The sequence below is a fragment of the Hylaeus anthracinus genome, unplaced genomic scaffold, assembly GCF_026225885.1.
Source record: "Hylaeus anthracinus isolate JK02 unplaced genomic scaffold, UHH_iyHylAnth1.0_haploid 11994, whole genome shotgun sequence".
Classification (NCBI taxonomy): Eukaryota; Metazoa; Arthropoda; class Insecta; order Hymenoptera; family Colletidae; genus Hylaeus; species Hylaeus anthracinus.
Window position 1 is genome coordinate 3907346 of NW_026534341.1, and position 122740 is coordinate 4030085.

Here is a 122740-nt window from a genome sequence, read left to right on the forward strand (position 1 = left end):
TTATAAAACAACTCGAAATAATTTTCATTTCCCTACGGGTTCGACTTACCTAATCTTCGATTTTCCTCTGACTGTATCTTTCCACGTTTTTCTCGATTCACATATTGCTAGGAATAGAGCTTGCCGATCATCGTGAATCACGGGTGATCAGTCAACGTGGCGCAAATCACTCTCTCTCTCTTTCTCTCTCTGAATGCTTAATGTCAAATGAAATAATACCTTCCGCGTGAATCCTCTTGATAACGCTCGAAGACGTAATTCACACAACCTATGCAACTGGTTTGTCGCGGTCGGTGGTGCAACTTTCGCGGTCGGAATAGAGGAAAGAACCAGTCGTATAGCGATCGTGACTCGCTTGTTGTGCACGTTCTGCTTCCTCGACGTCTGCTGACACTGTTGTCGTGATATAATCGTCTCGTGAATGCGTTCATTGACTAGTGAAGAGAAATTGAAAGAAGTAATAAGGAAATTCTTCAAAATTATTTTATTTGATTTTCTCTTGCGCAACTGTAGGAAGCGTATCGATATAAATAATCGAATTGAAGTCTGATCGAACTTATACACACAGTATATGGATACGCATCATGTATACGAACTCATGTATACGAACTCATGTATACGAACTCATGTATACGAACTCATGTATACGAACTCGACACTATGCATTTTCATTATTTTATTGTTTTTTTTTATCAGGAATTTCTGTTTAATTCGCTTGTCATGATATCTTAAATGTAAATCGATTGATCCCATACTTGACCCACGGATACAGCAAATATTTGACTATTGCCCGTACCTGCTAGCTATCGATAGCAGATATTTGTAATAAGACGTGCAGTCAGTGTAAGAAGTATTCGTACAGCAACCCATTTGAAATAAATGATTCCTGTACAAATACTTATTACACTGATTATGCGTACTTCAGAAGTAAACATACTATTTGTAAAGAATCCCTCAAAAGTAACTGAGGCATCGGATGATCTTCAAACCGCGTAAAAGTAGAACTGACACGGTGAAGTAGAGAGTCGGGAATTCCCTGGTCAAAGAGATACGCCGAGCATGCACTCGAGCCGCGAAGTCAACGAGCAATTATGCACACATGACCAAAATGAGAAAAGCCATGCCACGTGGACGCACGCGGAAACCCTCGACCGTAGAATCGCGTCTTTTCCATGCATTATTGTCCATCTGACCGAGATGAAATTCCGACTTTACGATTTCCCCTGTGACCGGTGCACGCGGATGGTTTTCTGACAATTTCTGTCCATGCGGAATTCGCAGATGCGACGTCAAAGATTATTTCGGGGAATGCGTTGGCGTACCGCGAAGACTTATCACCGAGCCTAAATCATTGTCCCTTCGGGGGAAGTTAAATCCCGTCGGCGGATCCAGATGGGCGAACCGGTTCGGTGAAGGACCTTCCGTCGAACCGATACGAGCCGCGAAACTCCCGAATATTTTAAACAATTTGTTCCTGGATCGACAATCGACGGTTAGAGTGGTTGGCGAATATTTAAACGCGCCTCGGCGATAAGCGTTGCGCGAACGAGCTTTAAACAATGTTTCGAGCTTCCCTGGATTGGCCATGTTTACGACTGTAGACAAGGGAACGGTTTTTAATAGTAAAGCGTAATGGCGGTTATTTGGTCACACGTTTTCTTTTGAAACGGATCGCGGCATAGTCGCAAAGTTGACTATGCAGACTAACGATGTAGAAGTTATATAAAACGAAGAAATGTTAAGAAGAATAGAGATAGTTGTATGTAAAGACTGACGTACAGATCCAGTGTAAAGACTCAAGTTTAAATCGGTTAAAGTTGCGTGTAATTTCGTAATATTTGCAACAAAACAAAGTAATCACTGCATTCAGATGCGAGCACGAAGGGATTGATATTATTATAAATTAGCAGGTTGCATTTGATCATGTTCATAAGCTGTACTGACTATTTTAATATAATGATATACATATTATTAGAATAGAAGAGGAATCGAAAATTACTCACATATTAATTATACTTGAACAAACTTCTGAAATTTGCTAAATTATAAATATAATATTTGTATGCAAAGTTTGAAATCGATATGCATACCACTTTTGTAACAAGGAATCAAAATGTTGACTAATTTTATGGACTCCAAACTGAGCGGGCCCCGTAAGGATATCGATGGCGGTGTTACATAAGGTTCGACGTCATGGAATTCCGTGAGTGGTCTGGAGCACAGGTTTTTATGAAATAGAGAATTTCGAACGTGTTATCTCCAAGCGTCAAGTGCCTGTAGCCATAACGAGCTGTACCATCACAGCTCAGTCTGAAAGAAACATTCGCGTAATTGCGTGCATGGGAAGGGTATGTGAAGGTATACATTTATAGGAAGATAGGGCCCAACTTTAAGGGAATTCGAGGAATCAATTTGCGTGGTATCGTACAGTTAAATTTTGTTCGTTACTCGCGCGAATACATTTGCATTCATTAGCATGTTTAAACGTCTGGTAATAGTTCACTGCTCTTTTGTATTTCCTGTAGGTTGCGTTTTCATTGATGTAGGAATAAATATATTTCTTCAACTAGGCTGTTGAAAATCAACAATTGCAATTTCTGCTTCCTTGGTGTACAGTGTAATTAAGTAAATAATGTAAAACATCTAAAAATAAAATTCAATGGTATAATGACGAAATTTTACACACGAACCAATACTGCTGTAGAACTGGAAAGTAGTATTAAAAAACTCGACGTCTTCGTTCAAATTCACATATTTTTAGTGAATCATCAAATTAATGTGATCTCTGGTTTAAAATAGATGTCTATCTTTTTGACAGCTAACAAGCAAGTATTTCCACCGTAAGTCACCGATGGAATTATTTCTAGATGAACAAGATTGAAAAAACATTGACCATCGTATTAAAAAAAAATCCTCGTTGTGCTCACAAATTCGTGCTCCCATCATAAATTTATTAACGTGACATTACGGTGTAAAATTTCTAATTTTGTCGTTGAATCATTCTTGAGAAAACTCCGAAATACGAAAAATATTAAGTTACTTTACGTTATATGATCATTTTGCAAAAATGTCGACTGGGTTTGTTAGAAAATGAAGACGAGTGCTTCAAGGAAAATCCACAAATTAAGTTATGGTATATATTGACAAATTTTCAATAATTTTATTATGAACACACGTAGAAGTTAATACGATACATGTCTACATGCAAATTCTTTAACCGGTATACCTGTTTATCAAGAAAAGATATTTTTGTTCGTAATTCCCCTTGGATCCCTTGGATGGTCTTGGATGACTTGAAATGATGGTCCAGTGTATTCGTATTAAATTAAACAAAATATCTTTGAAATGTCCTTTTGTCCATTTGAAATCAAAGAAATATCACCACAGTATATCCCCAGAGTATAAAAACTTCTGCCTTAACTCTTCGCAGTTGGATGAGTTAAAAATTATCCCACTTTTTGCTTAGCTTTACTATTTTATTCGAAGTTTTTCATTCATGTGGCAATACTATGAACTAACGCTGAAAGTACAATAAGTGAAATCAGAAATGTATACCGTTAGCAAATTGTTAACACTGTTCTTCTGTGCGGCTTAAATTTTATTTTTCCGTTATAACCGTGGGCCTCAAAGAGTTAAATAATATCTTCTGTCTTTGTTCTTTCAACCTTTACATGAAAAAAGATAATACTAGCTCCTCGTACAGAAGAAGTCCCTGAAATATCCTTGGCGTTCCACTAGAAGATGCAAACGCCTCGCTACGCTATGCCCACCATTAAATCAAGCAACTTTCGATTCTGTGCATTCTTTTCTATCCTTAAAAGCAAACATGTTATCCAGGTGACCCCTCTCAAATGCACCGCTCTACTCAGCGAAGAAGGTACTAAGTACTTCCACCCAAGGCCATATTGTCACCCTTTCTTAGCGATCACTATCTTCTCATGGAAAAGCAACCGACACTTACGGAAAGCAGTTAAGAATTATCATAAAGCATGCAGATCGCCGCCGTTTAAGGTCGCAGCAGCCACGTCTGCGCGAAATAGTATTCTCGGCATGCAAGATGAAGTCGTAGAAGATGACCATCAAAGCGAATTCTCAGATGAGATGCGTCGCAACTGGTTAAGGCCGCTTACATGTAAGGACGGATGTGCCAGCGGTTGATCAATCTATTTCACCGATCGAGCGCAATCGTTCCTCTTTCGACCTGGCTTGGAATGGATTTAGGTTCCATGCGACTCTCGCGCAGAGAGCCGTTGGTGCGCGTTCCTTGACCAGATCATCTGCCCTGGAAATTGTTTTCAAATCGGATGTTTCCAGGATAACACCTTATTAGAGTAAATACTTTATTCGGAATTCGCTTGACAAACGTCCGTTTACACGTCCAACGTGTTGTAACGCGACCAACCTTCAACGCTGGACGCTGTACATACGTCCGAGCAATTAGGGAGAAATGTCACTCCGTTTGCAATTACGCAAGTACATGACGAACACGGGACAGAGGATTTCACAGTTAAACTGATTTTGGTGAAACTGTAGGACCCACTTGCGTCTCAACGCTGGAAAGAAACGAGATATTAGCTGCAACGGTGAGGGTGCCTTGATTTCCTATCGTCGCTCTATTTTGGTAACAGAAAATGTTGCGAATACTGGGTGTTAGTGCATGTCTTCTTAAACATTCTTTCTCGATTCATATTTTTAATTGCAATCCCAAAGAAGTTTACTCCTTGAGGGTTCCTACAGTTCAAGTTCTGTGTTAGTATACATGGACTTTGTACAACACATTCCGCGAATTGACTCTTTTAACCCGTTGGCTGCGAGACTAAAACTCGTGAAAATTAGATAACTTGACACTTGTCTTAGTATTTAATTATTTAACCTTGGCGAATGCACGAATTCGCTCCAGATTTATTTTCACGACCACCTCACATCCGATATTAATTTAATTAATTTTTTTACCGAAAAATCCTGTCATTCATTTCTGGGCGACGTTGGCGTCCAACGTGTTAAAATCCGATACGCTCTTCTAAAATGACGAGGCTTTTAAACAAATAAACAGAAAGAATAACTGTACTGTAGTATACATAATTGGAAACGTTGGTGTTAATCGTTGTTTATTAGGCAAACGTCTGAAGAACGATCCTCTTTAAATTAACAAGTAGATCAATTTTTATACGATTGTCGAGCAAGAGCTGTGCTATTATTCGCACTCTTTGCTCCGAACTTGAGAAGCAAGAACGGACTTCGCCAAGCAGAAATGACCAAGATAGCACCTTGTTAGTAGGAGGTCTTCGGTCGCATTTCGCGAGACAAATGATCGTTTGCACGTCGAGGATGTCGTAACGTGGTGATCCTTTAACGATGGATGCCGCTTGACCAAACAATTAGGGAGAAATGTCACTCCTAGTTGCAATTACACAACGGCGTCGAGATAGAGACTGTACAGACGATTTCACACTTAAATTAATTTTCGTAGCCCCGTGGGGATCCCTTTGCATTCCAATGACGGAATAGGATAGTCTAACGCTAAGCACAAAGACGAAGACGATAATCAATATCAAGACGAAGTCTTTCTCGTTATTATGTCGCCGTTACATTTTGACACTGGCAAATATGGCGAATGGATCGAAGAATATAGTACGCGATAGACATGCGTGAAACATTGTTAACACTGCTATCTATTCACATAAAATTGAAGTGTCTGTCTGTGATTTCGAAATAACGCTTTTTTTTTTTAAGCTCTTTTACGGCTTTTCGCACGTTGTTAAAACCCAAAAACCCGCTTTTGCAAAATTTTTTTTTTAAATTCAAAATACTTTCCAGCAGACATTCTGCTTCCGTAAAAATTGATTCTGTATGAGGATTTTGTTAACGCTTCACAGATTTAAGGAACATTTGAACACATGCGCTAACATTTCATCTCCAATTAGTCGGGTTAAAATAGATGTTACTAGAGTACCCGAGAAACATACATTACTGACAACACGATTACATATGCTAATTGCGGAGTACATATTGGCTACTCGTGGCGTTACAGAATAAAATTAAACTTCGACAACGGGTTGAAAAGCACGAGTTTTAGATATGTAAACATTATTGGATACGTTAATAATGTGGTAAAAACTTGATATCAGGGCTCGAAATTTCATTTGTTCCATGTAAATAAACAAGTACCCGTAGCGAAACACGATGGAGATTAGGTTTCTGATAAAAGATGTTTTTCTTAGAACACTAGGATTACTATTGTAAAAAAGTGAAGAAACACTAAACAAGGAAAGATGTGGAAAAATACTCGAGACGAATATGATGCCGTCAGGCCTAATTGGCCAGAGGTCTTGTTTACAACAAGATAATGATCTGAAACATTCGTCGAAACCAGAGGAAGGAGTATTAAAGCTTCGTACCTATTAAGCATTCATTATGGTTTTGCCATACCACTCACTTGATCTTAATCCCGTAGTTCTGCTACGAAATAAAGTAGGCAGAGATGTAATATGGATAAAAAAAATATGCTGAACAGAACTTAGAAAGAAGGAAATTTATTTCAACGCGAAGAGTATAATCTAGCTTATTGCATAATATGTATAAGGATTTGAGGAAATTCAAAAATATATACAATACATATTACACTGTTCCGAAGATAAGAGACACTTTCATTTAAATTTCATTTCTTTATCTATAGTTGGAGAAATATGAATTTTCATAAACGTCCACAATCTATTTATTAGTCTCTTAGCAATGGATTTGCCCTTTCCAGAAGATACCCCCAACGTATGAGGTTGTTTCAACGATAAACGTTTACAAAGATTTGCATAACCTGGCAAGTAAATCTCGGATCTTCTATCTTGTTGTTGAAATCAGGAGAAAAATGGTTGGCGACTGCGTGACGATCGATAAGATACTCGTACCGTTATATTCGTGTCTTTCCGGTATCGAACATCGCTTCGAATAGTTTGCTAGCAGTTTTTCAGAAGAATCGTTATCCCAGTTTTGAATGGTACATGTTACGTACCACGCTAACTCTTGTAACTGTAGGTCGTTACGTTTTATTTGGGAGCGAAACCGTTACTACGATTAGATCGCAATCCGCGACTTAATGAACAACAACGATGCTAGTGGTCCTGTATTTGTGTCGTAATGACGAGTCGAGGTGATTTTTCTACGCATTAATACTAAAATGAGACTCGTTCTGAAAATAGAAAAACAAATAAATAACCGTCAGTCGTACATACATAATTTAACTTCTTCGTTCGTCAAATGTTTGTATTCGTTGAACTCGAACCATTTCGATAACAATTTGTTGGCTTTTAATATACGTATTTATAGCAAAGGAATATTATTTTTCTATCTACGTGAAATATGCACAAAAAAAAAGAATTCTGTTCAATGGCGTTATTAGTAATATATGTAGTCATAGTCGGTGTGCTTCACTCGTTATTCAACTTGCTCGAAACAGGAACACGAATTGATTGGGCTTAAACAAATAAATTATTTTGTTTAATCTGTCAGAGTTACGAATCAATTTATTTAATTGAGCGAATTTATTTATTTAATGTAGACAAGTTACGCTTCTAACGCGCGGCATTCCACGCACCCACTTTTTTTTTTAGTAAAATCCACAAAGAGAAATCATAATATCGTACACGTAACGCTACAACGAGCACGTTGAAATAAGATTGTATAGGCTACGTACGTGAGGTATCGTTTACAAATTGAATTTCGAGAACTATCTGATACACGTGTCACGCGATCGTGCAAATATTGAGATGGTCGCCGTGAAAAATTCCATCGCTACTACAAATTAAATGGCAACACTAAAATATTGTGCGATGCGCGTGAATCGTTCGACTCCCAAGTGGGTGGAATTTCGTCGAATGAATTTTCGTTGAATTAGTTATAATTGAGCAGTCGGTATAATAAATATGAAGTATTTTAAAGCAGAATATACGTGTATCGGAGACTCGAAGAAAAGTGAAATCTGGGGTACGAAAACCAAATCATTTATCTTCCATCGAGGCAACCCCAAACGGACAGCGAAGAAAGTTGTAAAACGGTGGTTGTATAACGAGTCCGAGAATTCCCATTAGTCAACCAATCGTCTGATACGAATTTCATATTCAACAGTATCAATGAGACGAAGCAAGAAATCATCCGGCACAACGTGACGCCACAAATAAAAAAAAGTCACAATGTACGAGCTGCCGCAAGATATACATACATCATCATGGTTAAGAATGTTTTATAAGTCGTGGACTAATTAACAGTTATAAAAACAGATTTTTTTTTTATCAGATTGCTTTAAATATTCAGATTAATTCTTATTTCCTATCGTGTTTCCGAATGATCACAATTTCTAAAACGTTAGAATTCTTAAATCTGAAATCTTAAAACTTCAAATTTTTCTAGAAACGAGTGAAATATTTCAGAATGATGTTACTTACTCGTCGTACATTTTAAATCACGTATAATTCAAACAATTATAAATAATGGATGTATGATTTTCTCATTACTCTCCGAAAAGTTCGCTGCCATTAATTAAAAAATTCACGTTCGTTTCAAAGAACGAGAGCACGTTCCCCTGAAACTGAATGTTACTAATTTTAAAGATAAATCACTCGTAAACATTTCTTAATTTATAAATATTTATTAATGTAATAATTGGGTAATAAACAATGCATAATCAAGTGAAATGTAGAATAATTATAAATTTTTCAAATGAAAACTCTAGTATGTTTGAACGACCTACATTTTCATGATGCTGCGTATATTGGATGGATAATTATATTCCTGGAATTTGTACGTGTATTTTCAACATGTAAAGTCGGATAAATCAACGAAAAGAACTATTTACTCAATAATTGAAGCGTAATCTATTCCGAGTCAATATTAATTTATGCTACAAAATTCATATTTTCTCGTCCAGGTGGAGCTTTTACCACATAGGCAAACATAACGCATGACGATTACATATTCGTTCTCTATTGGAATTGATGGAATTATGCACTTGGCCTAAAAACTGTTAGGAACTCTCAATTCTATACATGTTTCATTGAACTTTAAACGAATGTGTATTTTTTACTACAACGAAAGAAAGAAAGAAAGAGAAATGTGAAAGAAATTACTATTTAATGTTTTATATAGCTTCGTTTAGTTTGCTTCCAAAAATATCTTGTAGAATATCCATATTTTAAATAGTTTATCCTCGCACGGGAGACAATGTCACCAGGTCATCCCTCAAATCTTTGTAAGACTATATGATTAACTTCATGGAAATAATTTATTATTATTTTAATTATAATATCACCAAAGACTTATTTTGCATTTCTTGACGTTTCGTTATTGATGAATAGTTACATGTGTTCCAGTATTATTTACAACATTCGTTATAACAAGGAAATTAATTTCTACTGGAACACTGACACCGTGAAGTTATATAAACGACAAGTAACAAAAAATAAAGATAAATTATCCAAGAATAAACGAAGTTTATAAACTTCATTTACGATGTGACGCACAGATCGCTGCTATTGTGGAATTTATTTTATTTGAAAAGCACGCGAAGAAGGTATTACGTAATACGTAATCTCAATTGTGAATATCCGCGCATTTCAAAACTTTTCCATTATTACAAATGATGTGCTTTTACCGATGAATATAATACGACGGGACTTTGCTCGACAACGATAATAATATATGTCGATTAAAAAGTATTTGAATGATACGAAAGAGGAACGGCGCTTCCAATTTTATTCTAATTTAAAACTCAATATAATAAGATGTATAATGATAAAAATAGTTAACTACCTTCCTTCATTCTTTTCTTTATATAAATTTTATAGAAATCATGTTTCTAAATTTAAAGCTATTCTTTTATTTTCTCATATTCGTATATACTCGTGTTACCCGCGTTTTTTTTTATATTTTATTTTCGATATTTTGTAAAAGTTCTTTAAAGCAACTAGTTATTAATAATTTGTTCATCCTTTAGCAATCTTCTTAACGTCCCACTTTACTCTCAGTTATAAACCGTGTGTCTGAATTTCATTTACGTCCTTCATCTTCAACGTTGAAATTTCAAAGAACGTCGCTCTTAAGAAAATTTTCAAGTCAAACCCTGACTGACGGAGAATAGAAAGTTTTGTAACTATGTGCCATGAAATACAAACAAATTTACATCTCATCTGCAATTCTTTCTATGGATATTTCAAAGCAAGTCAATGTTTCCGCCATACTACCATCAGCGAGGACAAATAGTATTGCAGTACTCTTTAGAATATAATCGAACAAGCATACAACCGATTTCAACGGAATTTACGGCAATAGATTCGTCACTTCTCTAGGAAGTTTTCGAACTGTAGATCCTCACGCTATGTCCCCGAAGGACTGAGAAATAATAAAAAATGTATATAACGCGCAACGTCGTCTGTTCGTTTGAACGATAAACATCTCGAAAATTAATGAACCGATTTGGATGCGATTATCACCAGAGAGTTTAGACAGTTGACGAGGCAGGTATGAAGATTTCGATCTCCGCGTACCATCTTCACAGAATTTGACAATAATGAAAAATTTGCATGAAGCGCAACAACGCCAGTTAGACGTCTCAAAATTCAAGGATCTCGAATTAAGAAACCAATGTCGATGCTATTTTCATTAATTGGGGATTTTTTAGGAAGACTTCGAGGTAGAAAATGTACACGTTACCGAGGAAAATTTAGGGACAGGTATATCGCGCTGAACTCGTGTTATAAAGTAGACAAATTAGGCATCGTTCGAAAGGTTTGTGCTTGGAGTTGCGTCTTCGGGGTTCTAAGTCCTTTCACTTTCGGTTCCACTTGCTTTTCATAAAGTAAACTAACAATGTAACTGAAATTACCGCGTTTTTTTTTAAATTTTATTTTGAGATAATCATAAATGTTTTGAGATAATCATAATCTCCTATGTTTTTGTTTACCCGTATCACCCGCGTTTTTTTTATATTTTATATATTCGACATTTCATTCGAAATTTTATTTATCATAACTCTAGAAGTATTTCCTTAGTTTCTCGTATATTTCTATACTTCTACCAACCGCGTTTTTCTAATACTTTTTTTTAGACATTTGAAAAAAAAAAAATTCTTTCACACTATACTTTGTACTATTCAATTACCGTTCCGAAGAAAATTTCGGTGCAGGTAAAAAATGTTGAATATACTCGATGTTCGATAATAAATATTTAAATGTAAAAGGTTCGTACCTAAATGTTTTTCTGAAAGGAACTTTAAACATTTGTCGTACAATGAAACACAAATGCTGTATATTCGTTAGAATCTTTCGTCGATACGTTTTGAGCGTCGAAATTTTCTCTTTACTTTAGGCGAGACGTAAATTCAGAAAGTTCGTAAACGACGCCGACGGCCATAAATGACCAGGCGCTGTTTGGATCGCACGAGATAGCTGGATTTCGTTAGCGGAAAACATACTCTTACTAACCGTGGCGATATGCCGTACACGTTTGACCCCCGTGCGTGAATTTTTAACAAACTTAAACAGATTCCCCGATTCGCCGCGTGCGTGTCCGCGAAGGTACGCGGTTTGTTGACCCCGCCAGTCGCAGACCACTGAACCTGATGGCCGTGCTGTCGTACCTGGCCTACGTGGTCAACCCAAATTCGACGATCGAAATGTCAATGTCGAGGCAAACCGTCGCCTGTCGAAACATCGATGCGCGTTTATCGTAAATCGTCGCCGTAGCTGTCACTACCGCGCGAAATTTCATAGTCTCGGCTAAACCTAAACGGCGGATTCAAGTGTCTCGAATACTCGTCCGGTTGAGTAATAAGTTCGTTCGAATTTTTATGAGACACGCGGTTCTGGGTGTATTTATCTTTAAACGGAACACGGGAGAGTTGATTTACACGAACAGATGGAATCGCGGACGCTTAAGAGACACCTTGCAGACGGTATCGCCGATTTTCGAGGAAACCACTTAAATTCTAATGGAGCCAAAGATACGTGAGCGTTTAAGGCCATTTCTCGAGAAAACGAATGGTCCCTTGTCGAGGATACTCTGCGATTTGTTCATTCTCGCGTTGGTCTTGTCGTGGGCTCTTTGCGGTTGCTATTTTAGAGACGGCCATACAAATGTGAGTTGGAATAGAAATATTCATCGAGGGTTAATTATTCGCAGGTTCCACTTGCTTTGTATAAAGTAAACTAACATTCCAACTGATATTGACGCAGTACTTGAAAAATGATGTTTCTTATTTCTCGTAACTTTGAAGGTACTTCCTTATTTTCTTAGATTTTTATACGTCTCCATCGCTCGCGTTGTTTTATATTTTATTTTCGATATTTAAAAAAAAAAGTATTCTTTCACACCGTACTTTGTACGACCCTTATTATTATTCATGTCCTGACCATGTCGTTCGTATCCTTTTTTTAGCTCATGTCGCAGTTTATAATAGCTATGCATTATTTTACATTTTTTACATATAATGCAATTTTACTGGCAGGTCGGAAATGTTATACCGAATTTTTATTCCATAAATCTTTGTCTTCCTTTGTTTTAACTCAACACTTTTGATATTAAAATGTAATACAAGCACAGACATTAAATATTAATTATTACTTTTTTTTTTTTTTAAGATAAATCTTGTAAATAATGTTTGAATAGTAAATCGTTCGAACAGTCGCCTGGCCCAGTTTCGAAGCATTAATACAAATATTTTCGAGATAACGGCTTGCGGTGTCTGTATGTACGTAAATCGATCAAGTAATCAACATGATAATTATCGCAGATTATGCAGCAAGACACCGATTATGTGGACAAATAGGGGGACAACTGAATCCATTATCCGGGCGAAACTTTGATGCAGGAGGTATCGCACGAACGACAAAATACACCAGACTTATTTGAATAGAAATTGAATTGCAAAGAAGCAATAATGGCACTGTATTTTATTTGCAAACATTTGAACAAAAATAGCACCGACCATTCCACGAAATTCGGTTCATAAGAGTTACTTTTAACGAATAATTTGCGTGTTACATTCATCGCGTGTTTGGTGAGTTAATTTTTGACATTAGATGTGAATGAGTAAGCTTTGTGTAGTTTTCTTTGTTTTTCGTGAAACAATTCAGAAAAAGAAGTAAACGCTAAACGAAGAATTTCTCTATGGTTATTCTTTATTAAGGAACGTCTCAGATTCATTCTCTGTTAACTTCTTCTTAACCTAAGAAGACTAAGAACCTTCTTACGAATCCTCTAAAATTAAGGAAAATCAGGTTTCTATATCAACCGCTGTTCGGAAATGTTCTTATGAGTAATAATTATTCGTACTATTACTTTCTGTCGCTCGTTTTCTGCAAAAAGCCAAATGACTGATTTCAGTTGATATTCGGTTGAATGTTAAAAGTCGTTACTTATAAATCCGGACGAACTTTTGGGTCAAGGGTGCAGGTTTAACAACCAGCCAGAAAACAATCGACGAAACGTCGGCGCGGAAAAAAAAAGGTGGGGGAAAGTAGAGGCGGGTGAGATAGGCGTTAGACGAGTCCGCCGTAGAAGGCGGAAGCTGTCGTAACACGGTCATTACCGACAATTAACTCGTATACGCTTAACGCGAGTATTATTCAATATCACGCCGAAAGGCCGCGGCTAGAAGCATCGAACAGTTGTTTGCGACCTGACCAGTAACCCCGATTCCAACAGGCCAATGGGAGTAAGACTTTCGCTTCCACGAGCAGGCACAGTTGCCAAACATCTTCCGGAATTCTTCGCGGTGACTCGGGATAATTAACCTTTTCCCCTAGAACCTTTAACGACCTCGATACGTGCCTCGAAGAATCGTTCGTTTCTTCGTTTCGTGAACCGAATCGAGCACTCCTCTTCTTACTTTTCTGATTCTTATTGAATACGCCAGTGGTCGAAATTTCTTTCCATGGTTTCGTCGACACACCCTTTGCGGTCTTAATTTGACTTCTTTGGAAACTGGCAAAGGAATTATCCGAACGGGCTACAAATTATGTAATGAGTATTTATATTATAACTCTTATCGGTCCAAGTTTTTTTTTTTTTTTTTTAATTATAACAATGAATATAGCACATATTTAGTTAATATGTTTATCTTCCGGGGTCAAACCATCTGAGACGAGTACTTGGACTAGAACGTCAAACTTTGTCTATGTGAGTGTATACTTGGACCAGTAACGCTCGAGTAACAATTTCTGCGAAGCAGTAAGAAGAAATTGTTTATTATACTAAAGTTATTGGAAGCTGTCATAGCATTGCGATGATTTCCACGAAGCAAATTTCCGCGAAGATACTTTCGAATGAGTCAGGTGCAACATTTCTTTGATATGATCTCAGAATATGATCTCACGATCGACCGTTTCGTTCGCTCGGCTCGATCACTCGTTACTGGTTAACAGGTCCCATGATGATGTAATCGTTATACAATTCTTATTACTACCCAAGGGAACCTTCAACTATCGAAATTTATTTTAGCATGTATATGTATGTATGTATATCTTAGGGATGGTTCATCGAGAGATCACGAAACTTAATTATGGTGTCTTCTGTACATAGGACATCTTAAACTCTATGCTTTATATTTTATCTTATATTGTACGAGTATATACAATACATGTATGATATCTTCTGTCGTACTATGTTCAGGTGTGTTGCATCAGGAAATAATGAAATTTAATGACTTCCGTACACATGGCTAGACCATCAAATTAAAATAAAATAAGTTAAATTCTTTTCATCTCCAAAATTGATCAAAATCGAGAAAACTCCATTCTTCAACTTGTTTGCAACCTATGGCAGTCACTTTTTCTCGTCACCAGCGACGAAGCCGATCTCCATTAAGTGATCGAGACGTCTGCCGGACAGGATGATCATTTCCTTTATTTCCTGGCATGTTCTCTTTCATTGGTCGTGCCATTTCACGGCTTTCGCAACCGGTCGAATCGGAATGCCCGGAACGTTGGGAATGCGTCGGTGTCAGAACACGAAGTTGACAAACGCAACGCGTTGGACGATTACGGCACGAACGAGTTATGGATATCGTGGACCAGCAGACGTTACAAGTTGCCTCGAAAGTATAATTAATTCCAGAACATGATACCTGTAACGAGGACTTAAGGGAGATAACGAGGGTGACGAAGTCAAAACGCGACGAGGTCTTTGCAATTCATCGTCAAGTTCGTCAATTATTTTGTAATTCTGATGTACCGTCATATTAAAACGTACTGGGAGTACAGTAAACGTGACATGCTGGTAATTAAATTGTTTTGTGATAATTAAAAAGGGACAGGTTACATTGTATTCGCATAGTAGAGGAAGAAGAATATTTTTGCAGCGTTTGTTTAATAGTATAGTAACGTATCTATTTGTATACTGTAAAATATTTCATTCCACGATTCAAATTTGTATTTATACTCAATATACCCGAAATATCTGTTTATGTTTCGATTACCAAATCAAAAGTACTCTCTTTCTGGAATATTTATTATAATTTTTAATCAAATGTACCAATTCAAAACGAAAGTATTGTAATTGATCCTGCTTGTTTTGCAACGTTATATGACCCATAACTTTATTCCGGTTTAAATTATATAAAAGAGATTAGAATTTTTACATGGATTTAAAACGAGATGAAATAATCTGTTTTCCTCTTCACTGAACACATACGGTACATTGGTTATCTACGACGATATGTTTTCATTAGTGGAGTATGTGAATTACTTAATTACTTTGTTCGAACACGAGTTAATACTTATGTTTGTGATTAGGCTTCATCAATCGTACAGTTTTGAATCTGGATCTTTCGTTTGCCTATGGTTGCTCTATTGATTAGCTTATCAAAACGATTAGCAAGTTATGTTCTTCCAATCTACTCAAACAAACGGAACAGATGATTAGATTTATTGGAAGGTTTTGAATAAATTAAACTTTCTACTTTTTCGGTGAAGCTAAGATAATTTATTCTTAAATATAACAGATAATATCTTTGGTAATTAATAATACACAATGTAATGTGTAATGTAATGTAATGTATTTTTGTGATATTACATTTTTTTTTAAAGAAATAATAATTCAAACTTTGAAATTGATTAAAAACAAGACCTACGTTATTATGTTCAGAGTGACTGTATTTTCTTGCATATTGTTCGTTTCATAGATGGAATTATCGTAATACCGTGATAGTGTTCGTCATCAGTTAAGCACTATATTAACCCTTTGCACTACGCTGAAACTCGGAAAAAGCCGTGGCAAACTCGTGCGCCAGAGTGGTTGGATTAAATTTAATAACGAGCTTGACTAGTGAACATAGTGCAAGGGGTTGAGGGACTAAGTTAGGTCTGGGTTATTAAACAGATGCGAGCATCACAAACGTTACGGAAGCTTTACGTAAAGTCTTTTGAATTCTTGTTTGAACGTATTCCATAACATTTGTTTCTCATACAATGTTTATTATGAGGCTCACGAGTTACCTGAGATTAAACTACATCCGGATGAGGTCAGTCCGCAATGCAAAGCCTCTTTCCACTGCACTACAGGGTGACGCGTGCGTGGCATAACAAAGGGACAGATATAACGACGATCCTGAGATTCTATTCCGAAATGATACCGCATTTTTCCGTCGCGTTCACGATAATAATAAACTCACCTGATTATGGGAACGACAAATCACGATCGTGACGTGCCTTCAACGCTTGGTCGTACCTAAGGCCGTTCTTGAACAATTCTTTTTCCGTCCTTCCTTTCAAGAACATCTCCATATAGGGTGAAAGTCAGTGAACTGCTAGCTTGCTCGCTCGCAGGACGATACCGTAAAATTGTTAGACCTGGCCTTGCTGTCTCTGTGCTTCTGCGAAATCTTAATTAGCTCGGACTCCTTATCTTGATCGGTCGCCTCTTAATCACCTGCGAAGTAACAAACTTGGACATTTTGAATCCTTAAGTTACATTGCCCGTTTACGATGAACCACGGGTCGCGTTGCGTTACACTGGCCAAGGGATACCGGGTGCGTTGAGCTTGAAAAGTGAAAAAATCTATTTTTTAACATGGGAAAAGAGTAGAAGCTACCGTATGCACTTCGTAAAGCGATCTATTTTTCGGTATTAAAATATATCGAGGAAAAATATAATATTCAGAATTTTCCACTGTCATTCGAAGTAACGATTATCAAAATACGCATCAGCAGTTTTCAATGAATTGAATGATTACATAATCTGAGGTTATCGGGAATAAAGAAATAAATGGCGAACGTAACAGTACGTGTTAACAACATGTATGAAACACATTTTTTCTGTGTGTAACTATAGGAACTGATTGGCATCGGAACAAGTAATCGACTAATTAAATAGTACGGTCTGACATTGTACTGTGCATCGTCAATTTATGGTAATTGGCGCGGTAAACGGTGCGAGGCACCAGACAAATAGAAATCGAAAGGTATTAGCTGAAACGATTACCGTATGGCAGCATCAATGAGTAGTTACTTTCTAATGCTCCACTCGTTGCGGGAACACCTGTTAGTATTAGCACTACCGACGCAAAGCATTGAACTTCACTGCCGCCAAGTCATTGGTACATGTGTCGAAGAGCGGTGTGCAGCATTTTAATTCGACGATTTGTCGATGGGGCACGCGTGTATCTCGATTCAGTGTTTCTCAAACTTTATTTTACCCTCGACATAAATAAATCTTCGACGGTCTTTCAGACGACGTATTCGTTATTTGCAAAATTCTAATTTTATTTATGGAGCAGTTAAAGCGATACAAAAACTGAAAAATGAAATGGAATTATTTCCTGAACATTTATTGTATATTGCTGTTGTTTCCTAACGTTCGATTTCTTTTATCGCGTAGTATGGCAGGATTATGTAACTGCTGCAACGATCCTCCGTAATTATTTCTTCTTTACGTAGCTTGTAATAAAGCACACCTTTCGTGCTCCACCTGATGCGCAACAAAAAATTTATCTCGTGTAGATACTTGGTTTTTCGATCGACGTAGATTTAGATTCGTCAAAATCTATTTATACTTTTATGCATATTTTTATGCAAATCTTTTCCTTCTTATGCAGAAAATTATTCCTCCGTTATCTTGTCATGGAAGATGAAAAAAAAATGGTTATTACCTGTTCACTGGGACAATAACACTGTAAGCAACAGCTTGTAACGATAAACGTGAATAAATAGCAACCGTTGATTTCTGTTATCTACAATGAAACAATGAAAAATATATTTTCCTTGCGAATGCTTTCCTTGCTGTCATTTGGTCGTCGTAAAGTATTTCATCCTGTAATTAAAATTCTAATTTTTTTCAATCAGTAACGAACGAAAGGTTGTCTACCTTTTATTCGTTATTCGAACGGTTTATCTAGATAAGAATTTTGCCCATCTATGTCGCGTACGCGTCATTAAAGTGAAGATTTACGGGTAAAGATCAGAGAGCGCCCGGGGGGAATCGCGATGTCAACAACCTTTTATAATCGACCGTGTTAACTATCGAATCCTCTGATACGTTTCGTCGATGGGTCGAACGATAAAGCCACCCGGATCTTCTTCATCTTCGTCGTCGCCTCGTGACATTCGTACCGCAAAGGGTTTCACGAGGGGAGCAAACAATGGCGGATTCAATCTCGCCAGAACCTGAAATTAATTAATCCACGAAGATCTTTTTGATTTTTCTCAAATATTTTATAAAAAGCATATATTATTTAAACAAAAGAAACGGGATTTTCCTAGAGGGGCTTTAGAATTTGTTTCGCTTTTTTATAAAAAGAGTCGAATTTTTTGTTAGAAACTAAGATCATCAAAGTTCCTCTTGGAATATTCTTTACATTTATCCTCTCTTTTTTAATATCTTTAAGTTTCGAAATGTTTCAAGCAAATTTACTTTCTTAAATGGAACCTTATATATTTTTATCCATAATAGGATAGCGTTTGTTAAAACAAATTGGTCAACCTACGTACGAGGTTATTAATTATAATACGAAGCCTTAAATAGGAATTTGTACTCAGTACGCGTAACGTTCCCATTTGTATCAAATAACTTTTGTAAAAATATTGTTTCGATAAGTTACTTAACTGTCTCGTTTTAAACGAAGTACCCTGTATATACCAAAAGTCTTGTCCGTCTCCTCAAACATTGCAAATAGACTACTAACAATAAAGTTAATAGGTTCCGGTAGGTAGACACTGAATTATAAAGCTTATAAATAGACTTCCAACTGGATAAAGTGTTAATAAATGAATAAATAACGTGGAGGTTCGAAGTAGCGTTGGTTTAATGGCCGATTCGCCCCTGAGAGCGAAGACACCGAGCTACGAATAATTACGAGACGAGATCGAAGAGGTAGCAGGTTCACGGCGGGAAGGCTTGGGATTCGCTCATGATCCACCGAGGACATTAATTATCCATTGTTTGATTGCTCGGATGCGCGAAACCGATTTCCACGTAGCGCGGCTCGAATATCTGCGAAGAGGTCGACTAGCACGAATCGTCAGGTACGATTATAATTGGGGCCTTCGGATCATCGAAGAGGATCGCAAAAGGTGTCGCTATCGGCGATTAAACGCGACTGACTTTCAATTATCGCGTTGTCATAAATATATGGGATTGTCAGGGGCTCGAAGATGAACGAAATTCCTAACTGAATGAATATTTCGAATAACCGATAAAATTAATGGAAATGGAAATTTCAAGTCCGGAATGAAATATTTCACGTGTGTTTTACGACTCGAATATTTATCTTTTATGACTCGCAGAACGGTTACAGTAATTTGATGAAACAGAAACACTTACCAGTTTAACCTTTTATTGCGTAAATATCATTACGTCTGCCATAACGAAAACTTCTGGTTATTTACACATCCATGGAGCAAAATTGCCTCGGTTAACTTCACTATGACTATGTGAGGGGTCCTCGGTTGGGTAAATTTATTTATAAATATGCGTAGAACGTATCGATTTTGAACGATTCGGACTCATCTCAGTGAAACACAGTGAAGAACAAACATCACTCTTTGGAGTATTCACAGTAGCAAGCAAAGCTTTTTGAACATTTTTACTCCGTTTCCATTGCAAAAATAAGATAATGGAAGTCCGTACGATTATTAGTTGTAAATAAAGATTCTTCTGTGCCGTCTTCGGAAATCTATATTTTTCACACAATTTCTAAAGCAACAAAATCACGCACAATCCTCCCCTATTTTCACACGAACACCAACTTATGTATCATTTAAACGAAATTATTTCCACGCTTTTTCTGCAGATCGCAAATGAAAAAAGTAAGCGAAGTACCTAATATTCGCAAACAAACTAATTCTATGGCTCGAAGATCGTATTCGTTGGTAAACAACGGCAACGGCCGATACGCGGCTTCGACAAAAGCGATATCAGAGGATCATTCAAATGGCAAGAATGTTTCAACGATTAACATATTGCAGATACATCTTCCAACGCTATTGTACTGTAGCTTCGTTATGCATCCGAATTGCCTTAATTATCATTATTATCACGTATCTCCGTCGATGGCATTCAGGGGTGGAAAATTTACGATCCTGTTCTTCTTTGTTTACAGACACGTTACGTCATATTTTATCCAAAGATCAAGAGCATAAGCCAACCTTGACATTCATGCTCGCGGACCGTTTCCTGGGTTCGGAGAAAGCTACTATTTTCATTCGAAGCGTTATCGTTTATCGTTTCCTTCGAACTTTTGCTTAAACGTGTAAACGGGGCGGATACACTATCGCTTTAGTTAATATAAAGTAATGATTATCAAGCGAATGAGCAGGAGGGCAAAAATTCGAAATAAATAGAGTAAATAGGAGTATATTATACGGATTTAATAATAAGGTGCAAGGAAACGTGACATTTTTAAGTAGAATATTTTGAAACATTAATTTCTATTCGCTGGATGCAATTCGTTAAAAATTCAGAATCGTTTGGAAAATATAGGACGAAATGGATATATCGGAGGAGCAGAAATGACTTGTGCACTGCATTTTCTACAACTTTTCTATCGTGAATAGGAAATTCGCAATATCCTCTGGCGTTTCTAACTCGCTGTAGAGTTAAGAGAAAAAGTTGTCGATCGCAAAGGGTTGAAAGAACAAAATCTTAAAGCCCCCTTTGGGGAACTCTTTGTGCATAGATATCGAAGAGTTATTAACTGTAAAGTACCTTGTGGGTGCGCGTACGATAACGTCGGATCCGAAAGGATGAATGGATCGCGATTCACTGGTTCCTGAAAAAGGTTGAGCGGACGTGAAATAGTTCTCGCGAACCCCTGAATAATGTTACCTCTGGGAAAAAAAGAAGAACTTCGTTGCCCTCGTTTCGTGTTTGCCGATAATCCCCTCGCTGGTGGTTCCGAGTCACGGCAGAGGTAAAAAGGATCTCACAACCAAAACCAGTTTGGTCCAGGAAAATCCGCGAGTTAAGTGTTCCTCGCCGTTGCTTTCGGTCGGTGCAGAATAAAAATAAGAATAACGCGTAACCCAACGGGCCGGTGACCCACGAATTCGAATGGAATCTTATGATTCGTACCACGGAACCGGTTAAAGCTCGCCCCGTTCGCTTCACACCGCATTCAAATTTTTGCGAGCCCCTCCGAACCGCAAAATGCATATCTTTGTATGGGTCTCGATCGTTTCTCAGTATTTCGAGGAATTCTTACAGATTTACTGCGTTTTCCTGCCTTTTGAAGTTTATATTTATCCTGGCGGACGGCAGAAGTTCTGTTACGTTCAATCGATACCGGTTTCTTACACGATCGTTCGAACCTGTGAATCGCTTTATCGTCTTCCAAAGTTAGTTTTTATTTCCCAGTTCATTCTATCATCCCTTTTGTGCTTTTGCAGTTTGCATATTTTTCAAGATTTTGGTAGAACTTAGAATTTAAGGAAAATGTTTATTTTTTTTTTTTTTTATACTATCTCACACTTACACCTTCGCTCAGAAGTATATTTATGAAGAGGGATGTACCTGGTAGACAATAGAACCAATAATTCAAATCTGTGAGTTGCTTTATCCTCTTCCAAGGTTTCACTTTTTATTCCTCAATTTATTCCATCATCCATTTGATGATTTCGATAAAACTTTGAATTTAGTAGAACTCTGTGACATCTGATTGTTCGATCAGAACACTGTGTCTAATTAACGCAGAACGTAATTTATTAACGAACAACATCCAAATATAATTTGATAAAAGTAATTAATTAATATTTCAGTCACAAAGTTACGTGACGCATTTTAGACTATCCGTACATAGGATACAAATAATTTGCCTCGAGCATCATTCTTGTTAACGTTGATTAAATGACTGTATCTTATCATCCTAGCATCGCAATTATGTCTAAATAGGTATAAATGATAAGACGAAACTTACCATTATTGTTACATTCGCACTTGTAAGTTTAATTACTTCCGCTGTATTTTTCGTCCACTTGTTGCCACTATACGGAACCCTTGAAATTACAATACAAATCGTTTGATAGAGAAACGTTCGCGGTTTATAAATGCCAAACATTCATCGTGCAGAGGTTTGAAGCACATCGACCTTGACTTTTTACAATCTGACAATTACATTGCAATCCGAAAGACACGAATTACTAGCCGTACAGACACTTGCGAAGATAAGGTCAAACGGGAAAGTCGTAAACCAATCAAGCCCGTCGTGATCAACGTTAGCCATCGATCGACATTGCACGCTGGCTTCGTTTAATTGACAATTAAATCTGCGGGCGATTGAAACAGCGTGTATTTTTTAACTAATTGCGCGTTTAATTCCCTTCACTCGACAGCAAAGTGCATTTTTACGCAACAGTATGTACTTCTCAGGGTTTTATAAAATAATACTTATGTACTTATGTACTTCCAATTTTATATCTAGAATTTTATTTGAATATTTGGTTGCACTGAAAACTTCAAAAGACAATTGTATGAAATGTTCTCCAAGTTACGATCTTTTCACTGTATCGTTAAAAGATTGATACGTCTTTCGTAATTTGCTTAAAATTTAAACGACATTGTTATATTATATATTTTATTTTACTATTCAAAGAAATTGTTATTAACATAAATTTTATGGAATCATGGCAAAGTGATATAAACTGTGTTTTGGCAAATATCGAAGCAGGTTCTGCAGTTTACTTTAAGTGAATTCAAGACCAACGGCTGTCAATTTTTATTAAACACTTGTTTCGAAAAGAAAGCCCTGTACAAAACTATTCCTGTATATTTTCAATTTATTTTTCAAAAAGAAATCATCCATAGTCCAGAATTTAACGAAAACTTATAATCTACAAATGCTTTTCGAATAGTGCATTTAAATACGGGCTTCAATTGTATGGAGGAAAAGATTCAGTCTCTGGAATTGCTGTACCAGAATTCCAAACCGGATCTTTCGTTTATCAGACAATGATCCCGCCAAATAAATTATTCAGGTCATCGACGAATCCTTTCATGTTCAAGACCCGCATACAACGTGGCTGCCGCCCACAGTTGTATTAATCTGGCTAATGCGACACGTATAAAACTAAAAATTAGAAATACTTAACACGAAAACGAATCGTGAAATGAATCCCTCTTCTAAAAATATTATAAAAAAAAAAAAAAAAAGAATTGACGATTCAAAACCCGGATCTCGTGCTTGTCGAACGGTTTATTCTCGAATCGCCATTTTTTCGTTGCCAAAGACATTGCGTGGCAGGATACACACTAAGACGACACAAATTATCATTCTTAATGTGACAAAATAAATTATTGACCAACCAGGAAAGTTCTGTCGTTTTTGTGCGACAGGAAAGAAATGCGCAAAACATATAAGAAATTAATGTATTCATTAAAATAGTTACCCTCGCATGCAAAAACCTTCTCTAAAAGAAAAACAAGTTTATAAATTCTGTTTTTATAAAAACTATTATTTCTGATTGAAAAAAGTGCTCCGAGGCCTTTTCTGCTGGCTCTTGGATCTGTAAGTGTTGATATTAAGGTGATATTTTCGGTTTTAGTAATTGTAAAATGTAACAATTCCAACTCGGGTGTGTTCGCTTCCGCGTCGACTGTTTCAACTACGTAGTAACGCAATCGTCGTTCGAATTCTTTCTTTCCAAGTATCGTATCCGAAATGTCTATCGTCTATAGCTTAGAAAGTTCTATTATAATACATCAACTCTTCTGGACAAATAATTTCATTCCAGCGGAACCTTTTACCTGCGTTATTAATCTTGGATCGAATTTCTGGAATATTTCTTAAATATTCTACCTGTAAGGCTGCCTCGACAACCTCTCAGAAACCCTATTAGCTCCTATGAAATGGATATCTGCACTCCGAATTATTAACTAGGAAGATCCTTCCGCGTTCGCCATCCTTGTTCATTCTGTTACGTTAATGTAGAAATCGAAACATAAAAAGTTCAAGTTGAGAATTAGGAAGCTGTTTGATTTTGTGGAATTTTTTAAATTTATACGCATTTGTTTAAAGAACACTTTTATCTGGGGACAATTTAACGAGTTTTTATTCGGATGGCATATTCAATACTGATTTATTCGTAACGTTTATTCGATTAAATAGTTGAATAATCAGTCGTCCATTGTGAGATATTTCATCATATGAATGAAATTCAAATTTTTATTCAACGAGCGATGGTTATTCATCTTTCAGTCGTTGCTCGAAACTTTTATCAAATTATAATGAAAATTTCGCCCATCTCTGTCACTCAAAGATCCCATTGAAATCTCTTAGGCCAAAAAGCTCAAAAAATAATGGATCAGGAATCATAGCGGTGCGAGTACAAAAGAAAATATGAAAGATTAAGTTAGACCGTGGTTTAACACGCCCCAAAAAAGGTACGCGAACTCATGGTGTGTCTCAATCTTGTATTTTTATTTTTCTACCTAGACCACTACGATTGTCCCCAAATGGTTAATCCCATTCCAGTCCCCGAAATCATTTTGCTCTTCGTGGGTTGGATGTCTCTTCTGCTGTCGAGGTAACTGAAATCTGACCGGTGATTAATCGCGTGCCACGCGAAATGGCATTATAAAGTGTATATTACCAAGAGTAGAACAAAGAAGGGCGCACATTATTAATGTCACGAAAGAGTGGACCGCCCACCGGCACCGATACAACGTGAACTATTGCAAAATCGTTAGGGACACAGAGCACATCCTGAATATCATCTTCGTGATGGAGATCGTGTCGGTCGATGAGACACGGGCTGCTTGAAATCGAATTAATCACTGGCCTCTTATCAGCGAGCGAATAAATCGCTACGCGACCGTAACTTCTATTTGATTCTATCCATTCTTTTTCTTCTCTTCTCTTCAACGGCCGTTGCAATACGTCTTCCTTTAAACCACGTTGAAATTGTAACACTACATATCAGAACTTTCGCGTAATCTATTAGGTTGGTGGATATAAAATGTCGTTTTTCTAGTATTTCAATTACCCAGGCCGATAACATCCTGTTGTCCTGTTGTTAGAATGGAAACATTAGAACCTCCTTATTAACAATTACGAATACTCGGAATCTTCACGTAATTTTTTTATACGAGCATAAACTCGGTAAAACGGAATGAAAGTTGCTGGAAACATAAATTACCATTTGGGGAATGTATTGTCGATTTAATACTTGTCTGCAAAATTCAAATTTGGTGATTTTTCATTAGAAAATTAACTTGTTCGTCATTATTTTCTACCCTATGGGTGTACAGCTGATGCAGAACCTCGTTGCAATAAAATAGAAGAAACGCATTCAAAATGAATATTGAAACAGAGCTACGTTGAAATTGTTTTGATTAAATGTACAATGTTTTAAGAATATTTTGAATAGATAAAGTTCCATTGGCAATAAACGACATTTCATATGCACCAACTTTTTCGTAAGAATTTCTTCGTAGCAAGGTAGGAAGATTAATATGGCAGACACAAAGAAGAACCAGCCTTTGAAAAAGTAAATCGATAAGCCACAGACGGCTTGAAATCGAATTAATCACTGGCTTCATATCAGCGAACGAATAAATTGCTATGCGACAGGAACCTCTACTTAACGATATCCATTTTTTTCTTCTCCGTCTCTTTGCTGCCGTAAAGAACGGTACATGGTACAAGATGGAACCGAGTAAATATAATTAATTTAACGATACCTACTTTCTTCATCCTTGTTCGTTTCACTAGCGACGTATTCTTCTTCTTGACAACCAAACCTTGTAAAAGTAGCTGTTTGCGAGGAGTTGTAACTTTGATTATAAATTAAACGATCGTTGTGTACCACATACTTTGTTTGATTAGTGATCAATCCTCGAACGTGATCGCTTCCTTTTTCAGATATTATGGGGAAACTGATTTCGTATCGGGATCCAATCTTAATGACTCAGACATCGCCAGCGCGTTTCGAAATTAAACCTGTCTATTTATGAAAAAATTCACACTTTGCGTAAGTAATATTATTACGCGTACATTATGTTAATTATATATATATACGACAAGAATTTTCAATCGTTTACATGCAGTCTTCCACGCACTCGAAAATGGAAAAATTGAAAACGATAGAGAAGACGAAAAATAGTAATTCCTTCCACAAATAATCGTTTCGTTGATTCAGCTTTCGTTGCAGATTTATTACAATTTCTATTAAAAAATGATAATTTAAATCTCTTTGTGTATTTCGTTAACTTCTTAATTTGAACTCGATCAAAGTTCTTCACTTCCGCTACAGGATGTGATAAAAATCAGCTGGATTCGAAACATTGGAATCATGGCAAAGTAAACGAGCTCGTTATAAAAAACTCAAGGCGAACTTTTCGCGACTGTCCATCGCGTTAAGAGAATGGCGAGGAGTGATTATCCATAAGAGTGCGTTCTACTAACTCTGGAACCACCTTGACACGGTTGTTCACATTTCAACTTGATGGGCTGCACTGCTCTTTAGTATCGTTGTAAATAATTACGATTAAATGAAAATGTCACACTTCGTATCGGTCGGGATCGAACATGAACCTAAGTTATATAAGACAACCCTCTATTTCGATTTAAATGTCGCACACAAAATGGAAAGTGTAGCGAAGTTACGTTTACTTCAAAAATCAATTTCATTCGATTTGAATATTTATTTTCTGTTTATTTCATTTACATGAATATATTTGGTTTCTTTTTTTTTTACCGTACACAACATTTTCATAACAAATGTTTCCTCGACTGAGTAGTATTCGTAAAAATTGTATCACCAAAGAATTATTTATGCAGTAATAGCAAATTGATTCGTTCTTCGATCAATGAAAACTAAATTTGAATGATGTTGGAAGCTCACTTACGTATGAATTTTCATTCTAATTGCACAAAACGAGGAAACGAGTGTGCGTACCTAGGATATTATAAAAAAAAAAAAAAAGTGTTTCAGAAACAGAAACGAGTAATTCCGAAGAGCGAAATAACCGTTTAAATTGCACAACCTGCAGTTTCGTTAATTACGCAATGCACCCTGGTTTATTGTTTCGTAATTTCCCCGTATCGCGTGAGGAATCCTCAAATTAAGTCCACCTGTAAATGACATGGAATCGGATACCGCCGTGCATCTGTATCGATCATTCATGCAGATTGCACCGCAGTATGCAACGCGCGTCCATCATAAATCTTGAATAGAGACAGTTGGCCTTAATTTCTTTCACCGGAAGTCTTTCCATCGAAACACGAATTAAAGCCCCTCGTGCGTGAACATCACGAAGGATATGCATGAACATTTTACCGACTTTCGACGGTGTCGTACAACCGAAAAATCAAACAAAAAGTGTCCCGAATTAAATGTACGGGTTCGTTGCGCATCGGTGAGTTAATATTATCGAAGCGAACATTAATTAACCGGTGTTGCAAACCTGTTACGTGCTGTCGACGTATGTATACCACGTATAGTACGTCTGGGAATCTTTATTTCTCAATCTTTAATCTCCTCTCGATACCATTTATGCTTCCTACAAATGTCTTTGCGAGTAATATCTCCTCTTATTGGCAGCTCGACGTTGAGTCGATTGCTGATAATAATCGTTATTAACGACACGGCGTGTCTAATTCAACATTTAGATTCGATCTCGCGTTAATTCGTCGAGTAAATTGATTTCTGTTATAATACAACTTCGGAAACTTTGTTGGTATCTCGCCTTTCAATTTGCTTAATTTGTTGCTCCGATATACATCCTTGGTATCACGTACAGAGATAATCTTTCAGGGAATTACAAGAACATTTCGATTCTGTTTTACGGTTCTCGTGATTCTTAATTCTTATTAAGTACTTTTAAATTAAATTAACACTCTTTTTGTTAATTTAATTTTGAGAAGGAATTTCTGAGTAATTTAAATTAATTGCATGAATCGATATGCGTTTAAAAATGTAATACTGAGAACGCAAGGCTGTTAGGTGGTCAATACTGGATTAGCTAAATAATTGTAATTAATTTGAAATTCTCGGTGGAGGACAAGGAGTATCTATTATTTGCCTCTTTGAAGCTTTGTAAACTCGTGTATAGCAGTAATTATCGTTAATATTCCAAATATTACCAATGTTCGTCGGGGAAACATAGGAAACGCTTGTATGCAAACGATGAGACAGGTATTTGAATATTGAAAACGTAGTTTAATGTATAATACGATACAACCTATTAAATGTTCTATGAGAATTGAAGCGAAGTTAATTAGAGGTAATAGATAATATATTCTATAGACAATAGATTCAAAATTTTCGGTTGATTGTATTCCAAACAAACAAAAGTTAGTGTAAATAAATGGCGGAGATCATTTGATTTCGTGAATCATTTTTATTAATAAATGTTTCGTTTGAACCTGACTAAAACACGATAAACGATGGCACAAATCGATATATGCAACCCGAATGTTATAGAGTGCATAGCCACGAGCAACTTTTGATTAGAAATCTCAAGCTCGAACAACTTCAAACTGTGACACCTTATTCCAAACGAGGATTAGTGCTATAATGTTGCATCGATCAAAATACCGGATTCACGTTGATGCCGGTTAAATATCATCATTGGAACCTTTACTTAAAATAGATGTGTCCCATTAGGTTGCTATATGGAAGAAAAACTTGTGTACACATTCATGGATCGAGAACCGGTCGCGGTGTCTTCTCCGGTTGTTGCATAATTTGAAAGAGTGCAGTTACTTCATCTGGACCTTTATCTACAGTATCTCACATCCGAAATCAGTAAATTCTAAATTTTTTCAAAGATCGAAGGGGATGAAATAAATTTGGAAAATTAAATAAGCCGTTTGTATTTTATTTAGAAGAGTCTTACTATATTTTTTATAATCTGATACAAAACAGGAAATTATAAAAATCCAAGCAACATACTTCTATGATTGATATGATATTATATGAAATGAGATAATATAGATCATTTGACAAATAAGCGATACATACTCAAGAATATGATACAAATCACCCACAGGAAGGGAATTCTTCTTCATGTAGAAAAAAATTGAAAATGTAGAACAACACCATTTTGACTATTAAAGAAACGTAGGTTCCTGGCTAATAATGAATCAGCAATTGGAAATGCCTTAAAAGTTTTTATTTGTTTGTTGAAATATCGATAACAAATGTACATAGAAAATAGAACAACAGTTGATAATTCAGTAAAAAGAAATTTACGTCCAAATGAATCAAGCCCTATACCGTAAATGCTACAGGAAAATATGTAAACGCATATTTCAGGCACGTTGCTATATGTGTATATATATGTATGTATATGTATATACTTTTTTTCCCTCTAAATTGGACATGTGTCATTGCACATATATAGATACATTTCTACATTCCGATAAATTAACTAATTAGCGAAAAAATTTGAGATCCACTGAACGATTAACTGTTGATCCGATTGCTTTATATGTCCGATACGAAGCGAAGTTTCGTCATTCGAGTAAAGAAATAAATAAAAAGTATTTATACAAATACGCCGTGTTCGTAAATAATACTAAAATTACAATGTAAAATTCGCTATCCTTACGTACTGGCTGGATCTACCAAGTCTTCTGAATAAAAAGTCACGCGTGGAGATAATTGTAATCGTGAGCAAATGTACATGCGTGTAACACAGGTTCCGGTAAGAATTGCTATTCTATCGAATGTTTTGAATAAATCAAAGGTTAAAAGTCAATCCATTAAACGACTATTAAAGTTGAATATTGACCGAGTAGAGAGCATTAGACAATGACACAGAATCTGTTAACATTCTTCGTATACTATAATTAAAGTAAGATCTACACGATGACTTGGACATTTTTGTAAAGTAAAACTTAGTGAGATCGAGAGTAGTCTCAGCATTTTTTTTAAATAAAAATTTATAATTAATTCGTCCCGAGAAACAGTTATAAAACTTTTACACTTTAATTTCCCAAATACTTTCCAATTGCACGACTGTTTGGTTGTCGGAACTTGCATATAAAGCTATACGTATATTACGATGCAAATTCTATGCGGTTAGAATACATGTATACATATGTTCGGCGTTATAAAATTCAAAGTAACTTTTGATCGTTCTATTGTACATATACATTATTGCAACATCAGTGGTTACGAACAATAAAAAGCTCGAAATTACTATTCGTAATGTGAGAGAAACGCTTTGCTTCAGTTACAACAATAGAAGCATATTAATGTGTACCGAAATTGGCGCAAAATAAAGTGGCTTTATAAGGCCACCAAAGAACTATCTCCCACCACAATGTTTGGTCAACTCGACGCACTATTTCCTCATTTAAATAGCCTCGAATACAGACAAACATTGAGAGGTGATCTTGACTTTAATCGGAACATAAACTTATTTCGTCGTAAGAAAATTTGATCTAGTCGAGCGAGTTTATTGAAAAACGACTAATTTATCGCAACTCACGGTTAAAATGAAGTAGTATTGCGAGAAGATTGAACCGAAGAAACTGTACGCGGACAATGATATCAACGAGTCTGAGTTTCATAATAATACAAGCTACTCGAATGAAGAAAAAAAAAAAAAAAAAACGTTTGAACAGCAATACATCAATTTTGTTCCTTGTATCTTCTACTTTACATTTAATCGATTTTTACATTCCGTTTAAAATACAGTATATGTATACATTGAAACTATATATCCTACAAGTAACAACTTACGCCTATATGTACCAGCTTTGTTTATTCGCTTTAAAAATTCGAAATTCGTGAATATATTTCCGTATATATTACACGAATTACACAGAAATAATCGCAATGTATAGACAAAAATATATTACATTACGTTACAACGGTAATTTAATATACACAAAAATGATTTACATCGTAGAATCAAATTATGTTTATTTTGTCGTTTTAAAAAATAAATTACTGTATCGTAGTATTCGCGCAAATTATTCATAAGGATGAGCAAAAATATCGCGGCCGGTGTCAATTGACTCGAAGCATTAACCCATTCGCTTGAACACGTTGAAAGAAGAAAAGAAAAAAATGACTACAACAAAATATTATCGAAAATGTAAGCGTAATCGCGTGAGCAGTTGATATGAAGACAGTTCTCCTTCAAAGGTATAGTACGCACTACGAAAGCTGCAAAGTTCAAGCAAGAAGCTCTTCGCTTCCGTGTGTTTCATTATTTAACGCGTACAATTATTTCGGTTTTTTCCTTATCTAAGCGCGTCACTTCTTAGAACGCTACGAACTGTACATAATACGTACATAAACGTAATTTATAAAATTCTAAAGCTGAAAACTCGTTATCGGATATTACATCAATACTAAACTAAATGTACACGAAATGCTTATCGATTACGTTAATATTTCGTTTACAATCGTGAACGTTAGCGAGTTGAATTATTCGCTTTCGAACAAAAATTCCTGATATTACCTTATATGAAAATATAGCGAAGCGTCGTTGAACGCTATAATATGTATATATTCTAACGCTCGTCGATGTGCCCATGGCGTTCTGTGCAATATCTAACACGTTCGAACGGAATATCGATTATAAACCTTTACCTATTCATTAATGTACAATTGCTTGATAACAGGTTGCACTTTCCTAATTACACTTCATACAAATGTCCTCTAAAACGTATGCGTTCAAAATATCAGCTTCGTGATCACGAGTTCATCAATTCTAACACTGTGAACAATCTATTACAATGATCACTTTGGTTTCTCCCCTCAATGGCAAAATTCATATTAACCAACATTCATTTTACGCAATATAAGGAAGAAGTTGGAATATTATGTACTGTTATTGTTGTTTATCAACCTGTTGAAACGGCATTATATTGGACGATTATTGTACGATTTCACCTTTGAGTCTACTTTGCTAGCTCGATTCAAAGTTTCAATAGCTAGTATGTTCAACTAGCGGCAATTATTTGTCTCGTTTATGCTCTTTTTGTTCTTCTGGCGGTTCTTCGCGAACGGCTGACACCATTCTTAACATAAGGATGGCCAATAATTTGTCTAGAGGATCCATAAAACCTCGTTGAATCCATTTTGGTATCGTTGTACGCGCATGAGAAAATCCTAGTTTCTGTAAGATGTAATCTATGCCGTATGGTTCGATGCTTTTACCAGCCCACGACAGCAATCTTCAATGTAAATGGCGAAGGTTAACAAATGTAGTGTATGTTAGTGGTCTATTTAGAGTCACTGATAAGTAGCAACATACCTCACGGTTGGTTCCAGATGCCATGTTTTACATCTGTACGAACGCCAATCTTTTATAAACATATCTGCTGGATCAAATTGTTTTCGTTTCTTTTCGTCCTCAGAAATATTCGATGGTGGAGCAGAGGTACTGGCTGCGGACATAGACCCACTTCTTCTTCCGTGAGAATCGGAACTATGCGCACTCATATCCTACATTACATATCGAACAAGATCACAATTAGTGACATAATTCTTCCAAACGTTTAGTTTTTTAATCGTAAACGAATTAAACTCACCATTTCTTCCTTCACGTATGAGGTAATCAAGTCATGCAGAAAGAAAAAAGCTTCTGCATCCACGGTAACAAAGATATGGTCCTCGAACTCTGTTATGAAACTACATTCAACTAATGGTTTTTCACCTGTGAAACAAGCACTTTTTGTATTATACATTTTATACAGTATTATTAGTATCAATCATAGCATTGCATTACAACTACGAATCAACATGTTCAAGTAATCCATAATTATTCCATGGCTAAAAAGAAGGCAAAATTGAGAACGTGTTAATATCGCAAATTTTCTATCTAATAAATTCTATACCTATACGATTATGACTTCAATGATTTTCTGTGGAATTTCAATAAACTTAGAAGTTAAGTACAGATGTGTTTGGTGTGGTCTATTTCCTCTTACTGAGTATAGATGGATTATATGCGTTACTAATTCAGAAGTTAGTAACATTGTGCAGCACATGTACAATAAAGGTACAGTTATGGAACTATGCATTTGGTAAATGTTTCATGCAAAGCAATTTATTATATAATACGCGATATAAATCTAATTTAAAATACGTACAGTATAGAGCATTCAAAAGTCTAATATGTTCTACAAATCATAATGCAATTGAATAAAAATTAAGCACTTCTTACCAGACTTCCAATAAATCAATGTTCACATTATACTTACTATATAAAATATGCTTAGGGGCTCCTAAAAATATAGGAAGAAAATAGTTGCAACACACATTTCAGAGAAAGATAGTTACTATCTTAGATAGTAGAAAGACTACTTAATAAAACTGAATTTCACACTTATGTATAAATTATATAAAAAGAAATAAATGTATAAAATATTTTGTTAGGTGTGGCTGTATTGGATGTTGTACTTCACAATTGATTTATATGTATAATCACGAAAACTGAATAGATACAAGAAATATTCCTTACCAATGACATCGGGAGTTTTTGCAGTCTGTAAGTGTTCAGTTTTTAAATGTAACTGCAACGACGGTAGAGCAAATATAACTTCCCTTGCATGAGAATGTTCTTGTAATTTTCCAGAAGTTGTAGACGTACTTCTTCCACGAGTCATGTTGCCACTATCAGACGTGCTATCTGTTCGTTCCCTTTCAACGCATGGAAACCGATCTACTGCTATACATAAAAACCGGTTGATACATTAATCTGAACATCTTAAAGTTAGATGATAGAGGGAACATGAAAATAGTGTTGTAGCAGATAGTTTCTAAAGTACAGAGAAGACATATTTTTTTAAATTATGTTGCAAATATACATACCATCGATTTCACTACTAGCGAATGCATAATGGAACCATTCTTGTAACGATTTAAACTGCGGAGGAAATAGTAAACTGCGACTCAATCTGCAAACAGTAGCCATGGAATGATGCCTTGCATGTTGTTCCTGTTGTTGACCTAAACTGATAGTCAAAGTTTGGACGACGTGGACGTCACACGTATTTGGTGCTGCAAAATATATAGCTGCTACATAACTTTTAGTAAAATTCGCATCTGAATTAATTATCTTCTAACATTTCTTACATTCGACACTTGGGATCTCTTGAGCTTCCGTAGCAAAACTAATACACGGTTCTTTTAACGAAAATATTGCCCAACTTTTGCTCTTAAAGTTAATCCCGTGGAAACACGCCAAACTAATGTTACACCCGTGAAGCTCCATTGTTCCACCGAGTACAGTACCCGTCGATGGTAGAGAAAATCTTAAACTTCCCAATTGAAGACCAGCTACTTGAGCTAATACACCTTGCCAATGCCTATGATGACGAGCATCCGATATCGTGGATTGATTTATATTAGATGGGCCTGTGGTATATAATTTTAAATATGTACACTTCGTTACAATTATTTCGCTTTCATACATCAGTCATGTATATTCAAATTCACCTTCACAGGTAGATCTGTTGTGCTTCAGTCGTCTTCTTTTGAAGCTACTGTTATTTACTCTTTGATGCTTTGGTTGGAAAGAACTAAATACTCGTTTGCTACTTTTAAATTGTTGATTGGAAAATTCGTCTAACTTGTAATACATTTTTAATAAGTCAGCTGTTGTAGATTTACTAATCATAACCTGCAACTGATCCCATCCTAAATCGCCGTGCATGAAAATTATCGCTGGCCTATATTAATATTTAATGAAATGGTTAATAATTCGTTTCACGGGAGCGTGAAAAATGAAAATTCATGTATAAATGCAACCTTCTTGTTGGCATAAAAGCATCCCCGCTATTGTTTCGATTAATTTTCCATTCATCTTTTAGTGTTACGTCCAACGAAGACACTCTGGACATTAGCACGCTGGTACCCATATAATCTAACCGCAATTCCAATGCAAACAGTTTCAAGCCCAACGTGTGATCAGGTTCTATTCCAGGCTCTTCTCGAATATGGACTACAAAAATTTATATGTATGGTGCACCTAATTTACCTGTATTACATTTACCCGTATTGTAAGACAAGAGTTATTATCGATGACTTACTGTACGTATCAATTTTACTCAATTCTATGGTGCCGCCAACAATACCACCCTTTGCGTCTAAACTGGAACCTCCCAATCCAACGCTTATATAGAGATTTTTATGACCAGTACTACCTATGGATAGTCTTCCATCGGACCTAAAATCTTTCGCCATCCACGTAACATTGCCCATCACATTACTCATGTTCATATGAACATTTAAACGAGTGAAATTTATGGCAAATAGTACTAATGTTTCCCATGCGGATTCCCTTAATTTAACTTCTGAGGACGTTTGTTTATCCGAGGTGAAACTCCATCCTCTGCCAATATCTAATGTGAAGGTGAATAATATGGTTACAAAGATATTTAAAGCTGTAATTAAAAAAGATTTTATTTTATGGCATACCTTTCAGTCGTGCATGTCTAGGCATATCACTTTCTAAACTTAATCTTAATTTGTCTCTGTTCAATGTGGGACTTCGTTCTGGGGCACTTTTTGACAATCCATCAGTAGCGTGACGATCGTAATGTTTCAACAGAGAACTACCCATGATTGCTTCGTCTTGGTTTAGAGAGGGACTACCGTCGCCTTCGGAGTATGCAGTACCCGAACTTAAATCTCCCAAAAATAAACGACGCATTATACTACGTCTGTACCATGCTTTTGGAAAAGCCAAAATTTCACTTAATCTCCGCATATCATATTTAAACGACGCAGATCCGATATCAACAATTGCTGTAAAATTACATAGCAATATTTTGTTATTTATGAGACTATACTACTTCGGTGTTCTTTAATAATACTCACTAGAAAATCGTATAACTGCACGACTAGTGTCAGATATCTTTTTCGATTGCTCACTTTGGTAATTTATTTTCCGACTTCTTGACATATGAAATTTTACAAATTCAACGTTGATACTTAAAGAATCTTTCCTCTCGCTGTCCGATAAAGGCGACCATTGCGCTTCTTTTAAGCCTGTCTTCTTTCCCCCGCCATATGGATGGAAGATATAAACAGAAAAATCAGCGAGACATCCAGTGACGGATAATCCACCAATCGCTGAACTTGCTTCTTTTCCCGTTGATTGCATGCCTGGAGATTTGTACTCTCGAAATTCTATGAGCTCTTCTTCTGCTCGCTTGGACGAAAACACTATGTCAAGGGACGGCAATTGAAGCATACACTCTACACGTGAAACTGGCAAACAGGAAAACCTAGAATAACGAACACTCTCATAATAATTAACGTTTATAAACGTATCGATGAAATTGTTTTAAAATTTACCTGAATGTAGAAGGTTGCATATGAAAATACACTATTACATCAACAGGGAAACTCGCGTAAACATAATTGCTACTACTTGCTGCAGTAGCAGCCCAAGATGTGCTCTCCGTGTTTTCCATTGGGAACACGGCGTTCGTGTGCACAGAATTGTGGAAACTCGTTTTGCTTGGTATTGGTTCTAATGTTTGCTCCAAAAATTCAAGAATATGCGGACTTATTATAGTTTCCTCTGGTATGCTTTGAAGTGTCATCCAAGCAAATAGACTGGCCTTCTTAGTGCTAGACTTCTTAAGCGACGTCGTCGATGAAGGATTAAGCATACTATTTTCAGACGACACGCGTGGAGACATAGATTCTTCAGGAAGTGTTTTAGATTCGTAGTGTACCTGAGAAATATTGATTACGATAATAATTTATTTATTAGAATATCGCAGGCCTCATTTCTTTAATTAATTCATCCTACCTTTACATCTAAGCCAGGAATATGAAAAATTGTTAAGTCTACTAAAGGTACATTTGCATGTTGCAAATATCGCAAACGAGACGTACTCGTAGTCGAAGATTTTTCTTTACTACTTAAATGTTTTCGACTACTGCTAGGACTACTTGGTTGAAATTCGAATGTACCACCCGAGCATGATCGCTCTTTCTTCATTCTACTCATACTGTAACAAATGTAATCATCATTTTAGTTGCACGAAATGTGTGAAGCAAATTTAATAACGCGATATATATGTACATTTTAATTTCATCGTCTTTTCCTGGATCCTTCGTGTGGAGCACGCATTTACCGCTATTAATTAGAACTTTCACGTCGAGTTCAAAGTCTATATTAGGTTCTTGAGCTTTCTGTGGCGTTACATACGGCGATGAAGTCGATGACGATTGTTCTTTCCCAAATGAGTCAAGCAATGGAGCACTATAAATATTAAAATACATTAATAGGGACATTTATCATGAAGTCACTCTCTCGAATCGTCGTTTGATTTTTGTACGTACTTTCCTTCCATGCTATCATAACTCGAAGTGCAACTAAGATCCCTATTTTTCTTCCTTAACTCGACTCCTTCTATTTCAATAGAACTTTCTGGCCATTCTAGCTCTCCTTCTGGTAAACTTAGTTCTGATCCAGCACTTGGTAACGATGATTGCCTATGATAAAATAATATCTTGCATTCATGGCGAAAGAAATGCTAAAATTACGCAAGAAACGTACCTGCCCATTGTATGAGTGTCGCTAAAAGTAACTCGTGGCCCATTTAGTCCTCTTACACGAAGAGAAGCAGACCTATTAATTAATATCCACTAATAAAAATCAGATGTATAAGTCAAGATCTATCAAAATAAACATGTATCGTACCGGCTTGGACCACTTCTAGGACTACTTTCGTAACTAGCAGAATTTGCCGAATTGACTTCCATGTTTAGATCTTCGGGGCTTTCAAGCTGATTTTCAAGTGTCGGCGATGGTGCAATGAATGAACGCGATCGGTATGTGTTTGGTTTACCACCAAGGCCCAATTTACCTTTTATTCCGGATGCTTTCACCGACTGTCTTCTTAATTTTTGAATCACGTCCCTACACAATTTATATAGAAGTATTAGTACCGATGTTTCGTTTTATTACCATTTATTAAAATTTATTTGATATAACTATACCTTCTAAAATCTTTAAATACCACAGCTTCTAATTCATGCAAACGTTTCATTTCTTGTTCTATGGTTCCATGAGAAGCACCTAATGACCGTAAATCGTTTATAATCTTCGCTTGTTCGTTCATTTCTTTTTCAATTAATTTTGATCTTTTTTTCGCGTCGAGTGTAGGGTCAAAAACAAATGCTGGTAGACTATCTGTCCAATTCTTCGACTTCTTCATTAATATACTCTCCTGCAAAGGGAAGCCGATTAGCAGATAAATACGCACAACGTTGTGTAAAGAAAGGTGTAGATACTACGAAATAAAAAAACGTTCGTTCATCTTATAAAACTATCTTGAAAACTAATGTTCATTTCATAATACATTACCGAACCAAGGAACTGAAAAAGTAGTATAAAATAAAGATAATTAAACTATATTTTTTTAACCTGGCTAGTACTATTATCTGGTTGATCTGCGTCGTCGCTATCATACTCGGCAGACACATGAATATCGTCCTCTTCAGAACCAGTTAACATCGTTAGCGTGTGCCCAAGCGCAGACAATTGTTGTCCCACGCTAACATCTAAATGAATATCGACACCTTCCATTTGCCACTGTACGTTTAAAATCCACTTAGCGTTATCTAAAAATAATTACAATAAATTATTTATGCAACACAAAAGATTATCAAGATTAAATGATGTTTATATTACCGGATTTGTCCTGTTTTTGTGCAATCGTTCTACTACAAACTTCATATGTGCCTTCCGACACCATGCACAAGTTCATTATACTACCATCAGTCATATCAGGTTTCCAATCATCCAAAGACGTTTCAAAATCTTCAGCAAATCTTAAGCATAAGCCCATGAATCTGTATAATACAATTAGAATATTTTTAGTTCAATTGCAAGATTATTACGGGTGACGTGAATGTAACAATAACACCATACCTTCCTGTACTAACTAAACTACCGCTACTACATGCAGATATGCTTGTGTTTTCCAAGGTCACTACTACAGCATCCCGTGATTCACCATCGTACAATCCTCTATTCATGCCCCAGGTAGGTGGTAAGGGATTAAGGGGTAAACAAATACCCATATCATCCACAGTCAGTTGTAAAAATAATGTTCCTAGATGAGGAGCACTTAGCTGGCTCGTTATTTGTCCAAATGGAACTTTCTCAAACACTTGCTGCGTAGCTGTTAAAACCTCTTTATTCAAATTAGATCTTTTTTCGTTCCAGTACTCATAAGCGTTTTTATAATTTAGCCAAACAAGAATTGCTTTATCGATGGCCACCGGTTGAACATATATCAACGGACGCTTCAGCGTAATTAAGACTACTTCTTTATCTTCGCCTTGTGCCATCTCTTCTTGAAAAGCATTTCGCAATCCCACTCTAGTATTGAAAAACGCGAATTGCTGGAATTCTGGTTCCGCCTCTTCAAATAGGACATTCTTCAGTAACTGTCCGAGACTTAAATTAATATCAACTTGCGCCTTTCCAAATAATTTCATGTACGGGTTTGGTTGAGTAGCGCCAAAAACGTTTTGCACTCTATTAGATAACTGAAGTTCAACAGCGCCAGTTTCTAATCGCACTGCCGAATTTGTTGGAGTTGTTGCAGTCAATTGTATTCTCTGTATATTGAGTAAAAGTCCTTTGAAAAATTGCATCTTGGGATATACGATTTATTAAATAATAATGTGAAAATATCGAACCTTAATGCGAATAATTAATGAGAACAATATTCTTTTTACAGTTGTATTATTGGGTTCTTCATCCTCTAGCCATAAAGGAACAGGTTTCTCCCCGCCGTAAACTTTCTGTACAACTTCATTCACTTCTTTCATAAATACTTTTTGCACAAATACCAAATGATTAAGAAGGTCTGTAGTCAAAGAATGTTCAAAAATACCAATATCAGCTGTGGCACTAAGATAACTGCCTTGTCTCAACACAACACCATCTGTGAATTGCAAAAAGTTCAATAGAATTGCATTCATGTTGTAAATCATCAACAACAGAAACAAGCAATATTTAGATAAAGAATTGTCTCTTACTCACCAGCCAGTTTGCTGTCATTCATATTACTGCTACCATCTTGAATGTATTCTGCGGAGACGTGCACTTTAGGAAGTTCAAGGCTAGCCTCCGAAGGTAAATTCGCTTCGGTCACTTGAAGTTTTGTTGTAAAGCTCAAAGTATGATGAGGTAAATCGATTGTAAATTTAGCTTTACTTCCAGTTATACCGGAACTAGTGACCTGATCCATTTTGTATTGCGCTTGCAAAGATGGTAAAAGAGCAGCCGTTATACTTAAACTCTGAAGTATTATATTAAACTGCATGACAATAGGTTCTAGTAGACTAGATACAACTTGTGGTTTCTCTAAGTCAACTGATGGCGCTGGTGCGTAATGATGTGGACTACCAGGTACACCTACATCTGGTTCATCTGGCTGTTGGCCTCTAGACATTCTCGAAGATGTCCTTGTTACCCTAAGTTCCTAAATAAAAATTGTTATTTAAAGTTACGGTAAATGGTATTATTACGAATAATTATACAAAAAATGAATGTATAAAAACGGTGTACTTGTAAGGTTGATGATAGTTGTTTACTTCCTCTGGTCATCATGCCATGTAGAGCAACTGGATGTTGAGGAATATCTATATTCACAGCACCGACAGTCAACAAACCACTGTTCTTATCTTTCTGACGTCTACTAATGCTGGAATACAAAGCTTGCGATTTTCCAACGGTTACTCTTACAACCGTTTGTTGATTAGGCGCTACACCTTCTAGTAAAACGATCATAGTTCTACCGATTTGTCCAGTTAAGCTACATTCTAAGCTTGCGGGTTTTGATTTTTTACGGCACGTTAAACTGGCATGAAGACTTGTTATTTCTGCCTCTAGTTTTAATCCACTTAGAGTAGCCAACAATCTAGTTCTATGTATCCGAGCAACACCAAAGATAATTAATCTTGTTCGTTCTCCTGTGACAATGCCTGTAATATAGCGTTGTTAAAGAATACTTTGAGTTCTAAAGATATCAGTTAAAATTTAATTCTATGGTACGCATTGCATTTGTACTAACTTAATTCTCGCGGAAGTGGCACTGGTGTTGAGCTGTTTTCAGCGTTTAGTCCTTTTTCAATATCTGTATCCTTCGTTTCATTTAGCAATTCATACTTTCGACCACTTTTATAGTGTTCCGACGCATCTGCAGGTATAGAGAAACGATGCGTAATAGTTTTGGTCTCTGGCCGTGTAGCGTAAAGATCCAACAAATAGTAGATTGTTTTCCAACATCGTGGCGTTAAATGTGGCGTATCTTTACGTTTATCAGGAATTACACAAAATTTATCCAAGCCAGACCCACTAGGACTTGCCCCAAAGTTAGGAGTTATGACTCCCTCGCTCAAGTTAATATAACCTTTCACACTTTTTCCAGTGCTGCGTAATTTTTGAGCAAAACTCTGTGGACGAGATCGAACGGTCGTACCAGTTGATGTAGCTTTAGATGCATTGGGTTCATAACTACTACGAAGTAAAGGGACATCCATTTTTTTACCGCCTAGAAGAAGCTGTTCTTGTAAATCGGACGCTGTTAATCAAATATAGAAGCATTAAATGTACGCTAAAGAATTAAAAAAAAAGAAGCACAGTATGTGGTATTTACTTGATCCATTCTTTGCTGCTGTGTCATTAACAATTAAGTTAGTGTTTCGTTTATTTTCTGGTTGCTGTTCTTTTAGTTCCATTTGCGTTTCCTTAACATTCTGATACATATTACTAATCTGATGTAACAATCTGAGAAGAGGCATATTTACTTGTTGGCTAATGTATCGTATATTTAGACTAAAATTCACAACTGTACTTGTATGCTTTTTCAATTGGCCCCGAGATATGTACAAAACCGTTTGCTTTTGAATCATATCATCTACTGTCATATCTGCCATTTTCTTAACATCTATGTCAATACCAATTTTCTCACATAGAAATGCCGGAGTTTCTGGTGGTATATCCAAATAAAATTTGTTATTCCCTTTCTTCATCTGACATTTACTACCTAACATATTTATTAAAATGTATATTAATATATCAAGTAACGCGGCTCATTGTAATTCTTTCTGAAGATATTTCATTGTACCTTTTTTCTTGTCTGTCAACTTCCCAAATTCACTGACAACTATATCAATACGCATCGTCTCCATATTCCCTACTAAGGACAGGTTTGATCCTAACGACTCTAAAGAAGACTCATTATTCACGTTTCCTGAACCAATGGCTGATAACATTTGTTGTGGCATAACAGATAAGGAAGACAAAAGTGGTTCAAAAATTAAATGTGCATCTAATAGTCTGAGCGAATCTTTCGGATAAAGAAGAGTGCCACTGTGCACATCAGAGTCTTCTGTTTCATCTGTTGTCATTGTGTTGATTTTGGAATCCTGAAAAAGATTGAATCCTGAGTTCATTATATTCATAAATCTATTAAAATGAACAAATAAATTATGATACACAAGATATGAAACAGTAATTGCATAAAGGAACAGATCAAATTCTAAAACGCATTTCAAATACCTTTAAAGATTTTTGCTCTGCGCGAAAGACCTAAGATGAGAGGAATAATGAAAACGACCACTTTATAACAGATAGTTTCATCGGATTCTTATACAAACTCGAAATATTACATACCCAATTCCCTTTTAAATTGGTTTTCTCATTGTCCTTTATAAATTCTTGTTGTTTAGCCATCCAACTGTACAAATCTTCGCCTGTATTTAGAGGTTTATTGGAATGATGACTTGTTGGAGAGGTCACCTGATCCAAACTTCCAGTACTATGCTGACTATGTCCACCTCCAGAATAAATGCTTGGGTTGGAACCAAGTTGATGAGAATGAGAAATATGAATTTGCGGTGTCTTCTCTTCACGTAGCGTGCCGTAACCTGACGTAAAATTCCATTTGTACTTGCATGAATTTTATTTAATTAAAAGACTACAAGATGAATTGAACAAAGTAAAATACAAAGCAACGTACGAGAGATAGAAATATAAAATTGCATATAAAGGGAAATAAATATGAGATAGATAACTAACGAGTGCTATGGAGAAATGATAAGCCAGTTACAGGTACAAAGAAGGAAGGAACCAACATACAAAAACATATAACGTTGTAATTGAAGTGCGAAGCAATACAAACTGCAGACAAACCTAATATTATTATATATGTAGCCGGTATGGTTAAAACAGTCTGTACACTGGAGTATTCAAGCTAATTATATAAATAACAATTACTGCTTTCTCTTTTTTATATATATAATACTTATCCTAACTTTACTATACTTTACATTCTTAATTCATTCAATTTAATTGAATGAATATATTTCACCTGAAGTTTACTATACCAATATATAGACTGTCGATACATAGTCTATAAAGTTTGATTATCTCGCACTTACTTATGTTATTTGGTTCCCGAGTTTGATTGAATAACCCGCCACTTGCAAGCAATGGGAAAACAATACTTGCTCGTGTACTAGCAGGCACTTGCGTGGGCTGTAGTGATTTTCCTTTCTTTGGATGAGCTACTGGTGGAGAGGGGGAGGTTAATGAATCCGGGCCTGGAATCGGTGTTGCTAGAGGGGTTGTATCTTTCCCCCGAGGAGAACTTACAGGAACCGTCAAACCATCACCACAAATACCTGGTCATTCCATATCAAGCCATGTTTTTTGTTCAGAAAGCCCAACATTATATTATCAAAATATGTTTAAAGAAAGCATATTACAGTTTCAATAGAATTTAGTATAATATTATTTACAAAATGCAACTGGTTATTTGATTTCTACACATAGTAGCCTAAATATGTTCTGTAAAGACTTATATGCAGAGTCATGTGTAGGATTCTTTGAAGGATCTCTTCAGTCTCTTAAAGATCCTTCAGATAATAGGATTTCGAAATAGAGGACACTATTTGAAATAATTAACAAACTCTACATACAGGTCTAATATCTCACTATTACTGGTACTTGAAGGATAAAATCAGAGAATACTAATAGAAGCAAACAAATGTTTATACAGCATAAAAGAGAACTTTTAGTAGAATATTGATCTTATTGCGTAAATACTTTACAATTACTAATCCTAAAGGCACATGCTACAATGTGCCTATACAAAAATGCAGAGTAGGACATGAAGCAGTTATTGACATAACGATTTAAAGCAAATGCTAGAAAGCTGCAGGTGTATTAAGTTGAAATCTTATAAAACATTGAATAATCGAATAAAACTGCATCAATGGTACAGTAATACTTATACAATGCATTTTTTTCAATCTGTTGTGTTGTGAGTCATGTAATTAATATCTTTGTTGAATTTAACTTATAGTACCTGTAGTTTTATCTTGTCCACTCTTGACATGTGTATGCTTATGCATGTGGTCCGTATGAATTAACATAGCACATTCATCTGTGACTTCCTGATCATCAACTTCTCCTCCACTACCTTCATCTGTCAGCAAATTTTCCTGTGGACGAATAAGTCAAACCCGAAATATTTATTCAATGACTTTAGCAATAAAAGACAAAATATTTCATGTAATCAGAACGAGGAACAAACGAAGTAAAAATTAACGTTTTCTCGATTTTTAGTCAAACATGATAAAGGTAAAACAAATAATTAGTAAATGGATAAATATAATTTCGGGAAGATTTTGGTTTCAGAAGTTTTGAATTTCACAGGAAGTCTTGAGATTATAAACAAATTTGTGCATATTACATTTATGTTTTCAGATGTATGAAATATACACACGCATTAAAAAACCTTCACCAATTTCGATTTATATCAAAGCAAACAGACTCGAATTACGGGTTTTTAAGCCCCAGAGCTAGGAATGGTTGTAGTTTTCTTAATAAGAAAAACGGAGAAAGGAATTTAATGGTACTATAAAATATTCCGTATTTCTTAGGAGGATTTTCTTAAGTATTTATCAAAATTTATTTTAGTATTTTAAAAGATGGGACTGCTTGAAGGGTGAGGTTCTAGACGCAGCTTCTTAGATACTCCCCCCCCCCCCCCCAATTGTGCCTGAAAGTGAGGTGTAAATCAAAGCTTTGAATAGCATATAAAATAGAAAAACCATATTTTAGTCACGAAATATGTAGATGACATGAGTAGGCAATTTTCCTTATTAACAAATACATGTATGCATAATAGCGCTAACGCATTATTCTATGTTAGAATAGAGTTAATATTTAGTTACGTGAAGAAGCTTGTGCGTTTATTAGTGTAAAAAGAATTTTAAGCTTCCATAAATTTTTTTATGAAAAAAACTTTCGAAGATATAGTGTTAGAACTATTGTTGTGCATATATTTGTAAAATTCTTACTCCATTTTCTATCGAAATCATCCTTCAGCACTTCCTTGCCTATTTGCTGAAAAAAAATGATCTACCGAATTATATTCCTCATAAAATAGATTATGAACTTCTGAATGAAATAAAAAACTTCTTTAATGTCAGAGTTACGTTATTAAAGTCAATGAAATTATGGTATTTAAACATTATTTAAATTATTTACATAAAAGGAAATGAACAGAACTCCAAACCAAAGTATGAAGTGTTAAAGAAAGAAATATAATGTTAATAATTATTTTGGAATAAATTAATAAGGGTCAAAGTATCACATAATTTAGTCATGTTGTATGAAATCGTATAGAACTCCATTCCAAGTGTTTGTAACTTAATTCTTATTATAAACATTTTCAGTTCGCAAAAGTAACATAATGTATTCATACCTCGTCTGGATCTGAAACAGCAAACGTAACATTCAATGGTTTCACATGTTTCGTTTTATAATTATGTTCCAACAATAGTGGTGTATAGAGAACATTCTTCCATTGTCTACTCAATACTATGACACCCTAAAAATTGATGATATGCATAAATACACACATGAATATGGTTTTAAATACCTTTATTTATGGCAAGTTTGTAATACAACTTACCTGACGAAGCGTTGATAACAACGGTAAATCAGACTCTTTTAAATTGGCTTCAATGTTTGTTAAATCATTTAATAAAACATAATTTTGTAAAATTGTACATAATTGACATGATGGATCTTCTTGTAGTGTTTTTGCTAGTGGCGTCAATCTTCCATAACGACTCTAAAGTATAAAATAATAATATTAATAGATTTTTTAGATAAAGTTATCTCATTAGATACAACAAGGCATATTTAAATACCTTAGCGGGCATGTGAATTGCCTGCACGTCCAATGCCTCTGCCATGAGACAAGCAACAATAGCTGTCGACCTTCTGTACATAGTTCTGAACATATGCACGATTCGCATTGCGAATTTATTACTAGGATTCATCCAGGCATTTATAGCTGGCGATGCTGTACTCAGTAAATTCCAATCTAATCGAGTGTAATCAATTTTTCGTGTTATTGGAGTACGCGGGGGCGCTGCAAAGTTAAACCATACTGTTTTTAATTCTATGATACAAGAGACAGTATTTCCATTCCCTGCTTTCGAAGCAAGACTAGCACACGTAGCACTGGTATTTATTTGGGCTCCGTTAGGTACATTTGTTGATGTTATTTCTGGTTCAGCTGGAGGCGCAGTAGAAGCTATAATATGATAAATAGATCAGTTAGATAACATGTAAATAATTGTGAAACGTCTAATCATAAATATTATATACCAGTTGTATTGTCTAATTCCTCTTGACTTTTTACACTATCTGTATAAAATAGTTCCGCATCGACTTTTTTACTATCACTCCCGTTCTCTCCTTTTTCAAACTGAGATCTCTTCACTACTTTCAATTTGATACCTTCTAACCCGCATTCAAACATTATAAAACCCAATCGATCTTCTCCACTTCCCAGAGTAAATTCTTCTGTTGCTTGTGGAGGACCAGTTTGTTTCTGTAATTAATACATAAAAAATAAATTATAAATAATTTGTACAAATCGATATAAAGTAAAAGGAATGAAGAACATACACTTTTTTCTTTGTCATCCATGAATTGATGCAGATAATAATCAACGCATTTCAATGGGGATGTTATTCTGGTGCATGTAAATAACACTCTCGAATAATGAGCAGGAATAGCCGTTATAACAGCATCTTTCAAAATTGAAGATTCGTTCCTAAGTCGACGTAGTTGCGAATGAGCTTTGCCTATTACATTAAATATCTGAGTTAGCCCTTTGCGATATTTCAGGTTTGTTATATCATACGATTACCTATATTTAACGTGACTACAATTTCTTCTTGTTGTTTTTCTGAAGTTTCTATATACACTGTCTCTCCACTTCCAATGTCTGCAACTACGGCAGCCGTTTGATGACCAGGCAAGAATGCCTTACTGATTTTGTTGACTTTTTTCTGATTTGGCAGTACAACTGGTTTATGAAACGTTTGTACTACTTCTCGGGCTTGTTTCCCGATATAAAACCTTGCAGTCACATCGTCAAAACAGATAGCGAACAGTGACACACACGTTAAATCGCGAATGTTTTCAAGCGCGGAAAAGGATATGATTTCTTCAACGACCGAAGCTTGTAATAAAGTTATATTCATCTAAAAATAATTAAGAATAAGTCTACAATAATAAAAAGGGAAATTATATTATTTAGAAAATTAAATAAATTCAAAGGTATTCATGGCCATCCCAAACAATATATTAGAACATTTTCATCCTTCGTATTTGTTTTTTTATATTGTTAATTACCTTTGGTAAAATAATACTGCCTTGTATTTGTGTCATAATACTTTCTTCGTACACGTTTGTTTGTAGTGCAATTTTACCTGGTATTCAAAAGAATTGTTAATAATAAGTGTATAAACTAAGTACGAAGAAAATGCATTCTGTATAAACTAACGTTTGTCATCACCTTGACCATCTTTAATATTTCTTTCAGCCGTAGATCGTTTTGAACTAGTTTGTACCTGACCCCAGTATGATAAACTCTGATCCTGCTTCAAAATGTTAGCATCTTCGACTTTTCCGATACATTCGTGATGAAGATGATTTAGAATTGTTAACGGATGCAAGGAAGCTAATGTCGGTATGATAGCGTCAATGAAACGTTGTAAAGATTCTAGCACCATGGGACTTAACATAATATCTACATCTCCTTTAAATTTTACAATAATCGTTGTACGTGATCCACTTTCATGCTGTACTGCTAATAATTCCTCTTCATTATGGGTTGTATGCTCTTCTTCTCCTACACATAATTGTGCTAATTTTAATCATCATAAAATAGCTAAACAAGTATTCTTTAGCTAGCAACATTTGTTATTGAAGTTAAAACTTTAATTTATTATAATATGAAAATACTTATTACACACTTTTACCTTCCATCTGATTTAAAGTTGTACTATCCCAGAGATATGGATGCGTAGGTGTTTTATTAGATGAATTAGCTACGGGCGAGCCGTCGGATCGTGTGATCATTTTCAATGATGTAAATCCTTCAGTGACAGTTTCAAATTTCGGCACATGTCGCCCACCAACGTAAACTAATCTACCATCCTCGGTACGTTGGAAAAGCGGCGTAGTGAATGCACCACTTCCAGCTGGTATCGACGATTGACTCCAATTAGAACAACGCACCTGAGATGAATTGTGCACTTTGTACTCATTAAAAAGTTTAAAAAAGTAATACACGCGTGTTTGACACTACCTGAGTTAAATGGCTAACGTAGCTTGACATCAGTAGTGGAGAATCAACAATTGGTTTATTTACTTGCATATGCAAATTTACAAGGGTAACATCTTCTTGCGAGGAAACAGCAGATATAAAACTTGTAGAGGAAACGGAATGACTATCAGATGAATCTCGTAATCCACCGTTTCCGTTCGAATCAATGTCATTTTGAAAACTAGTGTTTCTATTTACTCTGGGACTTCGCTTCGCGGTTACCGTTTGTGGCTTTGCTCTCTCTAAAGTGTGTGCCTTCTCAGACATGGGAACATTTACATTCGCTGAACTTTCTACTATAGATAAGTCGGACGAAAATTTCTTTTTCATGCTGTCATTGCGAGTTAATACCGAACCGGATCCGACAATAGATTGACGTAAACTTGACGTACGACTTCCACTCAATCCGTGACTTGTGTCTTCGTCGGCAGAGTAAAAAGCCTCTGAATGGTTTTCCGAAGACATAGATATTGTTCGTTGAACCTGTGAATTTAAAAATAAACATAAAAATATATGTTGGAAAACAATTAATACCTGATCTAAAACACACGTCGACTCTACCTCTTTCTTTAATTTTTCATCGGACTCTGATTTTGTATATAACGAATGACGAGAATCAGACATATTAACACCATCAACAGTTTTCGTACTTGTTTGCACCGAGTCACAAAAATTCGCTTCTGTAGATACAATTGGTAACGACTGTGGACTATTTGATTCAAATGGTTCGACGTCCGATGCATTGAAATAATCTACAGCTAATTTAGAGTCAGACACGCTACTTTTGGGAGCAGTATCAATTTCAGGAACACTTAAAATGGATTTACTGCGTTCCGTATGTAACTTTGAATCCGAATCTAATTTTTGCGGCAACTGTGCAACAGGACTCGCATCAACTAATCGAGAATACGGGACATCTTTTACACTGTTTCCGCTGTAACAGAATACATAAAGATGAGATTTCATAAAATAACAAGCGCAGAATATTAACGTTTAATTTTGCAAAGTAATAAATTTGTTGGATACCTTCATTAGAAATACTATTACGTGTTATCATTATGCATAGCGTATTAAAAATAAATGTTAGAAATTAAGAATTGTTTTTGTTAGAAAGGTATGAAAAGCTTGCAAGCAGAAAATTTTCGTGTAGACAGAACCCACTGAAACTTAGGATACATTAACAATCACATTGACGAATAGCAGCGTAAACGCAACGATATGCAGCCTTAATATTTTCATTATTGTGATTAATTTTTCATTTGACAGTTACACAGTGTAAACTGCACATGTGTTCATGAGCACGTTATAAATTTTAGCATATTTATACAACCATGCAGTACTTAAAAAATCATTAAGCCGGTTCAAAGCTAGTCCGAGGATTACCGCATTGATGTATAAGAAAATCTTCTGCCCAGCAGTTTCCTTTCCCCACTGCATGCGAATGGACTTGCTGATGCAGCAATTAATTTTGTACTACTATTTTCTTCGATACCGGAATCTTTATTATGATCTGTCACAGACCTTGGACGTTCAACACCCTTTTTCGAAGTGTGCGGTCCATCTTGAGTGATGGTTAATTTTCCTACAACTGGGTGATCTTGCAAAGACACATCTTGCAAATTGTAAGGGGAGGTATGAAATACCAGTTGACCATCATGTAAAATCGATTGCCCAAATCCTTTTTCTTTCCCAGTCTCATTAATTCTAAAATAAATAAAAGAAGAAATTGTCCAATTACTATCTTCTCTTCCATAATATAGCATTTATCATAAAAATAATTCATTCGTAATTTAAAAACTTATTTACAGTTTTATAAATAAATATTATATACAATATACCTATATGCAGCAACATTAATGCCATCTTGAAAATCATGGCAACTTGGTTTAAAAAATCTTGGCCCGTTCCGATTATTTCCGAAAAATGAGCATCCACCTATGCAACCACACTTTCTTGGTTTTACACCACTTTCTTGAGGCCATAAAAACCATAAGCGTTTCGTGGCTTCGTCGTGCAATTTTAAATATTTATTTTGTACTAGATGTAAATTGTGTTCAGGGGTCGGAAGTGAAATTGCAGCTTCCAAAATAACTGGGCCTAAGGCTACAGATCCTACTTCTAACCAAATATCAGATCCATCGCCTAAAATAAATTATAAACAGAATTGCACAATCTGTTTGTAAGAACTTTACATTTTTAGTATTGCATATTATAATGATACCGGACATACGGCTGCTTGCGTTATTATGAGACCTTCCACTGCCTGTTGTGTTGGTATTACTTGTGTTTGCAAAATGATCAGCCACTGATACAAACTGTCGTATTAATATTCTAGGTAATACAGCAGTTACTCCTGATTTAACTTGTTGACCATGAAGATTGCACGTTGAAACACGAATTGGAGATATCCAAACGTGTACAGTAGTTCCTACCTCTTGAAAATATAAGTCAATTGCATCTATTGCTATTCTTGTCATTCTATATTTTATATCCTCAGAACTAGGACATCTATAATAATATAATAGAAGTGAAGTATAAACTCCTGCTTTAAATACCAAATAAATTAAAATCGATATGCAGATAATGATTGGTCATATAGAGCAATGCATTAAGTTCAGATTAGAAGTAAGTTTCAACAATTATTGTGTACCTGTAGTGTTTATCAATGTCACTGTCAGGACATTGTAAAGGAGGAATACCATGATGACAATGATGTGGTAGATCAGGTGGACGTAAACTATTCTCATTATTTTTTGCCATTAATAAGAATGTTTCCAGAGATGTAATAAGGTGATGCAATTGAGGGGAACTCATTTTCCCAGTTAATTTTCCTAATTGCACTTCTATTAACCAGGCATACTCCAAAGTTTCTTGATCTAAACTTCTTCCTTCATTACTGAACATGGCATGACCTCTTACTTGCAATGCACTCAACATTAAATGTCCTTGATTTAAATGACGTTCCTTGCTCGATCGTACAACGTTATCGGTAATTAATGCAATTGCAGGCGAAAGAAGTAATTGAAGTTCTGTTTCCTTATACCGTTTATTCATTTCAAACCCAAATCGTTCAAGAAGTATGACCGGACAAGGTGGATCATTCTCGCCACAATTTTTCACTAGGTGAGCTTGAATGTCATGCATAGTAATTCCAACCGTTACTTCCAATGGTCGATAATCTCGTGGATCGAATGACTTTGACCTTGCATCTTCGTCTTCTACAGATTCAATACTACTATTTTGCACGTCTTTATCTTTGCTTCTTTCTGTACTCACAGATGTCGGATTTGTTCGACTCTGTTGCATATCAGTAAAAGATTGATAATCGCCAAATAAATTTTCTTTCAGATGTATAAAATATTTCAAAAGTGATCCATATACAATCAATATAGACGGACCTATTTCAAGATCTAAACTAACTTTATCAGGCGCTATAGACTGTGGATCAAATTTTTGATTACCATTTCTAGTCCACCGAAGACCCGGTGATTTTCTACATCGAGGAATTCTCATTGGAGATAAAAGAATTTCTTCTTTTTCCGGAGTAGTTATATTTGCTTGTGGGGTAGGTCCTAGAGGTGGACAAGGATGATATGTATAATTAATACTTAATGCCACGATGGGCACAGACCAACAATCAACCCAGCCTGCTCCCTTCTGGCAAACATTTCTCCATTTCTTATTTTTATTTAACTCTGATAAATATATGTGTGAACCATCGCGTGTCATAATTTTTGCATTTTTATTCAAAGTTAATAAAATTGTACGACTTGTATTGACTTCGGGTAAGTAAAAGGACAGGTCGACACTTTCACCTTGAATCCAAAAACGCAAAGGTATCGTAACAGGCAAGTAATCCACAAACGGAAGATCAAACGACAGCTCAAAGAGTTCTCCACAAAAAGCAATGTGCGCATTTTCTTGATTTTGCGATGAACAATCAATCCAATTATATTCATTACATAATGTGATCAATTCGAATTCCTTCAATAATAAATTAAAGTTCCAGGTATAAGGTACAAAATGTAAAATATCAGGTCTGGCTTTACTGGCCCAATCATTAATCATATCTTGAAAAAATTCTTTGTGCGAATAAACTAAATTAGCAGTGGCTTTACATCCAGTTAAATTTAATGTCCATTCTTGATGATCGTTCCATCTTATCGGATAATGACATTTAATACCAAATTCTAATGTTTCACTTTCGACTAAACTTCGATATTGTAAACTTGTAGTTGCTTCTAAATGCAACAGTTGACCTGTTATTTTTGTAGTATATCCATCTTGCAAAACTATCCAAGGCATAGTAATTTCCAGATAAGATCCATGTCCAACATTAATGTGAACAGCATTTGTTTCCCTGTTCTTACTGAAGAGTATATCAATTGTGGCCTCATTCAGTGTTGATAACCTAATATCGAACGATTGAACTTGTCTTTTTTCTCCAGACATAGGTGACTTTGTAACTTTTAGTGGCTGATAATCATTAGGGAAAAAGAATTTAAATAAATGTTCTCTTTGTCTATCAGCCCAAGGTCCATAACTGAAGTCAGTTCCCTTTCCACACTTAACATCAATACCCCAAATTGGAGGCATAGCTTCTACCATGTCCCCATTTACTAACTGAATCATTTCTGGATGCTCAGGGACAAATCCAGGTTCGTCCATATAGTAATACACTTCCATATTATTTGAACTTAATACAACAAATCCTTCACCCATGTATCTAGGTGGATCATCTACCATTCCTGTATATTTTGGACTAGGTGCTAAAATGACTTTGAAATTTTCGGCCTTACATTTCGTAGTATGCATGAAATGATCATGTCGAGATGCTGCTGGTTTTGTAGAATATACGAAATGCGCTTCTTCTACAGTTATTGACAGAGTTGTTGGCACTAACCGATTACCGAACACCAATCGTCCCTAAAGTAACAAAATGTATTAAATCACAAAAGATCTATGTAACTACCAAATTATACGAGTTTTATGTATTAAAAAATGATTTGTAGACTAACCGTGCAGACATCTAATTTAATAACGGGTATTAAATCTCTCCAAGTTCGAGCTATAACGTGAGCTTCTTTTTTCCTAATGTTATCAACATGACGTGAAACATCCATTGCATTTATTTGTTGACGAGTTTCACGAGCAGTATTACTAAATGACTCTACATCGCGATCATCAATATTAACGTGATGATCTTCTTCGTCGGAAAACATTTGGGGCGTAAGACCAAATGATTTCTCTAGTTGTGCATAGAGTTGACAGCGATTGTAAACATGTAATTCAAAGCCATTTAACATGACTGAAAGTCGAGTGTCGGAATGTGAAAGATCTAAAAAGAAATATTTTCCATTATTACAAATTTCGTAATATTATTTAAAAAAAATAAATGTAACTCATGAAATGTAAACAATTACTAAAATTATGAAAACAATCAGATCATTGTAAATTAACATGTTTAATTGAAAGCCTTTAGAAGTAAAAGATTCATTCCATTTCTTTTGTAAAGTCTCTATAACTCAAAATATTTTTCATTTCTCTTAAACTTTGATCTACCAATATCTGATTGTATTTATACATCATAGATCTGTATAAAGAGAATTCTAAATAAGAGGATGAATACAATTATGCAATTGCATTTATTGCATAGAATACCTTCAGATACATCTTTGGGAACATAACTTCTCCACCACCTAAATATAAGCCACCCATCCTGAACTCTGATACTATAATCTGTTGTGATATAAACTATATCTCTAAACATTATTTTTCCGCTCAGTGCACTTAGAGTAAAAGACCCTAAATATAAAAGAACATATGTTAAAATTAATTAATAGAGTCTGAATAAAAACATTAATACGAATCAAACATGGATGTTATAAGCACTCACCTACTTTAACATATCCATCTCTAATAACAAACCGATTTAATAATTTTGTTAATATATAACCGATAACTCTGCTATTATAATAGGCTATATAAATGATCCAAGAAATAGCAGACACTAATGAACAAAGTAAATACATAAAACTACTATCCATCTTAAGGTCATCAAGGATGACATGATCGGAATAATTCCAAAAGGCTGGTTCAATTCCAGAAAAAGATGGAACTGTAGCATTGTATAGCTCGTTCTCCTCCATGATGATGTTTCTTTTTAATTGTGGAATAAAGAACAATTATTCATTGTGTCATTCAATGCTAAAATCAAAAAGAGGAAGTATATATGAAGATGATACAAATTCATTAAGTTGTGTTTAAAATTTGTTATTTGTAGCCTAACATAAATAATATGCACGCACTATAATTTGTTATAAATTACTATTTTTATGTTATTGTTTTTAACTTCATTAAAACAGAAAAATTTTGTTTTATTAATCTTTGACAGTTATTATACAGTTATTATAGGAACCTCAAAAAGCTAAGAGTTTGTAAACATAACCTACTCAACAAACTATAATTAAAAATTACACCACGTAAATTATTAATTAGGTATTCATTACCTATACACTTCATGACATGTATCATTATTGCTCATATTAATAATTGACAAAATGTTATTCATTCTCGATCAGAAAAGTAAACATTTCTTAAAAAGCTATTATTAACGTAGCAAAAATATTTGTTATTGTTCATATTGAAATACAGAAATTATGCTCCATCATACATTTATTGTCACGTTGGGCCATTTAAATGATTATCTACTTATCAATGAAAGCAGAATACATATACTGTGTAATGCAATCAATCGTATTTTTAAAAAAATGTACTTCGTATATAAGTGCCAAGTCAAATTAATTTGTTTGACCTATTTACCTTCATTCGTTACTTATATAAGAATTACATTCAATTTTTGTAGTGTCACTCATAGTTTTATGTTTATTAGTATATCAGTTTTAATAGATGTTATAGAACTGTCATCGATGGACAGCAACACACATAACCACTCCATAGTGACTACCGTCATTGACTATAAACTTTGTAATGATGTACTACCCTTTGTTGCTACGAATTTAGTGACATCTATACAAAACATTCATGTAACAATATTTACAACAATAATAACAACGACAGCTCGAACAAGCATATTAATATATCATAAAATTATTAACTCAGATAACATTGTTTAATATCTATTTTCAGACAATGTACAATTTTGATATTTCACAAATCTTATCCTGAATCCTGTAATTTATTGTAGTACAGTAAATTTGTTTATTAATTTTGTACGGCAGATATAGAACTTATGTATATATGTATTTCTGTAGTATTTTTTTAAGTATATTTTTTAATGAAGTTGCACGTCTATGTAGTATGACTATCGTACACAATAATGGTGCGCGTTTAAATGAAATTCAATCCTGTAGAATACAATCTTTATTTTAGTAGTTATTTCTATTTTTTTTAACGATTTTACAGACAAGCTTTAATTTTTTTTAATATCTTAACTCATATCAGTACTATATGTATGTACATAAACCTGAATTCTGCAAATATTTTGTAAGAGTTTTATAAGTAACGGTTCGTGAGTGTACGTATTGTAACGTTTTCTTTAAAATTTATTCTATGCATTTTATAATGTAAACAATGAAAAATAATTAAAAATATTATCAAAGTTTGTATATGAGAAAATAATCGTTCGCATTGTTTATAAATATGTTTACTTTTTATTTTCAGGTCAATGTCCCCACCACTATGAAGTTTTTGCTACATTTAACTACATTTTGCTTACATTTGCATTAATTGCATTTCTGTATATTTTGTTGTTAATATAATATAAATCTAATAATAATGGAAGAGAATGTGGACACTTTTGCATGGGTACATAGATTAGGATGCCCAGCAACACTATGCAATGATTTAAGCAAACAAATGTTTGTACCCTTTATCAATTACAAAGTTAATTTTAGTACCACAATATTTAAAAGCGATGTGTAGTACAATTATATATTTTTATTGTGGAGTATATTATTCAAACTTATTGTAATCATGAATTTTGTGATATATTTGACAGATTAAGAAAAGGACTCATTGCATTCCTGTGGGATGATTTAGCTGATGTTATATTTACTTGTGACGAAACCACAGTTATACGAAAAAATGTTCTATTACATCAGTTGAAAAATGGGAAACCCGATAAAATTGTTCAGTGCATTCAAAATATATCACGGATGAAATCAAATCGACAGAACTCACGGAATCAAATATCTAAGTTAGAAGAGGAATATGAACAACTAGATTTTGCAGTCAGACAAAGAGGTATGTTTACTACTAAAAATACAAAAAAGATATCTATTTAATTAATGATTCTTTTCAGTACAAAAATTAAGAGATACATCATCTAAACATTCGCAAGTAAAGGTGAAAAAGCAATTGCTGAAGATGAAATATGATGAAATTAATACACAGCTTTGTGATTGCAACGAAATGAGATTAATTTGTCAACACTTAATGCCAAACACTTGTACAAATTTAGATCCTAAACTGATAACTGAAATGTCAGATATAGTAACTAGTCTTTGGGCTGGTGCAAATAAACGACATGTATGTAGTTAGATAACATTCAATATACAATATAGCATCAATTATTTGAAATTATATTTTTAGGTGTGGGATACAGTATCAAATAATCTTGACAATATTGAAGTAACTACATTGTGGCATCTTTTAAATCAAAATTTAGGTGAAGCTGTGGATACACTAATCGCGTCAGGAAATACGGAATCTTCGGATACGGTCGAACAAAATTCAAGCAATGGTTTTCTCAGTATACATGGACAGCATATTTCTATGATTTCTAAACGGTTACTTTATCATGCAAATGCAGGAAAGGAACAACAAAATGTTCTTGAATATATAAAAAAAATTGAGGTATATTTTACGTTTATTGAACATTATTCATGATTTCAAATAAAAACCAATAGTTATTTTAGGAGGCTACAAATAATTCTACGGATGTAAGTGAATGGTTAGCATTGTCATTGGAAGTTCGTAAATTAGAAATGGAACAAAGAAATTTAGAAAAAGTACTAGACAAATTTCAACATGATTTTGATGAACATGATACATTAGCTTTCGATTTAAGTGAACTGACTTCAGAAATACAAGATATTAATACCAAGACTGTATGTTAATATTTTAAAATAATTACTAGTCTTTTTAATGTCATCATACTTTATATTAAGTGGTTACTGAATCTTAGGTGGAATATATGCAAGATGTACAGCAATCACTAAACCTTTTGAAGTCTTCTTCAGCACAGCTTATGAAAACGAAAGAAAAGATATTGTTAGAATTACAAAAAATATTAGCATTGCGTAATGCTGGTTGTGACAGTACATGGTTAGATATTAATTCAAGTACTACTGAATTAGATACATTCCATAATACCTTGGATCTTAATGCTTTAAGAAAAATCATGTTGAAAGGAAATGTTGGAGTTTATAGGTTTGTTTTTATATTATATGAACTTAGTCTGGCAGTTGATGAAATACAATTTTTCGATTAATAATTAAGTATACAATTTTTTCAGGTATACGAAAAGTTGTTTTAATGAAGCATCGCTCTTGATTAGAAACTCTCAGATTTCGAATATTATGTGTTATTTTCCAATGATTCAAACACCAATCTATTCTTTAATAGAATGTTATAAAAATTTAGTTTTACTGTTTGTTTACAAAAAATTTGAATCGTTAAAAATTGATGAAAATTCAGATGTATTTCAAATGCCTATGTTAACAAACGAAGAAACTAATACTCATATAGTCAAATTATTAAATTTATCAAAAGCTGTTAATACAAAGACAAATATAGAAATTGATAACTTTAACAAAATATTAAATGCTTGGTAAGTGATTAAATAGAAATACTATTTTCCCTACATAAAGTGCAGATATAAATTCTTGTATTATTATTCGCAGGGTACATCAAACAGTTCAAAAAGTAATGGAAATTATTGAAAAAACTGTAGATGATGCGACTTTTCCAGATTGGGTTAAGCGTTATGATCTATCAATATATATGTTACAAAATCCACCACAGCGTTAAGCGTATTAATATATTTTATTTTTATGTACTAAGCATTTTCACAATATAATGTTTTTTAATAAACATAATTGTAATAGTCAATGCGATGTAGGACGTTTATTATACCGTGTTCGTATATAAATTTCATTTTTAAGGAAATATTATAAAGTCGAATAAACACGGTTAAAATTTTCTGATAAAATATATCAAACGTATCTTTCTGTATTACTTCGTAGCTACAATTAAGAAAAGAAAGAGAGACATAAAGTAGAAGATTTTTGAAAAATATTTTTACGACTCGGAGCTCAGATATGAAGTAATACAGAAAGATACAGTTGATTTGATATATTCTTCGATTTGAAAATTATAAATTCCCCTAAAACGTCATCCTGTTTTGTCAGGAAGTTTTGTAAGGAAGAGTTGGTAGGTAGGTTCAGTAGGTATTCGACATCATGGCCAATATGATTAGTGACTTTTAGTTCCAAGCGTTTATGGAGCGTTTACTGGCATAATGATAGCGGGTGTTTATGGTTGTGGTATGGTAGTTGAATAGCATGTTGAAAAGTGATTTATAACAATAAAAAGTAAAAGTAATTACTTTGTATAATGCAACTATAATTGAGTATTTTAGACATACATAGTAAAACAATATATTTTATTGTATTATAAAATGCTGTCGACTGTTTTGAAGTCTGTATTTGGTTATGATAATTTCAAAAGCGATGTTCAAGAACGAGCAACCACCGCTGTTTATAAAGGTTGAATATTGGTTCTATTAGATAATAAATTGCATGATGCTTTCACTTATCTATTTATGAATACCTACAGCCTTCTTCTGTTTGTAAACAAAAAAATAACTTTTACTTTTACATATGTTAGGTAAAAACGATGTGTTTGTATGTATGCCAACTGGTGGTGGCAAATCACTTTGTTTTCAATTGCCAGCAGTAATGAAAGAAAATAAAGTCACAATTGTTTTTTCACCTCTATTAGCTCTAATGAAGGTATATGGATTTTAATTTAATGATAATACGTGGATGAAGATGGAATAAGTTATATAATAATCATTAATTATTACAGAATCAAGTAGATTTTTTAGTTAGTAAAAAGATAAATGCTACCTCATTAAATTCAAATACATCCACGAAAGAAAGAAATGCAATAATGAAGGATTTAACATCTAATACACCAAAGATCAAATTATTGTATGTTACTCCTGAAATGGGAGCACAACCACATTTTCAAGTAAATTATTTTTATATTATTGTGCTAGTGATAATATAATCATTTTCGAGAAGAATACACTTCAATAATTACTGATAAACTACTGTAACATTTTCTGTAGGATACAATAGTAAAACTAAGAAAAGCAAAAGCACTGTCATATTTTGTTATTGATGAAGCTCATTGTTTAAGTCAGTGGGGTCATGATTTTAGACCCAGTTACAGACAATTAGGTGCATTTAAAAAATTATGTCCCCAAATTCCTATAATTGCTTTAACAGCTACTGCTGCAAAGGAGGTAAAATTTTTAAAATTTTTAGTACTACAATATATTTAAAATTTATTTATTATAAAATACATTGTTACAGGTTAAAGATGATATACTTCAATCCTTAAATATGAAAAATCCTTTGATATTTTCAGTGCCTGTCTTTCGACCTAATCTTTATTATGATATAAGGTTTTTAGAAATATTAGACAAGCCATTTGAACATTTAAAGAATTTTATTTTAGAAGCGCTTGGCTCTCAAGATGAATCTACTCCAAAAGTAAATGGGCTTGATTTATTTTTTATGTACAGCTAGAGGATGTACACTTCTATTAAAAAGATAAAGCTTTTAGTTTATAAAATTTTATTAGTCCTTGTATTTCAGGTGAAGAAAAATTGTGGTATCATTTATTGTAGAAAGAAGGAAGCAACTGAAGTGATTGCACATAAATTGTCTAATTCTGGTGTACAGACTTTAGCATATCATGCTGGTATAGGCCAATATCATTGTAAACTACCATAGCACTAGTAGAATCAGTGAAATAATAAAATACATGATTTTGTTTGCAGGTTTGAAAAATCAAGAGCGTAATGAGGTTCAAAATAAATGGACATCAGGTGAAGTACCTGTTATTGCAGCTACATGCAGTTTTGGAATGGGTGTAGATAAAGGATCTGTTAGGTAAATTAATAAAGATTGTGTAATGTTATTTCCATAGATATTTTATATTATTTATTTAAGAACAAACTTTTGAATTTTATACAGATTTGTGGTACATTGGACAGTCCCTCAAAATATAGCAGCATACTACCAAGAATCTGGTAGAGCAGGTAGAGATGGTAAACCGGCTTTTTGTAGAATTTATTTTAGTAATGAAGAATACGGGCCTATCGCGTTTCTTATTAAAGAAGAAATTACGCAGAAAAATTCGGAACTCGTAAAATTAAAATGGAAAAATTTTGAAAAAACAGTGTCATATTGTCTTGAAGCAAAGTAAGGATTGTAACTTGTTGATATTTTTATTGTAAATGTATATTTAATACATTATTCTTTAATGTATATTTAAACAGATGTAGGCATGCAGTATTTTCTAAATACTTTGGTGATAGTCCACCACCGTGTAAAAATAGATGCGACGTTTGTGAGAACAAAGATGCTGTTCAATCAAGGATATCACAATTTGAAATGTCTCAAACTAGATCACATAGACATGGTGGTAATTTCAAATCACATAAATCTAGTAGTGGTTTAAGTGATGTGGCATTGCCAAAGTATGATAATGAGTAAGTAATATTTAATACACAAGTACAGTAGGATTTCATTTATCCGAATAGGTTGTGGAACAACTAAGTTCAGATAAATGAAGTTCTACTGTAATGCAAATTTGTATAATCTTGATTAGAGTGTAATTACTTACATATATAAATAGCGAAGATGAGTGCACAGAAAATCCAGTTTCAAGAGAAAGACTTTTAGCGCAAAGCAAACGAGAATCCAGAGACCTAATCGAAAAACAGTTTGCACTTCGGAGAAATAATAGTAAAAATGATGAGGTATGAATGTGAAAACTAGATTTATCAGTCTCTTTCACAATTTCTTTTTGTCACCATATTATTTCAGATAAGAAAACAAAATCTTGAAGATGCAAAAGAATCTCCCGTATGCGCAGCTGCAAGTACTGATATAAAAATAAAGGGTTTGACTGTCCAAGTGCGGGAACACTTTTATATTCAATTAAAGTTAGCATTAGCAGATAACTATGAAAAAATGTTTTCGGAAACAAAAGAGCAACTTCAAGAGAAAGATATACATAACATAGCATTTGAGCTTGAATATAAAGCATTATGTAATTCCAAAGTTGCAAATAAGTATAAGTTTGATATGTCTAAATTGGTACGTAATTTATCTTTAATAACCTATATAAGATATAGCATTTTTAATTGAGATTTTACTTTGTTGATGAATAAAGATATCTTCTGTGCGGAAGTGTATTAACACTAATACAGTTCACGAATGTTTACGTGATTATAATACAAAAAGTAAACAGAATATAGAATCAGGATGTTTGAATGATGATACTGCTTGGAAAAGCAAACAAGATGAAATAGGTGACAGGCTAGATACACGAAATGAAAGTGTGTTAAATAAATTTTGTAATAAAAACATTCGCGTTCCTTCCCAAGAATCAAGTGCCATAAGCAAAAATATGTTATTTCCTACATTTAAGACTGCTTTAGAATTTAGGAATGACGAGAAAGTAACAAAAGTCTCATCTAACAGTAATAACAAATATTTATTTCATGCAAGCAGTTTAAACAATGACAATAAAGATAGTGCAACAGGAACGGGATTTAAAGTCAATAAACGTACTATTGACTTTAGTGATAGTGTAGATGAAAAAGATAATACCGTAAAAAATGTCAAATCTTTCGAATTAACTGGTTTCACATGCGCTCGAAAACTCCACGAAGAAAATAAAATGATATATAAATGTCTTGACAAGAAATCACGAAAATCATCGCAGGAAGTTGTGAAACCGGATATAAAAATTAAAAAAACACCTCGTGCAACTAAAACAGTATACGAGCAGATTTTGAAATCTGCGAAATCGGAAACTGGCGTTGCAATTAAAGAAATTATTTCTTCAACTTGCAATGAATCAATTTCAATGAATGATACAAATGATGATAGTACAAATACAATTAAAAATTCAACACAATCGAAAAATGAAAGTAAAAGACGGCGTGCAGACTCATCTGGAAATTATGTAGATACTGAATCAAATAAAAGAGTGAAGGTCGATGAAGAGAAATTTCCTGAAGGAAATAATGAAGAAATTACTGATCACAGTTATAAAGATAGTATAAATGAAATTGTCAATCGAACAAAAGATAAAATTATAGATATTAAAAATGAAAAATTGTCGTCAAATGTAAAAAATAAGAGTAAAGAAATAATACCAAAAGATGAGAGTACGGGAATTGAACATTCAGAGTTAAAAAAATTTTCAGAAGAGACACGTCATAAAACAAGTCGTCCTAAACAACACTCAGGTGAAAAGAATAAGAAGATCATGGTGCCTGCTGATAAAGCCACGCAATTTAAGACTGCAGAAATTTTAAAATCGTATTTAATGAAGTACTATCCATCCAAACATATACCTGATAGAACAACATTTTCCAAAACTTGTAGAGAAATGCACCATACTATACTAGGTCAAAAAATATTCGGTAAAGTATATCTTAATAAAATTGCACCTATCATGTAATTGAAACAATGTACAATAACAATTGTTTTCAGACAAAGAGGGAATACAGAAATTCGTTAAGAAACATATGACAGAATTAATATCTATGGAAAATGTTTAGCAAAATCAATGGCCCTTGATAGCAATTAAAATATATTTGTATATATGTCTACATAAATATGGAATCATAAATTCTTGTAATTATCTACTTTATTTATTTTGTATACGACATAATATTATCTGTATATAAAAGACCGCTACTAGTTAGTTATATTTAAACCCCAAATAGCTTCAGTGTGAAATTTAAATTCCTTAAATTTTTGTATTTATCGATTTTTTAATTATATTTTGTAAGCTTAATAATGTATTTATAGACACATGTCTATTAAAACTATAGTTTATCCCATTATTATAAAAAGAAAATATTTCTATGTGTGATATTAATTTCATTGTCTTCTTTATTTTGTTTTTCATAATAGAAACGTAGGGTTAAGTGTTAGGTGTTTCCCAAATTCCAGAAGATGAAGTACCAAGATAATAAATTTGTATTACAAACATTATTTATTGAGCAATTTTTGTAAACACTCACATCACTAACATTTCACTGGCAAGAATTACAGTATTTGTTACAGTGAAAAAGATAGCAGTCATTACATATGTGCACATATGTGATATTAAATAGTTTTATTCTTATGAACTATATTGAACATCCAACTGAAGGAAACAGAAATAATGATGTGTACTAATACATTAAACAATGTTTTCCCATCCTATTATAGTTAAATATTAAATGAATATGACTCCTAGGAATATGTTTATTTTCATACTATAAGAATACTGTTTCCTTAGTTGATACACTAGCTCTACAGGTGAGGCAAGATTGATATTTAAGAAGGGTTTATATTTATTGACCTACTTAAAAATGAAATTGATACAAGAACCTGTTATTTTTAATATAATGATTTGACATGTTATATCTTTTATAAAAATTCCCCCTTGTTGCGTTTTTTTTTTGCAATTTTTACATGCAATATATAATATGCATTTTTTATGCTCATTATTAATATACAATAGGGGTTATGGAAATTGCAAAACTTTTTAAAAATAATTTGTGGAATTTGTGGCCGCATTGCAAACTTGATGGCTGTATTCATGTGAGAATACAAACATTAATATTTTTAAGGTCATGCAATTTTTATGGTCACTACTATACCCAATTTGGACAGTGTAAATACTAAATCTACTGCTGATTCGTAACTTTTGTCTATGTACAATATTTACAAGTGATTCTTCGAATAAAATAGTACATTTTATTAAATTGCCGTGTAAAGATTTGCAAAGCATATTTGCATGCATGAAGGTAATTACAAAATAGTTTCTGGATGCACAAGTACATTAAAAAATATGATTTTAGTTTTCACTATTATTCGTACTTGTTATATCATTAATTTTAACGAAGAAAATCGCTTGTGTCTTTTATCTTTTGCAAAGTAATGTAATTACTATTTTGGAATTATACAATTTTCAGAATGCAAACTTTTATATTATATGTATTCTAATCATTTTTTAAAAGTTATTTCAAAAATAAACTAATTGTAAATTTCATACTTATTCGAGGTAACAGTACACTCGAATAATTTTTTCATATTATTAATTATTAATAGAATGAATAATTGTTTAATTAAAAATTGAAAAGTAAATTCGCGTTGAATCTCGCGTCTATTGATAAAAACTGTTGACGAAATACATGAAATAATGTACCATGAGAAATTTCGAAATTTTTCTTATAAATAATACTTTCGAGGACATATATGATAACTTATGACTAAAGTGCAATATATTTTAAACGAGCGAATTAAATACATAGTTACAATTAAAATTGTTTTTTTTTCTGTTTTGGCTACTTGAATTATATAAATATATATTTTCATTTCATGTGATGTATAAAAATGCGTTAAAATTATTGAAATGTAGATAATATTTTTCCAACATAATTTATGTATCTATGTATTTTTATTCAATTTTAAATCTTATTATAGTATGGAAGTAGTTGACAGTGTATTACAATTACAAATGGTGCCATTCCAAATTATTTAAGTTAAATTCCAAATTAATAAGTTTTGGAAAGTAATTCATGATTTACTTTTGAACCTTTAAACTAGCATTTTTCTTAAACGTTTTAGTTCAATCGTGGCTCCGTAAAAATCACTTAATCACTACGACCAGTCTATAATGGTATCAGTCTTATTATATTATATCGTCTGTATAATATTATGATACACACTCGTGTCCCTATTTTATTTCTTCCAATAAGTGCATTTGTGTTTCAACGAACTTTGAATTATAATTACCATCAATGACAAAGTGTGGTAGTTTTTACGATTTTCATACAACCAAGCAGGCAAGAAATCCTTTTAAAACAAAAATTATTACATGTACGAAACTAGATCTATTCGTTTTTTTTTTTTTTTTTTTTTTTATTGACGGAAAAAATGATGATAATCGCAGTATGATAAGAAAATATAAAAAGATATCACTACTCACCGTGATTGCTGACATTTATGTTATAATTGTATTCAAACTACGTTTAATGATTGTTCGATTGAAATGAATTATGAAACGGATGCTTTCAGCACATTCTTCGTCGCGTTACCAAAATTTAATTCTAACACAGTTTCAATTCTCTAAAACTACTGGAAGATATCAAAATGTTGATATGCATAAACCTAAGCTCTTGACAGAAGTAAAGGCACTTCTCCTCTGCTCATCGAAAGGCACTTTGATCGTACGTTCGAAACCATTACGGTTCCTAAAACTCGGAAGTTATTCGGTGAGTTTCGTTGATTACGAGCATAAAATTATTTCACACAGGAAATAGCCTCTTCCTAGAGTCCATGTATTATCAATCACACGATGTCTTCCTTTAAATTTGATAACTCCGTTGACATGTCAGATATTGCGTTCGAAGACTTCGATTTAAGTAACGATTTATAGTAAGTGTCCGATTCGTTGGTTTGACACGAACGTCGCCTGTTGTTAAGAAATTGTAGAGTTTGGTTCTTAATTTCCGTCTCTCGCCATTGTCGAGATACCGTTGACTCTTTCGACTGCAGAAGGATTTTGTGAGCGCTAATAATTGTAAATATGATACCGACGATCATTAAACCGTAGATAAATACGTCTTGCAAGACTGGTAGCACGTTCAAATAGAGCCAAAAACGATCATTCATCGCAGATGGCAACTCGTACATTCCCTGAAAACAGAATTTCATTAATTATATATTTTTTTTAAGTAAACATTTCATATATATATCCGATTACTCAAAAGTAGTACAATTATACCAGCACGGTTGATAGGTCGATACCTCTGTTTAATTTTCACGTGGCTGAGTATATTAATAGTGGTAATAAATCTGAATACTTACGATTTCGAACCACAGGAGTGGTAAAACCAAGTTTGCGAATTTCTCCACTCTGGCCATATGACCAATATTTTGCAAAGCCATGTTGATTTGGAAACGGAATGCAAGATTCACTGGAAGACCCGACGTTGGCTGAACGTAGGCGTAGGATTCGTGAATATCTGCCCTCGGATTCAAACCCTCGACAGCTTCCAAGAGTGATGGATCGGTTTTATAAAAATGTGGATAGGATAAAGCGATCGGAAAGCCTGGAAAAAAGCATAAAGGCGAATTATTGCATCAACATACATAGCCTGGACTTGATATTTTTTTATTTCTATTGTTCATGTTTACTATCGATGCCAATGATTCCTGCGACGACATTTGCCAATAGTGTCGTCATGAATTAATTATTTATGATGCGTCGATGAAGTTATTGACGTGTCTTAATTGTCATCGATTTTCGAGTCTAATTTATGAATATTTTCTATTTACAGCAAATGATTTACTGACACGAGTTATGTTTCAATGCGAGTATTCTATGGAGAACATCAACAGGATCAATGTGTGAGTATCATACAAAATTGAATTATACTTGTAAATGTCTATCTACCGTAACTATACTTGGTAACAAATTTTTGTTTAAGGTGAGACTCATGCTGACCACTACTGACCACTGTCCACCATTGGTGTCTTCTACATTGCCACTAACTTCTGCTCCTTCAGCTGATATTTCTAACAACGCCTACTTCTCTGAGGTATTTAAAATCTTTTTTTCTCATTCTTGTTCGCGAACGAAAAAGAAATCTAACGAGCTATAATTAAGTATCGTTACGGTGCGTTATGAAATTATCAAAATTTTCAATTCGAGTATACCTTCTTTCTGATTTCAAATTTTATCAAACTCTAGATAACAAAAGTCATCGCGACATTATGGAAATTATGAGGAGACCGATTCTAAGTCAAAAATAAATTGTTAGTAGTTTTGGTATACTATGAAATGCCTGTACAGTCCTCTAACACTGATCATAGTATTTATTCAAAAATATTCGCAATTTATTTTTCTAATTATTAGTAACTAAATTTCGATGATAGAAATTGTTGAATTCGTTTCAACGATTTTAGTATTCTTACCATAATAACAATCCGTAACGTCGATCAAGCCAGGCTGCAGGCAATGCCCCTCGCGACAAAAACACTTGTTTTCCGGATTAACCGCGCCGTTATCCAACTCGTTTTCCACGAATTTGAAGAGGTAGGTCTGTAGTCCATTGATGACCTTTTCTCCAGTTCGTCTCTGTAATCATTATCGTTATCGTAACGTTTACTAGCCCTCGGCGGCTGTAGCTATGTTTATTTGTAGCTACAGTACGGATTTAGCAATCCCGAACGAACAATTGTAAGATTCGAGTATATTAGGTGTTATAGTTCGGATACACGACTTCGCATCCTTAGAGATGAAACTCGCTAACTCGCGTTTACTAATGTTCCTATTAAACTGATTACGAGTCTCGCGCTAGTTCATCATTAATTCACTCATAGTTGTCCGAAATATTCCAAACTGTTTGAATTCTTCCAAAGTAGGTAATTTAAAATGTCAGATTTAAAACAACGTGAAATGAAAATAATATCAAAGTTCATAGGTGCTTCGTCAATATCGCTATCGTACAAATATTGAAAAATATTTGTCGAATTATGCAAATTAATAAAAAAAAAGGCTATAAGAATATACAAACTATTTGCTAAATAATTGAACATTTTCATTCAATCTGGCAAATTCATTTATATTATTAACAATGAATTTTCTGATATTTAGCTTTTAATGAAATTCGAAGATCGAGTTATCAGAGTCTTACAATTGTTCGAGATTAAAAGAAATTTTCTTTTATGCTTCTCGATAAAAGTTGAATTGGAATGTCAACAAATATTTCAAACATTTCTTGCGCCCGAAGTCTAAGCTAGTATCAATTATTATCAAACTTCAATGTACCATGTGTGCACTACGACAGAGACTTTTCCTGAAGAAAAGAATAGTGTCGTTGGGCTCGATGTAACTTTGGAACTTGACTCCGTCAGTTGAACCATTTACGTTTGCGCACTTTCCTTTCCACTGTGGCAGATTCGTGTCTCCGTTGTACTTTTCGATTAGCCCCGTAAGACGGACATCGTTTTCTCCGGTGTAAACCGTCTCGTAATCACCATCAAAATCGTACATCTGCGCGCACAAAGGTACAATCGAACTTGAAATCGTTATTTACAGGAAAAATTTGCGTTAATTCAATATGGTTTATATAAAGGGTCATCCGAAAGGGGCTTTAAAATTTCGTATTCTAATAATAATATACTTGTTAGCTTAGTCGTGGTGGATATCTATTAACGACAGTATTTTTAATATTTAATCAATTATATTTAACCAAAATTAAGTGATTTCAAAACCACTTCTAATTCCTATTCATTGGGCATTTTTACATTGATTTATGTTTCGAAAATAAAGATGTAGCCAATTATTTGCAAATAGAGACTCACTCTATCGATGAGACCCAACTTGTCGAACTTGATCCAACTTGGCATCATCTTATTGCCCAAAGTGACAAGGGAGGATTCGTAGCCGAACATAAATTCTCGCGCGGTCATTTTAACTAAAGGATGCGTGTCCGTGTGGAGAATCAGCATGTTCAAACCGAATCTAGTAAAATACGTTGCATCCCTCATTACATTCGTGATACTCTGTAACAGAAAAGAAAGACACTTCGTTCAGACACTTTTGAAACGAGGAACCTTTTCTCACAAATTAATTGAGCCAGTACATGCGCGTACTAAGACACTATCAATAACATTGTACAGAAATCGGTAATTGAGAGCCGCGTATGTACTAACACTTAATTAGCAATTATTCGTTATCGCGAAACATTGAAGGGGTTGGTTGGTACGCGCGACCATTATTCATTTCCGTATCTCGGCGTTAGGCGAGTTTATTATTCCATTCCGTTCCGTACGGTGTCGAATTAAAAGAAATTATCGTATCCCTAATAAACGTAAACAGAACGGTTCTTGAACTTCCGTTGTTCTTATTGTCAGTGAAAGTTCATTGACGCTGTCGCAATTGCCACGCATTTACCAAGTCATGTAAGATGAGAGTCTCGTACGCTTCAAATCAACATTCCTGTCGACTCTATATACATATGCATGCGTAACGTGTTACATACACGTGTTACATAAGGATGCACTTCACAAATTATGCCTGGTTGTACCTGAACCGCTGCGAACGAGCATCGGAGTGACTCGAGAAATGCATACGTTCGTATACGTGTTTCTTCACCATTGAAGAAATGACTCTTTCAATGAAACGTAACGGGTATTGAAATGTTTTCAAGCGTTTTCAAGTTCGCGAACCGTTGAGTGAGCGTACTCGAACCAGCTTATAACGAGCATCAGGGGAATTGATTTAATTTCTCCCTTTTAATGGTTGCTCGTTACACCAGTAGACGAGTCAAGGGTCTATTATTTTATCCACGGAAGAAAAACAGATTTTTTTAAAGAATATTTACTTTACATAACAAATAATCGTGGATTTTTAACGTTTTTATACATGATAACGGTAAGCATGTTGAACTAATTTGTTTATTCTGAAGTAGAATTATAATTATTCATCGATATTTAACCGTATTATTAAATGATCAAAATTTAAGAAAAGTGTCGAATATCGAATTTGGTCATGACATTTTAGGACAGTATTCTTAAAATTTTGTAATAAAGGAAAGGATCGAATTTTGAAACAGTAAGGGTAGATAAGATTCATTTAAAAATGAATCTTACCTAGAAAATGCTACCAATTTCCCATTGGCTTCCTAATTTTCAAATACTAGGTGTATTTCTCTTCATATAATTGCACGAATTACAATACACTTGTAGCTATGCCATCCTACAGTTTCTAATTACAAATAAATTGGTCTTGTTATTAAGTATACAGTTGAAAGATGTAGCGAAATAAATTCAGTTTAATATTAGTTTTCTATAAAACGCTGCACTGGTTGGATTGATTTATTACTCGGCTAACTGCCAAGAACAAGGACTTGCTTTACATTCTACTCGCTCACTCTCCCTCTCGCTTTCTTTCTCCTTTTCCTTTCTTTCCTTTTCTTTTCTCTCGTTCCAGACAGTCCTTGAACGAACGATTTTCTAACAGGTGAATAAATCTCACAGGACCTATAGCTTAATTTGCTCGTTCAATGGATCGAAGTTGCATTTTTATATCAGAGGGCCGTTTAAAAATATTTCTTTATTCGACACTCACTTCAAGTGTTGTGACAATTTTGCAACGTATACGAGAAGGCTGCTAACGAATTCTACGAATGGCTGGGATATTTGAAAGATTGAGAAACTCTACGACACGACGTCTGTACACTTGTATTTGGCCCGAAGGTGACCATTTTAAGCACCTGGTGTGAAGGTGAACAACTGCACATTACTGCAACGCAAAAATGGCTATAACTGGACTGCCGATTTTATGCAATTATGCCAAGTGGAAGTATGGGGATATCTGCGAGACGTAGAAAATAACAAGAATAGTATGCAGATTATTTCGTTTAGAAGATAGGGTGTGCTTTCTTGTTTCTGTTTCTGTGAAAATATTCATTTGTACAAATATCCACAGCTATAACTGTTGAACAGTGTCAAATGAAGCATTTATTACAACACTATGCCGCATTTATTTCATTATTGCTACTTTTTGAATCGAAGAGGAAATATTCCTTATGTCGGAGTCATCCATTTTGTTTCTGCTTCTATGATTTTTCACGTGCAAATGGCATTGAAAAATTGTTTCTTTGGCTTCACAGAATATATTTTTATTTGTGAAAATCGCCTGGTTTTTGTTATTCTATTTTAATAATTGCAAAAACAGGAGTCAATTGATCAGATTCTAATTTCGTATTCTTCTTCTTCACGTGCACGGTTAGATCGCGAGGTTCTTCGATTAAAAGGAGTAAGATCGTACGTAGAAAGAGATGAAGCAAAGTTGGTCTAGATTATTATTCTGCGATTTAATTGGTTGCATGCGTGTAACGACGGAAATCGACGATTATGCGAATGAAAAAAGATGTTCGCATGACATCCTGTCTGAGTCTATCGGGCAGTTGGGAATATTTGTGTCCTCTGAACACGTGTACATTCGGTATGTTTGCAACCAGTGATTGGTTGTTTAATTATTTTTTTTTTTTTTTTTTTTTGCAAACCCGTCGACCAATAGCTCACGAGGTCGTGTTGATATCAGTCATTTTTGCTGTAATTGAGCGTGGAAATTGAGCAACAATTATTAACCCTGATCATATGGCGTTCGATGATCGTATATGCATCAAAGTTTCCAATTGAACATTGAATTTTCTCCTTCACGGTCGTCATTTCCTAATCGCACGAGCGCGGTGCGGCATTGCAATAAAGTGCCACTTTTCGCTAGGCCATCATAGTTATGAAACGCAAGAATTTCGTCGAGACGGGTCATTAAGTCGTTCGGCAGTTATGGAACCTTTCTATCGTATCTTTCTACCATCAGAATTGTGAAATAATTTAGACTAAAATAAATCTCAACAGAGGCTTTATTATTGAAAAACTTGTACGTTTTATTAAATTGTTGGTTCTCTTAATGAAATATAAAATATACAAAAAATAACATAAACAGGATTAAATAAATGTTAAAAAGATATATAGAGATACTCGATTTTATTTTTCTATATGTTTTCTATATTTTCTTTCTGGTTTCTAGTATCTATAATATATGCATTATTTGATATTGTATATATATATATTTTTGATATTTTATTCATGTAATCATACCAATTATATTTAGAATAGTCGAAAAGATCAACAATTAGTCAAAACATTGAATTTTCTTAATAATAAATACTCTCCCTAGAAGTGAACACATTTTGTGATTAATCAGTAATCAAACACCTGTATACAATTATTTCAAGCTACAAAAAAGAAGAAGACATTTTGAAATAATTCGGAAGACATGAAGTAGTTCATGGAGTAGTTGTAACAAACTAGTTACAATAAATATAATGGGATTAAAAGCAAACATTAAGTTCGAAGGTATCACGTAGTGACAAGAACTAGATGTTAGTTCTTTTTTTGTCACGAAACGTTGATTCGTCGCAACTCGCGCTATGCTTTCTCAGTGCACGCCGTGATACATTCCTTAAGAATGTCTTCGTGCGTTGAATGGAGATTTATTGTACGCACATAGAAAATAATATTTTTGGATCTCCAAAAGTGTATTAAAACTCCAATTAAGGTATGATTAGTGCACGACATACTCGTGTGCCAATCTCGTGCCAATCTTGCCTTAATATCGATATTATTGCCAATGTTTACTTTCAATTATAGTTGTCAACTTGACATTACAGTATTTAAATTAATTGCAAAATTAAACTCACGCGTATCTTTTCCGGTACATACATGATGCGCTTGCTAGGAATGTGTTCGTACGTCGAATGGAAATTGATTGTACACGTTTTAAAAATAACAATTTTTGGCCCGTATAGAGCGAGTAAAATTTCTAACTTATGTAAAAATCTTTTACGTAATAACTAGCTCGTGACATTTATTAATCTGGCGAGCCTATTATATCATTGGAAAATTAAATTATCACTACTCATTTTCAGATATAATGGCCGACCTGATTACAGTATTTAAATTAATTGCAAAATTAAAATCGCACGTATTTTTCCTGGTGCATGATACATTCCCTAAGAATGCCATCGTGCGTCGAATGGAGATTTATTGTACAAGCTTAGAAAATAGTATTTTTTTCAAATGTAGCGTGACTCTGCGAGTTTCCACAATATTTTCCAGGGAAACAGAGATGTGTCACGCAGTTTAGTGTCGTCGTCAACTCTCTTCCACGAGTCGAGGAAATTCTAGAAACGAACAAGGCCGGCACGAGTCCTTCTTGAATGAACATAAAACGCGTAATTTATCGCGACAATGTATTCCTGCTAAATAATTATATACTGTCGTTCTCGACTAATAGTATTAGTCGTACACGTTTATTACAATTGAATAATTGATCGCTACAGGGAATCAATTCTCTTCGAGTAAAAGCAAAGTTTATCAAATATACACCTAATAAACTCATGTTATGTCACTTCGCAACATTACGTTATTTGTATCATTGCTTTGCACGTTGTTTTACAATTTTGTCATTTGCAAGGTAAACGAGATGTTGAAATAATTCTTCTAAAAATGATTTTTCAATACATTTTAGACCATCGACGTTTTCTGAAACGAAGCTGGCCTCCTTTCTCTAAATGGGATTAGCAATGTATTTAATTATTCGTCTACTTTCGTTTTTATGCATTCGAAAATGATTATCGAAATCGACGATTTCACTATGGCGAACACTTCTTGTTACGTCAGTCTTTAATCTTATGTAAAGAATAGTTGCGGTTCGGATTATCTTTTCGGTTTTACTTGTTCAGGTATATAATTCAACGTTCTATTTCCGATGGACCACGCTATGCAGCTTTCTGTTTAATGAAACTGTTAGTTAATCGGTTGCATCAAGTGTGAAAGGCGCGCAACACGTTTCCGTGTATGTAGCGACCACCGGTGAAAAAACCGCACGTGAACAACTTCTGCTTTCAGGAGTGATTGAAGATTGCAAAAGCAATGATCGCACTGAGCTCGTGATGGCAGAACGCGATTCTTATCATGTTCCTTAAAATTGTACTTGCAACGACAAAAATAGTAACAAAAATAAAACTCACTTTTTTAACGTAGGAAAAAAGAGTCGATGCCTTTTAAGCGCCCATAACGATTACGCTGACTTTGTTAATTAACAATAAAACCATCTATATTTATTCCAGGAAATTCTAAAATAATCAGGAGATGGAATACGTCGCAGTATCATGAATATTTAATTGCAGCGGTAATAGGCAACGTAATACAAGACTTTATAATGATCGGTAAACAACATCTTTCCGCGAACATGACAATTCCTCTTATAAGTTCTGTTTTGTTTTTGTCATCGTTACAATTGGATCATAATCTCACATTTCCGATTCTTTTTTTGCGACTTTGTCGGGATGACCTGTAACAAGCTTCGTAATCAAACCTTGAGTTCTTCCATTAATATCAGATTTAATTCCTACGACGATGATACGATCAAAGCCGATCAGTAAAGTCATTTCCTCGCGTAACAAATATAAAAAAAGCATGCGTGAAAAAAGCAGCATTGTGCAAAGCATTTCTTGGCGCGATTGCTTGGAAGATAGCTCCTAAGATTGTCTTCCGAGGGACAGAAACCGTCCAAATCGCGGTATACAGTGTTGCCTGCATTTTCAATGAAGGCGTCAGCAGTCTACTGCGGATCATGGACGTGATAAGTATAATTATTGGATCCAATGTTGTTGACATTGCTCGAGACATCGACGAGGCACGTATCTCCATCGCGGAAGTCTGAACGCAAACTGATACAAAAGAGGCTAGAATAGACAAAAGACGGAAGATTTTGGTCTGCACTTTGGATGCTAAGGGGTATTACGAATCGGAATAGTTGATTACAATTTCATTTCCGTAAACTTTAGTCGCGTTTTAATGGAAACCACATTTTTCATAATGGTTCTCACGGTAGTTCATACAGTTTCGATTAAATCTTGCTCGAATTTTGTAGAAATATTTCGGATTATTGGAACAATGTCGGTAATTTTTATCGATTTAATCGGTTTTCGAAAAAGAAAATAAATACAGTTCGTATTTTGCAATTAATTAAATAATTAAATAATCCAAATAATGCAATAATTAAATAATCCAAGCAACCGCATATTATCGGCCACTGGCACACATCGGTGTGTTAATACCAAACACATCTACTACTTAAAAAAATTTCTTGCCATGCATTTAGAAATTATTAGAAAAAAGAACCATGCCCACTCAGGCATCTGAAATTTATATTTCTTCACGTATAATGATATATGCCAAACTTTGTGCACTCGAAGAACGGAAAGGTTCCGTTGAGAAAGCTACTTTACCTGTTTTTTTGCTATCCGAAACATGGGCACATTCAAGTTGCGAAAGATTTGATAGAAATGCGATTTAAATAATTTGATTGGGTTGCGCAGCCGTCATAATTGAGCTAAAGAGCAGCAGGTTGTCGGCTACTGTGTCACGGATCGATGTATCGATACGAAGCACTAGTTTGTTTAGAAAAATTCCTCGCAAAATTTCGTATTTAGAAAATGTTACAAGAACGGGTCGCGGACAGATACTTTTGCTTGCTACTGTATTCTAGGCAGAAAGAAAGGTCAGTTCTGGAACGAATCGCGGGATATGTGTTGGGTCAGACGTTTTCGTAAGCCTACACAGCATTGGCCACATTCTGCTTACTCGCGGTACCACATTCCCTTTAAACGCGTTCACCGCGGTACGCGGGTCACATGTGCCCCGAATAGTATTTCGTTCCGTGCGAGTCGTACTTCGTTAAAAAATGTCACTCTACCATCGTTGTATTCCGAGAAAATATCTCTGCCAGTTTTCTGATAGTTCCGTGGATGCCTGGGAATAGAGCTGGGATAGCGTAACTGAAAAGTTTACGTTTTTATACGCTTTGTATCATCAAATGTCAGAGATATGATAATGTAATAAAGCTTTATTCGGACAATAGATGACGCGATGGAATAGTTAAATTTTTATTTATTCACCTTGAAGTATGAAGATGCTAGAATCCAAATTTTAATTTCTAAGAAAAGGTTTGTTTTTTATTTGAAGATTTTAGCAATATCGATGTGTTTTTATTAACGTAGCTCATTTAAACACAAGAAAAAGACGAATTCAATCGCATGGAGCTAGGAGAAAAGGAAGTATAATATCGATGCGAACGTGCCCTTACTTTATTAAATAAAATATTCAAAATTCTTTTTCCTTACGGTGCCGCGCAAAAACATGCAAGAAGACAGTCACTTCGGATTACTTCAGAGCTTATTGAAAATGCGAAACAATAACTCGAATTCGTTACATTTGAAAATTTATGAAAATTATCGATAACCATTTTTGTATATTTCGTTAAATAAAATAGGTACTCATTTCCTCAGAAACACACATAATTTTATACAGTTCCTTTCCCCCGATACAAACAAGTATCATACGTGAACGAATTCGTTTCTATATCAGCCACATCGCTACGTCGATGAGAATATATCGTCCTCTTAAAAAAAATGTCAATAAACTCGAAACACATCTTTTTTTTTAGGCCAAAAGGCACATTCATTTGATCATTCAGAAGACGGTCAGGTTGTGCTCGAAAACGTTAAATTTACTGTTTAACTACGTGATTCGTTCCAAGACGATTCAAATTCACGGCTTGAATAATCAATGAAGATCAGTGTTACTCATTTACATAATGATGGGACGTTCGGTTACAACTAAATGCGTAATATCTTCCTTAACACCGAAAAGCGTAAAAGATAAGAGAGACAAGCGAACGTACGATTACACGTTCCGTTCATTCATCGTAAAACTCGTTTAATATGTGTTACATCATTTCGGGCATACGAAAGTTCCATGTTCATTTCACTCGTGAAATGATCGCGCCTCGTGTAGGTTCTCTCGCGATGATGCTAGAACGGAAGTATGGTCGCGTTGTTTCTCGAGGAATCAACGTTGATAAATTATTGACCCAGTCGTTCAACGCTGGGAAACCAAGATATCGATAGGCCATTCAGTATTGTTCGAGTCTCGTCGTGTGCAATTCTATAAGAACAAGCTGGCCGTGATCGTACTTTGTTCATTAATCTCGTTTCTCGAATTTCATAATTCTTCGGTGCCCCATTTGCAGGATTTATCTTTAAACTTGATAAATGCATTGTTACGTTGAATTACACGAATTTTAATTAGAAATTTTACACGAGCTTTTATTGTCATTTTAGTATGATGTTATTTATTTGTTATTTTAGTATGAGTTATAGTCTTTTCTGTGTCGAGTAAATCAAGGGCAAATCGTCAGGTTTCGTAAATTATGGACAGCAGAATTTGAACGTGCTAGAGGAGAAAACAGTTTGGATAAATTATGTCGAATAAGAATCGTTCAAAGAACGTTGATAGGGCTATAGTTGTGGACGATACAGATAAATAAGAACTAAGATATCGGTAATGGCTTTATCGTGTCTATAGGGAATTCAGTTTAGGTCGTAGTCGTGGGAGAAAACACTAAGATGCCATGAAATATAGCGAGTTTCAATCTTCTAACCGTGATGAAATTCGCAGGTAAAATGTCTTGTGCTTAACATTAAGCAGTCTATATACATGTTACAGAGGAATTAATAAATTCAAAGAAGGCACATATAAATAAAAGATTTTCCAAAAGAGATTTTTGTTCAATAATAAAATACGCCTGCCAGCCTAGTTAGTTACATTAATTATAACCGCATGGACTTTCATTCTAAATAAAAATGTCGAGTTTATCCCATACTATTTGCGTTTGATTAAAAAACAAATTCTAAAGCCCTTGTTCGAAAATCTTTTACATGTATACCATTAAAGGATTCATTAGCGAAAAAAGTATCGTTATAGAAACAAGCTGTTTTACTTACCAATAACGCGATGTTTGGTAATATCATTATGTCTTCTTCGGTTCCGTTGCTCATTTCTGGAACATAGACCAACGGATGCAGATCGAGCGCCGTTACAGTGCCGTTGCTGTTGAACTTAACATCCCCGTGTTCTAAACATTCCCTAAAATTAACGAAACACACTTATCAACTTTCCTATGCAACGCGTTATACTTAATCAACTCACATAATTCATTTAGCGTAGCGAGCTCTGACTTAACACAAGGAAGCATGGAGAATATTTACAAAAAGAAACAAGAAAATAAAAGACAATTGCTTTCAGCAATATCGATGAATATTACATGGAACTCGATGGATACTAATGAATAATTAAAATTGTTCTAAATAAATTAATGTATGATTAATAACTGTACAAAATCGGGCACGTGGTTATGAGCAACGTAACGTTTAGAATTCACTCACCTGTAAACGTAAGGGCCGAGTTCTTGAAACCTGAGTTTACTCTCTTTGCCGGAAAGGTACTCCTCGTGATTAGTCACGTTGAAAAGGTGAACCTTCAGGTAGAGCTTGACGTCAGGTTTCCGCCATATTTCGAAAATCTCGCCCCCCTCGCTAAAAATGACTTTTAGCCTGAAGAGCAGGTCGTACGGTTGAAACACGAACAGGATGCATCCGGTGGCGAGACTGAGCGAACCCAAAGTCATCAATATGAAAATACCTGCGCCGAAAGAGGAACATAATTGAAACGCTGCAACGTGATAATGAACGGCCGACTATAAAACTGCTTATTATACTGCGTCATTTGACGAATGTCTACCGAGCGAACAGAAGTTTAAATCACGGTTGGTAAATGTTTGAAAAATGAAATTCTTGACTGGTGAATAAGAAATTTTATCGACCAGTTCACACAGTGTTTCGTAACTTGCAAACCGCATTTAGAGGTTGCTCGTTTCATTAACAAGGCACGGCGTTGTAAATGTTTCTTGCCAACTGTTAATTCTAATCGAATCACTATGAAAAAGAAGTGCAAATCTTTTAAGATGTTAATGTGTCGTCGTTGACCGAAGTATTATCGCCCTAGTTAGAGGATTTTTGGAGAAAGTTGTTTTTACTAGCACTAAAGTATATCATGTATCGTTTGATTTTTAAATTATGGAGTTGAGGTCTAAATCGAGGTCATCGTCTTCTCTGTTGTTACTTTATATTTCTAGGATTTCATTTACTTCATTTTTCTAATTCTAAGTAGGTATTCCTAGAGGTTTCCTAGTAAATCAATACTACAGCAAACTTCTACAGACATTTTTTCAGATGTAAGATTATAATAACATAGTGTATGTAATTAATGTATACATTAATATATATGACTATTTGAAATGGTGTTTGCGGAAGTTTGCAGTAGTAAAGACTTCAGAAGTACCTCGATAGTGTAGTATCCGTGCCTCTGATATCCAACAATAAGGACTGTAATAATATTGTCATTTTTTTCAGCCACTGTACCCGCAGCTTGCCGAAATTATTCGCAGAATGCGGGACTTCCTACATCGTTCAGAATATTAACGTGTCGGGAATGATTCGCCAAATTTGCATGCGACATACTTGGAATACGCGTCAATTCCGGTTTGATTCAGAAATTCCACGTTTCTTTCATACGACTCGGCGCGTTGGCAACCGTTTGATGAATTTTAAAAGAACCGCGGCGAGACTCGATGGTATCGTCCTTCGTCATTGCCTGATTTTAATAACGCCTGATATTAAACGAGATATGTGCCCACGCGGTCGTACATCTTTTCTGAGTGGCACGCTTGTTTTGGTGCGATTCGTGGATACGTTGCCGGTTAATCGAGCAATTCGAAAGAGTCTCACGTAGATGCATCCTTGCCGAGCGTTATGCTAATCGTTTTTGTTTTATTTTCCTCCAGATTAAAATAACGCGCGTTGCACGTACGGCCTTGTTCTTCGTTTAAAATTTGTCGGACCTAACTTCACCCAATCCGGACGACGAAGTTCGTTTAATTTGTTTCCGAACTAATCGTGTTATTCAGCGATTACACGGAGAAACATTCATATTTGATAAACTCGCAATTAGAACATGGCTGCTTTTTTATGCCATTCCATGTAACTCTGTTAGAGGAAGGACAGGTCGCTGCGAAACACACGTCTGACGTAGCTTCAAACTTGTTCTGTAAACATCGAACTTCGCTCATACGCGAAGAATTTGCGTTTCCGCTGCCAGTGACATTGAAATTCGCGATGGGATGAATTTATCGCGACGACAAGTATTATATGACAGAGTTGTAGCGCGTTATTTATCGAGCCAAAGGAAAACGCTGATGAAAAGCCTTGGATCTTTCGCTGAGATTGAGAATCAAGGATTTTTCCGTCCCGATCTCCATAATTTTCTATTTTTGTTCTGTTTTACACGCGCACTGTGTTTCGATAGTATCGTCTTCTCTTTTGGTTTCTGTGTTGTTGGAAAATATGCTTCATTAGCCGAATCGAAGAATTTATTTTTAGATTCAAGTCTTGGAATATATTTCTAGCTTTTCATGGTTAACTAGTCGTCTTTTCTCGAGGACGTTGTTCATGTTTTTCTCGTACAGAAGACAATGAATTCTCTGAGAAATTATTTTAAATTGGAAGATATTGTTGCGCCGGGGGGTCGTACAGCGAGGAGAAACCATTATCGCAACACTATTTTATAAATGAACAGTACCTCTGAATATTTATTTATAACAGTAACTTTATAAATTTTATAATTCTCATCGTCGCAACATCTTCGCACTGTCGCGACGTTACAACTTCGGAATATTGTGCGGCATCTTCATGCCGTCGCAACGATATTAATCTCCGTGTGTCTGAGTCTCCGTTGCTAATTTTGTGACGATAGAAGTCTTCGATTTAGAATCCCGGCCTTTTTCGGCGATAAAACAATAATTTTCCAAAAATTCCACACAGAAAAAGAAAAGTAAGGATCGACTCGGTTGAATACAAGTTTAAGTTGACATATTTTGAAGTCTATAAGTTTTTCACTAAAGACGAGTGATGGAATCATTCCGTAAAGCGAAAATATTTGAATCTTCGCTGGTCGCGATCGATTCCTGCGTATTTTTCCGTCGAAGCTGTCCTACAAGGTGAATTTCATCCGAAGCGTGCTACGCGATTGTAGTCGCCTGCATAGTCTGCAACATTACGCACTCGCGCCGATTCATCGAGACACGATGATCGTATAACTGATTGCTTTGGTAACCGTTAAGTAATCTCATCGTAAATCACGACGAATACCGATGCGTCACGGAAATGCAACCCGCAAATATCGATTTGTTGATGATTTATTCAACAATTCGGAATGATATATGCGCGAAAACATCGTTAATTAATCGACTAGCACCGTGCATTATATTCGGACCAGTCGGTGAACCTGACCATCCGGTATATCGTATAATATTGCGCAGAATAATATTTAGGATTTTGTTTTCTCAATATAACGTGAATGAATTATATTCGGTTTATATAATTTATCGGATTAAAATCGTAGCGATCATGGAAACGGGTGGTTATTCTCGAAAATAATAATTCACTTCTCTTTTTTTTTTTTTTTTGAGAGAGAATATAAAAGTAAATTATTCGGAAGAAAACAAATTTCAATTCACGAACAGAAATGTAGAGTTAGCTCGAGTCAGTTCTCAAAAGTATAGTGTTAGAAAATATCGGGACAAAGAATTTTAAAGAAACTTTAAATGAAAGGAAAAACAATAAGAATATTGAAAGAAAATAATGACTCGTTGCATTGTAACCTTTTATCCTGAAGAAAGACGAGTCAATCGTTTTCGCAATAGTTCGCGACTGTCATTGTGCAAAACCGAGGAATACCTTCTGGAATTATTCGCACGAGTGCGTGAGCAACGTGGCTTGATTGTATTCGTTGCGAATTTTTCGCGACATTCAAGATTGATGGACGTTAAAGTTTAGTTAAACAGATAACCATCGAAGTCCTGAAGAAGGATTAAAGATTGACAAACTGTTGTTTGTACGTTTCGTTGAAGGAGTCACTTTGCTCTCGACTATTGCACGATTGCTGGCAGTCCGGCACGGTGTGGTAATAATTTTCCGACGTTAATCGGGACGCGACTGCAAATGCACTACCCAATAGAAAGTGCGTATTTGCCCTATGTCGTTATATTTTATATCCATGGAATCGCAGGTCTTTTATGAACGTTAACTCGCGAAATACCACCTTCCAACGACGGAAGAGGACGTTACAAACTTTCATCGAGTTTTATTGTCTTTCGCAATCGTCGATAGCAAGATTACAACTCCTTCCACAGATCAATCGAAGCCCGTATTTTTAAATGTTTCAGACTTTTGATTAGGAATGAAAAAGATCAATTATGTGAGCTGAAAGGATATGATAAATAATGAGATACCTTTTTAATGAGCAAACCTTCTTGCTATATTTGTGAAAATATAAATTTGCATAAACGCCCGCATTCTACTAACGAATGCAAAATATATTCTATTAATTAATACAATTTTATTAATATTTCCTTTTGTACAAGTACATATACTTGTCGATTAAATTTAACATATATTTATCATATCCGTTTAAATTATAAATGGATAAAATTCGCGGGTCAGTTATTAGACGTGTTCAATACGAAATTAAAGTCCCATGAACCGTGAGTCAACCTAAATAGTACTGGTCACTCTGGACCCAATCATCCCATGCTGGTTATTACAAAGCACTACGTAGAGATAGCACGTGTCCATTAAGCAGATTCATTGTAGCATCAGCCAGCCGACATCTGCACACGCAACCGCGTGCAATTTATCGTCAAGTTGTCAGGGGTTGTCGACTGGCCATTCGGCGTGGCTGCATTGCCATAATGTGCGATGCACACCGTTCCACCGCTACGGGCCATTGTTCGTTTCTTTCGGTGGTGTATGGATTTCTTTAATACCTGGGATCGGTTCATGAAAATTGCGCAACGTAAATAAATCCAACGACGGAACGGCACGTGCGCGACGGTTGCACAACCCCGGACACGACGTGGCCTTTTAAGGGATTATTATCGTACGCGCGAAAGAAAGAAAGACTTTCTTTAAAAATTTTTATTCCTCTTCCAGTACTGTGCAAAAGTCTTAGACCATTTACAGTACATTGCATCTTCTACATTTTCTCCGCTAAAGAAAGGGTACAAATGTTTGATTTACCTTATATATTTCATTTTACCGATATTATTGTAGTGTGTTCTCCGAAATTAGATAAAAGTAGTGTAAATTCAAAGGATACTTTAATATTTGATACTCCATTTATCTTTGTAATAGCGCCCAAGTCTTCTTGAACAATTTTCGTACAACTTTTTTAGTCGTTCCATTCGGAATACCTTATACAGTTTATCTAGACATTTGGACTCTCTTTTTTTTCGAGATCTGCTCAAATAATCTCAGACATGTACAATAATACATAAATAGGGACTTTCAGGTGGCCAACTCGTAACAAATTTCATGTGGCCATAACAATCAATGAAATCATTGAAAATAAACAACAAAGATTTCCTTTATTAGCGTAACATGTCTAGTAGTATCTATAAAAAGATTAACATGTGCACAATTACTTGTTATGTAAGATAAAAAGTCTTGGAAAGAATCTTTTTTTCTCTCGCGCGTACGATACTGACTCCTCGAGAAGACGAGGGCGACCATATGAGGAATGTCACTTTAAATCACGACGACTGCTCCTGCGAGGTAATAAGGAGGCATGAAACCTGAAACGGCGCCTGTTGATGATTATCTTCCGTATATTGCACCGGTCCTCGTAATATTGTTATCACTCTTGCACCTGCAACGCAATCTCTTCAGATCTGATGCACATTTTAATACATTACGGAGCATAAGATTAACTTTTTATAATGCAAACTATGTCGTTTCAAGGAAGTAATTAGAGGTTTCAGAGTCCATTATTATTCTTTATTTTGTTAATCTACTGTATGTACGCAGATACCCTTATTGCTTTACTATTGTAGGGCACTTTGAAATTCGTTTTATTAATTTCAGTTTTTCTGAAGATTTCGTAATATAAAAGTAGTATAAAGTTTCTTTACGTATAATATTTGCTTCGTGGTCGAAACCGACGTCAATGGGCATCAACCATAAGCTACGATCGTATCTGGTTTCTCAGACGCGCATGAATTCCATTTTCCTCGTTATCACAAATAATTCCAATACCAACTCTCAATAATAACGGAATGTATCTCATTTCACGTACTCTTGAGATTACGGTTAATCTATACCACAACCTACGCCATCATTCTTTAAAGTATGTGAAAAATTGAAACTTCGCTTATTGTTATCTTATTGTTAGTGTAATGTAGTCATGTGTACTACTTTTCCGATTCCAATTAAAAAAATTATGAAAAGAGATGAGTTATCTACAAAAATGATTAATATTTTGAGTAGAGGGTTGAATATACGTCTACAAAAATCATTAACTATATTTACTTTTATTTGTTCCGTCGTACAATTTATACGATACTGTATTATGAATACATAGCGTTCTAATAATATTGTAGGTACATAATTTGCTCTTGTATCAAGTATTTCGCATTTATCAGCTATAAAATAATATTTGCTGAGTTGATGTCTGTCAGAGTTCTTTAACATGTTAAAGATTAAATGGAGGACGTTTCAAAATCGAATTTGGAAAATTTCGAGCCTGCTGACCAAATTCCCTCGTCTTTGGTCTGTTCTAGCTTCCTTTGTAGCAGGTTGCGTTCAGAACTTCCGCGATGGTTATACGTGCCTCGTCGATGCCTCGATTAGCGTCAGCAACATTGGGACCGATAATTATACTTATCACGTTCATGATCCGCAGTGGACTGCTGAAACCTTCATTGAAAATGCAGGTAGCGGCGATTTGAACGGTTTTCGTCCCACTGAATAAAATCTTAAGAGGTATCTTCGAAACAGGTGCTCTGTAACTGCCGTTATTATCTTGACGATATCTTGAACAACTGTCGAGAAAATTAAAATTGCTTTAATTTTTATCTACGAGATGAGTAGCTTCTGTAATGAAAATATGCCAAGCTGGTACTTTTCGAGTGTATCATTTGCTTCAATTTTTTCTCCAGTTGCATCAACTAGAGACTCTCAGAGGGCGGTGCTCGTGCTTTGATTTTTCATCATTCCAGTTCATTACTCGAGTTCATTACTCGTTTATGTAAATACGTTGCGTGTATTACTCTCTTCGCGTTAGCCACGCATATGTAATTATTTGTTATTGCTAGTTTACAGAGACGCCAAGCTTGTCGAGCAATTTGTTTGAGATTTTGATCGTTTCTTACATTTATCAATGGTTTAAATTAAAAGTGGGGCGAATGGACAGCGAATCAATGTGGAATGTTGTAAGGAATATTGGTACGTATTCACGTAACATTTAAAACGAAACATTCATTGAAAAAAGGTATTTCACCGTTTTGAAATTAGTTCAGCACAGAAGTTTGATCTAATCACTAATTGGCAGTAAGAAAATGTCAGGTTTATAAACTTTGAATGACTTATAATTTTAGTCATTTAATTTTCACACATAAATTGTAAGTAGAATTGTTAAATAATATATTACGAAATTAATTTAGAGACTTTCCGGATTTCTGATTACCAGTAGAAAGTTTGATCCTCGTAACGCCTTGTTGGATATCGGTACTAGCAAAAAATGTGCCTATTGCTAAAGTTGCTATTGTACAGCACGGTGATCGTCTACGATTGTAATTAAAGTGCTGTCGAAAGTACTGCAGAAAGTAATGAAAAAGGGAGAAACGATAGTTCTGATAAGGAATCTAAGAGATCGACATACTTTCAAGCGCAACAAAGACGGTCATAAAATTATAAAATATACGTAGCGATAACGAGTCGTTACTTCTTTGAAATATTCGCGTAATGATAGTTACACGAGAGGAATTCTTTCACCGTGGCTTTCCTTTTCGCGTTTCGCCATAAGCGCGGACCAATTGAATACACTTGCCGATTTGCTTAACGGTTTTCGCTGCTCACATTTCATCCGCGCCACCGACAAAAGTGCGAAAGTTCAACTTGTGCGCAATCGAGCGGTGCATTTCGTTGCTAGTTGTGTGCGAGACAGATGCATTTGAATTTAGGACTCGGATCCCTCGCGAGAAGCAAAATAAAAATTTCCATGGGTGTATCAAATGCCAGCCAACGAAAGATCAAATTACCAAGTCTCGCATTGGCATTTTCGAGTGGGTATGCAATTATTGCACAAGAATAAACGTGCTGACAGTAAAACGTATCCGCTTCCCTTGGGATAAATTCGATAGATAAAAAACGCTCGATTCGAGCATGGTTTCGTTAATGCTTTTGTAAGGAATCTGATTTTAATCTATGGAACCACCAACTCATGGAAATTAACGGGATCCATGGATCCGGTTTTTGTAAACGCGTACAGATCCGGTTTTTAAAAGTCGTCGGCGACTAATAAAATATGCGAATCGCAATAGGAAATAGCCCAGGGAAATTTTTCAGCGATTAGAATAACTTACAGACGTGACATTGCTTTTTCGTTTGATTTCATTGACGGCCAGTGCTTAAATTTCATTTTTTCTTTTATGTATTCGACTGCATCTCTTATCCAGCCGTCGTTACATGAAATTATTCGGAGAGCCTGGGGTGATTTCATAATCTATGTAAAAGTCAGATACGAAAATTCATTATCTTCTGAGCGGCATGGAGTTTCTATTGAAATCGAGTCAGGAAAATTTGCAATGTTATTTTACGAAATTGATAGTGTCGTCGTTTTCAAAAAATTAAATAAAACTTTTAAAGGCTCGGTGTTACTGTGGTTTACATTTTTAGTTAATGGTTCATACATTTCTCGAAATAGAAACTTTACTAACACCTATAGGTTTAATTTCACATTGTTTAAATGAATTATCATATAATTTCTACTATTTAATTTTCACAAAAATTGGAATCGTTGAACTATTGAACTTTTTCGCAAAGAAAATGGCATCAAACAAACCAAAGATGTATAGAATATATACATATACAGAATTTGTATAAAATGACGAGCACGTCCTGAAAGCCACGTTCGGTTTCACAGCGGTCAGCATCGGCATCATTTGTAAAAACAACAAAGATTATCAACGAGAACCAGTTCGCGATGCTACAAAAGGACAAAAGCGTGATATCAGAAATTTCCAGGTATATTCTCTCGCGTGACTGCGCACCTAAGCAGATAGCTTCTTAATGATGTTCGACATCTCCCACTGGAGTTTTCCATATTTAGCATCGAATGAATTTCAAGTGGTGTTTAGAATACACGCACGCCCACTGCTTGACATTTTGTGCAGAAAACGACTCAAATGCTGCAAATAAGAAAATGATTATTTCATTCTTAAATAATGCAGCTATTGTTTTACTGTCGTGTTACTATTATTTTTATCTCTATTACAATATTATTATTCAATGATTAACATCCCTAAACGATTGAATTGTTTGAGCTCATCCATGATGGTATTTCTCAGATTATAAAAGCTACGTTGTTAAACAAATTTTGTTCAAATTATATCAACAATACGATTGTTTATACGTCTACGATCGTGACATTACAATATAGAAATTAATGAAGTTTTCGGGACACTCGTATTAATAGTCCGCTGTCTAATTTTAACTGGGATGACTCAACCCAAATATTGTCGCAAAAATATATGTTAATACATTCTGTTAGTGAAGCAAGCCATCGATTAAAGATGTACCTGTTACGAATAGACAACAGTGGTTTCGAATTCGGTATGTAGACCTGATGCGTGTTCCTGTTATCATAGGATACGTATTCCATCGTTGTATAGTACATACACTTTGGTTCTCTTTCATTGTTTAATACTTCCTAGATACAAAATGCTTGCTCAATTCTAACTTAACAGAGTCTATTTTTACAATCTCCATTTACCTCTCCATTTGCACCTGTATAGTACAATTTTGTTCTTTCTCATTATACAACACTATATAGAGTCAGAAACTTTGATTAATTCCAATTCAACAAAATCCATATTTACTATTTCCATTTAATGCATCAGGTATTTTAATTCAGGTATGCCATTACTCGTCTAAACTCGATTCTATCGACAGTCAGAAGCCAACGATTAAATTGTTCTCTTAAATTCAGTCGTAAACCGAATCGCAATGGGTCTATTATATACGAGAAACAAATTTCAAACCCTACGTTCATGGATATTTATTTCACGTCTGACCCTGACTTCGATATTGCACGCTTGATCACAGCAAATGACCAATTAAGAGTTTTATTATGCGCTTCCCTTAATTGGTATTACTGAAATGGCAATTCCCGTCATTGGACAAAGAAGGAAGCTTTTCATATTCGAGGATTCGATAACGGTGTCGCGTTTTACCGACGCGTGTGTCCAGGAAGGATGATCGTTATTAGCATGAAACTACGCGTGGCGCTTATTTATTACTCCATTAAACACTTGACGCTGAGAAGTGTGCTCTCCTTGGGAAGAGAGTAGGTATCATAATCGTTTTGTGTAACGTAGCGTAAGATTTTATTCAAACAAAAGCTTCTTAAACCGAATGTGAAATTTACATGCTTATACGTATCGATATTAAGGTTTCAGAATGTTGTTTCTCATAAACACTTAACGAGGTCTATCTACCTTCATTCGTGCCTTCCTATGTGCCTTCATTTCAAACAATTAAATACATCGAATTCGATTTATATTTCATTTAAAAAAATAAAATCTTAAAATCGTTCGATAGCTGTGCAGTGAATTGAAAAATTCGAGTCCGTTTAAAATAGTCTTTCAAACGAAGCATTGCCTTTAACGCAAACAATGTTTCGTAACTGGACATACTTGTTTGTTTACGTCAATAATTAAGTCAATTTCATTTATGCTTCGCGGGATGTATTATTCAGTCGATCGAGTCGGTTTGTCTCCAAAGAAATTGTTTATAACGTAAATTCGACTTAATGAAGTTTTTATCAAACGTTGTACAACCATAATGCACTACATCCTTTGTCCAGCTTCCGTCGATAAATTCTGACTGTACTGGTTAACACTCGGCGTACTGCATAATACAATTTTATCTGTTAGTTTTATATCGTTTGTTTACTTAATTTCATTTCCCTCAGTCGTTACGTCCGACACAAGCGAGGCTTTGTTTCAAGTCCATTGCTTGCGGCTCGATTGATTAAAAGGGTTCCAGCACTTTACAATCTTCGCAAGATTATTAATTACTCGCGTTGAAGCCTAATTACGTAAATATACACAAATGTGCATTAACAACGACGTCTGGATGAGTTTAGTTCATTGTACGGCGAAAGTAGGTCGCGATTTTCTCGTGTATATGTGGTATTAAACGCGTGTAATCTATTTGCGGTATTTTTTATGCTGTATTCGTAGTCACGAGAGACATTATTAACATTTGACATAGGAAGTCTTCGAGAGGCTAATTCATCGACAAATTAGGTCTTATCTTGTCTTAGAGGCAAATCTCTACTCGTACTGGTTTTGTAATCGGCAGTTAACTATACATTAATGTAATTTTAATGTTACGTTCAATGTCGCGAACTCAATGATAATTATATTATTGCGATAAATTTCACTTTAGCTTGAGAAGTTTCGATTCGCGAGTAACAACAAAAATCCTCAAGGGCTGTAGCTGTGATTGGTCGCAGCTGCGCCTGCAGGACACGCAGAAGGATCGGAAACAATATTGCTGCTCTTTTGAAGATTTCTAAATCTTATATCCTAGACCTTTTGGATTAATAGGGTGTAACTATGACCCTTGGTACCGGATTACCAACTCGTTTAGGATGAGTCGTTCATAACCCCGCAAACTTCCTGTAAGGGTTTTGGACTTTGATAAGAAATGCGAAATACAAGGCTGACTAATTTATTTTGAACACATTGATTCCTATATCCTTATCTGTATTGAATAAATAGGTTGGTCATTCAACGATTATAATGGTAATTATCATTATGTATACATGTCGCGTCGCGTGGATTGATTTTCGTGTCGTTTCTATTCCTTGGGTAGTGCCTTTTCAATTTTAGCAACACTTTCATTTCTCGCTTGTGTACAGGATGTCCTTAAATAAGAAATCCGAACACATTTCTCCTTTCGACCTAGCTATGTTACCATAAGTTCACGTTAATGTTCATAGGTCAGTACTCCGTTTGGTATAGGAATTGAGTAAATCTAGTCTGCTCAAACATTTATCATTTACACGTTTAATATGAGTTTGCCAAGTTAATTTAGTATCGAATTATTTACTTTTATTTACTTTTAGAAGTTCTTTTCCGCCATTTTGGTAATTGGGGAGAGATTTTCTTCCTCGAGAATATAATGTACTTTGTTTTGTCTGTTGATACTTTGAGTTCAGATTTATCATACTTTTAACCTGTTCAAGGTGGTTCGGAGTAGTTCTGTTATTGTTATAACATTTTTCTCCATATTATTGGGTCGTCTGTGAATAATAGTGGTTTAATCGGTGGTTGAATATACATATTTAATAATATCGTTGATTTCAATATATAAGACTTGCGTCTTTGGATTGGTATTCGGGTTGTACCATGTTGGTGTACGTATGTATACACGTGCCAGAGCCTGGCGTGCCGGTAGTGTTTGTCACTTCTGTTGCTCTGTTTTTCACCAAAACACCACTCATAAACACGGACACGAAATGAAATACTCGTTAGTTCGCGACACACGCAGACGAACGCGGAATCCAAACAACGTCCTATCACGGCGAAAGCCAGGATGAGACTGCGTCGCGTAATTGTTTTCTGATGTTGCGTGTGATATTATTTGATGTCATCTTTCGATAGCTATGCACGATAATCAAGAATCTTCTGACAAAGTAACTGCAGACGCTTATCGACACGTAGTGAAACCTCGATTATCCGAGAACCGATTATCCGGGCACGTCTGATTATCCAAACACTGATTATTTATCAGACGCCGAGGGGCCATGCAGTCGAATTACAACAAAATAATGGGAATTAATTCCAACGCAACGAATGACAATTCATGACTTTTCCTTTTACGCAATGTTTACATACATCTTGAAGATACAGACAATTTTTTTAAGTTGCATGTGTGCAAATTAAAAATGGCCGCTGTACGCGATCAAAGGAGCTGGGCAGTCAAATTGCTCCAAAATGAAGTCTTCGTTGGAAATTAATTCCAAAGAAACTATCGCAATTTTACACTGTGACTTTTACATTAGTGACTTTTCATTTTACATGCACCTTGAAGATGCCGATAATTTCGTTGTGTTACATGCGTGCATGTTGAAGATGACGCTGTACGCGATTGATTAAGAGACAACTTTTGCAAAGTCTTCTTAGTGGTCTTCAAAATAAAGATATCGTTTCTTTGGTGATGGTTAGTTTTGAAATCTCTAATTTTTTATTCAATCTTGTGGAAAACATTTTGGAAGCTTCTCTATTGGAAAATTTCTAGATTCATAAATCTCTTGCGAATTTCAACCATCATCTAACTTCGACAGTTTATTTTTCACCAAATGCCTCGAATCAATCTGTCGCATTCATTCATTCGTGTATGAAATTTCAATCAACGTTATTACCACCTGTATCACCATAAAACCAGTTTTATCTTGGGAAGCCTGTCCGTATATTACCACTGACTCATTTACGATTACCAAATAAATGTGCGTACTACCGACCAGGTATTTGGACAACGTTTCCTCTAAATAATCAATTACATATTGTATCCCTCGTCTATTATTCCCACGAACAATAAATAATCATGGATGAGACAATGATATCTTGTTCCAATAATAAAGGATGAATATAAGTGACGTGTAATAGTGTGTGTAACACTACTATATATATCATTTTTATGGGTACGGTCAATCATTCGATTGAGATGTTATTGAAGTAATTTTTCATTTCGATAATTATTCAGACAATACTTCGAATTTGAGTAACATACAATCTTGGAGTAGATAGCTAATATTGAAGTTGCCATTTTATTTCCAAGTTTGATTCACGAGAATTCCAAAAATGTAGTAGGTACTATCAATTAGATGTGAACTATCATAATAAGATGATTTATTTTCTATTAAATTTAATTTAATTTTTAACAAATTTTTGACATATCACACACCCAAATGAACGATTCTTAAAATTTCATTGTTGAACTGCCACCCCCCCCCCGTCCCCCAATAATGAATAATCAAATTTTTCACCGTGATTCAAAACAATTTTCATATTTATTAATCTCTTAATAATAACTTACTTCTTGATCGTGTGCTCGAATATTGTAATTCATAATTTTCAATTAAATTTTTACGAACCATACACCAAACCCCGATCAGTAAACTATATAGATACATAAAATCACGTATTAAAGATCGACGTTAAAGATTCCGAGGTTCGATATCCTCCTAAAGCAATAACTCACTCCTTGGTCACATAATTAAATACAGTTTCTCCGTTCGTTAATCATTTTCCAAATCAGGCACAGTAAATTAAACAAATACAAAATGATCACAGCGAAAAGTTCAATTTTTATAATTCCGAGGTTTGATGACCCCCGTAACGATAACTCACATTTTGACCATTTCGGCCTTCCGCTGGAGTTCACCGGCAAGGCCGCGTTGAAGAATCGGTTCACGACGATCGAGGACTTTCTCCTGATGCTTGTCTTCCGACTAATGGCCATCTCCTCCGACTCGCTGGAGTCGCTTTGATGCGGATTTACATTCACGGACGAGTAACGCCGCCCGGTGAATCTGCTCCATATCATGGTGAAGTCCTTCATTGTCACACTCGAGCAGTTTATCGTAGAACTAAATAAAACGCGACCGTATTACGCAGACAAAAATTCACTGTAACGATGCGGCGCGTGTTACGAAAACGCTTCGACAACCGAGGAGTCTCTCTCTCTCTTTTTTTTTTTTTTTTTTGCACAAAGAACTCGCGCGAATCGGAACTGGTTTCTGGGTATTACTGTTTACGGAAGGAAATTCGAGCTTTACGCTGTCAGTCCTTTAACACCAACGCGTAAACCGATTCGAAAACCGAGCAATTTCCTTGGTGGAACTACTTTCGGCTCGACCGGTTCGAAGCGACGATCCTTGGGAATCCTCGAGTTCCTCCAGAGTTCGTGTGTTCTCGCTGGATGCGATTCCAATCGCGAACCAGTTCGCTAGGTACACTTCGAGGCTGTTACTTGGACCCGATTTACGTACACCGGTTGGATGATCGATGCCTCGAACGCTACATGTATGACAGGAAGATCGTTCGGCGGATCGTGACCGGCACGCGGAGCGAACTTTCTTCGCGGTGCGTACGTCGTGCGCTTCTGTGCAAAAGTGAAGAAAACACGGTTCGATGGAAGTTCAAAAAATACGTGCTAAAGACATTGCAGCCCCCCACTCGTGTTTCGTTCCCCCGTACGATACGTGGAGCACGTGGATCGTTGACCAACCGGTGACCGATCTAGACGCCCCACTATACAGGTGGAGAAGTGATCACTGCTCCTAGGTGGAGGATCGAAGGATCGTCTGGTCGCGCGACAATCGCTGTACGTGGATCGGTTGGGATGATCAAAGGTTAACGGAGCACCGATGGGTCCGTGGGGTTCCCACCCCTCCCACGCTATCTGGTTTCTTCGTCATTTACCAGCAGGTTTCCGTAGGTCGTATTAACTTCTTGCTACCAGTGATATTTTTAATTGCGTCTCGATCGTTTGATCTATAATGCTTTAACCACCTGTGATAAAAACCTTGTTGTTGTTCGTTATTAATTTTACTCCGTTTTTGTCTCTCTCTTTTTTTTTTTTTTTAAATATATATGCTTTTATAGAGCGAACGTACACATGTTATTTAACCGATAATGACACACGTTTGGGTTTTTCTGTTTCTTGTTGATAAAATCTGTTAACATTGACGTAAATAAACGGGGAATTATTATTACTATGTATGAAGTCTCCTGTTTCTTGTCGAACGGAGTTGATTAAAGTTAACGAAAGTAAAGTTTATTTAGCCGTTGTCATTATAATTTTTCATTTTCATGCTGGCTTAAAATATTTTCGTTTTGGTATAGTCTGTATCGATATTTTTTAGATCGATCTTACAGTTGATTGTTCTGTGAGGCGATAATTCAGCATCATTGAGAGCGTTCTCATGTATTTCACCAATACTTTTTCATAATGATATATTCTATAACAAGTTCTTAAGTTCAATTTTATTGTATCGATTCCTTAACATATTCTCTGAGTCTTGTGTCATGTATTATCCCTCTTCTATTTTGAATACAAGTTCTGGCTACACATTTTTGTTACTCCCTTTAGTTACACCTTTTGAATACCAGTTTTGATTGCACTTTATAATTACACCCTTTGGATACAAGTTTTGAACAGAAATTTATAGTCGCAAGTCAAGGATACAATGTTGTCACAAACGTTGGATACAACTTCGTAATTACGGTTTTTGAATACACTTATAAATCGAATAATTATACTTCCATCTCAAACGTCAATAAATCAAACGATACTCAATCAATCGAATTGACCATTCATCAAAAATTTGTCCAAACTATAATTCTAATTAAATTAATCTAAAGTGCAATAAAAACCACGTAATTACCTAAAGTATGAACTCCTTTATTCCTTCGGTCAAGGACAAATTGACCACGCCCTACCGGACGAAGGACGAGTTCCTTATTACGGAGATCACACGGCGAAATACGAAAGGAACTCGCGTTCATTTTCGCCAAGGTGCACGAAAAGTAAAAAATTATAATTGTAATACTTGTTGTATATCTCTCGAAATTAAATCCGCTGCACGAATCCCATGAATCATGTCCTCGTACGGATATAAATCACGGAGAAGCCTCTAACAGAAACTTACCCAAGTTATTTCCAACGTCAACTTCTAAATATAAAATTTAACGGTGGCTCGATGTCAGGCTTCCTAAAATCGCGTGATTTTTCACCCACTCGGTCAGAGGACAGAAAAATGGAAAATTTTCCTCATCGAGGAATTGTCTGAAACGTAGGATATGTCTCACAACCATACCCGCAGATGACGTTTTTACACAGTTGCGTCACATAAATACGTGAGTAATCTCGGTCTGAATAATATCATTCGAAGTAACTTTTTTTTCTGATCCAGTTTCAAGTACACGTACAACCAAGACGTATCTCTGAATGTGGAGGAACGTTCACTCGGTTAAAATAGTAATTTTCTCTCTCTCTCGACTCTCGATCCATTTTATTACCTTCATCTGGAATAATCCACGAGTGCTGGAATACGATAGTTCTACGATAAAAGGCAGGTCGAAATTATTAACAGAAAAATCTTCTGGAAAATAGGACTTCCGTGATTCTGTGACCCTCTTACATTCATGAATAATAACAAAAATTTACTGTAATACATTTGCCGTTTTACCGAAGTGTTTCAAGGAGATTAGAGACTGTAAAATAGATTTCAATATTGACGAGCACTTCTAATGTAGTTTTCAGCGACCACATATTTATGTCTATTTTCTATTTTTAATATTTATTGCATAGTGTACCCGGAATAGCGTGTAAGAAATGTATTCACAGTTGACTGCTCATGTTTATGTAAACAAACACACTCAGCTCTATTGTCTGAAAACACCATTGTCCTGCGCAATCATGATTTTCTATTTCCATGGTAACCATTCAAATAACTTAAGTAGTTGTTATTAGAGTCCAGCATCTTGTCCAATTACGATCACTGGAGACGCATAAATACTTTGTGTGAAATTATAAACTATTGCCACACTGCTATTAACAACTATTGTTTTCGTCTAATAGGTGTACGCGTATTTCCACACATTTCGCAAGTATGGTGTCGTAAACAAATTTTAGCACATAGCACGTGTGTAGCCATGTGTACAGGAACGAGGAAGTCTTGGTTCACGAAAATAAATTGCGAGCGCGACCAGTTTTCGAGGCATTCAATCTTTTGTATTCCCGTATGTTCCGCATAAACAATTCACGAATTCTAACGTATGTAACGAATTCATACAATTACTCATGCTTACATTGTTAGCTTATTACCATCTAATTTAATGGAGGAATTCGGTATGAATTTCTATACATTATGCATGTACGTTCTATACTTAAAAGCAATAAAAATTAACATTTAATACGTGTACATTGATCTCAGCAATCGATTCGAACTGACAATGAATTTTTTCGTGTTGAGGACGGTCAATGGAGTTATTAATTAAAATTTGCTTGGTTTATATATAAATTTAACTGTACAAATATATGTATTTGTATAGTTAGATTTGTTTGAAATCATTTGTTTTCTAATGATATTTATTTGATTTTTAAAATTGTAGACGAAGTACACAGATTTGAATTGAACGTTCAAGCGTTCACTTCAAGTGTCCATTTAAAAATGATAAAACCTCCCTTGGAGAAATCTTGATCTCGAAACGAAGAGTAGAAATTCGACTTTTCTCGCCAACTTTCACGGTGTGGGGTCGATTGATATCCGCGGCGATAGCTCGCGAAAACAAGAGTAAGCTTCCAGACAATTACTTGAACCAGTTTGGAGTCAAGGACCGTTTCCGTGATGCGAAATTCAAGGTTAGCAAATTCCGAAAATGCGGCTCACGATTGTTGGAAGAATCGTCGCCTGCTTAAAAATGCATATTGCGAAATCACCTCTATGTACCTAGAAAATTTAAAGTCATCACCCTTCTTCGGTTCATTGTCGTCGACTTTACTCGCGGTGCTTATTCCATTTCGTGACCGCTCTTAAAGGAGACGCATTTAGACCACGGTCATGCGTATAGTATAATTTTCGAATTAAATTTAATTACCGTGTATACGTTGAGCAAACTTTATGCTCGCGCGATCACTTTGCATTGGGAGTAACGTTTCGATGGTTTTTTACTTTTTTGACATAAAAGAATTCTCTAATAGCACCTTTTAAAATAAAACAGGGTTTCTCTAAAGGGACTCCAGGATATTGTTTTTTAATAGAACACGAATGGTGTGGAGTATGTAAATAGTTTGTAAAAGTATATGAAAGCGTTAAATATTATGCAAGAAGAATATAAAAGAGAATAAGTAAACAAAAATTTCCTTTAAAAATAAAGTGCGAAACAAGAAAATAAGAATGTTTAAGATATTTCAAGCGATAGTAGAATCAAGTAAGAAACAATCAAGGAAGTTATTAGCTATGATGCTAAGAGGATCAAAATAAATCATACAAAAATATCATTAGTAACAGAAATAAGAAAACTCTTTTTCCCACCTCGAGCTTCCTACATAACCAATTTTCTTAATGGCATAAATGCTCAAGGGATTGTCAATAAAAACATTCTTAACGTCGGTAACCATAACTTTCCTAATTCCATAAATTCTTGCTAATGTTATTATACTTTCCAATTTCTCAATTACATCATATCTAGTTTTAGTAGTCACTTCCGTGATGCCATTATCGAGTGCGAAGGCATGCCAGTTCCATGATAAATTGTCTTCGATCAGAGACAGTTTTCACCGTTATAAAAGAATGTTCCCATAGAACCAGAAATATACTACAAGGACGTATTCAAATAATGGAATCTTCGATTAGTATAGCGTTCCAATGGAAAGCAATAATAAACAGAGTTGTACGGCATTGAATGGCATTGGTTTACATTAATGTCGACAACCTTGTGAAACTGTTCGATATGGTACACAAAAAGTAAACGTGTTTGATTCCTGTTCGTTACCACCATACAAGGTGTCTCAGTAATCAAAGTACACCCGAGAGAGAGAGGCGATCCGTTTGTTGCAAAGGTAAATACAGAATAAAGGGTTTTCCAAAAGGAGCTTTAAGATTTTGTTTTTAATTTATACTTTCATTTAAAATGAAAACAAAAAATAGATATATTCCACGCTATCTTGCTTTTGATTTATACTTTCATTTAACATAAAAAATTCATACTAACGTATATTTGTGTCATCCATCATGTATGTTTTATCGAAAAACAAAATCTGAAAGTTCCTTTTAAAGCTTCTTTGTTAAAAGGAGAGCTTGGAGAGTGAGAGCTTAGGTATACATTTTATTTTGAGAGAAATTTCGGCTTACCCAAGTGCGTCGAAAAAACTTGGAAGTCGTACGGATAAGGAGTAAAGTCCTTAGGCCAAAATCCACCTCGATAGAGTCGCGAAATGCTCCCGATTATGCAGGTAAACGTGCACGGGTCGACACTGTAGTTGATCCGGGACCGTCAGGCTACCCCACGCAAGCACGGAAGTTCGCGCCTTTTGAAATTTGCCAAAAACGGAGAGGGGATAAGTTCCAGGCATTTTTCGGGTTGAATGGGGCAACTGGCAGTCGCGTTCGAGCTCTCCAAGCGCTCACCCGATTCCATACGTGCAACTTACATCAAATCATAAACAATCTACGAAATCAATTGTTATTTTCTTTCACCTTTGCAAATCCTTTTTTTTTGTTTCTGTGATTTATAACATGATACGAACGTAAGTGTAGCATACATGACAAGCTGTCGTGTCTCTCTTTGCACGTGCTTCGTTGATTAATTACAGGTTGGGGGAGTCGTGCTAGATAAACATAGGTAAACAATATGAAAAAGGTGTGAGAATGAGTCGAAAAGCGATGTGTAAATGTCAAAAGCAATGCATACGAAAGGTTCATTAAATTTTTATTTCAAATGCATCGATTCCACTGAAATATTCATGAGACTTTTAGATTTTACTTATTCTATGTTCTGCCTTCGAGAACAATTCAATTTATTAAATGTTTGAGTGAAATCTTATTATTCATTAATATAATCTTAGGAATTTTTCAAGTCACCGTGTTTTATATAATCGTTATTCATTTTAATTGTTTTGCTTCTGTTCGTGTCTGAATAATGTAGAAGATATCAGGTATTAATAAATATTCAAGATTTGATGAATATTTATTTAGAAGGCAGACTATGTTCTTCAAAAATTAAATGACTCAATTTCATTTCGTTTTATTTACCAGTAGAAATTTACATTAATTTCTCATTTCCATAATGTCGTTTTCTTCTTAACTTTGGAAATATTTTGGATAAATGCAGAACTTTTGTTCGATACAAAAATTCCGTTTCATCGTTTCTTCTTTTAACGTCATCAAATAATTTTGTGTAAAACACAGACCGGAACGTGTTGTTGTTATAAAATTAAAGAACATAAAAGTCATTAAGTTTATGAGAAATTAATTTATTATCTCAAGGGTTGCTTTCAGTACTGTATAAACGAAGGAAAAAGTGTAAGGTCATTGGTAGCTTGTCACCTTGAATTATAACAAAAAATTAATGTGCAGTGTTTACAAAGAAGATGAATAAATAATTTAAAAAATTTATTTTAAATCTCCATATTTCTAAAGTGGGCATAACATTTTTTTATTTTTAATGAGAATAATTACACTTCCTGTTACTTGTCATCTTGGGAATATATATGGTGTGTATTAGTTTTCACCTTTGCCCAAAGTGTACTGGTATATGTAGTTATACGTATAGTCGTTTATACATTATATATGTGCATTAATTTTGTTTCATAATAAGTAAAGATAATAAATATGTCCTTCGTGATATAATTATAGCGTTCATTAATATAAGACTTTATTAATCAAGTTTTTTCTTATAGCCTTTTAAATAATTCCTAAGTTTGGCAAAATATATGTAGGAAGTAGTAATTAGGCGTAGAAATTAATTCTGGACCGTTACTCTAGTTTAAGAAGAAATATTTACTCGTCATTTTGTTGCGTTAAATTATCAGCCTATATAATAATGAATCACATAGATTGCTTCGACACTTCATTTTATAACTACGTGTACTCTTTTGGAATATGTGAGGGGAGATTAAAAATTATATAGTTTTTTTTTTTAATAAATGGTGAATTTACCTTTAAAGTTGTAGAATTCATTTCTACATCTAATAATTTATCGTACTTCGCAAAAACACCATACTTTGAAGGCACCCTGTATATTAAATCAGGTTACAAATTGTCTCGATCCAGTTGTCACACAAGTACGCGGAAACTTTAAACATTTTGTAACAAAGAGTTATGCAAGTATTAGATAAACCGCAACGTGTACTGTTTCACTTCAATAACATATCCCGCGGCTTTATATTTCTCATTTAAATGTATAATTTCGTCGTTAAATATGCATTCGATTACTGGTTCGTGAACATGTTCAACAACTCGTTCAACTTCTATTTCGTGCGTAGAATTCAAGGTTTCGGCGATGCTCTCATAGTTATCGGGCCCATTAACAATTCCTTCCCGCGATGCTTAGGATGATAAAAATCATTATGCATGAGTTACTGATTGAAGCGACACAAACTATGGACGCTGTTCGTTTCAAATGATTCATTTCCTACAAGATTGCCGTTTCGGAAAACGTTTACCGTAATTCATATGTGTCTACTACAATAATCCACAAGTAGTTATTACACATAGTAGTTTTAAACTCTATGTCTAAACTCGTACTGCCAGTGTCTTAACAAGTTATCGGCATGTCGATAGGTCGATACTTATCTATAAATTAACAACACTTCATAGTTGATCGTTGATAGCATTCTTAGTCTGAATTTTATAATGGGAATTGTATACTGTTAAATTATGTAGTTAGGACACAGTGGTTCTCGATTTGGGCATACCATTGATTTTGTAGAAAATGTTACCTTTCTTAATTGGTATTTATTGAAATATAGAGTATGTGCCATCGGAGCCAATTACTTCGAGGGGTACCAGATTATACTGCGATATCGTGTTTCAATCAGAGTTAGGAATCAATTAGAAGACTTAGAAAAACCACAACACCTTTCAAGGTAAAATAAAATTTTCCTTGCATATCTTTAGATAGTAAAGGTGACAGAACATACTTCTGAGAGCAATGACCTGAGAGCAACGAAGGAACAAGTTTCACGTCATTAGGAGAAGAGACCTTGCATATATCTAGTAAAATCTAACGAAGGAAGAACGCAATCGGAACTAGTATCTTTAAATGAAATCCGTGCTTAAATGTTGCGGTTGACAAGCACGAACGGATCCCAGATCGTTAGCTATTAATAACCATTCATAGTTCGTAAAATTGGCCTTGAATATTAAAATGAAAGTGTCAAAAATCGCAATTGAACGTTTCATTGAATTCTCTCACGATACGAGGGTGGCTTACAGTTTTATTTCTTTCAAAAGCGAATTTTGTCCAATAACGAGGACGAAATACCGTTTATTCGAACAAGGTAACTTCACGATGACAAGATTGTGAGATAGATATGTCTTTTGAACGAATGTTAATGTAATGAATTTTAAACCACTAATATGTATTCATCAACGTCAATTGAAAACTATTCGCGTGGTTAGAATGTCTCGAGTATTTCCACGATTCGAGAGATTAACGTTGTAACCTTTAACGGGAGACAGTATGATATAAAACCGAACCAATAGCAACGGTTTTCATGAATTATTCGCTGCCGGTTTGGAGCATAAATTCGAAAAAAGGTTACAAAAAAAGTTGGGCGCTTCTTTCAGGTTTTGTCCGATGAACACGTCGATTAGGCTGACCTAGCAAAATTTTCCTTAGAGGTGTTGAAACGGCTGGTAAAAATTTTTTTTAAATTTCGCACATTATACAATACATTTCACATAGATGGAATAAGAATGAATTTTTTAGTCGAGTCAAAATGGGTAACGTATTTTCACGGTAGAGAACGAGAGATTGTAAAACATTCTTGTATACTCATACTTTCAATTATTTTGGATGTTAAAGAATAGAAGTTTAGAGTTTCAAGAAATTATTCAACATTTTATTTACTAGTACTTTCAGTTTGTAGTATTAATAAAATAGTTTAAAGTATGTATGTACGTGTGGATAGTTCACAATTGTTCATTATCATCTCTAACAATATGTTACTCGTTTTTTAATTATTTTTACTTGATTAAAAACTTGATATTTCGAACAGTGATACTTTATCCAAATACATTTGTTTATAGAGCTATAAATAACGAAGATACTCAAAACGTATAAAGTTATTACATCAACCATGTATATGTGTATATCTCTTCAGCTCTATGCTGATATCTATGAGATGGTGAAATGTCTTTCTCGTCAATAGGATAACTATTCATCTAGAATGTGTGCCACTGCAATAATATCACGTGTTGAATGACTATCGCCCCAATGTTCAACGTTAAAAGTTCCAAGAGTCATGAACATCAGATGGGTCACGAACAAACCAATCGAACGAAACGGCGCGTAGTTGACCGGGAGTACGATGCAAATAGAATCGACGAGTTAAAATTAAACTTGAATCCCGGAATCTTCATGCGTCGGCGATAAGTTAGCGCTGATATCGTTACACGTGAAAACATAAACATACTAAACGAGAAACAGCTCGCAACTTTGTCGAGGAACGTACTCGGTATTAGTTCCGGAAGATCTAGGAAGATTAGATTTTGTCATTTCTTTTAGTACTCGGGACTTTTAAGAAACAGAAAATTTTGCTTTATTTCTTTTTTTTATTTTTACTTGTATTATTGTGATTTGTAATACAATATTTGTCAAATATTTTGTTTTGTATCTTTTTTCTAAAAGTCAATTCAAAAGCCCACATTAAAAAAAATACGTCCAATTTAGTCAATTCTTGACAGAGCTATTTGAAAAAAAACGATGTTTGTTTTTTTAAACTCATAACTTTGTTTTCGTTCAGCACAAAAATCTGCCAAAAATTACAAAAAGGTATTTTAGGATATTATAATAAAAAAAAAATGTCAGCCAAATCGTTCGATCGTCAGTTGGAATCTGACAGTTTGACAGTTCCACCTGCAACTGTTCCTTCCAACCAAGACAACTCCTGTCGCTACTCGGAACACAGATCACAGGGGGTCTTCGCACTTCCACAACACTGTATGTATAAATATGTACACGTCAATCCTCAAGGGCTGTAGCTGTGATTGGTCACAGTTGCAGTACGGGTTTGGCGAACCCGAGGTACCCGAGCTCGTTATAGAGGCATTGGGGGATGCCAGAGACTAGAATGATAAAAAAATAGAGCGAGAAGACTGAAACACGTAAAAGAAAAATAAGCAAGTAATTATGTTTTGTAAGGAACAGTAACATAGTTCCACCAAGCCAGGAAAAAATGTCGAAAGTGTAACTTTTACGTAGTTGATCTACATTGTATTCCATGAAAAAACGTAATCTAAACACGGAACATAGTATAATGTACAGGTAGTATCCAAGTTTACTCGCAATGCCTTGTCGTTTGCTTTACATCGAATTACTCCTTACGTTTGCCGTAATTAGCGTTGTCGATTCGGGTATCTTGAGGATCTTAATCGCGCGATCGGTCGAGGTGATAATTTTAAACGGAAGCAAAAAGCACGTGACGCAGTTCGTGCTTCCTAGAAATTTCACGCAATACACGTGCCTTGATTTGCCTCGTCGTCTCTTGATCGCAATCATCATATTTTTTTGTAGCGATCGGAGGGACAAATGGAGCGTTCGCAAGCGCGGAAACGAATAATTGTATATAATTTCTAATAAATCGAACGTTCTGTCTCGGATAATCCGCAAAAACCTTTATTATTCGTTTTGCAATGAAAACTTTCCATGTGACGATGCAGTATGAATTAAATCGTCGCGATAAACCTATTTTTCCATTCGTTGAAACGAATGATACATGTGTACAGACAAAATGGTTTCTCAGAAGATGTTTCAGGATTTTGTTTTGTAATAATAATAAAAAAGTCGTGATGGGGACTTGGATGACATCGCCTGTAAGGTTTAATTGTATGGAAATCAGTGTAAAAGTTTGATGTATTCCGTACCATTTGTGTTTAATTAAAAAACAAAATTCCAAATCCTCTTTTGGGAAACATTAAAAAACATAAACGGTATGCAATGTTAATAGAATTGAAGTAGGTGTTATAAATCTTGTAATAAAATTTCAGTTTCGCAAGAATGAGAAATTTTAACGTATTTCCGGAAACATTCCAGATAGGCATCGATGACACGATAACCTCCTTTCGCATATTTTAGAACCCATTCGAATATAACAAAAGTATCGCACAATCAATTTCATTGACGTCATTTCAATATTGAAAAGCATATTTTTGATAGCTTCATCCCCTCATGTTTGAAACATTTCAATGTAACTGAAACATTTTATATTTTATTTTATATCCCGTTGATATTTCATTCAATTTTCTTATCTTATAACGTTAAATATTCTAGAAAGTAAAATCCTTGTACCTTTCGACATGCAAGATCAAATAGGATATCATGCATGCAATTCTTTATTTCACCACTATGTTTTTCTATCACTAAACCTTATATTTTTTTAAAATCATAATTTCAGCGACCTTGACCTCCAATTTATTAAAAATATCTATAAATAGAATTCATGAATATTCACGTCACTCACTTATTGGTTACGCGCGCGTGACACGTTACTTAACTTAAGAAACATCGTAAAAAGAACAATCTCCGAATTATGCGAATACAGCTGAGACGTCCGATAGGAAAGAATCGGTAACTTGGAACTTTGTTAATCTTGTCTTAAAAGTAGGGCGCACTTGGACTAGGTTAACCTTGTAAGTATGTCAGGTCTGGGTCAGATCGTGGGTTAGATCGATTTTTTCGATTTATTTTATGTAACTATCCGAACTTTCGTCTTCCGAGATTATTATATATTTTCATTTACCGTGGCACGTGACTTTCTTGCGTAACTTTTACTTAACTAAATAGAAGCCCGTTTATTCGACGTTCATGCTAAAAACCAGTTAATATCTGATTGTTGAGTAAAATTCCGAGTTGTAAACAACTGGAAGACTTCATTAATAATGTCTTAATCGGTCATCCGCATTAATCCGAGGAACATAGCTATTGAAATAGTTTGACTTATCTCAAGAAACATCTTCCCATCGTATCTTCGATCTTTGAATAAATTCTTAACATTTTTAGCAAATTAATCGCAACTCTCAGCCAGAAAAGACTACCGTACACAAAAATATCGTATCATTCGCTTTGATTGGGAATTATGGCAGAGGAGATCGCAAAAAATTTGGAGGAAGTTTAAAAAAAAACTAGTACCGCGTATCTTTAAATTATCTTCCTTAAATTCATCGCTCGTGAACTCGGTTCATCTCGGTTCTGACTTTTATGCATATTCATTGTTTATTTATGGGAGTTCTTAGTTCTTAGAGTAAACTTATGGTTCTCTTAAAGCGTTGTACAGGGTGTCCCTGAAGTAAATAGCCAAAATTTTAGAGCTCGAGGATGACAGAATAACGCGTAGCTCTGAATCGCTTCCTTTTCGAGTCATGAATACAATTTGCGTGCGGTCGAGTTTTGCAAAAAAATACCTACCACGGACAAAGACACGAGTACTGTTATCATTTTCGTCGAACCGAGTCGCCTGTACGGAATAAGTAATGCTGTACTTTTGACCAGCAACACGAACAGCAGTTGTTTTGATCAGCCAAGTCGGCGTGACATCGTGTAACCCGGAACGAAGAGCAATATTCGTTCTAAGATCAAATCTTTATGAATATTCTAGCATTCTTGCAAAACTCTGACTCGCGCTAACAGCCATTACGACTCGAAAGGGGAATTATTAAAATTCATTGCAGCATCCGCAAGCTTGACATTCGCGTAATGTTTTCCCAGGGTAATTTTGCTTGAGCGAATAATGTAACAATAGCGTTGAAACGTGGTTTTGTCTGTGTTAGATGAAATTATACGTGTCTTTGTACATTTTACAAAGTTCTTAACTGTTCTTCTCTTAATTATTCATAGTAGATTTGATAAATTTAGCAAAATTTACGTATAAGGGGAACTTGAAGCATTTGATCAAAAACATATACATTTTTCCATAATAATCTACAGGATAATCAAGTAAAATATTAAACGAGGAATGCAAAACATAATACAGTCTCTTGTGCAAACATTAGCAATTAATTCTAATTAAATTTACACGTCGAATAAGCATCCGCGTACAAGTCACAGACTAAGTATAAAAAGTTTCTTTGTTACGATTTAATCCAAAACGTTATAACGAATATTAAGCTTGTGGGTTACAACGCATTCGTGCAAATGGTTTCCACGAACGTTTTCTTCGTCGTTAATAAAATAATCTTCGGAATTTCATTCGTTTATATCCGAGGCACACTGTACTTCTCAAACGCGAAACACCACTATCGTTTCAAATTAGTCTAATTTATCAAGTTAATAACGCTAATGGACGATTAACACTCATGATCAATAAAATGTACACACCAGGAAGAATATTCCAGTCACTGGTATCGTTTCACGATATATCAAACGATCGTATCAGCCCTTTACTCGAAGGTCAAGTTGAATGCTATCCGCAAAAAGAGTGCTCGCAGTTCAAGATCACTGCGGTTACTGGCTAATTTTTGTTTTTCGTGATTGCGTGAGGTAGGAAAGTTGCAATTGGTTCTACCACGAATCCAATTTGCATATACCGCGAGCACGGACCATTTCGTACGAAGCGATTCCAGAAACTGGTTCAAGCTCCACCTCATTTCGCATACCTGTATCATTCATTTTATACCACGTGAACCTACATCATTAACAAATTTCCAATAGTTTCATCACCTCTCTGTGCTATTAACAAGAGATAATAAACTTGTGAAAATAAATTCCACGGAACGTTTCTTCAATACACGAAACGTCCTATTTATTCATTTCGTAGAGATCGATTTCAGAAACTGGGTCAAACTGTACCTCATTTAGTACAGTAATACTTTTAATAAATTTGTTGTAGGTTCTTTGGTGTTAAGAGAACACAACAATCTCCTGAATGTAAATTCTCTGCAACATTATTGAAGATTCTTTTTCTTTTATCAAATTTAGCTTGAAGTTCTTCTAATTTACATCCTCGATATGACTTTTTATTATGGCAAAAAAATATTATATGATAGAAGAATAGTCGTCGAAACAGTACTCAACTCTCTTCTAGTATCAATTTCGCATTTATTTTCGAGGCTCGTCTCGGATTCTAAAATCATTCTGTAGAATCATCCACGGAATATTTGTGTGTGAATAGCTAGCGTCGAAAGCTGTTGGGAACATCAGGTTCAGAGAGTGGCTCGAAATGAAAGAAACAAAAAGAGGGAAAGGGGTTTTGTCGGTGACGTCAATGCCCGAGAAGAAAACAACGATGGCACGGGTTTTCGGAGCCTGTCCTTGGGTCACTTGCTTTTTTTTAAGTACAATCGTGTGCTTTACTTTAGTATGAATCGATTCTTCCTGTACAACTGCGTATTAACAAATGAAGGTACGGTCATCGGAAATGTACTTCGTATCTTATGTTTGTACTATACTTAGAAGCTTGACCATTGTGTTAACCTTCTGTGGACCGAATTTTTGTTCTACAAACAACTTGCAAGGAATTTGTTGGATATTTCAGGTTGATGGCGCTGCCATCCGCCATTATGTGATTTGAAAGTTACACAGGCCCATAGAAGAATTAAAATTATATTTACTGCATTGGAGTATTATAGTACTGATAAGGATGAGTGGTGTCAAGTAAATAATGCGACTTTGGAAAGATATCTTAATCTTTAAGACGTATTTTAATATTTTTCTACGCGGTATAGCAAGCAGAACGATTTAAAATCATCTGTACCATTAAAAAGAAAAAAAAAAAAAGATACAAGTGGAAGCGTATATTGCACGAAACAGATCATATCGAAGAAGGATAATCCTAATCAATCTCTTGATTGTACCAGTTTCTGGAGTCACCCTATATCGTGCAGTGTTTTAATTCGAAAACCTTCCTCCGAGTTAGGAACAGCAACGGGTTCAGATAACGGCTCGACAACAAAGAATTGCAAGGAAAGGGGTTCTACCACTGACGTTAATGCGGCAGAAGAAAACGGTGTGGGTTGAGGAATTCAAATCCTGTTGCCCTTCAACCAGTTCGTTGGCATGATGGACTAATCATAAACGCAGACACCACAAGATGGATTCGGCCCTCTAATGTAGCACTTCTTCAATTTTATTTTCACTTCGCAATATCTTTCTGTCACCTTTTCATGTCTAAAACCGCGGGGCACAGCTAGTTATTAATAAATTTAGTAACCATTCTGGTTAGGAAATAAGAATATTGAAAGGAATAACAAGTAAAGGATGATATGAAGCGTTAAATGCATTTATCATGTCACGGCGAAAGAGTGAAGTTCAACGACAACTGTTTTAATATGAAACACTAAACAAGTACTTTGGTACCACATTGATATTCCTAAAAATGTATCAGCAGATTAAACGGTGGCAACAGACCTTGATTATTTATTTCCGATTAACGTATAACCTCGAGACGTTTATTTATAAAATGGTATCAAACTAACGGAATTCGTAACGCTGAAAATACTTTCAGTTCTAAATATTCCGAGCTCCCTAACAAGGTTGGACGTGCAGGATAACTAGAATATAAAGTGGAAATTCGCAGACACTTTAGATGTACTATCAATTGAAGATAAATATTACGAGAAGCGTCTTCTAAAAATAATTTCTCGAGGCAGGAACAGGTTACATTTCGAAGACTCAGAACCGGCCACGCAAGATATACCCACTCGTAAACATTAAAAAAATCGGAGCTCAGATAAATGAAATGTCTGTCATAAAAATTGTTGCAGGCCCCTTTATCTTATCCTTTATTGCAACACATTTCTTTCTCTCGATCAATTGTACTTTAAAATTAATTTTACTTGCGTAGAAGGTAATTCGATTCGAAATTAAACTTTTCCGAAAACTGGGCAGATGATTACTATTAAATAATGAAATAATATTTACAATAATGACTACTTGGCACTACTTGGCACAGTTCTGCCAATAGACATATGGCTGAAAAGGAATTAATTGACAGTCGGCGGAGTAACGAGTACTCTGTTACATAACTAAACAATTGTATCAGAATCGTTATGATTTTTTGCTTCGTTAACACGGTGATCACGTTAATTTCAGGATCATTATAACTCCATGCGACTCTATTTCAAGTGTAACGTTTGCTTTTTTTTCTTCATCCGGCTATCACATGATCGTACTATCTGTTGCATTTTCTTGAGTATACGCAGCGGTACCGATACCGATGCATTGATAGAGAAGGACGATGCCAATCCATCAGAATGGAAACGCAAAGTCATTCCAATGTCAAGATATTCGCTATCGATTTACGTACAAATTCGATCACTCGGGCACAGAATAACACATAAAAACGTAATAATTCAAAATTATGTAGGATATTGTTAATGCCTGCGTTTCATTTAATTGCCATTAGGTAACGATTATCCTTATGTACAAGCGATGCGGAAGTTTAATCAGGCAAAAGGATCTGGAGCACAATTACGAGAACGGTTTCCTAGAAAATGTAAACGGATGCGAAATTAAATGATCTGCTATCGATAGATCCTTTTTCTAGCTTTAATATTCGTTCGTATTATGATTCGATGAATATTAGTGTATCAGCTTCTACGATAATACATCTAGTTTCAACGTGAAGATCAGATTAAAGTCAAGCGCATTGATTAAAAAGTACGACGGTTAGCTTAAAACAATAATAGTAATTTTTTAGGATAAACTGTAAAGAGTTCTCCTAAAATGGGCTTTAAGATTTTATTGTCTAAAAGTAAGGTACGCTGGACAAATGACATAATTTTTCAGATTTATTTGTAATTATTTACATTTTGATCTAAATAAAAAAAAAAATTGAATACGTTTCGTATCACTTACTGGGTTAATTTTCGCGCCGTTTAACGCGATTAGGAAGAAGTGGTCTTAACAGGAGACCTGCTACGTCTTAACTGCTACGACTTAATAGTTAACTCGAAGTCTTTTAAATACTTGTAGCAATCATTCAGTTTTTACCATGAGCATACAGGATGTTAACGAGAATGTGAATAACACATTTTAGGAAGATAAATAAGTCTTGACTTGACTCAAGCGAGATTAAATTATTTTTAAGGAGAAAGTGATAAGAAGAAAAGTTGTAAAACAAATAGGCAAATCTTGTCATTCTCTGTAAAAATCTCTCTTAAAATATGCAAATCTTTCAACATGATAAGTACTTTAAATTAATAAATAACAGGAAATAACAGGAAAGCAGAGGCAGGCAAAATTCATATCTATCTAAAAAATTCGAGTATCGAGCAACAGATAAACAACTGTTTATCGATTTCTCGTTGAAGAAAGATTAGGCCTTGAACTCTAGAATGAAATGTTTTACAACAAGGAAAAACTTGTCAGTTTAACGAAATAAATGTCACGAATAAAGTACTGCAAGTACACTGTTCTCATTCGTTACCTTTCGTTCGAATATAATTACGCGCATTTGAGCAGGAATACGATTAAATATGATATAAAAAGTGGTATCGTTGTATTGCATTTATCGTCTCATAAATATCTTTTTAGACATTTTGCGGTCAACTACGTGGTTGATTATGCGAACACAGTATTGCGACAAGTGGGGAGTTTGAGATAATTTCTCTTGTACAGAAATTACTGCGCCACATTACAATCTTACTAATAATTATCCGTCTGGGAATATGCATTGAACGCTTTCGTGATACTTATTTGGCCGATAGTTTTCGCAAGTTCGTGGCTTTTGTTTTGATATGCAACAAATTTTATTACACGCTAAAAATCAGAGAAAACATTTTCAGTAGAATACTTCACACGCAAAAATGATAAGAAATCACTGTAAGTGTTACTTACGATGTCCCATAACTGTCGCATATTTCTCTCGTTATCTGTTGTCCCGATTTCACGAAAATTATTACTAACAGAATGTTTGAAAATGCGAATGCGTTGCATCGATAGTAAACCAAGTGGTTACAAAATAGCGTGCCAACGGACTTGACGTGCAAATTAAATATCCAGAGCAGATATACCAAATATCAGACAAAGAGCGAGCGAAACTATTGACTTTAAATTAAATTGTTTCGACTCGAAGCCGCGTTGCATCGTAACGCAGTACAGTGTTTACTTCAGGAAGTTATTCGGCTCACTGTCGCGATTCTTTGTAATCCTTCGTTGGACATTTTTTTTTTTGTCACCTTACGAATCTTTAATTTATTTAATTGTATAGAAGAGGATCAAAGTCGGATCCCATCTTTTTTCTTCCCCTTGGAGTACTCAATAATGTGTTACTTAGTGTCGGATCAATGCACAAGTCTTCCATTCGACTGTGGCATAGCTAATGATCCGGCAAGAACCTTAAATTATCTGCAGCAATAATTGCACCCATTAGAGTTTCTCTGTATTTGTCCAACAATGACGCGAATAATTGCACTTTTTTTCTGCATTTTCCAAGTTGTCGGATAATAAATGTATACAAGATTCCGTACGATAATCATGGAGCCTAACTGCGTAACGACTATTAAACCGCGATAGTTGATATTCGCGAAAAGGCATGTAATTTGACTCTTTTTATGAAAAAAAAAAAAAGATAGTTGCATAGCGCATGGGAGTGTATCGTTGCACGTTGCGAAAGCAGGTCGTTGTTTTCGGGCTTAATGCGTAACGAGCAGGTACAAGACTTTTACCGTCGTGGAAATGACTTAACAACATGGTTTAAATAAATTGCACCTCGTTTTAATCGTGTCTGGTTCGCGCCGCGCAGTGCGTGAAGCAGAATTCAATTCGAGTTGCTTTGTAACGCGTGAACGATACTTTAAGTAAACAAGAAAATTGATCTCGCGTACTGTTCAAGAGAAAAGGAGAGTTTTTGGTCTCCAGGGAACACTTTGCTCTGATCAAAGTCCTGAAAGTGTTAAATGGAAATGCATTCACGCAAAGAAATTTTTCATGAAATTTTGTTTCGTTACAAGCATGTGATGTATTATTTAAGGTTTGAATAGGGTCATAATGTTAGCGATCAAAATATTTGTTGAATTGAATTTCATACCGTCTTTGTTTGATGAAGAAAAAAACAAGAAAATTCTAAAGCAGGTTTTGGAAAACCTTCTACTTACAATTAGCGATACGCGTTTGAAGCGCTTGCTCGTTACGGTAACGGAACAGTTGTGTTACGGTTCCGACAAATGGCACGCAAAGAAAATAATGGATGTACAGAAGGAAGAAGCTCCTGGTTTGTGTCAAAGTATCAAAAGAATTCTGAAGCCACAATTACGTCGTCTGTTCATTACGTCAAAGTGACAAGAAAATAACCTTCAAGTATTTATCAAAAGAAAGTAGATCTTCTAAAAGTAGACCGCTCTACAAAGCAGACCGCCTCTTACTGTGGTGATCAAAGATAAGTGCAATTATGCTGATACAAATTATCTGGACGAAGACCAAGATTTGTGGCCTTGAAAATAAGCGTCTAATTTATTAACTGCCCGAGTAAACGTGCCCAGAAAATGTATATTATACATACACATTCGTCATGTACTCATTGGAAATCATGTAAACGTCTTCATAAGTAGCTTTGCGTGACTATCGATATAACTAAATGTGATTGACTGATCAGCCTTCAGCGCTTTCAACAGTTTCACACGGCAAACCGCTTCGAATCTTCTACGTTATCACTGACATTATCAAAGCGCAATACGGTTTTCAACATTTCAATTACCACATACGCCAAATAACGAAGCGACTATGCTAATGAAATTACGTACCCAAATATTATTGTTGAAAAACGATAATTGGCACAGTGTGTGTTTCCGATTAGTTTCGCCGGTGTTTTTCTGTCAACATCAGCAATTCACCAACGAGGGATTAACATTAATGAATTTTAATATCGAAATCACTGACCACTGACAACGATTAAACATGAGTTCGGTGCAGAGAGTAAAACGATTGTCACTGTAGCGATTTAAAATTTTGTATGGATAGAAAGAAAGACGGTTATGCCAAACGGAAATGGACCAATTAAAATTAAATCGATTTCTTGCTATAAGATGATTAATGTCGAACAATAGGTAAATGTTACGTAATGTGCAATTGAAAATCGCTTTTTAATTGCCTTTCCATGCCTAATGGTAATAACTGTCGAAAAGCATTGGAAGTAGTTTGATATTAATGGAATATAATGAATCGTGAGAAAAACTTTGCTTATTAAGAGTCTTTAAAGTAGCATTTTTATGAGACTATTTAATCTATTTTTTGGTTAACGTCTCTATTGCACTATTATGTAATATTAACGTTCGTAACGATACTATAAGCCGTATAAATATTGAACTTGTTCAATTTAATTACAATTATTAGAGGTGGTATAACTTGAAATATTTAAGGAATTACATTTTTACTCAAAGGAGACAATTTAAGTCAGAAAAATGTAGGATGTATATTAAACAATCAAATGATAAACAGTTTTGAGTTCCAAGGTTTATGTTTCCTTTAAATTTCAAAAAACATATACAAAACAATAATCACGTTTTGAATGGGGTTGATTCATATGTTCGTGTTGTTTTACTTTCCATGGAACGTTACACGAGAAAAGTAATTTCTTGACCGTGTGTTACATGTCATTCGATAGACCCCCTTTTTATCTATAAAATTACTTGTTGAGACTAGAATATTAATTATTTAAATGACAGTTCGGTAGAGTTCTAATGCATCGATCCACTATCAAAGAAAACAAATTTTACTTTGCCAAAAAATAGATTACTTTAAATAACTTGCGTAAAATTTGAAAGACTAGATACTAGGCTTTCAGTCTGACTGAAATATTAATTATTTAGATCACAGCGATCATGCTACCAGGTTGAGATGATAGTTTACGTTTCTACAAAATAAACATAAAAAAATCTTCTACTTACGGATCACTTTGGGTATCCTAGCGAAGTAGAACATTTTGACGTTTTCTACCCTCGGTGCAACGTAAATATTCGTCACGACGCCGACGGTTCGATGACGAGAAGAATTACAAGAAATCAACAAAATGTAATTATTATAACGATGATTAGTGCAGTTCCGGACGTCTTCTTCGACGACCGTCCGCACACTGGGAGCAGCAACTCGATTCATCGTAAACCCTCTTTTTTTTCGAACGGGTCTGAAATCGTCGAGTGATAACCAGCAGTTGCTGTACAAGCAGATAAGAAGTCGGATCATTCGTAAGAAGACGGTAATGTCTTGTTTATCTATTAGAGTACGGCGCGGGTAGGAACTCACCAAGTTTACTCCCAACGAGCATGAAGTTGCTCGTGAAAACCATTGTTCGTTCGCACGTTAAATTGCCAACAAATAAAATGTACACTTCAGACTCTAGTCTTCGATATGATAGAGGGCATACCAAAAGGGCTTTTGGGATTTTCTTTTTCGTTAGACACAAATGATACGCAATATATGGAATTCTTTTTTTATTTTAAATGAAAGAATACGTATCATTACACTGACGATTGTATTTTGTAAAATCCTGAAACCATTTTTCAAATATCCTTCATTACGACAAGTAGGATATTATTATTGGAAATGTATACAAATGATAAGTAAATCCAATAATATAGAGAAAATTCATTTTGACTTCCATCACCTGTTTGATATGTCACGTTCGATAAATATACACGATACTCTGCACGATTATTCAGCTTCGATTGTTACTTGGATATTCAAGTTTGTCGCAATAATTACTATGGCTCGACACGGTCGCGCGACATTTGTTTTGATTAGATTAGTGCACAAGTAATTATGTGCGATGGCGTTCCGAAGATAATAAGACAAACAAGGCAAACTTTAAAAATTTGTCGAAGGATTGTCAGAAATCAAATCAAACTAATTTTATCGTATAACATATTCGTTTTTTCAACGCTTGATACAAAAGCAATTTATTAAGATTGAATCTTAACGTCTACGCGAGGCTTAAATGATCAAACTTTCGCTTTTTCAGGCTGTCATTGATGTAAGCAAGTTAACTACTACTGGCGAGATTTCTTATCTACCTTGCTCAGATATGTCATTTCTTTAATTTATTAGAAGTTCTTGTTTCATAATATTCGATACGCTACAACGCGCTCGGTGACAGCTAACCCGATCGACTACGACATCTGGGTGTTCAATAAATGACGCTAAGTATCGATCGTGCAGCTAGAATCGCTTATCCTTGCCATCTTTATCGCGATAAAGATTTAGATTTAGACTTAATACGTAATTTATAAAAATGAATTTTTCTGAAAACTAATTATAACCCATTTCGAATATCATGGTTTTGTATGTTTTCATATTGATGTCGCCATAAATGCATAATGGATCTGCAGTCTAATTATTACTGATTTATTGTATCTTTTGTATTGTTGTAATTTATTACATATCATACTTGTAGGGTAGTTTGTTATGTAATATATCAGAGGAAATTACGAACCAACAATGATTAGTAAACACTGCAATAAACGCCATTTTTGTTACGCGAGAAGTCAACTTATTATGTAGAAGAAAACGATTGATTTGATCGCAAAGGAAAAATTCGATTCATCATTCTTTGATTAGCAATCTTACATTTCATACGTTGTTCAGCTTATTTAAATTCAATTTGGTGTCGATATGCTTGATCACGATGACTACTATGTATTGGCAGGTCTTAGGTTAGATTTTAATCGTGGAATCTGCTGTTTTCCTTCAGTTTACAGATGGAAGTAATGTTCAGCTGCTTTGTATCGAATAATTGAGTAAAGAAGGTGACGGTTGTTTTCAATTTGTAAGTAAAAATTCAAAATCTCTCGTTTCCTCAAATATAAAATTTGTAAAGCAATCGTCGAAGGAACTAAAATACGCCGGATTCATGGTAGAAATGGTACTGCTGCGTTATTTTCAAGAATATTAAGCGGAAGAGAAGTCTAATCGACATATTGAATTTCAAACAATTTTTAAACTCCTGTAACCAACACGATGACAGTCAACGTGTTATGGAGTCGAAGAAGTCAGTGTCCTTTTGAACTTGAAAATTCTCCTACGCCACAGCGATTAAAGATCCATAAATTCATTGGCAATGAACAGCCACAGACGCATAAGAAAAACTGTAAAAGGAATCAAGAATAAAAAAAGACTCGATACAACAGAGTGGTAAAACGAGCTTCGAAGCGGTACCTGTCGTTCATTGGATGGTCATTCCACCAGTTGAATCGAACCATCGACGAGTTCTTCCTCTCTAAGTTTAATGCTCAAGATACCTGAGACTTAGGCATACCTTTACCTGTTCTCCACATCTAATCGTTCGAGAAAACAGGTCCTCGCGGTAAATAAATACCGCCCAAAACCTTATAACTCAATATTTATTGGACCGTTTTGGTCCCAGCCATATTTTTAATTTTCAAAGAAGGCCGACGAGGAAGCGATTAGTTTTTATTGCAACGGCAAAACTTGAATTTGTAAACCTAGGCGTTTTCAGCAATTTAGTGTGAAGGAACATCTTAGTAACGATTAATAATAAATATTGGAGATCTAATAAATAATAGGTAGGAGAATGATAGGCAAAATAGTTTTGAAAACTAACTCATAAACAAAGGAGAGGTCCGATAAATAGACTGAACATCAGGAAACTTTAGATTTGTCGACCTGTCGATACTTTCTTGCGAATACCTACAGTTTTATATTGTCATAAGCTAAATAAAATAAAAAGCGTCAGCGTGGACCTCATTTACAGATTTGTCAAGGTACTTGTACCTCGACCGACTTATTAGCAATTATCAGCATTCTTTCAACGTGAAGTGGCCGTGTAGGTTGTCCAGTCACTCGTTCTCACCTTTCATCCTCAAATGGGGGCCAATCGTTGGAATAGTTGAAACTCCTTTTTCAATGTGAAAATGGGACACGCCTTTTACGTGGAACAATTCTTTTTACGTAGATCGTCGGTGCGTGTTCGTTCCATTAGGGCATTGTTTTTGAACGTGACGATTGACATCTTGGAGCGTAAAAAATTTCGCCCGAAAAAAGCTTGAGAAATACTACATTAAGAACACATAACGTGGCTGATAAATATCAATTATTCTAAGCTGATTCGCGTCACCTTGGCTACTTTTTCCATTTCGCTTATGCAGAATCCGCGGTTGCGCTTGTTATTCGTAATTTCCTGTCGACGCTCCTCGTGTTATTTCGATTCCCCTAATCAGTGGGAGCCACATTTCCCTCGGTATTTGCATCTTCAACTTGACGTTGGTACTCTTTTATTTTATTCTTATCCTCGGCTGTTAACTTGAGGCCTGATAAGCATAATACATGTCTCAAGAATAGTAGCGATGAACTGGTTACCAATGTAAAGGGTGGTACCGTTGAATCTACAAACGAGCGAACCTTGAGAGTCACTTTGGATCCAAGAAATATTAAAAATTGGCCGACTAGAATTTGCAAGGGGAAGTGTCAGAGACACTTCTCGAAGTCGTTTCGTCTTTAAAACGAAAAAATTTCATAAAACAATGTTACTGTTTATTGAAACAAAAAATAGAATAAATTTTCAACGTGAATACAAAGCGCTCTTCGTGTAACCAGTCAGCTGTGATCGACGACTATACTCGTCATGCGTAAAATGTAGTTATCATTGGTTATTTAAGAGTATGTTTCACATATTAATTTGAATAACAGAAGTATAAGTGGCATGAATATATAGCTGTCTTTGCGATCCAATATCAGTCTGTGTTTGACGATTATACCTGTCGTATTTGGATTCTCACGACACGCATAGGTGCGTGCTCTGAGAAGAGGACGCCACAACCGACTGGTTAAAAACAACAACAATATTACCTGCAAGACACACGTGACTGTCGAAGGAGCAAATACTGTCGCACTCGCTGTCTTCTTCAGAGTCCGTATCCACTACTATCTTCTTTCTCTTCTTTTTCTTCTTTTTCTTCGTTTTACGTCTCAATATCTTCCTCGCTCCTTTATCCTTAACATTTTCCTCTGCCTCGCCTGTCGTCGCTTTTTCGTCTGTTAACTGTTCCTCAGGCTCGCCTTCCTCCCTTTCTTCGCCTGGCTGCTCCTTTTTGTCACCCTTTACCGTTTTCTTCACAATTCGTCTTCTTCTCTTCCGTCCTTTCGGACGCCATCTTGGTCTGTACGTCTGGTACGGAGTTCCTGTAAAAGTTCGTAACAGGAACAGGTATTTCAATAGAGAGACTTGTAAGAATCGAAAAGAAATAAAACGAACGTTGAATAAAATAAATATGGAACAATCACAATTATTTCTCTAAGAGTTTACTTGTGGTTTCTGGAATTTCCAGTGGAAAATCTATTTCTAACTCGCTATCATCCAGACAAATCACGTGACGTGGATTAATAAGTTGTTCTCTGACTTCTATCGAGGGTTGAATCTTTTTGAGCACTATCTCTGTCAGTGAAACGCGTTTAAGCACGTACGATGCCGTTGTCCTCGGTTTTCTACTAATACGAATTTTCTTTTTGCATTTAGGGGAAACGATTTTCTGCTTATCCTCCGATATATTGTTCGTTTCGTCCTCTTCTATGCAATCAGTTATCGAGTCTCTGTGTTTTAATTTCTTCTCCATTTTGACAGCCTGTCTCGATTTTTTTGACCGCTCTAGTTTCCATTGCCTGTACTTCCTGCATTCGGGACGATGTAGCATGTTTTCCAATATGGGGAGTAAATTATCGCAAGGCTATAGTGATGTGTTATTGTAAATGCGTAGGATAGACTATGAATGAAAGAGTTTTCTTGTTCTATGTATTAACATTTTGAATGTATGGCTAATGAATTTTGGTTAATTACATTTCTATATTAAATACATGTTGAAGTTTGACATTTTTTTGGAGGGTTAAAATTGAACAGTCACACTTTGTGTTGGATGAATTTCGTTATAAAAACGATAAGTGATCTTTATCGATTGTTTTTTGCGCGAACATCATGCGAATATACCTACGTGTAAATTAACCCGTATTTCAGGCTGTACATTCTATCATTCTCGACGAGTCAATGAAACTTTTTCAAATTTCAAGTGACGCGAAAATATAAACAATCTTTGTACAAATGAAAAGTATCTGTTACACTACGATATATAAGAATCAGAATAAATAACAGGGAGGAGGGCACAATATTCAGTTGAATTTTAAACAAGTCTTTCGGTAAAACTATAGGTTATACGTTAAATTACGGGTTAATTTTAAATCATGCAAGTTTGTAAATTCGATGACACCTTATTTTATACGAATAAAATTCGAATTAATCAGTGACACAAATTAATTTAACGTCACGTGAAACTAAAAATGAGTAAAATCGATACCAAAGGAAAGTTACCAGTTGAAATTGATCGGGATAAGAAGCAATTATTTAAAGAGAAGCTGATACAACTTGCCCATTGCGATGATGTTGTTTCGTCTGAAACTGTGAACGCTATTGGTCGAGTAACCGAAGATGTCCGAGCTGCTGATGACAATGCTCCCAGCAGCGACGAGTTCGACGAGGATCTCGAAGATCAGTATAATGATTTAAACTTCTTCCTCGAGCTGCCAAACGATACTTACTCGCTGACTGAAATCAGACCAGAGCTACCAGCGTGCGTTAGATATGGCGTTCGTTCAGGATTGACTCACATAAATATGCCTAAGTTTTCACCTCTGTCCAGAGGGCACCAGGTAAACGAACTTTCAAATCATTTTAAACTATGAAAATAGCGAAAACTAAACATAGAAATCGCTTACAAATTGACCATGGCCAAGTAAAATGCACGTTATATTATACTATATAATATATTATATTATATCATAAGACAATTACAATATAATAGAGTTATTAAAAAATGATTAAAAATATTATAAAATAAATAAATGTATTCTATTCTATTATTTTTGGCTATCGCGCAAATCTACATACCTTTACACGTTCTCGAATCATCAGAAATCAATCCTGATGACATCCTAATCCTGGGATCCGTTCTACACAGTACATACTCCAATTACTCTCGACTTAGAGCGCTGCACTTGCGCAATCTAAGCCGCCGCTTATTATCAGTCTCCCGATTGGTCGACGGTTATTGAGGTTCCTCAATCGGAGAGATAAAATTTCACGACCCGTGATTATCTATAAAATTCGAATGCTACCCAGGAAAAACATCCGAGCACCCTTCAATTTTCTCCGGTTCGCGTACGCGGAACGATGTAATCATAGTCGCCGCGAAAGGCTCGCAGCCGCGCTTGTTAAGTCAATCGTTGTTACTTACCGTTTCAAACAACAGGGTGGAGCAACCGCGATAGCAGCCTTCGCGACAACCACGGTGTACAAGTCTCGATGCTGGAACGAGGCAGTCATCGATCAGATCATCGAAGACGGGGATACGTTCTACTGCGAATCCTACAAAGAAATAAACACCGATGATCGACGGCTCCTCTCCATATTGGATCTACAGAGAACACTTTGTGTTCAGCATAAACTCACCGTGAACGTCAGCATCGAGGACGCCGCTTACGCAGGCACTTTTCGTTCCTCGGAGCCGACGAATTTGCACCTGGTGAAAGCTTTGGATTTGTTCTTCAAGCGCAACAACGCTGGGATTCTATGCTCCTCGGTCCTCTACATAGCCATCTGGAAGGATGCAAAGTACTACAACATATTCGACGGCCAAGCCAGAATGGAGAACTGCGAGCCAGCTCCTGATGGAGTCAGTGGAACCGCGAAACTGTTCCTTGTCAAGGACTTGATAGGAGTTCTCTTCATCATCCTCGAGAAGAGCAACGTTCAGAACGAGCCATTCGTTCTTCACGCGATAGCCATCAGCGGCGTGGATCATTACACTCAACCCATCGACACCGACGTGACGGAAAGCGCTTACAGCAAACCGCTGAGACGACCCAGCGGTTACAAAGTGCAAGACAAGTATAGAGCCGTGGTACAAGGCTCCTATCACATGATGCACCCGTTGATCCCCGAGCTTCTTCGTGGACGAACCCACATGATCATAGCTCTAGCGGCTCTAGTTTACTCGCGTCTGGTGAATGGCAACAAGTGGACCAGCGCCCTGATCGACCTGATATTCAACCAGTCCAACATCTACTTCGTCGATCTGGTCCGCGTCCTCGACAAAGATCTGCACGACGAGGAGTTCGAGCTGAAGTTGGACGACGCCATGGGCGACGTGATTCTCGGCGTGTACTCCGCCAAGGTGAAGATTCGCACGAACGTGGTCCCTGGTTACGGTCAGAAGAGGGGCAAGATCAACTTCGACAGCGGGATGCGCGAGTTCTTCGAGAACCAAGTGTGCGGGCTGCTCGAGATCAAGGGGATCTACTATGCCATCTGGAAACACGACGATACCTATTACTACATGGATCCTTATGCCTGCGACGACGAAGGTTTCCGTTCTGGGACCGCTGAGCTGGATAAATACGATAAACCTGGGGAGTCCGCTTGCGTGACGATGAACAGCTCTATCAACCAAGTGGCGGAGACCATCATGGAGAACACCGGCAGCAGGGACAGGGATCCCTTCATAATACACGGAGTACGTGTCCTCTACGTGAAGACTGGAACCACGCCTGGTGGCCCTCTGGAAAAAGTGATCTATAGGGAGAAGGGCACGAATCGCAGACCCCAAGCGCCTCCAGCACCGCCAGTTGCTTGGGAACCTTGGGCGAAACCGGATACCAGCGAAGTGGCGGTCGACATGAAACCCAGGATACGGCCAGAGATGGACAAGATGAGGGACGCTGTGGTCCAGGTAAGAGCTGAGCATACGCTTGTAATGTCAAGTAATTTCTGAGGAGATTACTTTACGGAACACGATTTACTTGACCTGTTACTTACGGAACACGATCACTCTGACCCGTTCCTATACTCACAAGGTTTTACAGAAATTGTTTTTGTATTTTTCGTCAACCACTTATGCTAACTTTTATCCGTATAAAAAGAGAAATATACAGTCAGTCCCGTAAGTATTCGCACCCTCTATGTCTATTGAA

At 35.3% G+C, this 122740-nt stretch overlaps 5 protein-coding genes across 8 annotated transcripts; 2 read left to right on the top strand and 3 right to left on the bottom strand.

Annotated features, from left to right (window-relative positions):
* Nucleotides 1–29569: 29569 nt before the first annotated feature.
* On the bottom strand, nt 29570–56173 carry LOC128889058 (bridge-like lipid transfer protein family member 1). The gene is made up of 51 exons (XM_054146371.1): nt 55937–56173; nt 55011–55321; nt 54776–54919; nt 54133–54452; nt 51765–54040; nt 51336–51622; nt 50953–51256; nt 50498–50818; nt 49676–50048; nt 49097–49597; nt 48768–49026; nt 48290–48637; nt 48139–48215; nt 47651–47987; nt 47407–47585; nt 47104–47329; nt 46641–47029; nt 46400–46561; nt 46190–46315; nt 44786–44921; nt 43857–44099; nt 43090–43343; nt 42976–43005; nt 42542–42842; nt 42071–42460; nt 41486–41995; nt 40981–41396; nt 40453–40894; nt 40107–40354; nt 39331–40025; nt 39091–39251; nt 38824–39020; nt 38397–38626; nt 38098–38316; nt 37954–38025; nt 37737–37889; nt 37477–37656; nt 37201–37402; nt 36738–37123; nt 36258–36667; nt 35856–36185; nt 35468–35779; nt 35187–35379; nt 34875–35107; nt 34512–34793; nt 34248–34436; nt 33898–34104; nt 33638–33661; nt 32966–33090; nt 32689–32879; nt 29570–32608 (listed from the first exon to the last, which is right to left on the bottom strand). The coding sequence occupies exons 2-51, from the start codon at nt 55261–55263 to the stop codon at nt 32389–32391; spliced, it is 15063 nt and encodes a 5020-aa protein (XP_054002346.1). The 5' UTR covers nt 55264–55321; nt 55937–56173; the 3' UTR covers nt 29570–32388.
* Nucleotides 56174–56419: 246 nt separating this feature from the next.
* LOC128889065 (uncharacterized) lies at nt 56420–59248 on the top strand. Of its 2 annotated transcripts, none has more exons than XM_054146380.1 (9): nt 56420–56645; nt 56798–56994; nt 57135–57379; nt 57438–57664; nt 57728–57991; nt 58054–58245; nt 58323–58567; nt 58653–58967; nt 59041–59248. In XM_054146380.1, exons 2-9 carry the CDS (start codon nt 56912–56914, stop codon nt 59165–59167), a joined length of 1698 nt encoding a protein of 565 aa, XP_054002355.1. In that variant the 5' UTR covers nt 56420–56645; nt 56798–56911; the 3' UTR covers nt 59168–59248. The 2 variants fall into 2 exon arrangements, with proteins under 2 accessions (XP_054002355.1, XP_054002357.1); XM_054146382.1 differs by having other exon boundaries at nt 56420–56641.
* Nucleotides 59249–59393: 145 nt separating this feature from the next.
* LOC128889061 (ATP-dependent DNA helicase Q5-like) lies at nt 59394–65937 on the top strand. Of its 2 annotated transcripts, XR_008460360.1 has the most exons (14): nt 59394–59904; nt 60026–60150; nt 60227–60391; nt 60492–60668; nt 60739–60918; nt 61024–61129; nt 61209–61320; nt 61405–61632; nt 61710–61922; nt 62069–62192; nt 62260–62532; nt 62609–63869; nt 63940–64083; nt 64366–65937. XR_008460360.1 is itself a non-coding variant. In XM_054146375.1 (13 exons), exons 1-13 carry the CDS (start codon nt 59817–59819, stop codon nt 64005–64007), a joined length of 3120 nt encoding a protein of 1039 aa, XP_054002350.1. In that variant the 5' UTR covers nt 59394–59816; the 3' UTR covers nt 64008–65937. The 2 variants fall into 2 exon arrangements, 1 of the variants encoding a protein (XP_054002350.1); XM_054146375.1 differs by having other exon boundaries at nt 63940–65937.
* A 442-nt stretch (nt 65938–66379) lies between these two features.
* On the bottom strand, nt 66380–114833 carry LOC128889064 (scavenger receptor class B member 1-like). Of its 2 annotated transcripts, none has more exons than XM_054146379.1 (8): nt 114661–114833; nt 79314–79569; nt 78873–79014; nt 69814–70014; nt 69278–69502; nt 68422–68584; nt 67312–67556; nt 66380–67140 (listed from the first exon to the last, which is right to left on the bottom strand). In XM_054146379.1, the coding sequence occupies exons 1-8, from the start codon at nt 114692–114694 to the stop codon at nt 66793–66795; spliced, it is 1614 nt and encodes a 537-aa protein (XP_054002354.1). In that variant the 5' UTR covers nt 114695–114833; the 3' UTR covers nt 66380–66792. The 2 variants fall into 2 exon arrangements, with proteins under 2 accessions (XP_054002354.1, XP_054002353.1); XM_054146378.1 differs by lacking the exon at nt 114661–114833 and adding an exon at nt 93461–94227.
* A 3104-nt stretch (nt 114834–117937) lies between these two features.
* On the bottom strand, nt 117938–119337 carry LOC128888843 (uncharacterized). Its single transcript, XM_054146008.1, has 3 exons — nt 119031–119337; nt 118574–118948; nt 117938–118035 (listed from the first exon to the last, which is right to left on the bottom strand). Exons 1-3 carry the CDS (start codon nt 119335–119337, stop codon nt 117938–117940), a joined length of 780 nt encoding a protein of 259 aa, XP_054001983.1.
* Nucleotides 119338–122740: the final 3403 nt, after the last annotated feature.

What these genes read in the sequence shown, in the direction of transcription:
- LOC128889061 (XM_054146375.1), top strand. Translation starts at nt 59,817, where the DNA reads ATGCTGTCGACTGTTTTGAAGTCTGTATTTGGTTATGATAATTTCAAA. An exon ending in AAGATGAATCTACTCCAAAA is followed by an intron (nt 60,919 to 61,023) that starts GTAAATGGGCTT and finishes CTTGTATTTCAG; the next exon opens with GTGAAGAAAAATTGTGGTAT. An exon ending in GTAGATAAAGGATCTGTTAG is followed by an intron (nt 61,321 to 61,404) that starts GTAAATTAATAA and finishes AATTTTATACAG; the next exon opens with ATTTGTGGTACATTGGACAG.
- LOC128889058 (XM_054146371.1), bottom strand. Translation starts at nt 55,263, where the DNA reads ATGGAGGAGAACGAGCTATACAATGCTACAGTTCCATCTTTTTCTGGA. An exon ending in TGGACAAGATAAAACTACAG is followed by an intron (nt 44,100 to 44,785) that starts GTACTATAAGTT and finishes TGGAATGACCAG; the next exon opens with GTATTTGTGGTGATGGTTTG. An exon ending in AGTTTAGTTAGTACAGGAAG is followed by an intron (nt 39,252 to 39,330) that starts GTATGGTGTTAT and finishes TGTATTATACAG; the next exon opens with ATTCATGGGCTTATGCTTAA.
- LOC128889064 (XM_054146378.1), bottom strand. Translation starts at nt 93,671, where the DNA reads ATGAAGGACTTCACCATGATATGGAGCAGATTCACCGGGCGGCGTTAC. An exon ending in AAGGCCGAAATGGTCAAAAT is followed by an intron (nt 79,570 to 93,460) that starts GTGAGTTATCGT and finishes CTTTCGGCGCAG; the next exon opens with GTATTTTCATATTGATGACT. An exon ending in AGTTGGGTCTCATCGATAGA is followed by an intron (nt 69,503 to 69,813) that starts GTGAGTCTCTAT and finishes TTGTGCGCGCAG; the next exon opens with ATGTACGATTTTGATGGTGA.
- LOC128888843 (XM_054146008.1), bottom strand. Translation starts at nt 119,337, where the DNA reads ATGGAGAAGAAATTAAAACACAGAGACTCGATAACTGATTGCATAGAA. An exon ending in GGAAATTCCAGAAACCACAA is followed by an intron (nt 118,949 to 119,030) that starts GTAAACTCTTAG and finishes GATTCTTACAAG; the next exon opens with TCTCTCTATTGAAATACCTG. An exon ending in CAGTCACGTGTGTCTTGCAG is followed by an intron (nt 118,036 to 118,573) that starts GTAATATTGTTG and finishes TATGCTTATCAG; the next exon opens with GCCTCAAGTTAACAGCCGAG.
- LOC128889065 (XM_054146380.1), top strand. Translation starts at nt 56,912, where the DNA reads ATGGAAGAGAATGTGGACACTTTTGCATGGGTACATAGATTAGGATGC. An exon ending in AAGATATTAATACCAAGACT is followed by an intron (nt 58,246 to 58,322) that starts GTATGTTAATAT and finishes ACTGAATCTTAG; the next exon opens with GTGGAATATATGCAAGATGT. An exon ending in GGAAATGTTGGAGTTTATAG is followed by an intron (nt 58,568 to 58,652) that starts GTTTGTTTTTAT and finishes CAATTTTTTCAG; the next exon opens with GTATACGAAAAGTTGTTTTA.